Consider the following 144,179-nt stretch of genomic DNA (forward strand, 5'->3'; position numbering starts at 1 on the left):
CTGCAATGACAAACCAGCAACTCATGGGTCAGGTCCAGACCACTGACATATTACTTTTTGGCTCATGGAGTGCCTTTATTTTTTTTATTTGCTTTGTTTCTGTATTTTAATTTGGACTGGCTTTCAACATGATAAAATTGATTTCCAACATTTGTAAAAACCATGGTACAACTGGTCTGCAACAATACAAATCAGCCATTAAATCCCCAAACTCTTTCCCTCTCTTCAAAAATTAGAAAACCCGTCAACACTGGGCCCACATTGCTGTATCACCGCTCCCACTCTCCCCATGACGCCCACTGTTCACAGCCAGCTCCACATTTACCGTTGCCCATCTGGACCCATTAACCTTTGAGCAGGATTTATAAACCTCAGAACTACTGGCGTTTTGAGCCAGATAATTCTTTGTTGGAAACTGGGGGACTGCCAAGTGATTTTGGGATAATCAGTAGCATCCTTGACTTTTATTTCCTAGATGATAATAGCACACCCTCTGCTACCCAGTTGTGACAACCCAAAATGTCTCTAGCCCTTGCCAAACCATCCGGGGCGGGGGACAGGGGTGGAGGTGGGGGACCGGGAGAGGGAAGAAGGGTCAAAACAGCTCCTCTGTGAGAGCCGCTGCCTTAGGACCTGTGATCTAGATTGCTTCGCACCCGTAGAAAGTAAGGGCTCATCAGCAATGGTGAAGGTCACTTTGCACTGTCCCCTATGAACCATTCCTCCTATTTTGTGTGTGGACAAGGGATGTGGAGACCTGAGAGTGGAGAGGGGACAGCAGATGGGTTTTCATTCAGAATAGACAGCCCAGGAGCAATCAACAATTACTTGTTCTGGTCCCTTTCCTACCCATTGACTAAGATACTGACTGTGGGATTCTCTAAACAGCAGAGCCTCCATTTCTGTCACCAGGACGACCAGAAGGAATAAAGCCAGGAGTCAAAGTTACTGAAGGTGCAGAAAGCCCAGCCGTGCCAGGATTCACAGTATTCTTTCCTTTGTCCCAGCCTCTAACAGCATCACTGGAGGATGTGTTCTCCCTGGTCAGTAACTGCCAGTGGGAGGTAGGGAAGGAATTCCCAGAGAGGGAGCACACTGAGGTATTCCTTCTGGGCCGAGCGGAGCTTCTCCCTTTGTTTCTCCTTTGGAAAGCCGAAGCCAGCTGCTGTCAGGGCTGCCATTGCTCCCTTAGTGCCTCCATTGGCTTTCACCCGCAGGGTCAGCGCCTCTCCTGTATCTGTATGCGGTGATGCAAGATTTGCCTTTTTTCCTAGTGCTTGTTGGGGTTTCCCCTTCATGTATGTCCAAGGTGGGCCCTGTACTCTCTTCACTGGTCAGCATGGATCCGATGTTCTTTCAGGCCGAATTCCTTATCTTTAAATTCTTCTGACATTTTTCAAGTTTCTTACTGACTTTACCCTTTCCTATTTTTTCTAGATTGCAACAGATATTTTCTTATTTCTTAAATTCTTTAGTTATTTCAATGGAATATGGGACAAAAGGAGTTCAAAGGTGCAGGCTCAATTTGCCACTTGACACCAGGAGTCATTAGAATAAATCCCCTGGCTGGAATGGGGGACGGTGGGATGCCTTCTCTGAGGATTATAAAGCCGAAATGGATGAGTATCATTCTGCAAGGCTTTAAGTAAGCTCCTTTACGTTGCAAGAGGGATGATCCAAGGGCTACACACCACTCCAATGTCCAATATATAAGGTGGAGGGGCATGTCCAGATTTGGAAAGGATATACTGATGGTGAGCAATTATGTGGGAAGTAGTAGGTTTGCTAATTCCTCACTGGCAATCCTTTGCTTACATAAATATTTTTATTTAGGATAGCACTCATTTTAAAAGTTACTTTATTTGGTTAATATTTATTGAGTGTTTATGTTGCGCATAGCACTGGAGCTGAAGTACATCCACAAAAATACAATGTCCCCCCTCTTATGAATTTATACCTAGAAGGAAAAAGAAACACAGAGCAAATAGCATCATTTCACAGAGTGATGATGCTTATCATGAAAATAAAGAAAGGTAGGGGGTAGAGAAGTACAGAAACTGGGGATGGGGCTATTGAGATAAGTCGATTATGAGGTACTTCGAAGAGATGGCTTTGAGCAGAGGTCTGAATGATATAAAGTAGCAAGCCATTCCAAGTTCCCCAGAAAGCACATCCAAGAAGGAGCATGAAGCTTGGCTGGTCAGAGTAAAAATAGTGTGCAAGCAAGAGTGGGGTGAGAGAAGTCACACGGTCTTTGTAAATAAAGAAAGGAGTTTAGATTCTCTCCCCCCTCTCCCCCCGCAAATATGATAAGTAGCCATTAGAGGTTTTTAAGGAGAGAAGCCTCACTTCTGTTATTTTGAAGAGCTCTCCTTGGTGGCTGTGCTTAGTGGAAGCAGTGAGACCCGTTGGGAAACAACATCAGTATGCGTAAGCGAAAGGCAGTGGGGATATGCAGTGCATCGGGGCCCCAGAGACAAGTAGAAGTGAGTAGATTGGGGATGTTTTGGAATTAGATCCATGCCAGACTGTGGGAATTGCACGAGAGGAAAGAATCAAGGATGATTTCTTGGTTTTGGATTTCAGCAACTGGGTGGACAATAGGACTCTTCATTGAGATGCTGGTCAGGACAGGTTTAGGGGTTCATTTAAGGATGAGGAAATCAATAGTTCCGGAAGGTTGGGATTTCTGGTAATCAGTCATTTCCTATCTGACCACATTCAACAGTCAGGAAGGATGGGAGGATTAGTCCTGATGAAGGGGGAGGTGGGTAAACAGCCCTAATTATACCCTCCTCCTCCTGATTGATATTTCCCGGCTCTTCCTGATCAATGTGTGGTCAGACCACAAGGCCTTAAGGCTTGTTAGAAGTGCAGAACCAAGGATCTCAACACAGTCCTATTGATCAGAATCTGCATGTTAACAAGATATTCATGAGATTCCTATGCACATTCAGGTACAGCTGTTAGGAAAGGGTGACTGCATCTAATTGTGAGGACACCTCAGCAAATCCTAGCTGAGAGACATTCTTCAGAATAGCGTTGTCTGTAATCTTCAAAAAAGTCAAGGTCGTGAAGGTCTCAGGAGGACTGTGGAGCTGTTGGGTAAAGGAAAATAAAGAGAGGGGATAACTCAGTGCAACACGTGATGCTGAATTGGAGCGGGATTCGTTTGCTTTAAATGATATTCTTGGGACAGCTGGCTGAGCCTGATGGGGTCTCTGGATGAAGGGCACATGGGGGTTTCTTACTGTGAGATCACCTTTTTATATATGTTTGAAGGTTTTGCTCTCTATTTTTGTTTTGTAATTTTGACTGCTCCGGGCCCTTTGTATGCAATATTGACACAGATGTGACAGAGCTGAGAGAGGAGTTTCTGGAGGTCTTCAATCCAAGGGTGGTGCCCTACTTAAAATTTCAGCTGAAAAGACTTGAATAATCTTAGGTAATTTGTGAGTTTAGAGATCATGGGCTATCATGCCGTGAAAACTAAGGACAGATAAGTCTTAGAAAGGTCTCACTTCAATCCAAGGGTGGTGCCCTCTTTAAAATTCCAGCTAGTGGGTAACAAAGCCTTATCAGACGCACAAGTCGCTCTGAAGGCCTCTCTCACACTTTGTAGAAATGTATATCTTCTATTTGAAATTGCCAGGTGTTATAGCTTCAGAGCACAAAACAACTTTTACAACCATAAATGATGATGATTTGCTCCAAGGATTTGGAGAATCCGTGAGCAGTTTGGTCTTATCCTAATGTGGTTGAAGAATTCCCTCTCTGGAAAGACTTGAACATCCTAGGTAATTTGTGAGTTTAGAGATCATGGGCTATTATGACCTTAAAACCAAGGGCAGATAATTCTTAGAAAATATTAACAGAGTTGAATGCAATCTCAAGGTTAACTCACCATTCACCAGGCAGGTGCCTATAGTTGTTTGAAATTTAAGTTCATAAATCGGCATATCTGGGAGTGGGGTGGGGGGTGGGGGCAATGGCAAGATATGTACACATATAATACCTTAATTTAAAAAAAATTGAAAAAAAAAGAAATTTAAGTTCATAAATCAAAGATCAGGTTTCAAGAGATTGGATTTTACACAGTTGAGTAGTAAAAATGCTTCATAAATGCGTTCAGTTTTTCTCTCCATTGGAAAATATAATTTAGGTCTCCAAATGTGTGGATTGAATAATTAAATATTTCTCCATCAAAATCATGCATTTATTACTCCTAAGTTGGGACAAACACATTTTATAGGAAGTCATCAGCTCATTTTTTCCACATTGCTCTCTTATAGAGCATCTGATCTTGCTGTTCCATCATGACCTATTGGGATAAAAATGAATGATATATTCAGCCCACTGGATTTGCTTGTAAGCTGTGGGATTTCCTTCAGAGATATGAAACACTGCTGCTGCTTCCTTTTCCCTGCCAAGGCCCACATCTTGCTCTGTGAAGAGTCACAGTTTTTGAAATCTGTTGACAGCTTCACAGATAAGCAGTGAACTCAGCCTTAGGTCAAGGACTGGAAACTGTGGCTGTTGCCTGAATCATCTGATTAACTCAGAACCCACCTCTTCTTAGGGGGATGGAGCCCGGGGTGACACGGGGACTATTGTGTATTACCTTGTGGGGGACATGTAAGCCTTTGATTAGAGGAGCAGTTTCTTTTTTTATCTCCTTGTTACACGAGTCACTTTGGTTTCAAGTGTATATAAGCATTGGGTATCTACATAAAACATGGAAACTAACGGCCTTCCTACCACTCTCGAGCACTCACTCCTTTTCCATTCATATTTTCAGAGCTTAAATTTAGACCTAATTCAGAAAGTATTTCAGGAATTATCACAATGAAAATTATCATAATTATGATTCTTTAGTTCAGGCTCCTTTTCCCCTTTTAGGTAACAAGGGAAGTTTTTTTTGTTTGTTTTTGTTTTGTTTTGTTTTTAAGCATGCTTTCTTTTCATCAGTCACTTGCAATGTTTTTCACTTCCGATGTGACTTAGACATGGAGAATGTGTTAGAAATAATGTTGCATGACCTGTGTGGACCTGAAGAAAAGTAAACCCTAAGACTTCGGACAAAGAGGGGAGAAGCTATGAGGGACTGAAGCAGTGGCTGATGGGGCATATTTTTATCACTCCCTGGGCAGTCTCTGCCTATTGAAACAGACCCTTATATAGCTGACCCTTGAACAACACAGGGGTTAAGCAAACTGACCCCCATGCAGTTGAAAATTCACATAAAATCTTGACTTCCTCAAAACTTAACTACTAATAGCATACTTGACAGAGAGCCTTACGATAACATAGTAGTCAATTGATACATATTTTGCATTTTATATATTACATATTATGTTCTTACATAAAGTAAGCTAGAAAAAAAGACAATGTTTTAAGAAAATCATAAGGAAGAGAAAATATATTTACAATACCATACATATTTATTGAAAAATATCCATGTATAAGTGGACCCACACAATTCAAACCAGTGTTTCTCTAAGGACAACTGCATATTGAAAAATATTTGAAGTTTATTCACCCTCAATGTTTCTTAAATTGCTTACTTAATAAATTAGTAAAAAAAAACAAACAAGAAAACCCCCACTCTTTGACCTCATAGAGAACAGATGTTCTATGGAATTAAAAGCCTTATAAATAGTTTTTTTTTTAATTTAAAAAAATCTGTGGCTCTTTAATGATGGATTTTTATGACTGCTAATACTAATACATGGTATTTGCAGATTGAAATTCTTACACTAGAAGGTGGGTGACTCTCACACAGCCACACCCATGTACTACATTTGGATACTCTTGGATCTTAGCCCAAATATGAGTTGAAATGGGAATGAATGTTGAAAGGAACAAATAGGAGTAACCATTGTTAAAATGTAATGCCTCAATATATTAATGCAAAACTTTAAAATTTCAAACTTATCAAAAGGATAACATATATGAAACATAAATACACATCTGAGGACTATATACATATAATTTTATAACATCTTTTAGATATAAATAGCATAGTTAGATAAGCTTTCAGGATGTTTTGTTAGTTACTATCAAGCTGGGATGGTTCAGTGGATAAGAACATGTGGCATTAACACCATGTTTAAACTAGCCAAAATAAAATTAAACATTTAAAGAATTATATCAATAGCAACCTGCTCAACATCAGAAACAAACATTCTAAATCTCTGAAAAGCAAACATAAGTTAGGTTTAAGCAAAGTGAATTTACTAGAAGGTGAGTACAAAGCTCATTCTGAAATGCTGGACCACTCTTTGAAGTTTAGTTAAATTAACTGGCATTTAGTTTTTAATTTACTAGTAACTTTTCTTGCTCTGAGAAAGCACCAATTATGTGCAGCATTTCTGAAAATGAAAAGTCTCTGAATGCTCTGAACAAAAGTATTAAGGAAAGACGTCTCTGAATGTTTTTATGGGCACTGATTTTGAGGCTACGTCTTTTCTTGAGGTTTAAACTTTTCTTGTAGGAGTCAGCAACAGGCAGAAGAGGTGGGCTGGCTTTGTAGCCATTCTTACCTTTTTACCCTAAGAACATAACCTAACCTCCTCAGGAACTTGGAGCTTCACAGGGTGATCACAATCATTTTCCCATCCTTCTGAGTCCTCAGCTTCTGACAAAACTAGCTAATTTCTTAACTCTATCAATATGCAAATCATTCACCAGCTATGGAAACAAACCCATTATTATATTACACTAGAGGCCTGATGCACGAAATTCATGCAAGAGTAGGCCCTACTTCCCTCGGCTGCTGGCACCGGTTTCCCTCTGGCACCTGGGACCTGGGCTTCCCTCGCAGCCCTGGCTCCATCCGGAAGGTCATCTGGAAGGATGTCCAGTCTAATAATAAGCATTTTATGCTTTTATTGTTATAGATTGTTATATTAATGGTGGACATGTATCGGTAATGATATCTTTGTGGGCTTTAAGTACCACCTATAATGTCTTGCTAGTGATGTTTTAATAGTTTTGTTCTTAAACAGTCAGTGGGAATATGATCAAGTTTACCAAGCCCTTCATCTATACTTGCACTCACAGGTGAGTTCTGAAAATGGGATACCTCCATGCTGGGGAGAGAGGAGGAACACGTAAACGCCACTCACATCTGTGCAAGGGTAGTGGGGGGGAGGGAAAGAGTTCAGAAAAGAAATGAGACCTTAAAAGTTGCCTTATTCCTCCATCACCACAGAGGCTGTCACCTGTCTCTGAACACAGGAATACATGGTGCTTGGTCTTTCCTGTCTCACTCTTGGCTCAAGTCTATTTGTATCTTTAAATGTAGGAGTTAATTTTGCACTAATTACAATGCTTAGCATTGGTTAAAATAATAACCAAAAGCCAGAGGAGTTCCCATCATAATAAAAGTAATAAATCCTGTAAGAACAAAAAAAGTTGGCTAAATATTATGCAATTATAAATATTTAAATGTTGTTCATTGTTTACTAATTAAGACACCATACATGCTTTGCACGCATTTGAATAAGTTCAGAAATGCTGTGGCAATGAAAAATACCCATAGCTGAGCAGTTTGCTTCTTATTCACAAATAGTCTAGGCAACTCTTCAGGGCAGCTGGCCTCCACATGCTGGCCCAGCATCCTGGGGCCATGTGTCAACCTGTTCAAACAAAGCCAATAAACTGGTTAACATGCTTTCAAAAATATTTAAAATATTTATTTTTTATTGAATTTATTAGGGTGACATCCTATATAATAAAACCCTAATATGCAAATCGACCGAACAGCAGAACGACCGGTCTCTATGACGTGCACTGACCACCAGGGGGCAGACGCTCAATGCAGGAACTGCCCCCGTGGTGGTCAGTGTGTTCCCACAGGGGGGGCGCTGCACAGCCAGAAGCCGGGCTCACAGCTGGCGAGCGCAGTGGTGGTGGTGGGAGCCTCTCCCACTTCCGCAGCAGCGCTAAGGACATCCTCTGTGGGGTCCTGGACTACAAGAGGGCACAGGCTGGGCTGAGGGACATTGCCCCCTTCCCCCCCAGTGCACAAATGTCATGCACTGGGCCTCTAGTTGGTTAATAAAATCCATACAGTTTTCAAGTGTACAAATCTATAGCACATCATCTGCATACTGTATCATGCACTCATCACCCAAAGTCAAGTCTCATTCTACCACCATTTATCCCCCATTTACCCTTTTCTACCTGCCTCCACCCTTCTTTCCCTCTGGCAACCACCATACTATTATCTGTCTGTCTGCCTTTTTTTTCTTTCTTAATTCCTTCACTTTTTTTCACCCAGTTCTACAAACCTTCTCCCCTCTGACAGCTGTTAGTCTGTTCTCTGTATCTATGAGTCTGTTTCTATTTTATTTGTTAGTTTGTTTTCTTCATTAGATTCTATATGTAAGTGAAATCATATGCTACTTGTCTTTCTCTGACTAGCTGTTGCAAAAGGTAAGATTTCCTTCTTTTTGATGGCCAAGTAGTACTCCATTGTGTAAATGTACCAGAGTTTTTTTATCCACTCATCTACTGGTGGGCACTTGAACTGCTTCCAAATCTTGGCTATTGTAAATAACACTGCAATGAACATAGGGGTGCATTTATTCTTTTGAATTAGTGTTTTGAGTTTCTTTGTATAAATTCCCAGAAGTGGAATCACTGAGCAGTTCCATTTTTAATTTTTTGGGGAAACTCCATACTGTTGTCCACAGTGGCTGCACCAGTCTGCATTCCCACCAACAGTGCATGAGGGTTCCCTTTTCCCCACATCCTTGCCAAGACTTGCTTGTTGATTTATTGATGACAACCATTCTGACAGGCATGAGGTGATATCTCATTGTGGTTTTAATTTTCATCTCTCTGACATTGAGCATATTTTTATATGTCTATTGGTGATCTGTTTGTCCTCTTTGGAGAAGTGTCTATTCACGTCCTTTGCCCATTTTTAAATTGGATTGTTTGTGTCCTTGGTGTTGAGTTGTATAAATTATTTATAAATTTTGGAAATTAACCCCTTATCAGATGTATCATGGGTGAATATATTCTCCCATTCAGTGGGTTGTCTTTTCAATTTGTTGATGGTTTCCTTTCTTAAACTTTGGGTGGGAGAGGAGGTACTCTATTTAGAGATGGTCCCTCAATCCTTATATTTCAGGTTTATTCCCACTCAATACTTTTCAGAGTACCTCAGGCCTCCAGTAAATCAGTCACTCTCCTCTGTGTGCCTACTCAGGAACTTTCCTCCACTCTGATAAGGCTGTTACCATACTTTGTCCTTGCTAACTTCAAAGTTTCTGCTGCACCTTTATCTTGCTATTGTCCTTAAGCGTTAATGCCTTTCTAATTTTTTTAGGAAATGCATTAGAGGAGACCCACACACAGGGAAGGGATTTGAATGCTTAATACTAAAAAGATGACTATTACTTATCACATTTTACAGCTGGATAAATGCAAGGAAATGTGTTTTTATTGTGGTATCTTCACTCTGATCACATGTTCTTTTAAAACACCTCTCTCTTATTTTTATGACTATAAAAATAACTTGCTTATAATGTATATAAAATAGGTTGAGTAGTTTTAAGAAAAGCATATATTTTATACGAAGTGTGTGGGGATTTTTCTGTCCTTCACTCAATCTATGGCAGTAATGAGAATTGTAGCTAAAAATTCCACAGGACAAAAACCTACTTAGTGGTTATGGCACTAATGCATATTTAGGAGGCACTGTATGGTTATAGTACTCAGGATTTTCAGGTCATTTTGGAAGTAGAACATTTAAATAAATACTAGAAATATAATAAAAATTCATGTGGGCTTATACATTTTTACCATATTGATGATAACATAAATTAGATATTTCATGTAATTATAATGTAAGATTATTTCTTAAGGCAGCATTATTTCTTGAAAATATAGTTTTAAATAGTAATCATTTAGCATGGAATTCTTTGCTATCACTAAATCTTCATTTGCTAACTGTTATTTTTTCAAATTATCTTCATGTATCTGTATATATGATCAAATATATGACAACATCATTTTCCAAATTATACTTTAAAAAAGATATTGACTTTATATTGGTGTCATTATGGATCTCTTATCATGGAACATTAATAAAAGTATTTTAATTTGAACAAAAATATTTGGGGGAGGAATATTTGCCTGAAATTATATCAACCAATGTTAGTTTGAATGCTTGGAAAAAATGACCTGAAAATTGGTTAAAAAGCAAGCAAAGAAATTTACAAAAGAATTATTCCTCAGTTGTGTGATATAACAATTTGAAGTGTTTGCAGTTGAAATGTAACAAAAGTTGTGAATAAGAACACTGTTTTTTAGTAACATATTTTGGAAAAAATAAAGGAATCACCATATATTCATTTACATTTAAATGGTAGTCACAAATGACATTTTATTTTACAGCTCACTATAAAGCTAACATTGAGCAAGTATTTATGTAATGTATAAATATCAACATATTACTATACGTATGTTCACACAGTTATATGTGTTGCTGTGACTATGTTTATGCATATATATTTCATTGCATTCTTTTCTCTCTGCTTAGTTTTTAATATGGATTTATTTCTCCTTAATCAACCTGATAAATTGGTTAAACAATTTTATAATTGTAATTATGTCCATAATTATACTTATAGTAGTTTTGCTGTTACTTATAAAGGGGCCTAACACTACTCATAGACAGAATAATGGCTTACCCACTACTGTGACTTCTTTGAAAGTCAGGCTAGATAAAAGCTATATATAAAAATTACTCATGAAACCATTTGATTCTTTCCCATAGAATGTTCCTTTAACATAGAAAGAAAGAATTAGAATGAGTTACAATCATTTCTAGGCAGGGCCACAGTGTGTGTTTGTTTCACATTCTAGGAAACTGAGGCAAAATGAAGTTAGCAGGGGGTAGGTTAAGACCTCATCATAGAGTAGATGCCCTACGTATAATTATGTGAACAAGTCCACTTTGGGGCCTAGAATATGTCTGGATGTGTTACCCATTTAAAGCAATTTTCTAGTATAAATTAACTTAAGCCTATAGATTTCTTGAAGTAACATCTTTAAAAGTAGTTACTAAAACTAGCATGACCCGGAAGTCCAATCTTGTGACTGTTAGTCATGATGTGGGGTTTCTTCAAACGGGGGAGGGGTTGATTTTTATTTGTGATTAGACAGCCTTCATATGAACTGAAAATCATCTGAGGGTGGAGGCCAACCCGTGTATGACTACCTAACAAAGCCTTCTCTGCAATCCCAGGAGAAGGGTGAGTTAGGAACCTCTCATCTCATCACTTGTGGTTCAAGTAGGTAGATAAGATGGCAATTTTTAAGAATATTTTGAAGGATGAAAAGCAGTTAAGTCAATTGTCTTGCTTCTTATCCATAACCCCTCCTATAGGCATGCAGTGGATTAGTCCAAGCCTCCATCTGACTTAGGCTCTTCCAACCATCTATTGAAGTTATTGTCTTTTGATTTCTCCTCTCCCTTTTATTTGCCTTCAAGATTTACTGACTTTTAAAATATTCATTTATTCTTGTGTTAGAGGAGTTAGGGGATGCGGAGCTGAAACATGTGATCAATTTGCCATTTTTCACTAGAAACCTCCATGTACATTTATATGTTTACCCCAGCGCTATGTTTATTGGATGATAAACCTACTGACAGAAATTATGTCTATTTAATTTGTGCTACATCAACTCTAGGGACAAGAAGGCATTTATTTTGTATTATGTCACAAGATGCTGTCACCTGTTTCACTGGTTTTCCAGGGTCTTTTACTCTGCTCTGGTCTGTTACCTCTGTTCAGAGTGGCCTTCCTGAGTGACCAAGCATCCTTCCTCTCATGCTCTCCCTCCACCCTCGCCTCCTCAGCACCATTTCCAGAGGGAAGGAAGGGAAGGTCCGCACTCTGAGTAGCTGAGCAGCATCACTCTGCAACACTAGTGCCTCTGAGCCTCAGAACCCGAAAGACAGGACTTACAGGGCAAGTGACTGCTAGAGGGCTGTCCCTGCAAGAGTTGACCCTACCTGGCAGCTGACACACTTAAGTAGGGGAGGGTGACCAGGAGAGCCGGCCCTAAATGTGTTAGACTTTCTCACAGCAGGGACTTTTCCTAGCTAGCAGGGAGGCAGCACTGTATAGTGACCACCTTGAGCCCTGCCTTTGGGATCAGCAGACCTGAGTTCTACATTTAGGGACCTTCGTGATTCTGTTGGGACTTTCTCAACCTCAGTTTCTTCATTCTTAAAATGGGGACAATATAAATGATAGATGACTTGCCTATTTCAAAGCAATGTCGTGAAAGTCAAATGAGATGATCTATGGGCAAGAGCCTTATAAACTCTACTGCATTCAGGAAAAAATAGCCATTCAGATTCATGTGAGTGAACATACGCAATAGGTGAAGATTATCGTTGTATAGCACAGATAATTATTTTAAACTAGTGACCCAGTGCACGGATTTGTGCACATTGAAAGGAAATTAATTAGGAGGTGGCCAGGACTGGGTGAGACGGGTCAGACATGCCCTGGAGCCAACATCCAGTGGTCCCTCCGCGGCCAGCTGCCTCTGGGGTGGCGCCGTGGCTTGAAAGGCTTCTGTGGAGTGAGCGGGGCCCCTCTGGCAGGTGGGGTTCCTCGGCCTGGCCTGTGGGGATCAGGCTGAAACCAGCTCTCCCACATCCCCCGAGGGGTCCCAGAGTGTGAGAGGGCACTCAGCAAAGTTGCTGTCATACAGGGTGTGGAACGCAAACGCAAGTGTGCAGTAAACCAGATTCGGGGCCGACAGTGACCCAGCAACAACATAACCCATGGCTGAAGGTGGAAGTACATGTGGTCCCGCGAGGAATCGGGCTCCCTCCTCTCTGGTTTCAGGGTGTGTCACCTGAGAACTGCCGCTGCCAAGTCACTGCAGCTCAGCAGTTCCTGCATTGAGCATCTGCCCCCTTGTTGTCAGTGCGTGTCATAGCAACAGTTGGATGGAGGGAGGTACACTTAGCATATTAGCCTTTAATATACATATAGATTAATGTACTATGTACAGTGCAATAAATTCAAGCTTGTTATGTTTAGTCTTTTATCTCTTCCCAGGCCCTGGAACAAGTGTGGACACACACTTGTTATAGAGTTAGATATTATTCATGAGTGCAAAATAGATTTATCACAAATATAGATTCCCAGCATATATATTTTGAAAATCAACAGCCTGGCCCTAGCCTGTTTGGCTCAGTGGATAGAGCGTTGACCTGCGGAAAGAAGGGTCCCAGGTTCGATTCCGGTCAAGGGCATATACCTTGGTTGCGGGCACATCCCCAGTAGGGGGTGTGCAGGAGGCAGCTGATCGATGTTTCTCTTTCATCGATGTTTCTGGCTCTCTATTCCTCTCCCTTCCTCTCTGTAAAAAAATCAATAAAATATATTTAAAAAGAAAAAAGAAAATCAACAGCCTGAACCTCCTATACTTTCTCCTGGTAGAACAGGATAATTTATATGAATTGGACCTTACTTTGGGAGAATGAAGTAGATAAAGGCCACCAAAATAATAAACTTAACCAACACATGCATAGTATTTTCTGTGCCACGTACTGTTCTATGCACTCTACTGACCTGAACTCACAATCCTATGAAGGTTTTTTATTATGCCCATTTTCAAGATGGGACCATTGAGACACAGAAAGTAGAACTTCTTCCATATTTTCCTATAGAATAGACAAATTCTTTGGGGATCAATGCTCCTCTTCCTCACTACTTTGCTGTTGTCTGTTTGTGTTTCATTTTGATTTGGGGGTATTCCTTTATCCCCTCTCCCCCCACAGCACTTCCCCAGGAGACACTTCCTAGCTGATTCTCTAAGGCCCCCTGTCAGAGGTCAGGGCTGGGTCAAACAATTAAAATTTAAGCATCCATTTCCTTGTTGACCAACATGAGTGCAAGCAACAGGTCGGGACCTTTTAAAATTTTCTTCACAGAGGAAGAAACAGCTGCTATCTGATGTATATGACCTGGGATTCCCACCTTTACATTAGTCTGTAAACTAGGGATGTGAGTCTGTCTGAACCGTGAGCTCAAGAGAGCCAGCCAGGATCCCTATTGTGGGTGAATCCAAAGTGTCTAGGACAGGGTGTGCCACACAGTAGGTTCTTAGTACTAGTCTGTGTTCAGTGACTGTGAGTCCTCCTGATTCTGCTTGATCTCTGTTTACTAACCTACTGATCTCTGAAGTGACTAGGAGGCAAAGCTTAGCCTGTGCATACTGGTGAATGTATGCATAGCTACAGATCCACACTTAAAACACGAATTTCGAGCTGCCCTTCCATTTCCTGGGCCTTTCTCTGTTCTTCACTGGCAATTCCTCTCTCTCTATAGTTAATGAGACATTCCCCGGGAGAGAATGCAAGGCATTGGGAGCAGTTCTCACAGTGCCCTGGGCTCTCTCAAGAATATATGAATATATATATAATCAAAAGAAAACACGGGGAAATAAGGAATAAAAATGAGCTGCTGCTAGGGCTTGAAGCTCCACAAGGAGAATTTAACCAGGAGCCAAGCGCATTTGAGTCACAACCAAGATTGGCCCGAGGTGTGCTCTGCACATCCGCGTTAGGAGTGGGAGACACGCCTTCTTCTCACACAAACCTCCCAGATCCAGGCGGCTGTGCAGACCCAGGGGTGGTGCTCACGTCCTGCCACTCGCCGTCCAGACGGGCAGGGGCTGGGGACCGAGCCAGAGCCACAGGTTGGAAGGAGAAGGAGAAGGAGCTGTCTTCACGATGGTCGCCCTGTAGAGCAGATCCCGCGCCGCTGCTGGTGTGGAAGCCCAGGAGTCCCAGGGCTCCGGGAAGGGGAAGGAAGCCTCTGAAACCCGACACCAGCCCTTGCGCACGGGAAACTTCGCGAGCTGGTGAGTTGGGGAAGTCGGGCTGTTACTGCCGGAATGTGTTCCCACCCACTCAGGGTATTCTCAGCGCCTGGCCTTGGAGAAGGAAGTGAGACGTGGATGAGGAGCGATCCGCGGCCGGCCCGCCGAGAGGCGAGGGGAGCCTGGCTGTGCGTGAGCGCCTGAGATCCGCAGCGTCCGCAGAAACCCTAGCCGGAGCGGTGATGTGTGCGCGCGCGGGTGGCATCAGAAAACTAGCTGACTGTCTTTTTTTGGTATTTGCATTTCAAACAGCTGGTGAGGATAAAAAAAACTGGGCACTGCCGTGGCAATTTCCTTCCATTGGTATCTCAAACAACAACCAAGGATTAATAACGATGATGATCGTCATAAGAACGTGTTTAGAGTTTCATTTAAGGAGAAGTAATTTAGTGAGGCGAGCCAGGCAAGTGATCACACATTTCTTAGCCCTTCCTCAGGTGAAATAGAAGCAGAGAATTGAAAAGTAAATTCTGTCTTCCAATGTTTTGCTCAGTTGTGTTGTGTTTTTTTTTCCCCCCCAAAAAATTTCTGATCCAAGTGTTGCAGTAACTAGGGTGTGAGCAAATGTATTCGTTCAAGTGGTAACTATATTAGCTTTTAAGAGTTTCCCACCCAATATAACATAATCTGAAAACAGGTGAAATGTAAATAGCAAGGGAAGCTAGAGGCCTCCTTCCTAGGAAAAATGTATGCTTGGTTAAAGTCACACTCCTATAACAAGGTCTAAAATTAAGGGTAGAAGATTCCAGTTGTTTAAATGGTTAACGTAAGCCCAACTTAATAACATGTAGTTTCAGGATTATTAGCAACAAAATTATTATTTAACATAGTAATAGCTATGAATTTTCTCTTCAGTTCTGTTTAAGAGAAAATTTTGTGTTTTTTTAAATATTTAGTTACATTCATGCATATTCAGTATTATAAAAAGCATATACATATTATATACATGGTTTATAGTTCTACATTTTAAAAGTTAACAGAAAAGATAGACTTAGCATTATAGCCTCAGGTATTTAAGTTGATTGAATTTTCAAGTTACTATAAAGTTCAAATTGTAGTATGAAGTGAGAGCCATTCCCCCTAAATATATTGCATAGTTTCCTAACATAATCCTCTATCCAGATGGATCAGTCCTTCTTGAAGGGAAGAGGGGATTCTTACAGATGACCAAAAAAAAAAAAAAGTATTCTTGACAGTTTGATATTAATGAGGCTTTTCTGTTTAAGAACTGACTATGGCCTACTATGAAATGTTACCATCATTGATTTCAAAAGGAAAATAAAACATTGCATCTGAAACTGGATGGGCCTGTTCTCATAGTTGCCAACAAGGAATAAAGGAATCTGTCATATGTGAGCAAACCACTCTCTCATAGGTTGTTTCTGGGACAGGAATACTTGACTTGATAGGGAAGGTAACCCTAGGATAACTGATCATCTCAGCTCATTGGCACACCAGCTTTTACTAAAATTATCTGCTGGTGTCTGAATTGCTTTTCATGTACTGACCTACTCTTCTGGAAAAATGGATGTCATCCAGAGCCCCAGGTGGTTCAGAACAGAAATCTGCTCTTTTCCCACCCTCACTCGGAAATTTCGGGTTAGTTATTTTTTTGATTTTCAGATCAGTAGAGCATGAAATGTAGACCAATTATTTACATAAAACTCAGCTCATAGTTAATCCGGTTTCTTGAGTTGAATCATCAAGGCAGGTTAACCAATAGTTAAGCTCTTGAGCAAGTAATGTAATGTTGAGATGCAGGAAAACAATTATAGTAAAAGCAGACAGGGCAAACAAGTTGTTTTCCATGTCAAATATGTCCCTTCCTAAAGATGATGGCTAAAGGAGAATTATTTTTTGCTCATTGTGAGGTGTATATGGAGCTTGAGTTTATTATATGGTTGTAGGAAGTAGGACTATCACTAAGGGCAGTAAAACCCTATTGTAAACCTCATAAATGAAGTTGAGACTATTAGTTCCCCATAAATGGAGCTGAGAGTATTACTTACTTTGCTTTGTGCCTTTTGCAATCATTATTCATGTTCCCTAAATATTAACCTTTTCTCATAGGCCCTCCTTACATGAAGAAAACTTGTCTGGAGTGTTAATAATGAGAACAAAATTCTGTTTAACAAATAGCTTAAAGTATCTTCAATTAGACACCTAAGTTAATAAAGAAATGAGCAATTATGAAAGTTTCAATGCTATTAAAATATTTAAAGTATAATCATGAGAGTGACCTGGGATGGAAAGGGAGGCTTGGTGTGATTCAGTGGTCCAGGGAGAGCCTCAGGGGAGGCCATCATTTTATTTATTATATATTTTTAATCCTCACCCAAAAATATTTTTCCATTGATTTTTTTTTTTTTTTTTTTTTTTTTTGAGAGAGAGAGAATGGTAGGGAGGGAGAGGGAGAGAGAAAGGGAGACAGAGAAAGGGAAAGATTGGTTGCATCCCACATGCACCTCAACTGGGGTTGGGGATTGAACCTGAAACCCAGGTATGTGCCCTTGACTAGGAATCAAACCTGTGACACTTTGGTCCATGGCCCGATAATCTGAGCCACATGAAACAGGGCAAGGCCATCTTTTTAAAAGATCAGTATGGCCTCAGTGAAGAGAACATATTATACGGGGACCAGAGTAGACCAGTTAGGACAGTATTCCAGTAGACCAGAGATGACAGTGGGATAAAATAGGTGGAAACAGTGCTCCTAGAGGAAGTGGATAAATTCAGGAAGTATTTGAAGGCAGAGATAATAGGACTTGCTGACTAATTGGATAAAGAGTGGGAATGAAGGAAATGAGAAAACAAAATGATCACCCAGTTTTTTACTGGAGCTACCGGGTAAATGGTAAAGCCATTTCCTAAGATGGATAAAGTAAAACAATTCATTTCCAGACCTTTAATATTTTTAGGTATCCAAGTGGAAATGTCAAACGGGGCTTTTGGATATAACCACCTGGAGAACTTGGGAGAAGTCAAAGGCAAATAGAAAAGTTAAGAATCAAGTGCCCATGTAGGCTATTTCCAGCCATGATCTTGAGGACATCACCCAATTTGGAATCATTGGCAGCTTTCATAGAAGATGGAATTCTTAAAAAAAGGAGTTCAGATAAACTAACTTTTAAAAAATGTGGAATTAGCATTTCCCATTATCCCAAGAAAGATACCACTAGAGCAATTCATGATTATACATAGAGACTTTAATCAGATCCATTTTTCAAAATGGCTTGTAGAATGGATGAACCAAGGAAGACATAATTAGAAATACTTACAAAGGTGTTAAATGAGCTGTAAGTATAGTGTGAGGAAGAGTAAAACCCAGAGTGGACTGAAATTTGGAAAGAAAAAAAAAACAAACACGCTAAAGGACAGCCCAACATTCTCATAGTGTTGTTTAGAGCAAAGCAGTGAATAAGGAAGTTAATGGGTGTGAGAGAAAGTGTTATTACTCAGTGCCTATTGCTTTCTTCTTCTTTCTAATTAAAAGAAAGAGGTGTTCAAAAACAGGAAGGACAACACTAAAACAAAATTAAAATCAAAGAAATATGAGAAGTTATTGTGACTGCAAGCAACTTTTTCAAATGGAAAAGAATAATGGTAGGGGGAGGGGCAGTCAAGAGGACTTGTCTAAGGAAATAGTGTTTTCCTTTAGATATAAAGGCTATCTGGGTGTCAGTCTGGTGGACAGTTGAAAGAGAACAATTCAGACAGAGCAAAAGTATCTGCCAAGTTCCTGCCTTGGGAAAGAGCTTGATGCATTCAGTGAGCTGGCAGAAGAGTTCAGAGAGTCGAAAGTAGGCAGTAGAGAGAGGCACAAGGTGAGGCCAGAAAGACACTTGGGAAGTCATAAGTGTAGGTAGTTCTCCAAGACTTAGTTGTTCCTGGGATGGTTTGTATTGGGAAGTTGGACTAAACGACCTTCAAGCTCTCTTCCAAAACTGTGATTCTATAAATATAAGAACACAACTTGTTTGATGTTTGATATATATTCTAGATCACAAATTAAGAGAGAGTAGTGAAAGTGTAGTTAATAAAGTTGTAAAAAAATAACAGATCAAAGTAAATTAAGTTGTAGTTGCCATATAAACCAAATGTCTAATACCCAGAAATGCATAAAGAAACTTTTAGTAGGTAAAACAAAATCAAGGCTATCAAGCATCACCCACATAATTTTGGGAACAATTTCAGAGAAGGCTAATTAGATTTCATAAATTAGTAAGGTTTATATAAAAATATTAAGAAAATCATCACTAATAAAATACTGTTAGTGCTGAATAATATAGCTATCAATATGAAATTAGTCTCCAAAAGGTTTGATTTTCTTCTGTGTGAAAGAAAAATGTTGATTATTTTAATATCTCTATTGTCTAGCCTTAGACCTAGGTAACGTATACTTTTTGCTTAATGTTTTTAGTTCCTTTCTCATTTTTTCTTTGTATCTTTCCTCTCTTCTTGCAATTATTTACCTATCTACCCATTTAGATAGGTAGATAGATAGATATCCATAGATATTGATACATGCACATACCTACACACAGAGAGAACAAGGAGAGAAAGACAAGTGTGTGTGTGTGTGTGTGTGTGTGTGTGTGTGTGTGTGTGTGTATGTATATATATATATATATTCTATAAAAGGGGAAAATTCATTTTAAAAGGCTTAAAGAAAAAAGTACAATATTTTATTTTAATCTTTTTACTGTAGTATACAATTTTTTTTTTAATTATAGTGATCTTGGGATCAACCCAATATGTTTCTTGTGCTTCTCTCTTTAACTTGCTCAGAAAATTGAAATTGTGTACTAAATCTGACCTGAGGGATACACCAGAACAAAAATAATTAGAAAAGCAAAATTGCTTTGTATTCTGTTTGTTCAGTCTAACTTAGGCAAGGACCTCACAGCCTAAGTTTGTTAAAAAAAAATTACTCAGTTCTTGCGGTCTATTATTCAAAATATGCTCTTTTTGTAAAAAAAAAAATGTACTTTGGTTAATGTTCTTGGACATGTCAAAATATTTTAAATATAGAACAAAATTAGATTTTCAAAGAGGATAAGAAAAACTTGCATCTCTTAGTGCTTAAAAAAAAGGTGGAAAGCTTTTCCAAGATCAAGAGTGTAACCAAACACAGGTTCGGCTGCCTGCTTCAATGAAAGTCAAACTCTTGAGACAGGGGCTGGTGAGAAGGAAAGTGGTTTATTCAAGGGCCAGCCACCTGAGATGGGGGACTCTTGTCCCAAAGCTCACTTCTCCATCTCAGTATAGATTAAGGTTTTTATAAGAAGGAAGAAGGAAAACAGAACAAAGAGATCAAGGAGAGGGGGTTGAGAGTTCTCCATTAGGGTACTGTGTGCAAACCAGCACAGTCTATTCTGATAAAGACCTTGAAACTGGTCAAGCAATGGTCTGGTGTGCATCTTCCTGGTTTTCATATGAAGGTCAACAAATCTCCAAGAGCTGGAATGTCTGAAGGCTGGAGTCTGTAGTTTTTGAAGTTAATTCCTAGGATTTTTATACAAACATGCTGTTCATCTACAAGCTACATATTAGTCAGAATTGACATTACAGATAATAACCCATTATTCCCAGTCTCTGTTCCTGTCCTGTCCCAATCCAGTCTTTGACTTTAAATTTTTTAAGGTTGGCAATACCTGTTATCAAATGTTGCCTCTCAGGGTTTGGTAGTACAAGCTTCTACTAGAAACACTACAGAAAACAACACTGCAAAACGTATCTTAGAAAAGTTGCTTTAATAAAAATATTCTGGTATTTATAACTGAGGGTTAAGACATAAGGAAACAGGCATAAAAATAGAGCATAATATGAGGAAGGTCTATTCTTTAATCTTCAGCTGGAAACTGGTGCTAGTTGATAAAGACCGCATAGTAGTAATCAAGTGAACTGAGCAACCTGGGTTTTCTTTTCTCTCCAGACCTCACTAGACCATCATCAGGTGCTAGTTATTTTGAAATTGACCTATACAAATCTCCCTGGTTAGGTTTTAATTTTTCACTTACTTACTAGAAAAAAACACACCAAACAAGCCAAAGTAGAATGCATAACTCATTAGTACTGGTCCTGAGCCCCCTTAATGGAGGTGCACTCTGCCCACCCCAGGACTTTATATATTTGATGAGAATTCATTCTGTTTGAGATACAAAGAGTATCCCTGGTAAAGGTGAGGGCCTGATGAGGGTAAGGACCCTTGTCTGATTTTTTTTCCCCTCTAATGCCGAAGTTAACGTCAACCTGAGGGCTTGCCTCTGCAGGCGTGGAGAAAGCCTGGCGTGCACATGTTTTCAGTGCACGCTGCAAGGATGTCTATGAGTTCTATGTTGTGGTTTTCTCTGTAAAACAACAATAGGAAAATAACTATGTTGCTGTGAAGATGAATTTCCCTTGAATTATAGTGTTTTTCTTCCTGGTTCCCAACAGTTTTTCTAATCAAGCGTGGTTTTCATGGTTCTGACCTCCTACAGTGTTTCACTCTTTTAAACTATATTTGGGCTTTTACAGTAAACTTATGATAGGAATCAGAAACTAGATTTCTGTCCTTTAGTTTATGGAAGGTGTTGGGCTAAGATGATTTTAATGAGCCTTACAGTATGGTATAATGAGTCTAGAGTAGTAATGTTGATTCTTAAAATCAATGTAGTAAATATTCACACACCTACAGGGATAGGCACCAACTAATTCAAAAGAAAATAGGAATAATTCAAAATCATAAATGTTAACTATATTTTTAAAGAAAGATATACTGTTTGCATCATCATATTTTATAAACAGGAATAATATTTTCTACTTGTTTTATTTTTCAGGAACTATGTTTTCTAAAAGTGTGTAGAACTTGGAATAGGAGGGTTAAAGAAATAGCTTAAAACTGCTTTCTAATTTGTCTTTTCTACCATAAACATGTTATTGTGCATGGTCACTTGATCCAAAAGATAAAAATAAGTAATTCAAAAATTATTCAAATCCTTTGGAGAGCACAAATTCTACTTGGATAGCATAAACTTTAGAGAAAAATGTCAAGTTAGTTATGTTAAAGTTGACACTGTTATTTATCACAATAAAATATTTGCTCACCATGTTAAAACTGATAATAGCAATGTGGTCTCTGGTATAATTTTTATGTATCTTAATTTTTCATCAAAAACTTCTTTAAGTACCTTTAACATATCAGCATCATATTTGGTACTTTGGTTATAAAGATGAATAAGACCTAGTTCCTGTTCTTGAAGGGCTTAAAATCTGGTAAGGTAGAGAGAGATACATGAGCAGAAAATTTTTAGTGTAAACTGGTAAAATCAGTGATTTTAATGATGTATTGTGGTAATAAAGAGGAAGATAAATTTAAGGGGGTTACAACTGTAGAGAGATAGTTAAGAGTGGAAAATAAAAAAGGTCTGAAATTCGGTCAGTAATTATAAGGTTAGAGAAGAAAAGTCAGATTAGGGAAATTAATGAATGGTATTGATCAGATATTAGGAGAAAGGAAAAATGTTTATAAGGTCTCTTTTAAGGAGGCAATGGATGGATGAATAAAATCCTCAAACCTGAAATGAGGTATAAAAAAGGTGAAGCACATTGAGGGGGGAAGACATACAACATTTGGGGTCATTCAGTTGGATTTGTGTAAGAAAATGACTTCCAGAATCTACACCTCCTAAGGTTGATCAGGCTAGTGATAGTGGTTAGGGAATACTGCAATGCAGTAATAATCAAAATTCACAAGAACTAATTCCATCTCAGAGAGACCCTCGAAAGAGGGAGGAATAGAGCCATAAGATAGGACTCATAATTTTATTCCTTTTCTGTAAGCACTGACCTGCTTTGGCTAATAATGACATTTAATTTCTAGAAGGACTTAGGGGAAATGTAAGGTTATATCTAATTATTTACATTTATAATTATTATTGTTAAATTTAGAGGATATATTAAATATGTCTGTAGCTCTTAGTTTATGACTATGACACCATTTATCCCTTTTTGTGGGACAATCATTTTTAAGTCACATTTTTTTTCCCTGTAATTCTGTTTGCCCATATTCTCTCCCATCCACACTGTGAAACGCAAAAAGTCCTGTCTCAGCTAGGTATGTGTCTGTTACCAGAGAATGGAAAATCTAACAGATCCCTAATGTGATTGAATCTATTGATTTGGGCTCCTTAATAACTATCACCCAGTCCATATTGATTTAAGAACAAATAAACTCCCATTGTCTTCATTTTACTCAGGAGCTCTGCTCTAGCTCTGCTATAACTTAATTTATGACACGTTTCACCTCAGGATCTACTTACCAAAGCATAACAAAATATACCACAATGTTCTAAAAGAATTGAAGAACAACTCTTTTGTAATGACTATTTTTTTCTATTTCCTATAATACGTAAAATATTGTCAAATGATTGACTTGTAAGTTTTTGCCAAGAGACTAAGTTTAGGGAAGGTTATTCTCCCTCTCTTCTCTCCTCTTCCTACCCCATCACCATTCCCATGATAATACACATTGCAGTTCACTGTTTGCAATAATTTATTACATCGACAATCATTCATTATACAACCATCTACTGCCTCTCACGCTCCACTCCAAGTATTTCTGATTATTAAATAATCAATATGAACTTCCTGCATGCCACTTGTCCAATTGAAGGGTTCTCTCTGTTCCTTGTGGATTAATTCCAGGTGAGTAAAGCATTCTTTGTTATAGATGCATCATTTCAGACATCTAGTTCTAAACCAATGTGTTTTTCATAAAAGTTTCTTATAATAAGCCAATAGCCCAGTTATTTGTATTCTGATTATTATAGTTGGCGAAGCAAAATCCTTAAAAAATATTTGATGACTCATCTATGAGTTAGACACATAATCCAGGTCTAGAAATATCCCAGTCAGGATTTCTAATTGGAACCATGTTGACTTTAGTTCTTTTGTACTTTTCCCCCTCAAGCATTTTGTTACTTATGTTATTCACTAAGCTATTATCTAACTGATTTCCACCTCTGTAAAGTCATCAATATTTCATATTATATTGAAAAATAGCAGTTTTTTCTTGTTTGGGATTTGAGAAGAGGTAAGCGAATATTCTGAACACAAATCTCTCACTTTTCAGAGTATTTGGGTTTGTGTGCAAGTATAATAATAATACAAAGAAAAGGCACACATATTATCTCAGATTTAAAAAGTCCTCCTGTAACGTATGATGAGCATTTGAGGATCACTATGAAGTATGGTTGTTTGACATAGTTGTCAAGGGTGAAAACTGGCATTGCTAATGAGTTCTCAATTAAAGACTGACACAAGGGCCATCAGGTTCAGCTTTAAAATACTATCACCTAAAGAATGTATTCATTGCGTGCCCTAATTTTCAGCTGTAAGAAAAGAAAAGTTTGATAATTTTCCTTTTAATGGGACAAGTTTTACAAATTCTGCTTTTTCTTACAACTGCTTTCTGTTTGGTACATGTTTTACATATAACTTGTAAAGATTTCAGAACATTCAAGCAGTGTATATTCCAAGGTTTGAAAAAAGATGAAAATGAAAAAGAAACAAACATTTCTTCCATTCTAGCCATAATCTTTATGAGTTTAGTTTCTTTTTTTCATTTATTCCACAAGTATTTTTAATTATTTTTTATCACCATTTATACCATCTATGCTTTCTTCCACCTCCACCTGCCCACCCTGCAATCACCACACTGTTGTCAATGTCCATGAGTTTAATTTATTTTAACACAATTACCAAAATTGGCCCAAGGAACAATTGTAAGGCAAAATTGAACTACATGATCTGGGTAACAATGAAGTCTTCTCTAATCCACAGAGTTCTAAGGAAAAGTGTATATACAAGCAGAAGTAGAAGTTGCATTTACCTATTTGGGGCCTTCCTCCAGTATTATCTAGTACCCCCAGATACTAAGAACATATATCTAATCCAACACTAGTTACGACAAGTCTAAGGAGTAGACTAGATCTTAAATAATATCTTTTGTTTTTTAAGCAGAAAATATAACTTAATTTCCATTAGTGTAAAATTACCCTGTTTAATTGGACCTAAATTTAATTGATACTAGGATTAAAGAGGGGAGGGAATATTTCTATGATAGCCATTCCAGTGGTGAGTTTCCAGAACGAAATTTAAACCCAGCAATGGTGTCTACAAGTAAACATATATTATTCTTAAGATAGTTGCTTTTGTCATGAAGCTCTTTATTAAGGAAGAAACAAAAGATGCTTTTTGGTAAACTTTTTAGAGAAATGATATATCTTCAGCTTCTCCTATACAATTGGAAAATATGAAACTTTTTATAAGGCCAAACATTTCCTGGGATCTCTAAACTCCTGCCTGGGCAAATGATTTTATTACATGTCTATTTTATCAGGGATGTAAGATTGCCTCCTTGAGTCTTCTTTTTCTTTGACACTTATTGACAGTTGAACAAAGAACTTTCTTTTTAGTACAAGTCATGGATAAAATTAATTTCGCTCAGAACTGTATCTAAGAGCCCACTTTTCTCTTTTGATATTTTTCTACAGTGCATGGTACCAATTTGTTGCTCCCAAGATGGAAAATCAATGACTTGTTGACCAGTCTTTCTGATGAATCAATTTCTTCTAAAGTAGCTATCACTGAAAACAGCTAATGCCCAGTAGGCTTTTTGCTTTATAACATGTAGCAAAGATCCAAAGCATGCCTAATATAAGAAATTTCAGGATAGACCTCTAGAGGAACAATCTGGGGCAAAAAGAACTTTATTTGTTAAAGTTAATGTTGCCCAGTTGGATGGTGGGTCTATGGCCTGCAATTTCTGGAGCAGCCACCATTTAAAATCTTCCATGACCAGGGCACACTCTGCGTTAGATAAGGATTCAAATCCCTAGTTCTGAAAACATGGTCTCATTCCTTTGTAGAAAGGGTGACCTTTCTCTAGAGTCTCTGAAGGCCATCCTAAGAAAGGAAATTGGCCTCTCGCAGAGTTTGAGACTTACTCACCAATACTATTTGCAACACCTGCCTGTGTATCCTTGATAGTTTAAGTTTGCAGTTTCCAGTCTTGTGGGTGAACATTACAAGCATATGCAAATAGACTCCATTGATAAGCTGGCAGACGCCATGGTTAGTCCGCAGACTACAGTAATAATAAGAGATCAAATTGCCTGAACATTTTTCCATCAGCAATAGATATATGATATCAAAAGATCACTTGGTTATTTGTATCTTGGTAATTGTAGAGTCATTCTTAACACCATCACTGTCCTTTTGAGTTTTTACCTTTAGAAATAGACACCAGTATACTTCAGTCTGATTTCCAGCCTGCCAGCCTAAGAAAATCCAATTACTACATAGAATAAAATGGTTCCAAGTTAAGGATTTAGACAATTCACAGGAATCACAAAGAGGTAACAGTTTGACTTTCCTTAGAGACAAAAATCAAACCTTATTGATTATAGTGAGCCAAATGGAGTCCAGCATTCGCTGTTTAAGCATATTTAGATGTGTTGCCAAGTAACAAGGTAGGTCAGATGCCTAATGGCAGAAGGCTGCTATGTAAGATATAGTCCCAGAGTAATACTAAGTGGTTTATCATGGGGAAATTTAGTCCTGGTTTTCTATCTGTACTTGGCTTGTTTCCAAACAATACTTCATTTCAAGTCAGTGAAATTTAAAAAACTGACCTGGGAGTGGTTGACACACTTGCTTGTAAGAAGGGATCTGCAAGCAGTTTCTTGTTTATTCTACCGTAACTACTGAAATTTTTTGAAATATTTTTATGGGTTTTTCTTTGCAGAACTACTAGAATATTTAATAGAATGAACTGAAATCATTTCTAGTTTCTTTTCAAGGACCCAAGGTTTTTGAACTATTTTTCAAAAATAGATTTCTGTAAAGCTTTATGTGTGAAAGGAAATGTGTGTGTGTGTATATATATATTTTTTTTCAACTAATTTTTAAGACTAACACAGTTTATCAGAGCATTCTCAAATCCATCAAAGCTTAGGTGATAATATAAAGAAAGATAAAGAAAATAACCATTGGGAGCATATCAATAATATAAGTAAAATTACTTTTTTCCTGATGATCAAAGCAGAATTCAAAATACCGACGGCTATATCTTTTAAGAGAACCATTGCCATTAGGTCTTACCTGTCTTTACTTTTAAGGGCAAAATGCCTGTTTAAAAATATTCTTAGTTCAGCGGTCTGCTGCAACTAACCATTTTTTCCTTAGATTTTCTAGTTTCAGACAAAAATATTTGTTGTATCTTGAATTAATGTATTTGTATTACATTTGAATGAGCGGAGAAACTGTAAACCTCTATGAAGGTCAATGACTGACTGTCCTTCAGATTTACTTGTACCATTGTCACTGGGTATTGTGTCAGCAAGTAACATAACCAGACTGAAGTTTCTGGTAAAGATTGGGGTTCAGGAAGGCACTAAAATAAATGTATCAAGAAGATACTTCTGAATCTCTGTACAGAGAACTTGCACTTGAAGTGCTTTTAAAAATAGGTCAGGGATGTATTTGCACTTATCTCTTCTGTTTCCTCTCCTGATTCCCTGAGAACCAGAGGTGATGGTAAACATATTGAATAGCATCGTACCTACTGACCAATCAGGATATCAAGAACATTTAAGCCACACTGGATTGTACCTGCTGCATATCAGCTGGGCCAGGGCACCAATGTCAAACTATTATAAAATAAAGCAGAGCAAACTGGCTATTTTGGAAAGCAGACACATTTTAACCTTTACCTCAATCTATTTGAATATTACACTTTTAAATATCAGATAGTAACAGGAGGATTATTTCTATTCTTCTGAAATATAAACTGTGAATGATGAAGTCTTCTTTAAAATATTTCTTCAAATTTTATAAACTTTGGCCAAACTGGAGCTATACATTCCTCTTCCTTTTCAGATAACCAAGATTAAAATAATTTTTAAGACCATGAATATTAGAGCAGCCATCCCTCATATGCTGGAATCTCTATGCCAATCTTGCATCCAAATAGGTTTAGGACCAGAGTCCAAATGAAGGACAGGAAGTGTAAGTGCCACAGAACTAGAAGAGAAGTCATTTCATAACCCAGAGATGGCTTCAGCGAAGTGGGGAGGAGCATCATAGTAACTAGGGTGGAGTCTGAAATAACAAGGGTGTGACTTCAAGAACCAAGCCAAGTTCATGAATAACACACAGTGTACAATTATGATTTATCTATATATCAATATCCTCCACAGGAAATAACTTCATGGAAAAAGACATTGAATTAGCCATCAACCATAACAAATAGCCATGAGTGAAAATATCTACAGAACTCCATGGTGTTAATAATCCCCATGGTTCTCACAGAATAAGAGATCCAATAGGGTTAATTAGTGTTGGTGAGAAGCCAAGTACAGAAACCATACTGAATCTTCACTTTAGGAGCTAATTAATTTTAATTTAGAGCTACTTCTTATGTAGTTGATCCCCAGAGGACCTACTGTGTGCAATATCCTAATTGAATGGGCTAATTTGCTTTAATACTAGTGATGCAAAATTCACATGCATCTTTCCCAACCTGCTTTCTACCTTTTTTTGTGTGTGTGCCTATTGTGTGTCTTTGTGTTGGTTTTACTGTGAATATGATGGTGTGAGAGAGAGGGTAGTAGCTGTTCCAGGCTTACTATTGTTTTCTCATCATAAACAGTAGAAAGAGGAGTCTCCCCTCAGAATCTAATATTACAACTTTTACTAACAATTTGACCAAAATTAACTCATTACAGATTAGGCTGCTTTTCTGTCAGATGTGTTAGCGTGACAGTACTTGGTCATTATAGACTGATACATTTTTCTCAGTTTAGAGTAAGAATTGATTGGGGAAGAAAAAAAATGTCCCCCTGAATGACTCTAGTTAAGCATTAATGAATATAATAAAAGGGTTACTGTAATAGGAAGAAAGTAAAATTGTGAGATAGGTTAATGCCGTGTCCTTTTTAGGATCACCTGTGTCTCCTCTCCTTTCCCCAGAGCCCTGTGCCCCTTGTGGGCCTGCTGCCCTGGATCTGCTCCTCTCATCTTCATTCTAACCTTTCCACAGGTTATCCAAGTGAACCTGTCCCTGGTTCCGCTCCCTCACGGCCTCCTTTATTCTCAAGAATCTGAGATTCTAATTGTTGCTAATGCACTAACTGGCCCCAAAATAATGGTTTTACCTTTGGGAAACTGTACAATCAATCCTCATGATTTGCTGATTGCGTATCTGTGAATTCACCTCCTGGATAAAATTCATTTGTAACCCCAAAACCAATGCCCCTGATGCATTTGCAGTCATCCACAGACATGTTTGGAAGTGGGGAAACTCTTGAGTTTCCTGACATGCACATTCCCAGCTTAGATCAAACAAGTTGACACTCTACCTCCTTACTTCAGCTCTTATGGTAAACAAGTGTTCTTTTCCTCATTTAGTGCCACATTTCTTGCATTTTTGTGCTTTTATATGGAAGATTTTTGTCTGTTTAAAATGGCCCCAAGCATAGCACTGAAGTTCTGTGTATTGTTTTTAAGCACAGGAAAGCTGTGATGTGCCTATGGAGAAAATATATGTGTTCCATAAGCCTCATTCAGGTATGAGTTACAGGGCTGTTGGCCATGATCTCAAAGTTTATGAATCAGCAACATATATTAAATGTGTGTCTTCAAACAGAAACACATAAAACAAGGCTTGTATTGATCAGCTGGTGAAAATATTGTGGCCATAGGCTCACAGGAACTTCACTCTGCATTTCCATTGGGATCACAGTATTCCCTGATTCTATGTTTGCAGTGTCTTTATAAAACAAAACTACCATGAATCACTGTGTTTATTTCCTCTCATGAAAGGATTTTCAATAGTTTAGAGAAAAAAATGTAGTCAGGTAGCTAAAGGAAAAAATAAAACACAAGCAAACATGGAGTCATGGAGTCCAGAAATAGAAAAGGTCAAGTTTTTTAACCAGAGGACCTTTGATGCCTATTACATGTAAGCAAAACTCTGAATTCTGACCTTCCAGGTAGCCAAGGCTAAAACAAACCAACAACAAAAACACAAGGAATACAACTTTTCCTATCAGATTAAAGAAAGTATATCAATTTATTGGGAGATACTTTTTTTTGGTATCATTATATTCTAAGAGTAATGTTAGGGCACAAAACACATAATATATGTTTCCAATTGTAGTTTTATGAATGATGCAGAAGTGGAACTTGTATGATTGCCTGTATATTGTCAATACTAAAGTCCAAGGCGCTAATACGATCTCTATGTTGATTGATGAAGGATTTCTACAAGGATCTAAAGTCTGTGTGTTGCTGGGATGCTGACATAAAATGCAGTGTTATCACAGGTTAGGCTCACACTTACATTCTTAAAGAGCTTCAGATGAAATTATTGTCATGGTGAAATTACCGGGTCCTCTGGTAAATTGAAGCGGGGAGATACGTTTGATCAGGCTGCTGTTTTGGTGCCTCTAAAATCCTGTAGACAGAGAGGTCTGTACTTATCTATGAATTTCACAGTCACCAAGGGGCAGCCCAGGAGAATGAGGAAGGCTGGAGGAACACTGACTACTCGACTTAATTAAATCGACCTGGAAGTGCCCCCTCCAATCATTCACTCCTTTAAATATCCATGCTCATTTTTATTTATTGATCCATTCTCCCACTGGTGCTAAGAATTTTCTGATAAGATGTGGAGGAAGGTACAAAGAATAGGCTCAAATAGTGAAATTTTAAGGAAAACCAAAAATATTCAGTGAAAGCTTATAAACTCCTCGAAACCTTCCCACATATATTTTATGGATTGATTGTTGATGCCCAAATTCTTGAGCTTAATTTGTCCTGATTTTTTATTAATTTGATTATTAGCCTAACTCTTGTCAGAATTTATAAAAATCGTTGTTTGTGGCTGTTTTGTAAATCTACATTATCAGCAATTTTTTAAAACTATGTTTTTATTGATTTTTAGAGAGAGAGGAAGGGAGAGGGGTAGATATAGAAACATCAATGAGAGAAAAGCATCATCCATCAGCTGCCTCCTGCACACCTCCTATTGGGGATCAAGCCTGCAACCTGGGCATATGACCTGACCAGGAATCATACTGGTGACTTCTTGGTTCATGGGTCCACACTCAACCACTGAACCACACCAGCCGGGCTATCAGCAATTTTTGTACAGATATTTTTATATTGAGTCTTGGGCCTTCATATTGCTAAAATATTAAATGGGGAAAATTTATGGAACTTATTCATAAATAAATATACATGTATTTCCACAGACTCTAGATAAGGAGACATTGAAGTAAGAACAGGCTGGTGACATATGGGGGCCGGGAGCGGGGGAAGGGAGTGAGGTCTTGAGAAAACCGAGAGAAAAAATTTTTAACCATTATAGTTTATAAAGGATATAAACAATTCAATTTCTGTAATTTTAAAATTAGGAAGAGAAAACAAAAAACTTGATTCAGTTAGATATAACAAATACAATTAAATGGAGATGCAATTTAATTTATTGGAAGTAATATAAGTTTTATGCAGATTACTGGCAGTACCTTATGAGGATGTAATACAATCGGGAAAATATCTATCAAATCGAATATATACAAAAATATAAACCATACATTTTATGGTATGGTTTGGGGTGATAAGCAGTAGGGAAGTGGAGGGAGGTAAAATTAACATAAAATCCTCAATTACCCATAGCTTTTGAGACATATCCTTGATGGTGTAGATAAAGCATTTCATGCATATTCTTTAATTTTGTTCTTTCAAAGAAAATGCTCCTTTTTATAAGAGATAAAGAAGAAAATAAACAGAATATTCAGACGACAGCACAAAGAAAGATGGCGCTACAGACAAAAGGAGCCATAGTGTGGCCGACAGCGTCTCTGGGGCACCGTTTTCAATGACTCCTGAGTTTATTTTTTAAAAGTATGAATTTGGAATAGTAGTTACTCAGAGGAGTTGATGTACGATGGGAGAAAGCACAAATACGAACAAGGCAGCTCTAACCACAGCATGCCCTCCTCTAGTTGGCCTGGGGCTGGAGAGGAAGGTACCCGCCTTTCCACCTCTCCGATCCAGACTTGACAGCGGCCCTGATACCTGCTGACAGAGACCTTGATACCTGTTCAGGGGGGCAGAGCTCTCTTCTCAATAGGATGAGAGCTTTTGGTCCACTGTTTTTTAAATTATTTACTTTAAAGGTTGTTGAAGTATTAGCTTTCAATTGTCATGTCCAATAGAGAATCCCCTTACCCCTGCCCCTGACCCCCTGCCATATGAAGAAGGAAGGCCACTGGGAATATATACTAGTAGAATGTGCAAGCCAAAATAGGTTTTGGAGAAATCTTTTCAAAACCATTCACAATAGAAAACGAAACAGCCCTCTAACATAGTCCTATCTCTGGTAAGCTATGAAAATAGGACTGGTTTGATAAGTTCAGTGACATTCTGCTTCTCCCTGACAAATATTTACTCATACTTTTAAATTAAGAAAGTAACTAAATGCAGACTCAAGCTAGAAACTTAACTACTTAAATCCTTTGTAATTTAGCAGACTCCTCTTCACACATAGACCATCACACATGTATTGTACGAAGACCCTCAACTCCAAAGGGCCATTAGCAGATTCCTAGATTATGTCATTTTGTACACCATCCAGAAACAACTGAATTAGAGATCAGTCATATTACAAAATATCTTCCCTTCTATAAAGGAATTTAATAGTTTATTTAAAAAGAAGACTCCCAATTTATTCTAAATGTGTTTACACTTGTAGAAGTGGCATTTATGAACTGACCTGGAACAGAAGCACTGCATAAAGTGAAGTATGTCTCTATATTTACTTAAAAACCAAGAAAGTACTTAACGAGTGTGCCATGTTTCATTGCTTGCTGACTGGTGCTAGTGTAGAAAAGTGCTTATTCACTGCTCTCTCTTGTTGCATTGACTTCCATGCCCCAAACCAAATTTCCTGACATTAGGAATGCATATTCTGAAAGACAGTATGGTGGTGTCTTGTGTTTAAAAGCAACAGGCTGTGGATTCTGGCAGATCTGGATTCAAACCCTGAGCCTGCCAATCATTAGCTGTGTGGCCCTGGGCAAGTTAACTAACCTTTCTGTGTATCAGTCTTTCCATTTGCAAAATCCCCAAATATTTTTGTGAGAATTAAATTAATTAATGTATGTAAAGTGCTTAGCACAGTGATTACAGTGATTTCAACCTTTTTCATCTCATGGCACACATAAACTAATTACTAAAATTCAACGGCACACCAAAAAAGTATGTATTTTGCTGATCTGACTAAGAAATAGGTATATGTTTGATCCATTCACAGCAGACAGCTATAGTTGGGTTGGCTGTTGTCATTTTTTATTTGACAATCTAAGGGAAAAGAGGTCAGTGCCCCTGACTAAATAGTCAGGTATTGCAGGTTTTAAAAATTCTTGCAGCACACCAGTTGAAAATTGCTGGCTCAACATAATAGCAACACAACAGGAGGTTGCTAAAATTACTAGTAATTCCAGTGATAGTCTAGCAACTCAACAAATGGTTAATATCTACTTACATCTAACTACACTGAAAAATCAGAGTATACTAGAATCAAGTATTTGGGCAAATTCCTATCAGCTTCGTTTTCTAAGTGTACCATATGTATCTGCTTTGTCTCCCTATAGTGATTCTTAACTCCTATTAGAAATTATTTATTTTTAAATTTTATAATTATATTTGTTCTAAAAATAAGTACTACATTCTGTGTTTCAAAATTCAAAAGGCGCAAAAGTATACAGTGAGAAGTAGCCTTCCTTTGCTTGCCTCCCATCTAGCTCCCCTCCCCAGAAGCAAATTTTCCAAATCTATTTTATACCTAGATAAATACACAATTAGATACACTTATTATCCTTTCTCTCCTTTTTTAAATTTTTTTTGCATAAAAGTTAGGATACTATTTAGGGTTTTCAAATGAAATACTTGACATCCAGCTAAATGCACAATATTTGGGTCTTATACGAAAAAATTTAATTGGTGTTGTATCTGAAATTCAAATTTAACTGAGTGTCCTGAATATTATTTGCTAACTCTGGCATCTCTAAATTACTACCCTACTGTTTGGCATCTTATTTGTCTGCTTGTGTGTGTGTGTTTTCATATTAGAATCATCTGGTATGGTTTTAAAACTCCTCTCCCCAAGCCACACACTCCAGACCAATTTTATCAGAACGTCTAGGAATTGTACTTGGACAGCAATATTTTCCCCCCAGTGATTTTCTTTCAGTGATTTAATAGAGGAACAATTTACACACTAAAAAACACACCCATTTTAAGTGTATAGTCCCATGCCCATTGACAAATGCGTACACCTGTTTTTACTTAACAATATATTTTGGCAATCACTCAAAATTGTTTCTTAAAGTATAAACCCTTTAGAGCAAGTATTATATTCTATGCTACTTTTCTTCATAAGAACTTGAGCACTTTATAAGTGTTTCCGATAAATACAGGTTGACTAGGAACAGAGTTGTTTATTGCAGTCATTATTAAGTGGTTTTTAAAATTGATTTAAGAGAGAGAGAGAAATAGCAATTTGTTGTTCCACTTATTTATGCATTCATTGGTTGATTTTCTTATGTGCCCTGACTGGATCAAACCTACAACCTTGGAATATTGGCCAACACTCTAATCAACTGAACTTCCTGGCCAGGGTTTTATTATTTAGGTAACGCACACATTGAGAAATGTTATTAATGAGTGTTTGCAGTTGCAATACTAATTAAAAATAAATTACAGGATTGCAAAGAAGTTGTTGCCAACAGATCCATCTCCACGTGTGCAGTATCTTCAAGTTGGCTGAGTGGTAAGCCAGGTTTTTTACGTTTACTGTGTGACCCCATTATTTACACAAGAGGGACCTGGGACTGAGGTTGAATAAAATTTTCAGGCCATGTAGCTAGTAAGTAGAGGAGCTGGGATTCGAACCATGTCTGACTCCAAATCTTGCTAGGGTCCCATCCTAATCTGGCCTAATTTTGAGATTCCCGATCTTTCTCAGCAAGATTCCAAAACTCCTATATTCAATTTGGAAAAAGATTTAGAATAGCTGGTTTTGTTTCTCAGTGTATGACTTCTTCAGCCAAAATGCCTTCAAGAGAGAACCAGCAAAAGAAACCAAACAGGTAAAATTCCTTTGGGCTCAAGTTTCTTTCATCTCTGTAAAGCCCTTACAAGATAGTTCTGGATTTTGTGTTTGTTCACCTGTCTTGGATTACCTGAGCATGAGGGCTTATGAAAAAAACTGAACGAACAGAATTACGAGTTGTGATTCAGGAGAGCAAGCAGTGTCTTTTGCTAATGAACCTTATCTTTTTGCTCAGATCATGTGTATCTCTCATACCTGTCTTGATGTGTGACTAAATGAAGGAACTGAATTAGAACAGTAGGGGTGCATATCTTATTTCTGCACATGCCAAATATTGTCTTTCTCTTCCTTTATGGATGTGTTTTACGAAATGCATAATATAGAGACAGACCACAAAACCATTCCAGTTTCTGCAGCAGAGAACACAATGTGAGTATCTGTTTCAAGGTCATTTCCTGATATTGATATCTTCCAGTAAATTTGAGGCAGATTCAGAGTAGAAACTGAATTCAATTCATGGCTTAGCTTCTTTCCTCTGTCTCCATTTACAAGACTTAGGAAATTTCTTGCATATAGTTGATTTTCAGTAAATGTTTGTTGAACTGTCTTGACATTCTCTCTTAAAAGTGAGGATATACCACCTGGTTGGTGTTGCTCAGTGGTTGAGTATTGACCTATGAACCAGGAGGTCATGGTTAGATTCCTGGTCAGGGAAAGTGCCCAGGTTTCAAGCTTGATCCCCAGTCGGGGGGCATGCAGGAGGCAGCCAATCCATGATCCTCTCTAATCATTGATGTTTCTATTTCTCTCTTCCTCCCTCTCTCTTCCTCTCTGAAATCAGTAAACATATTTAAAAAAATTAAAATAAATGAAAGTGAGAATATAGTATATTCTGGATAATTTGGCAAAGTGAGCATATCACTAACATTTAGCAAAAAGTTGATGAGAAAGAACTCTCTAAGGTCCTATGAGTTTCAGAGAGAGCTTCATGCTTGGCAGTCCATGGCAAGTGTGGACTCAAAAAAAAAAAAAAAAGACATCCAGCAAATCGTAATTTGAGTGATTCCAGTAGTTTGGAATTGGGTTTTGGCTCAGAATTCAAAGGAAAATGCTGTGATAGCAGCAAAGAAACTATAAGTGTAGTTTTCTCTAAAGACTCTGAAAAAAGAAAAAAAAGGGAAATTAGATCAACTTCTTAATGTTTCATTAATTCTCTTTGGTTTTCTTTTTGTGTGTGTTTTTTAAATATATTTTATTGATTTTTTTACAGAGAGGAAGAGCTAGGGATAGAGAGTTAGAAACATCGATCAGCTGCCTCCTGCACACCCCCTACTGGGGATGTGCCCACAACCAAGGTACATACTCTTGACCAGAATCGAACCTGGGACCCTTCAGTCCCCAGGCGGATGCTGTATCCACTGAGCAACCCGGTTAGGGCAATTCTCTTTGTGCTTTTATTTAATTCTGTGAATTGGTCTGAAGTGTCTTGATTCTGTCTTTTTCTGAAGTATCACAGTCACACCTGGTAGGCCATTTGGTGGGTTCTCTTCATGTCTCTTCCTGTTAGCACACCTTATCTTGGTTGAAGGACTAGCCTTTATGGTATATGCTCAGAATGGTACATAGCTCTTGTCAGGAGTTTATAAAATTCCCCTTTATCCAGCCCAGGCCTTTTATTAGCTCACTTCTAATGTTTTCACTCATTTCATCCTATTTGTTCAGACCACTTTCATTTGAATTTTTTAGTAGCTTTTTGCTTGTGACTTTTTTTATACTTAGAATCCAGTAATACAAATATGTCTTTGTAAGTTCTAGCTGAACAATTTGGTATTTCTCCTTACTTCTCCCCATTTTATTGCATCTTGTTTCAACACATCTTTAGACTTTGTGTAGTAGCAAACATGCAGATTATTATATATTCAATTAAATGCCACTGGTAAAGGTCAGAGTGGTTTTCCCAAGTTAATTATTTACAACTAGTGGCCCAGTGCGTAAAATTTGTGCACAGGGCGGCGGGGGGGGGGAGGTCCCTCAGCCCAGCCAGCACCCTCTCCAATCGGGGACCCCTTGGGGGATTTCCAACTGCCAGTTTAGGCCCGATCCCACAATGGTTGGACATCCCTCTCACAATCTGGGACCGCTGGCTCCTAACTGCTCACCTGCCTGCCTGCCTGATCACCCCTAACTGCCTCTGCCTGCTTGCCTGATTGCCCCTAACCTCTCTGCCTGCCTGCCTGATTGCCCCCAACTGTCCTCCCCTGCTGGCCTGATCTCGCCCCCAACTGCCTCTGCATGCCTGATCACCCCTAACTTCCCTCCCTTGCCAGTCTGATCTCACCACGGCAACCCAGCACTGACTTCCAGTCGGTCGAGCCTTCGGTTGTTTTGGATGTTACGGACCCTGGGTTTTTATATATTAGGATAGCTTTTAGAATCTGAAGCTTGACCAATGTGAGCTGAGACCAATCACAATATGGATATTTAGATTGTGTTATGAAGTGTTTAAGGCCAGCTAGGAACAAAATTTCCAGGGAGGGGTAATAGGGTTTGACATTGGATACCCCCGCCACTTTTTTCAGTGTCCCTCCACCTGCCCATTGACCTTATTCTACTAGGTTTCCTCTCTATTTTCCCATTAAGGAATTTCATTAATACAAATATGCCTTGTTCTAATCTTTGCTTCTTTTTCATAATCCATTTAACAAAATATGTTGTGTCTTTTTTAATCAGGTACTTTACTAATGAAAACTTGCCTTTAAAGACATAGGTTTAGGTAACTGTAGGAGGTAATGAGTTTGATGAGTTAACCCAATCAACCCTAATGAGTGAGCTAGTTAATATATTATCTTCTTGGTAATTTCTTGCCTTAATATAGTTAAAGTTACTTCTTTTCACTAGACCCATAAGGAGTCTATGGCATGAGGCTCCCATAAGGACTTCAATCATCATGGCTGAGCAGATGCTGGGATCTAAGAAAGTCTTTATGTACACCTCAAGAAACTGTCTACAGAGGCCACTTTTAGAGAACAATTATGGGGGGTGTGGGGAAATATAGGGAAAAAAACAAGAGGTTTTTTTTCTATAATTTTGTCTTTGTATCACATAGGGGAAGATCAATCATAACTTTATTTTAAAGTATGTGGGGTTTGAAAAATAAAGCAGGTAAATTATAAATTTTTCTAATCCTCCAAAAGTTCTCTCTAATATAGGTTCTGAGTATTCAACTTCACTGAAATTTGTCCACAGGAAGATTTGCCTGCAGAGTCTCCTATCTTATAGAGCAATTAATTAATTATCCTCTGTCCAGGGAACAAGTCCAAAGTGAAAACAGGGGCTCAGAAGCAAACGTCATCCTTTCGTTTACAGAGAATATAAATGTTATTAGCATCCTATGGTGATGATGCTTTCTGGAATTTTCCTGAAACAGTCACCATTTTTTATACATTTAAAAACATGAACCAGGGAACTTATATGCATATATGCATGATCCATAGACACAGACAATAGAGTGGTGAAGGCCTGGGAGAGGCAGGTATGGGCTGAAAGGGGTCAATGGGAAAAACAACAAACAAAGGGGCCATCTGCAATACTTTCAGCAATAAAGATACATTTTAAAAAGGAAACAAAATAATGTGTTGCCGCATTAGGAGCCTTGCATATGGGATCATAGAAATGAGGGTTTTAGCCAATGAGTCTCTTGCATGAGATTCTGTGATATTGCACGTTATAATGAACAAGAAGAAACAGCACTTTGTAAGGCAGAAGAAGGACTTTGGGTGTTATTTTCAGTTTGATGGGATGCCATTGCAAAGTACTAGGCAGAACAGTGATGTGGTCTAATTTACAGTTTTACAAGAGAACTGCTTGTTAAGTGGTGAATGGATGGGGGAAAGGCAGAACTGGAGGCGTGAAGACAAGTTAGGAGGCTCTTATGAATTGCAGTGACCAGACAGTTTGTTCAAATTAGAACCCTTCTGAGAGTGGAAGGGGATGCTATTTACAGAACAGGAGGCGAAAACTGGGCATGTGGTCAGCATACCAGGGCATGCGGTTGCTTTAGCTATTGCGGTTGTTGTTGGGGTAGTGGGACCTTTTATGCCATTTTATTTAATCCCACAATAAGCTCTATAGGCCCAGAGCATAGTACATGGTGATAAATGTTCATTGGGTGAGTGAGTAAATGAGTGAATCTGGGGAGATTAGTATCTTTGCTTTCTAAATGGCTATAAGTAGAATATGAAGTCTAATTTTGATTATATATTCCATACTCTTTCTCTAATTTCTTACCAATATCCCTTTATATTTGCTTCTCAATGTTTCTAACGTGTCTCACATGTATTTCCATGTTCTTTTTTCATTTCCTCCTCTCTCCTGGGTTTAGTGTTTTACATATAGAGGTTCTGTAAATGTGTTTGTTGTATTAGTTTTTATCAAAAGCAGAAATCTTAGAGGTCATTGACAGTGTAGAGTCCCCAGGCAACTTTTTGATCTTCCCTTTGAAGCACACTGTGCCACATTTAATGCACAACTTCATAAGGCCTCCACCTGGGCAGTCTGTCAGGGTCCATTTAACAACACTGATGGTGCCCTAATGTACCACTCACTTCTTATACAAAGAACTTCCTTCTCTGTCTTCTCCTGCCCATCCAGGAAATTAGTACCACCTTACTCCCAGGTAAAGGGAGCTAGGCATTATTTCTGTAGTATGCCACCCCCTCTTTATAATTAGAGTAGTTTTTTGGGTTTTTTTTTTTTTAGAAGTTAGATGCTTTTAAAATATTGTTTTAAATTAATTTCAGAGAGAGGAAGTGAGAAGGAAAGATAGAAACATCACTGATGAGAGAGAATCATTGGTCATCTGCATCCTGCATGCACCCTACTGGGGATCTAGCCTGAAGCTTGGGCATGTGCCCTGATTAGGAATCAAACCATGACCTGCTAGTTCATGGGCCGATGCTCAACCACTGAGCAACACCGGCCGGGCTGGGGTAGCTTTTGCTCGTTGGAAAACTTGCACCAAATTCTCAATAAAAAAGGTAATCTCACTTTCCTACTTTGAATTATGGGCATAGAAAAATTCAAGTGTATATATTTACAAAGTTTGTATTGCAAATTGTATCTATGTCTGGCTTACTCCATAAACATTCAAGCAGACTTATTTTCTGGTAAGATCAGGTAAAATAAAAGACTGACTTTAGGGAGTGGGTGCACAGTCCACGCCCTAAAGACCTTTCCATGCTTGATGTACCTGTATGCATGTGTGCATGGTATGTGCGTGTGTACATACATGCCTGTGTGTTCATTATGACCTTGCCGATCCTTTGCAATCAATACCTGATGTAACCCAGTCAATGCTGTTATGCTGGAGAAAAAAAATGTTCCAGCTTGCCTTCTCATTCCTAAGATTTTATTTTACTTATGTGTATTGCATAAGAAAATGTAAACCTACTCACCATGACAGATAGTATATCATTTGCTGACATTTGTAAAAATAATTCGATTATTCAACAAGGACACCTTACCTGTAGTTGAATTTATAAGACTAGTTTCTGGCCCTAGCTGGTTTGGCTCAGCAGATAGAGCGTCGGCCTGCAGACTGAAGGGTCCTGGGTTCGATTCCAGTCAAGGGCACATGCCCGGGGTTGTGAGCTCGATCCCTAGTGGGGGGCGTACAGGAGGCAGCCGATCAATGATTCTCTCTCATCATTGATGTTTCTATCTCTCTCTCCCTCTCCCTTCCTCTCTGAAACCAATAAAAAAAATAAGACTAGTTTCTGTTTTAGATCCTGGAGAAAGTCAGCTCTTCTAGAAGTTGGGAGAGTTTCAGGTATATAATATGATAGCCCCACCCTCTGCTTAATTGGGGGAAATAAAATGGACTTAATATTAGCCTGTGTTAGTCATTGTATAAATATGAACTAGAAGACCAGCTACCGATATTATCAGAGAAGGGCAGAGCCAACTTTATTCTCAAACATAAACTCCCCAATAGTCAATGGAATATTTACCTTAATGTATTTAACAGAAATATATAGACACAACGAATGTGAAACGTCTTTCTTTATTTGTGTAACTAGAACTTATACTCCTGAAATTTAATATACAAGCATTTAGCTTTCATAATTTTGCCTCTCACTGTACCTACCAAACTGGGCTCAGATTTCAGCAGGAAAGCTTTTAGTTTAGCCAGAAGGAACTGCACCCTTGCAGTTAAGCTCACTGGAACCTTAGGAAACAAGACAGTGAGAGAAATATAGGTGGATTTTTCTGTTTAAAAGTTGATGACAGTGATATAGGAAGGGCGTTCTTTGATGTTGGAGAAATAGATTGATTCCCAAGAATGTCTTGAGGACATAGACCTTAATAAATTGGGAAGTGCCAGATAAGCAAATGTATTTTTTTTTTGTGACAGATACTTTATTGTTATTCTTTCCCCTCTAAGATGTTAACATTTACTCTCAGTATTTTGACTTAATGTAGTAAATGATGATATCTGTCCTTTTGTTCAAAAATACCAGAAAGTAATATGTAGATCTTTAATGGGAAATGTAATGTTTTTCCTCGGGCAGGAATGGACTTCAGGGTGGCGAACTTGCAGAGATGAGATACAATGTTAGCCAATCCGAGTTCTTCCAGCAACTCAGTGTAGAGTGACTCTGGAAAGTACAGGCAAAGCTAATTTCATAAGAACTGACTCATACCAAGTCTTAGCTTATGAAAACTCCAACTCTTGGCATTTATTTCTTTGCTGAAATCATGATTCTTTTCTCAGTGAGCACAGTCTCTGTGGGTTGGAGCAGTCAATAGAGTATGTTTCCAACAAAAGTCCCTTTCTCGGTGTTGTGCAAGTCTGAGTAGCAACCTTATTTAAGCATAATTTCAGTCAACTATGCACCCTTTTGAGTATTGCATGGCTTTTCTCAGCCCAGAATTGTGATTAACCTGAAAATGTGTGCAAGTTCTAAAGTTACAGAACACTGGAGAGCCACAGTGCCCTGCCAGGATTCTCTTCATGATCAGACCTTAGCAGGCTCCACGCCAGGCCCTGGGAAGCTGCCTGCTGCTTCGTCTGATTAGACGTTAAAATGTACCAAACAGCAGGGAAAGGTGGGCATACTGTAAATGTCTTTGTGCTAATGATGACTTTTCTTTTCTCACCAGAACAGCTGGGGGTGAAAGTTGTCAAAGACAAAATTATAAATGTTTTATATTGGAAAATGCCAGGTGAGTTTAAGACATGGTCAACTTATTAGGTTACTGCCAGGAAGTAAACAATAGACTCATTAAAGCTGTAATTAGTCATTGTTGACATATTTTCGTTTTTATCAGGGCTCCAGGAGGGATAAAAGTGAAATAATCTAGTGCTTTGTTAAGTAGAGGTAAAACCAGCTTTTTAAAACTCAGCCATGCCTTTTCCTTGGGATTTCTCTACCACCATTTTTTTTTTTTCTGAGGACTTTGTTGACTTCATCTTAGGCTATAACGTAATTTGTTAATTGATTAATTATTTTGTGGTTTTGTTACATTGTATCATTAGTCAAAATGTTTTCGTTCTTTATGGTTCCTTATTTCTTGGCAAGTCAAGAGTGGAGGGGGAATTCATGGCGATGGAATACATTGAGCCAGAGGTTTTACATACAACTACAGATAAAGACCATAAGAATCAAGAGTTAAGTAATTTGCCCATGGCCACATGTTGGGCAAATGGCTAAAAGTAACTCAGGGCAATGGAGTCCAATAGCTACCTTTTACCATTACACCACTGTCAACCCTTGATCCTGCAGATCCAACCTCAGCAGCCAAGCCCCCAGAATGTGTCCTGTGCTTCTAAGCCAAGTTTCCTATAGCCATTGACACTGAGTACACATTCTGCCTGCAGGACCAGTGAGTGCTCTGCTCATCCCAATCCCTCTTTTCTTCTTTCCCTATCAAGTTCCAGCTCTCATCTCACCTCCTCCATGAAGCCTTTCTAATTACTCTGCTCCCACTTGCTCATCCTTTATGAGTTTTTCCTTTTCCTCTAAACACCTTTTAGACTTAAAACCCTAGATTTTCTGGTGTAGACCTCATTTTAAGTAACTGGTCAGATAAAGGGATTTAATGTTTGTTTGTTTTCTCTTCCACATAAGAATTAAGAACCATGTGTAATAGTCTTCCTTATTTTCCATTCAGCCTCATATCGTACATATTGCAGAAATAAAATTCCAGTTTAGAAATCTCTATTAACATAAGCATCTACATCACGTAAAGATCCCCTGTGAGACAAATAAGCACTTCCTTTGGACTGACTCCATTCTTTGTAGATATGATCTCTCTTTGCCAACATTTGCTAAGCTTCTTGTTAAATATCAGCCAAAACAATGACCAGCCAACATTCTTTTTTTTTTAAAAGAGTTCTTGGATTTCTTATCTTCCTTATTCTTGGAGTTACCTCATGTTTAAGTGAGAAAATTATAATAACATGGCACATCTTATTTTCATAGATATGTGCCTATGAACCTATCGATGCTATCTGACTTGGCTTCCTTATATCTCTGAGAGGCAGACTTCTGGGCACATTTTGGATTAGTATGTCTTTTCTCAGATAATGAAGCGAAGCAAAGCAGTACAAGTTGTCATGACTTCCTCAAAGCAGCAGCCAGCTGGAACATAAGCCAGTTTGCAAGATGATTAGACCAACGTCTGAAAACTTAGCAAAGTGTCTTTTAAATGAGCATCTCTTTAAGTTGAAACCTTATCTGTTTTTCTACATGGGAGACCTTGGTTAAGAGTAGATGTGTCTGTTTATACATATACATTTAATGTCCTTGGGCATGTCACATAACTCAACGGAAAAAAGAGATGGGTTGACTGAAAAGGAACTGTCCTGTGACTTGTGCTGGTTGGCCCATTGAAGCAGGTGACTAGGGTCAAAAAGGACCCATCTTCCCAACGCGCTACTGTCTGAGGAGACGATATGCCTTCATGAATGTGGTACACTCTTCACTTCAATTAGCCAGAGTACAAATTAGGAATCATTCATTGGCAGTGAGGAGTCTCTGGGGTAAGAGGAGGGGCCATGGTTTCTCAAACTTAGTTGTGTATTGGAATCATCTGGAGAGCATCAGAAGGTACTAATGCTTTTGTATCACCACTAGAATTCAGATCTACTTGGTTTGGGGTGTGGCCTGGGCATCAGGGAGTTTTTATTTAATTTTTATTGAATTTATTGGGGTGACGTTGGTTAAGAAAATTACATAGGTTTCAGGTATACAATTCTGTAATACATCATCTGTATATCATATTGTGTGTTTACCACCCCAAGTCAAGTCTTCTTCCAATCAACGTTTATCCTCCTTATACCCACTTCTACTATACCCTGTTCTATACCCCACTTTCCCTTTGGTAATCATCATACTGTCGTCTGTGTCTGTAAGTTTTGTTTTTGTTTTGGCTTAATCTCTTCACCTTTTTCACCCAGCCCCCCAAATTCCTCCCTTCTGACAGCTGACCATCTGTTCTCTCTATCTACAAGTCTGCTTCTATCTTGTTTGTTTATTTATTTTGTTCATTAGATTCCACATGTAAGTGAAATGATATGGTATTCGTCTTTCTCTTACTGACTTATTTCACTTAGCATAAAAAGCCTCCAAGTTTGAGAACCACAGAGTTGGAAACCCCTTTTCTGTTTTTCCTGATTGATCTCAAGGAGACATTGGCCTCTCTGTAGAGACTTCCTAATCTGCTTTATGACATCACAAGCTTTTCCAGCCTTGAAGATATATAATTTGTATCAAAGATTCTTTTAATATAAGGCTTTGCAGAATTTTAAGTATTTTGTATTTCTTTCTCTTGCTCCCTAGCTGGAGTTTTGGCTAAAAGACCTAGGAGAGCATTAAAGAAAAGTATGACTCCCTTATGAAAAGTAAGTCATGCAGCCCCCTTATAAAGACAAGCAGAAAAGCTTTCCAGGTCAAATACTAAATCTTTCAGAACATTCTTGAAGCTTAATTTATTTAATTCGAACATTCATTCAACATCTTCTGTGCATGTATTTAGAGTGAGTACAATACCATCTTGGGAACTACTAATTGTCAGGGAAACAAAATTTAGGATATGTGAGGGAACAAAAGTTACATGTAGCTGGAAAAGCATAGTAAGTGCATTGTAATAATGGGTTTCAGCAGAAGAAGGACCATGAGCTAGCTATGTGCCAAGCTTTGCTGATGGCAGTCAGCAAAAAGAAATTGCTCTAAACCATAACAGTATCAAGTCAGATAAACTAACTCCAGTGGGTTTTCTACACTAGAATGAGTTGAGTTGCTGGAGGGGGTTACACAGCTCAACCTTCTGGAGGACCTGCTAGAGGTGAAGAATGATGATGGAGAATGTAATTGGCAAAGCTGGGTGCTCTTCTGTTGTAATTTAGCAGGATATTTAAACTCCAAGTTCCAGGACATAGAGAGTCTGTAGGCTATTCTGGAGAGGCTCTGGAATTTGTATTTGTAAATCCCCACCGGGGATATTGATGACCAGCCAGGGTTGGGTCCCACGGGATAACATACCGTCAAGTTTCATTCCAGTGGTATTTCACAGGGTCCTGGTAACTGGTCTGCCCTGCTGTTTCTCAGTGAGTTTCAATTACTCAGTCCTCATTGTGAGCACATTTGCTCAGCACATGGACTCTCAGGACCCTGTTAAATGATAAATATTTTTACAATAATAAATTATTTTATTTAATTAGGTCATAGACTATATTGATTTCAGGAGGGTATTATTGTTTGAATACACAGGGCACCATTAGTAAGTGGCTTCATTATAAACAAGTATGAATTAACATCTAGCTAAGACAAATCAATTATTTTAAAAATAAAATAGAGTATTCTTACACTGTTGAGCTTTAAAAATAATAGCTTTACTGAGGTTTAATTCACATACCATAAAATCCACCCTTTCCAAGTATATAACTCAGTGGTTTTTAGTATATTTGCAAAAATATGCCAACATTACTATCTGAAGCCAGAACATTTTCATCATCCTTAAAAACAAAACAAACAAACAAACAAAAAAACTCTCCTCATACCCATGAACAGTCACTCCCATTGCTCCTCTCCACATTCCCGACAAATACTACTTTGCATTCTGTCTCTATGAGTTTGCCTATTCTGGATATTTCATATAAATAGAATTATAAAATACACAACCTGTTGCTTCTGGCTTCTTTCACTGAAGCATAATGTTTCCAAAGTTCATTCATGTTGTAACATATATCTGTACAGCATTCTCTTTTTATGGCTGGGCAATATGCTAATGTATGGCTATACTATATTTCATCTCTTTATCCACTGGTAAACATTTGGGTTATTTCCACTTGGGGGCTATTATGAGTATTTGTGTACAAGTTTTTGCATGGACATAGGTTTTCATTTCTTTTGGAAATAAGCCAAGGAGTGGAATTGCTGGGTCTAAGGGTCACTCTATGTTTAATTTTTTGAGAGAGTGCCAAACTGTTTTCAGAAATGGCTGTACCATTTTACATTTTCATCAGTAACATAGGAGAGTTCCATTTCTACACATCTTTCCCAGCACTAGCTTTGTTCATATTTTTATTATAGCCATCCCAGTGGGTGTGAAGTGGTATTTCATTACAGCTTTGATTGGTACTGTTCTAATGACTAATGCTGTCTTAAAATCTTTTCACATGCTTATTGAAAAACTGTATATCATCTTTGGAGAAATAGATTTAAATCTTTTGTCCACTTACTAGTTTGGTTATTTATCTTCTTATTTTTGAGTTGTAAAAATTCTTATGTAATCTGGATTCAAGTTCCCTATATGATTCACAAATAGTTCTGGGGGTATATTTTCACTTGTTTGATATGTCTTTTTAAGCACAGCGAGTTTTTCATTGTGCTGAAATGTATTTCTATGCTTTTTTCTTTTGTCACCGGGTTGTTGGGTATTATGTTTAAGAAACCATTGCACAATCTAAGGTTATGAATATTTACTATTTTTTTCTAAGAGTTTCATCGTTTTAGCTCTTACACTTAGGTCTATAATCCATTTTTCATTAGTTTTTATATTTGTAGTAAGACAGCAGTCTAAATTCATTCTTCTGAATGTGGCTATCCATTTGCCTCAGAAGCATTTCTTGAAGATTATTCTTACCCATTGAATTGTCTTGCTGCTCTGGTCATAATTGACCATCAGAGTAAGAATTTATTTCTAGACTCTCAATTTTATTCCATTGATCTATTTGGGTGTCATTAGTCTGTGCCACATTGTATTGATTGCTGTATCTGTGATAAGTTTTAAAGTTGGAAAGTAGAAGTCCTCAAACTTTGTTCTTCTTCAGGCAAGATTATTTCGGTTTTTCTGTGTCCCTTGCATTTACATATGAACTTTAGCAACAGCTTATAATTTCTGGCCAACGACAGCTAGATTTTGATAATGGGTTAAACCTATTTGTTGCTGGGTTGTTTTAAAGATTAAACATGTTAGTCCTTAGTACTTAGTGCTTAGAACAGTAACTGATATATAATAAAGCAATATAACTATTCTTAGCTATCATTCTGTTATTATTTGAGTTGTCTCAAATATCCCTTTCTAATAATTTGATGTTTTGTTACTTTTAAGTGCATTTGTTTTGTGTGTGGCAGTTTCCCCTTGATAGTCACAGATATTTTTCTTTGGTAAAACTTATTATACTTATATGAAAATTCTGTTAATTGGTACATTCTATTGCCCGAGTGTAATTCTTACCTCTCTGAAGAAGCAACCATAAAATCCTCTGTTGTAATAGTGTAGAAAAGCATCTATGAAGTTTCTAATTACTATTTCTAAATGTCACGAAGTTTTTAAATTAAGAGTGCCATGTAAAGACATTCTTATTCCAACCACAGAAAAATTATTCCCCCGTTGGCTTAATACACTATAAGTTGGGATAGAATCCAACTCCCCCCTTCAAATCATTGTTGTGAGCTGAAGACTGGTGTGTCTTTCAACATTTAAAGTGAAAGTTCTTTGATGCACTTGCTCATTGGTTACAGGGATGTGTCAGCACCCACAGGGCTTCTTTTGGAGATTTTGGAGGCATATGCCAACATCTTGCCTTACAGTTGAGAAAGTTAATGTTAATTGCTCAAAACCATTTTGCAGTGGGTGTAGAAATACTGCAATGGAACATAAAACAAACCCTTCAGTCTGAAGCCAAAAGCTAAAGGTCAGTTCATTTGAAGACCCTCGTAGCTAGATATCAGGATAGCTAAGCAATCCTCAATGTGGTTATTGTGTGGCTCTTTCAAAACTGGGATTTATGAGTTAAATTAAGCTATACAGGAGGTCTGCTAGGAAATAGGTTTCCTTTCCATGCTCTATCTTAGCTATACCATGTCTATTACTTAATTTCATAGATATCAAACAATAAAGGCATATGCCTGAAGTGGGATTCTCAACTTTCTAGCATTTGATATTAATAAAGGTTCTAATATTAAAAAAGAACAAAACAAAACAACAACACAGAATCACTATAAATGATATAGAAAATGAGCTGTAAGGGGTAGGCAAAAGTAGGTTTACAGTTATATGTAAACCACAGAGTTTATTCTTGTATTATTTATAAATTATTATATCATTTTCTATACGAACAAATCTAAACCTACTTTTGCCAACACTTGTATTAATCAGACAGAATTTTATGCAATTGTGGAAGCTGGCTTGGCAGTCTATGTAAGCCTGGTGCTTTTCTGTTCCGTGTTGTACCTGAAGTCAGCAGAACCAGGGTCAGGAAAGAAAGATGGATATGAAACGGGGGAGCGCAAGGAACCCACAAGGTCAATCTGAGATCCAGGAGGATGCCTGGAACTTGCCTGGGTCTCTCACTACCTCTGGCCTCGGTGGTGCAAATGACCATCGAAGGGACTGTGTCTTCACCATGGAGCTGCACACACACCCAGCCTAGGATTCAGAGAAGCTAAACAGGTCTTTTGGGAGCTGTAGAAACGAAACATCTATTTTTTTCCCCTGTGCCAACAAGGTGAACTGACAGATCAGTGATAACGTATGCGAGCTCCAAGACCTGTGCTCACAGCATGACCCTGGACATACATTGGGTTTCTCTGAATCTGAAACAACTACTTTATTTTGTTTCTACCAACCATTTACTCATCTGAAGCCAAAAGCCTGCATTGCTTTGACTAACCCAGAGATGTAGGGCATATCTGCTAACATGTTTTTAAGCATACATCAGTGAGGTGTTTGCTTTCTCTACAGGGGTATAAGTGAGCTTCAAGGGATAATGCTAGGCCATTGCTCTCCTGTTCTTTTCAGCAAGATTCTATTTAGAAAACCTGTCGATATTGTGCTACAACTGAGCACAAAATAGTTTTGTGCCTGGCTGGCTCCTGCTGAGTTGTAATGACCCAATAGCAGGAAGACACATGAATGGATCAATGTTCATAAACAGAATAATTTAAAAGTTTTTTCAATTCTGGTAAAAATATCTTAGATCAGGGAGCAGCCCTATCCTGACCCTAATTACAAAGATTGTTGGCAAGCTGCAGGGATCTCAGTAAGGGTACTCCTTGAGCAAATTTGGGTTATAGCAATGCCAAGTTCAGAATTCCAAGGCCTACTAGAACTTGACTCCACAGCACTATGTCCCTTGTGGGTATATAGAAACTGGAGTCAAAGTGGAGAAAAACTTATGAGGGGTAGAAGACATTTCAATGGGGAAAAAAAAAAGAAAATAGTATTATTGAACTATGGGCCACAATATGAAAATTAAAATAAACTCTTGAGGTAATAAGACTGGTCCTTTCATTGGCTTTTTAAAACCTTCTACAAATAAGTACAAATACATAGAATGGGACACATCAAGTGGAAAAAATAAGTATCAAAACAGAGGGAATGTAAAATTTTATATAAAAGTAGATTGTACAACTTCATAATTCATAACATTTGAATTTATAGATGAAATGATTAATGTTCTACAAAATTACAAGTTTGCAAAATTGATTCTAGTGAAGACAGGATTAAATGGATCAATTATGCCCTAACTGGTTTGGCTCAGTGGATAGAGCGTCAGCCTGCGGACTCAAGGGTCACAGGTTAGATTCTGGTCAAGGGCATGTACCTTGGTTGTAGGCACATCCCCAGTAGGGGGTGTGCAGGAGGCAGCTGATTGATGTTTCTCTCTCATCAATGTTTCTGACTCTCTCTCCCTCTCCCTTCCTCTCTGAAAAAAAATCAATAAAATATATTTTAAAAAATGGACCAATTACCAAAGAAAAAATAGAGGTGTAATTAAAAAAACACCCCATATAAAAATAACCAGGACATAGAAATTCTTTCCAACACTTAAAGATATGTAAAATTAATAGTACTTACACTACTACAGAGCATGGAAAAAGAAAACAAACTTTCATATTCTTCTAATGAAGTGAAAATAATATAAAGCTTAAAAACAAAGATCATTTCAACAAGATAAATCTTATTAAACTGATAAAAATTAAATAAAACACAATAAACAAAACCCAGCCAAAACCAGTTTGGCTCAGTGGATAGAGCGTCGGTCTGTGGACTGAAAGGTCCCAGGTTCAATTCCGGTCAAGGGCATGTACATTGGTTGCGGGCACATCCCCGGTAGGGGGTGCGCAGGAGGCAGCTGGTCGGTGTTTCTCTCTCATCAATGTTTCTAGCTCTCTATCCCTCTTCCTTCCTCCCTGTAAAAAATCAATAATATATATATATTTTTAAAAATAAACAAAACCCAGGAGCACATTAAAAGATAATATACCATGAACAAGTGAAATTTACTTTATACATGTGAAGATGTCACTATATAAGGAAATCCATTAATAAAATCAAGCTAAGGAGAGAAATCAGAAGATCATATCAATAGAAGAAGAAAGGGTAATTGACAAATTCAATTGCCCTCATGTTAAAGGCCGCCAGCATCTTGCTTAGTGGGAAAACGCTGGAGAATTTACAACTAAAACCAGGAACAAGGATGCACATTATTTTATATGAATGAATTCCTCTATAACCTGAGGTGGGAAAACCTTCCTAACTGTGACTCAGAATTTGATTTCTCCTCCCCCAAACTACATCAACTTAATGTCCTTCATAAATACCATGAGCTTAGTAAAGAGGCGAATGAGAAAATGTATTTGCAAACTCATATCACAAAGTTTTAATATTTCTATCTGTTCAGTATCAATATATAATTTCTGACCTATCAAATACCCCAAAAGCCTAAAATTTGATCACCTTCGCTATGGGAAGGCACAATATCCATAGAGCTAAGTTGAATAATTTTTAGAGATATGTACTGAATTATTTATGAAAAAAAAATGTTCTGGTGCCTGGACTGCTTCAAAATAATATGGTATAGGGAGAATTTTGGGTACATGAAACAAGATTGGCCATTTATTAGTAATTTAGAAGCTGGGTGAGCAGTATATGGGGGCACACTACTATTCCCTCAAGTTTTGTATATTTTTGGAACTTCTTGCAATAAAATGTAAAGGAAAAAAAGAAAGAATGTTCATATAGTTTCAAAAGATACCACAAAATTAAGCCAAAGGAAAAACTGTTACTTTTGGAAAAAAATTTTTTTGAGAAATAAATGTATTTATTGGTTTAGAAGTGAGTTTTGTATGTGAAAATCATATATCAATGGAGATAAATCTATTTAAAACTGAATTATGTTAGAACTTTACCCTTTATTTCCAGGGTAAGCTTATATCAATAAATTATTGGTTTATCTCTATTTTTTTAGATCCCTTGGTCACAGAATGAAACAAAAAGGACACTTTTATTTTTTAAAATTCATTTGATTGCTTCAGTACACACATTGACCATTGTCAACTTAAGTCAAAGTTGTTTGATTAACTTAATGTTGACTTGTCTTTGCAATTTGGTTTGAATCTTCCATATAGGCTCAGATCCATTAATCTTAAATAACCTTTAAGAAGAATCAAAATAAAAATTATCTTCAATAAACCTTCCTAATAGAACAAGATGCTATAGAATACACTAAAAATTTATTTTTAGAAAATGTACCCCCTTCCCTCTAGAAAATGCCTTTTGTTCTACTGAGGCGCAGCCTACAGGTCCCTAGAACTTCAGCCATCCATAATTTAGCTCCAACCTCCAGGACATGGTGTGGTTTTGGGAAGTAGTATTTGAAGGTCAGTATAGGAGAAGTACCCTCAGGCTATCATTCAGACAATTGAAGTGTTTGCTATGAAAACCCCAGACATCAAAATGCACCTACTGGAGCCCAACACAAACCATCCTACCTAATAAAAGGGAAGTATGCAAATAACCATCACTCAGCTATGCCCACGATTGGGCCGGTGGGAGGCTGGGGGCGGGACTTGGTGTGGCTGATTGGGTTGGCTGGAGGAGCGGGGGGCAGGGACTCGTAAGAGGGATAGAGAGCTAGAAACATTGATGAGAGAGAAACACTGACCAGCTGCCTTGCAGGAGGACCCATGGGGCTGGCAGAGAAACACCGACCATTTTCTTGCAGGAGGACCCATGGGGCTGGCAGAAGGCACAGGTGGCGGAACTCAGGTGGCCGATTGCGTGGCTGCCTGCACCAGTTTTCCACCAGCACCAGTTTTCCTCTGGCCACCCCCCGATCAGAGCGCTGGCGGGAGGTGTTCTGATCGGCGGGTGGCCAGAGGAAAACTGGTGCTGGAGGAACTCGGGGTGGCTGATCGCGCTGGCAGGAGGCACTCCGATTGGCGAGTAGCCAGAGGAAAACTGGTGCCGGCAGCCAGGTGAAGGAAGGTCTATTGCACGAAACTTCGTGCAACGGGCTTCTAGTTCAAAGATAAATGAGGACCTATTAAACTTCTATTTTATGCTTGTCAGATTTATTTTACTGAAACCATCTAAACTGAATACAAAATAATATTACTGATATTTTGTTTTTCTATTATTTTAAGCTTTCCAATGTGTCTTAAGAATGTTAAGCTGATGTTTATTAATTTAATAAGTTCAAGTCACAAGGTCATAGCTTGCCATGGTGTTCTTCAGATTGTTACTTGGAGAACTAGCAAAGAGCATCAGTTTGCATGTATAAGTTGGTCTGGATAGCGGTCATCCGTACATATCGGTAGCATTTGTTAAGCTTCCCACTAGAGAAAGCAGAGTGTATCCTCAGAACCATGCCAAATAAGAGGTGCCTGTGAGTGTGTGTTAGATGGGCGAATGGATGCTTTCATGGAGGAGCCCAGTTCTCAGAGGAGTGACCTATTCAACTGACAACTTTATAAACTCTGCCAGCACAAATCTCACTTTCATAAAGTATGGTCCCTCTATATTTCATTTCCCCCAGGTTATTTGGAAGGGATCCTCTAAAGATATAAATATTACATGTCAGAAGTGTGTTTTTTTTATACTTGTGTGCAATTTATAATTGAAAAGTGAGCTTGGGAAGCCAGATCTGGAAAGTACCAAGTAACCATTTAATCTAAATATTCACTTCACAGATGAGTCCTGAACTTGGAGTGACACAGCACTTCTTATCTCTGAGATTAATTGATTAATCATGACATTTGCACAGCTCTGGGAGGCTTAAATATATTTGTACACTCAATACACAGGTATTAAGCTTCTACCATACACCAGTCGTTGTTCTTGTCTTTGTGGAACCAGCAGTGGACAGAGGATATTCCTGAACTAATGGAATTTATATTGAACAAGAATGAAGCATAGCAGGGAAAAGAAAAGGAGAGAAACTATGAGCAACCTCTAGATATTCTAACAATGAAAATCATGTTCCTATGAATGCCCAGAGAAGATTTTCTTCCCACTTATGAAAATGTTTCTAGTTTCTACCTATCTAACCCACTTTTCACTTCAAATTCTAGTGACCAGTAGCTTTGGATTTCCTTCTATGGGAAACTGTCACCCTACAAGTCACATGATTTATCCATAAAGTGAAGGCTAGCCCACATGATTACTTAGATTTCCTTCTGTCTTTGTGAATCTTTATTAAACAGAGCCTCCTGGGTGTTTTGGATATTTTCCCTCCTCTGCCAGCCCTACACCTTTCCATGAAGGGTTCTAAGGATGACACTTCAGTTTCTATATCTAAAGGACCTCCTGGCTTGTGTGGTATAGCTTGTGACACAGTGATAATGGTGGAGAGTCAGACACACTTCCTGAAACACAGCCGTCTTCTGGCTTTTTCCTCCCTTGTGGATCATAGAACCAAGAACTGGACAAGACCATCAGTCATTGGACAGGAATAAACAACGCTGCTAAACTTGTCAGCTTTCTGATCCCTCCCAGATCATTTTTTTTAGCCCAGTTCTTAGAAGAGGAAACCTTGCCAAGGTTTTTATTTTTCTTTGTGGTGTTGTACGTACTGTGCAAAGGATAGAATATCGAGATCATATGATTTTAGGACTCAGAAAACCACATGGTAATAAAAGAGGAACCAAACTAAATATAAAAGAATTATGCATAGTTAGATATTGGTATATGTAGAGATATAAAATGAGAAGTAAAATTTGTTTTTTGAGAGAAGCTTAGAGGCGAATTATCTCATGCCCAGCTTAATATGTCAGTTTCTTTAAGTAGTCTGTTGGAGACACTAAATATAGGTTTTCCACAGTGCCAAGTTTTGCATTCATTTCAGGTGGAGAATTTGTGGCAAGGGTTGTGCCCACAACCCTTTACTTATAGAAAAGAGCTAGTGTGGGCCACAGTGGAATTGATCCCTGTGAGCCAGGGTTATTCACTCTGGATTAAAGCCTAGCTGGGAGGCAACCCCAGCATTGCCCAGGCAGGTCTATGTATGAACAACAGAGAACAGATTGACTCAGATCAGGAATACACATAGTTGGCAAATAATGATAGTTTCATTCTACACGTGGGAGGTAATCATCCTGCAATGGACCTGTATCTCCTCCTCTTGTACTAAATCCCTCCCTACGCTATAAGGTTCTCTTCCTCTACAAAAGGTTCTCAGACCACTGAAGACCATGAGGACTAATGTTTTGTTAGAACTAAAAGCACAGCAACTATTTGACTCGTTTATCACTTAATCATGTCCTGTCTTGTAAAGTTATGTTGCATTGTCTTGCATCCTTATTTAAGTTTTAAGTGTATGCATGCCTTGTCAGGAACTAGATTTTGAATTACATTTTTTGAATTTTCATCTTTGAACCTGATACTGTATACTGAAGATATTTAACTAGATTTGCTCAAGACTTAGCCTTCCCTGACACTGTCACAAAAATATTGCAAAAAAACACAGTTAACTTTAAACTAAGTTTTAAAGTATGCTGATATGTCTTCTTGGTTGCATTGTTTTCACTTTCCAGGGAGCCACAGTACCCTCCAACTTGAGCTTGTATTTAGGCAGCCAAGTGGCTTCAATTTCTTCCCCAGATTATCAATGTGTGTGTCCAAGAAAAAAAAAAAATAGGCTCTGGTCACTTATTTTTAGTTTGAATAAATGTTAATCTCTTTATTTTCCCATGAGAATTTTAGCAGTTTCATCCAATTCTTCTAGTGAAATGACAGACTTAGAAAGAGCTGTACATGAACAAGTTGAGTAGTGGTTGAGATAGACCTGAAATGAGGAGAAATCATGAGACTTTAGCAGCAATCTTCTCTGGCAACTCATTTTGCTCAAAGACTAGAAGCATCAACATCTTCAACTACAAAGTCCTGGTAAGAGATTTAGAATCACCCAAACTCAGAGCTAGTTGCTGTCAAGTAGTCAACCAGTGCAGGCATTTTCTGAGAAGAATTCCATGTCAATAGTTGAGATATCTGTTTCCTCTTATTAAGAAAGGGTGGTGGTTGATGGCCTCTCCTCCTGAGCAATGGTTATACTTGGTATAGATATTAAAAAAGAAAAAGTAAACATTCATGGTCAGTAACCACCCTGAGAGTCTTAACTCAGTGAAGAAAGCATATAATTGGGAAGAAAAGCTTTAGTGCAAAATTATGCATTGGCAGCTCTTTTTAAAAAATATATATATTATATTTTCATTGATTTTTTACAGAGAGGAAGGGAGAGGGATAGAGAGTTAGAAACAGCGATGAGAGAGAAACATCAATCAGCTGTCTCCTGCACACTCCCCACTGGGTATATGCCTACAACCAGGGTACATGCCCTTGACTGGAATCGAACCCGGGACCCCTGAGTCCGCAGGCCCAACGCTCTAGTGATCAGGGCAATTGTCAGCTCTTGAAGCACCTGTCCTCAGGAACCATTTGTTAAGTAAAAAATCATAAACCCATAAGAAATTGAGTTGGATTTAGCAAGAGTATGGTCCAAATTTTAGAAAATTCTAATGTAAACAACACGCAAATCTTCCAAATGCTGTTATGGTACTGATTCGCTAAGTCCCTAATTATCATCTTTATTTATCCCAAGACATAAAATCTTTTAGTTTTGACCACTAACTAAAGGGACAATGTAAAAAAAAAATATTGTTTTATTTAAATTGGTGAACATGTGTATCATTTTCTCATGTAGAAATTTTTAGAATCATCTAACAATTTTAGGTATATCCATCGAATAACCTGTTATTGAAATTAAAATTTTAATCACTTCAGAACTCCTGAAGAATACAATGCTTTCTGGATCTATAGAGGTGGGGAGAGCATTCCTTCTCACAGAGTGAGGAAAGAAACCTTCCCATCCCAATGAAATCTTTATAGGCCTTTCTCTATACAAGGATATGACAAAACGATGTCTATAACCCACCAATCATTTTGCCAAGCTCATGATTGGAAACTTCACCAAGTATTCAGTAGGTGGTGGTGTCCTTCACATGTGTGTGGAGGTAGTCTTGATGTTACCAGTGTGGGTGCACTTGGCATTGGCCCTGGGCTCATCTTCACTCATAATCACTGTAACAACAGAAAAAATGAGGCAGAAGTTAGGGCACTGGAAGAAATGGCAACTGACATTGTTCCTTCAGTCAGGAGACATATTAAATATTAGCAGAATTACCACAATTATGCCTCTTACTATCTCTTCCCTTTTTTTTAATGCCCGGAAAACATCTAGCAGACTTGCCAAATATAACAGATTTACCATTGGAGAACAGAGTCTTTAGTATTCCAAAACAGAAGATTTTTAAACATTGCTTTTAAAATGACTTCAAATTAGTGTTTTTAAAGCTTGTCATACCAGTTGTTAAAATTTTAAAATTAAAAAGGAATATTTTGTTCGCACATGATAGAAAGCTCCTTCTGTATGATTAGATGCAAAATAGCCCTCTAGGCTTTTCTCTCCCACTACCCAAATATAATGTCAGTCTCTCTCTGGCATACCTGCATCATCCTGGGTGGGCTTTTCTGTTCCCTTTGTAACTCTCTCCTCTTCCCGGCACCATATGCCTGACCCCAAAGGGCTTTAAAACAAAAAGTGATGACTCTTTAGTTCTACTATTGCTGTGGCAATGTCTATTATAGATATCATGTAGCTTTTGTCCATATTAACTGACCTGATGTAAAAAGATTTGTACTGACTAGAATAATAGATGTGCCCTGAAGCTGCTCAGAACCAGTTAATTGAGAATGTGGCAGAATGAAGGCATTCAAAATTTTAAACTTTGAAACCTAACAAAATATTATTCCTCTTCCACACAGGCCCAGCAAGACCATCACTATGACCGATGGGGACTATGATTATCTGATCAAACTCCTGGCCCTTGGAGATTCGGGGGTGGGGAAGACGACATTTCTTTATCGATACACAGACAATAAATTCAATCCCAAGTTCATCACAACAGTAGGAATAGACTTTCGGGAAAAACGTGTGGTGAGTTCTTTTCCATACTGTTAAACTTATTGCTAATCCTCCCAGATGAGATAAGAATTAAGAAGCTATGTTTATTGCATGTGAGACATTTGTCTTTTATCACATGCAATTTATGACCTGTCACTTTAGTTTATATTACTTTTTTACTTTCTCCACTATAAATAACATTTTGCACAGAAAGACGTTGAGTGACACTATCGCTTATCTCCAAAAGTATACAGAGCAACTAAAATAAATAATGTATGAATTTATATGGTGTGTTTTCCACAAATTCTTAAGGACTCTTTCAAAACTTGAATTATTCAGGATAGGAAAACATTAACTCTTAGTCTGAGTTAAGTTCCTCAAAAAGAACAAGTGTTCATTTTTCTACTCTTAAAGACGTCAAAAGAGTGATTGGCAAATAGCTGGAACGTGAGTTTTGTAAGTTCTTGCTGCATTTTTATTTATGTGTAGACTCAGCCATCAATCACTAGCTGATTATGAACAGAATGTGAGACCAATCCATGCTATTTTCCGAGATAAGGGAGTTTAAGTGAGAATTGCCACCACTTCCTTCTCCTGTGCTAGACGCTAATGACAGGAATAAAGATATTGTGACATGTGAGACGTGTAGCATAGGCACATAAGCCTTGCCAGATTTACTGCCACCCAAGGTATTCTCGATTGCCAAGATGGCTGCAGCTCCCAGTTGATGTCACAGATCTATTCCTTCCTCAATAATTGAGGGGAAAAAAACAACACACCAAAAACCCCACACAAAGGAAATGATGGTTGAGGAGGTAAATCATGATTTCTTATACTGTCCTGTACCTTATCTGAAAGTCCATACACTGAGTGTAGTCAGCAAATTTGCTTCCAACCCCTACAGGGTTTTCCTGTGCCTTCTCCCCTCCTGAGTGCCCCCACTGAGCTAGGTATATGCCCTTGTAGTTTTCCCTTTGAAACATTCCACTAAGCCGTACTTAAGGGAGCTGATGAAATATTAAAATTGTTATGCTTTGCTTAATAAGAATTCAAAAGACCATAATTTAAAGAATTTAAAAATAGCCTTGGAAGAAATGGCTAATAAAGGAAGAGTTAAAATATCCTGTGTGAACTTATTGAGAAATTCTGAGCAAATGCCATGGCTAAGTCATTCTGAAAGTCCAATGCACAGTAAAAGATATTCAGGTATTTGTAAATCATTTTACTGTTTTAAGAATGCCTTCACATTTGGTATTTCATTTAAATTTGCAGTGACTGTAAAGTAGGGAGAGATTATGGGTCTCAATTTTCAGGTAAGAAAATAAGACTCAGAGAGGTTAAATGAAGAGTTGATTTTTGAACCTAGAACTTGGGTCCTAAATCTACTGCTTGCTGCCTCCATGAGGAAATGACAGAAGGTGTCTAATTTAAGTTTGCAGTATGCCTAAATTGTGTTGAAAATCATACTTGTACTTGACATTTACAAGTGAGAGTACATGTGATACTTCTGGAAAAAAAAAACAGAGCAAATATTTATCCTGCACTATGAACTTTGATTATAGTAATTGAGGAAAAAAAAAAACATGTTGAGTGAACCCAGAGAATTTGAATGTTGACAAAATCCAAAGCAGTATAAACTGATGAAAATCATATCTTTCAGGTTTATAATACACAAGGGCCAAATGGATCATCAGGGAAAGCATTTAAGGTGCACCTTCAGCTTTGGGACACTGCAGGACAAGAGCGGTAACAGTAAATTACTTTGTTTCTAGCTACAAATAGTGCAGAAGAACTGATTTTATTTCTTATTTATTTATTTTTTAAGTTATAATTTACTTGTCAATATTATCTTGTATTGGTTTCAGTTATATAGGAAAAAAAACTTAACCACATTATATGCAGCTATTCCCCTAGTTTAAAAATAGGCATTTGTATTGAGAAATAAAAAGAAATTGTCTATAGTTAATTAACCATAACCAGCATTGTGAGTTTGGTTCAGATTTCAAAAATCTCTATGAAGTTTCTTATTGTATGTTGTCATTGTACTTCATAATAGGGAAAAACATTTTCTCCAGAATTTAATTGAATTAAGGGGGGACATTTACACTGTTGTAAGGGCTACTCCAAGAGGGACATGAAGGAAAGGGTGTTTAGAGCTTTCTCATCTCTTTCCATTCTCTGCAGAGCCTCTCTGATCTGTGCCATCCGACTAGCTTTATTCTCTAAGACCCTGCCAGGCGTCCTCAAACTACGGCCCGCGGGCCACATGCGGGTATTTTTGCCGTTTTGTTTTTTTACTTCAAAATAAGATATGTGCAGTGTGCATAGGAATTTGTTCATAGTTTTTTTTAAACTATAGTCCGGCCCTCCAACGGTCTGAGGGACAGTGAACTGGCCCCCCGTTTAAAAAGTTTGAGGACCCCTGCCTTGGTCACAGGATTGCCCTCCAGCCAGATTGCCTTTCCACCTTCCCTGATCCTCTCCTTTCACCAGGTCCCCGCTCATGTCCACCTCCCCTGGGGCCTTTCTGAACCCCCAGCTGAAAGCAGCTGCCTCTTCCTTTTAGATTCCTGCAGCACCTACTCTACCATCCCTTAAGTTAATTATTTACTTCCTGATGAAGCCAATCTTTTTATTTTTATTTTTTATTTTTGGTCTCTATTTGCTGTTCTTTGATTCACTTGTAGCCTTGTCACCCAAACAGAATTGTCAGATTTATAAGGGCAGAGACTATGCTTGGTTGTTCAGTGTCATCTCTGGTACAATGTCCAAGATAAGAGCTACTCAGTAGATAAGAGTATTGCTTGCTTATTTGATGGCAGTATATTTCTTTGAGTTACAAGATTTCAAAGGTGCTGAAGACCCCAAGCTCGTGAAGCTCTTCAATATTAGAGTAAATAAAAATTGGCAATAGATTGTCAGGATAAGCTATTTAGAAGGCACATACCTCCACATTCGGCATCGCGTTTCTTAGACTGTTTATGCTTGTAAACACTGCAGTGTTTGAAATGCGTCCAAATGTTCTCGCCTTCAGTGAGTGTAAACGCCAGGAGAGGTGCTGGGCCCTCTCAGTTAGCTTTTTTGACTGTGAATTCCATTCACACACATCCTTCAACACTGCTGGTGCTGCTGGAGTCATTCCTCACAAGACTCTCTGTTCATATGTCAGTTTGGTTGTCACAAAGATGTATGTTTTGTAGACCAATTTGATTCCTATTTGAAGAAGTAATATAGAAAATGTGGTTCCCATATGTCTTCACACATGATTTGTCAGCCTAGCATGATGGCAGGCTTCTCTCATCTATCCCTTTAAGACAGCTGCTCCATGAGGGAAATGGGGAAGACTGGGGACAGTCTTGGTAACAATGGGGTTATTTATCCCTTGGGAATTTTGCATTCTGTAAATATAAGGTGTAGCTAAGCAACAAGATAAAAAGGCCTCACACCTCAACCCTGTTCCAGGACACCTGGCAGCATAACCCATATAAAATAATGGTTATTGATAAAAGTGATATTATGGGAAGGAGGAAAAAAATAATACCCCTTATGTAAGCCCAAAGAATACAGGGCACAGCCTTCATTCCCAGTGAGGGAGAACCAATGATAATGTGACCCTGGCTTCTGTGTGTTTTTTTAATGGGTTCCTAGCTTTTTCCACCCTGCAGACAGAATGAAGTTGGTGGGTAAAGCAGAAAATCAATTACCTTCCCTCTGGAATAAGTCCTGGAAAAAATGGAGGATAACAAGCGTACTGGGGGAAAAATGGTCCAGGGAATAAGCCTTGTCCAGACTAAGAATATCCTATCCACATTGCTATGGATGCAAAAGTATTTGCCCCAATAAAATCCATACAATAATCATGTTTTTAAGTGACTTTGTCATGTGAACAGTGAGAGGGGAATAAGGCAGTGTCTTATCCTCAAATAAAACACACACACACACACACACAAACACACACACACACACTCATGGAGAGAAAAGAGAGCAGGCTGTTATGGTTGAGTTAACCACACTATTGTGGTTGAGTAGCAGACAATTTTATGAGTACAGCCAGTTCCCAAAGAGAGGGGTCCATTCAATAAAAGTACTATAATCTCTGTGAGCTTCCAGTGACTAGTAGAAACAAAGCTACAAGAAAAAATTGCATACAATTTTTGGTATTTCATAATCATCATGATTATGTCTTACCAAAAATATCCTAATTTGGAAATTAATAGTTGTTGAAATATCTCTTCTCCATGCTTCAATATTAAAAGTCTTGTTCTTTATTGAAGTCATTTAAATATTTACTAATTTTATATTTTGCTAGTCTCTTGATTCCCCCCCTCCCTTAATTTGACATACATTTAATGAGTAAACACTGTGTTCAGGGCCATGAGACATAATGCACAGCAAGTTCGAAACACAGCTCCTTTGCTCATGGAGCTTACCGTCTAGGGTAGAATTTGAACAAATAACAAACTATTGTAATATAGCCTAAGGGCAGTGATAGGACACAAAGGGTGGTCGGCAGGTGTACCAGAAGGAGCCCATAATCCTGATTTGGTTGTTGAGAAGACTGCTTGGGGAGGTGATATTTTCTCTGATATCTATATTTATATCTACATCTACATCTCTATCTATATACTCATACACAATGTATGAGTGAGTCTTTTTCAGGCTAAAGGGGAAGGAGATGAAGGAAGCATTAAGGAGAGGTTACCCACAGAAAGAACAGCGTGTGTGAAAGTCCGGGGGAGAGAGTGAACTTTCTTAGAACTAAAAGAAGATCAGCATGCCTGTGGGTAGTCCAGAGATGAATCTGGCTAGTGAGCCTTGCCAGCTTATTAAACAGTTCAGTCATTATCTTAAAAGTAATGCATCATCATGAATGTGTTTTTATCAGATGATTATATAATCAGAGGACAAAACCAGGGAAGAGACAGGTCCCCCCCCCAAAAAAAACTGGAGACAGGAAGTCTATTGAGAAGGCTGTTGAAGTTATCCAGGTGAAAGATTATGGGTTCAAAATTAGAATAGTGGCAAGGTGGATGGACATAAAGATGAAGGACAGGAGCTTTTTGTTGATTGAGTACAGGAGGTGAAGGGGAAAGAGGGTATAGCAACCAGAAGGATGGTGAAACCAAGAAGGAAATCAGGAAGAAAGGGCAGTTTGGTCTTAGACAAGGGAAGTTGGAGGTATGCTAGGTTCCTCTAAGTGGAAATATCCAGCGAGTAATTGGCCATACAGTATGAAGGCAGGCAAACTCTAGTTCTATAAATTTGGGGTTCAACACATTGGTGATAATTGAGCCAGGAGGTGGATGAGATAACCCAGTGAATGTGTGTAGAGTAAGACAAGGTCAAGAATAGAACCTTGAGGAAACCAAAGAATCTACAAGTAAGCTAAAATAGGGGACCAGAATTGAGGACATTTCGGATAGGACGTGATATTCTTCTTAATTTCAGTTATGTGCCTTTCTAAAAATGTATTGCCAAATGCATCTCTGTGTCAGCCTTTGCTGGTTCATATATGTGGTCTCTGGTTTCACCTATTCCCAACATTAAAGTGGGCTTCAGCACATGGTCCACTTCACTGAGGAGGTTGTGGTACAGGGGGTCAGAGCAGAGGAGAGACAGTCTTTACACTGCCCAGGACAGAGTGTATTCTTCGAAATCCTCCAATAGAGACGAGTGCTCCCTTTTCTCCCTAACAACTGAGTCTGGCCTTCCCTTGGTTCTCATAATCATCTTCCTCATCCTCCGTTCTTCACTGTCTTCCCTCTTCCTCATGAGACATAGATGCCACTCTTGAACTCCAAAGAGTGCTCACAAAAGACTTTTCTCACCAACGTTGCTTTTCCCTACAGAAGAACTCTGGATCCAGATGCGAACAAGCTGTGGTTTTCTACATGTAATCATAAGCACTCATTTTCAAGCCAAAGTTTCTGGGCACAGGCAAGAATGACTGAAAAGTATAAGTTAAAGGCCCAATATTCTAAAGTGTTCTCAGTTTTATTTGTGGATCACAGGAGGCCCATGAGCCAACGAGTCCAAGGGGCTGTGTAAGCATGTGTGTGATTAAATGTTACAAAATTCCTTGTGCGTGAGTGCTATGGAACATAAAGCCAGGATGTGGTCTTAAAAAGAACCTACCAGCAGACACCCTTCTCTGCCCCTTCAGCAGTCTTTCAGGGTCTTCTCCCATTCCGTAGGATAACCCATAAGGGATGCCTTAGGGATTTCATATTTGAGAGGGAAACAGTGTTGTTTGTATTGTCACCACTATATGTACGTGGACTAACTTTCAGAACTACCCACTGTGCTTTCTCGGCAGATTCCGGAGCCTCACGACCGCATTTTTCAGAGATGCCATGGGTTTCTTATTAATGTTTGACCTCACCAGTCAACAGAGCTTCTTAAATGTCAGAAACTGGATGAGTAAGTGGGACCACGTAACCTGTGTGGGTCACTTTGGGGCCCAAGAGCTCTATTTGCTTGTTTGCCTCACAAGATGAAAGAATAACCTTGGGAAGTCATGAGTTTAGTGTTTCCGGTGTCACCTTCAAAGTGGGGCCTTAATGTGCATCCCCCAAGATGGCCTGGAGTTGTATTTTACTTTGACACTCTTAGAGGAAGCCAGTGTGGCTTCAGATCCATCATATTTAAGGTCTTCATTTTTGCAATTGTAAGGCCATTCATTCTACTTGTCCAGCCATTTAAAGGACTTCCTAGAATAAAGGTGGGGAGCATCCAGCCCACGGGCCAGGCCGTAAAAGGCCCTCAAAATCATTTGGTCTGGGCCTGCCATGGCATTAGGGGTGAGTTAATGAAATGTTTGAACAAATATAGCAGGCTAATTTTAAAGTTGATAATTTTGTATGGCCCATGAATGATGTGATAAATACCCAAATGGCCCTCGACAGAAAAAAGATTCCCTGTCTTAGAAATATGCGAGCTTCCACATCTGTTACATCTAACCTAGAAAGGACATAGAGAAAAACAGCTGTTTTTCCTGAGAGGGTACACTGGCACCTAAAATGTCTTCCCGCGCACTTGGGTTAAGTAATGGGTTAATTAACCACAGGGTGGTCAGGAGAGAAGCTGCTGTAGAGGACCAGCCACGTGAAGATGAGGGATCATGTGCCAGTCAAGCAGCTCATGTTGAAATTGTACTTTTCTTTTCATCAAAAAAATAGTCGATATGAGGAAGCCTCGTATAGAAAAACTACACAATTTTGATATACTATGAAGTTAAAAGTCACCTAATCAGTCATTAAAGCCAGATTAATATATGTCAGCACAGAAGAATAGTATACTATTTTTATTTTTACTTGATGTGGCACTAAAGATAATATTTTATTTGCTATAGCTAATATATATGTCATTATTATATATTATTTGTAATGAATAATGTATATAACTGCTTTAAATGTGAGTTCAATAACAGTTGTTACCTTGGGGAAAAATATTGCTTCTCGAAATGAGTAATTATCCTAAGATCTGTCTCTATTTCCTTTTATTGTTATACTAGAGAGCCTGGTGCATGAATTTGTGCACGAGTAGGGTCCCTCTTCCTGGCCTGTGGGATCGCCGAAACCAGCTTGAAATAGGATTTCCTTATTCAAACTTTGGTGTTATTAGATTCTAAGGAGATAAGATTATTCAACACATACTTTCAGAGAATGATTTCTTCATTCTTTATCAAGGTAGATGAGCCTCTTCCTTGTTTTAAATTTTTTTCAGAAGGATACTATTGGGATTTAAGATAATTCATTGCTATGTTTAAAAAACTTTCATTTCTAACACCCAAATAGTCAATGTTATAGGCTAAGCCTTTGTCTTTTTCCTTGGCAAAATTGCATGCAGCAGGCCTTGTGATAACATTAGAGTAATCCCTCTAACCTCCAAACCATAGGTTGACACATTTCTCATCATTTCCTTTCTTCTCTCTCCCTTCCCCCCCCCCTCTCATTTCCTGGAAAAACAAAGACAAAAACCAAGTTTCCTATCTTAAAATTGCTTTTACATGACTTTGTGGAGGTTCAAAAATGTTCCACTCCCTTAGATCATCACCTAAGCTCTTAAAGGAAAGAACAAACTTGTGTACTTTAAAATCATGTTCTGTTTTCTCCACTTACGTTTGAGGAACAAGTGGTCTGAAACAATATGTCCCTCTTGGAGGGCACTTCCTCAGATGGAGAAGAGCACTGATAGGTGTTCATACAGGTGCTTCATGTAAATTATGATTGATCTTCACCACATGCAGCTTGTGAGGCAGTGTGTCCATTTTACTTGGCTAATAGAATATAAAAAGCTGGAGATAAACAATTAGATTAGGAATCTCATATGAGCAGTCATTTGACATTGCTTGTTTGTAACTAGCTTGCTGGTTCCATCTGCTTTCTTTCTAAGGCCAACTGCAAGCAAATGCTTATTGTGAAAATCCAGATATAGTATTAATTGGCAACAAGGCAGACTTACCAGACCAAAGGGAAGTCAATGAACGGCAAGCCCGGGACCTGGCTGACAAATACAGGTAAGTCAGTCACCTGGCAATGTCATCCCGCCTTGCACACTGCTGCTAAGTAATGGGGCAGGGACACAAGGTTGATACTAGGAATTACAAAGATCTTCCAGAGGAATGCATGTGACATTTTAAAGCAATTACTCATTAATAATAGCAACTAACATTTACTGAATACTTATCAGGTACTAGCAACTGTTCCTAGATTTTAATTTCTTTAACCCCTCATGACCATATGTAGAAGGCCTAGAGTTATCCCGTTATATATATGAAAATTAGGCATAGAGAGATTAATAACCGAGGGGAGGCCAAGCCCCTAGCTGGTAAGCAGCAGAGCTGAGTTGAACCCAGGCAGTCTGAGATCAGAACTCACGTTCTTCAACACGATCCTCTACGAGTGCCTCTCGATTGATAGCTGCAAACCTCTAAAGGTGATACCTGATGTGGATATAAAATTGCAGCCTTTATTCTCAATGAACTTAAAGGCAAATGAAAAATTTTAAAGCACCCCATGCAGTTATAAATTGACTTCCCAAATCAGACTTTGCCATTATTTTTTTAATTTAAAGCAGTTTCATCACACCTGCCATTCTTTTTGGATTGTCCTTGAGAACATTAAAATGGTACATGTATTCTTGAAACTTTTGATTCCGAGTAAGTGTAGACTGAAGTCACATGAATATCCTACTCAGTGGCAGTTTAATTTCTAAATCAGATTTCTAGATAATTGATTAGAAGGGAAGTAACATTGATCACTAGTTTACCATGTTTTACCCTCTTAAACTTTAAAAAATAGTTACAGTGCCTTGACTTCAAGTTCCTGAGTACCCCCTGTATCCGCTTTCTTGCCCATAGTACTGGTTATATTCACACTAATGAGCAGCTCACCAGTTGATACTCACTGAGTAAGAACAGGGATGCTTTCCAACTCAGCCAGCAAAACCCTGAATATTGTGCAATCTCTGTCAGCCATATTTTCATATGTGTGACTCATTTGTACATCTTGTTGCCTCGTTTCTGATTTCTTCCTCTCGAAAATATTTCTCATCTCTTCCATGCTAGCATACCATATTTTGAAACAAGTGCGGCAACTGGCCAAGATGTGGAGAAAGCTGTGGAAACTCTTCTGGACTTAATAATGAAGCGAATGGAACAGTGTGTAGAGAAGACACAAGTCCCCGACTCTGTCAATGGTGGAAACTCTGGGAAGCTCGATGGGGAGAAACCAGCAGAGAAGAAATGCACCTGCTAGACCTCACACAGGAACTCATCATCCAGATCCCGCCCAAATATTACTTCCCCAAACAGCGACTGACCACACAATTGTTGGGTAGACCATGCATAACGGCACATCTTTCTTTTTCTTCCAGAAAATGTATTTTAAGAAACCAGAATAGTCAGCAGTATTCAAAAGAATCGACCAGTTGTTTCTGAGGCCCCTTCAAACGAGATCAAAGATTTCTAATGTGATCTCACCATCATGGACGCCCCGTTTGTTGTTGTTTTTTTTTTATATTTTGTTTTGTTTTTAATAAAGAAGACAAATGTGTAGGGGAGTACACAAGATGAAATAACAGGGAGTTGTAAATGAGAACAAAAATTACCCTGTCACAGTGGAGGAAGAAATAGGCTACCAAAGGGAGAACATAGAAAGTTGATTTTTTTTTTAAAAGAGTGGGTTTACTTCACATGTAGAATCTGATTATTACTTTTGGGTTTGCATTAGGGAAACATAGTTAAAAATGGATACACAATAAAGAATTCTAAATGGATCATTAACAATGACATTATTCTGTACACCCAATACGCTGTATTAGAATGACTTAATTAGTGGTGAGGTTATGAGAGGATGAATGTCAGACTTCTGCTAAAATGTAGGAGAGTGTGTAATATGCCATTTTTATATTACTAATAAATGGCAGATAGACAAGAACAAGATTGTGAATGACAATGTACAAGAGAAATGCCCTGGGAGAAAAATGAAAGGATGGAAACATGGCATTTGGACAAATGAAATTAAATGTATCTGTTACAGATGTCTGGAAGAGTCACTTAGCCAACTTTCACTCAAGCCAATGAGAAGTTGACATTATCAGCTGGGATTAAGAGATTATCCAGAGGTTTCCATTTCAAACAAAATTTTAGAAATAGGTTCAGTATTCGGCTTCACATTTCATTTTTTTTTTAAGCAAATGGTGATAAATAGTTGCAAGCACAAATTAAAGATTGCTGCTTATTAAAAAAAACAAAACACCTCTTTTTAAAAATGCAGTCAACAAAAACCATTTCACCTTAATTTCTTTTAGATAAATATGCTGGTGATGTGAAACAGAAAGTGACTATTAAATTGTGGGCTTCTTTTCAATTTACAAAATCCCAGAAACTCTAAATCGAATTTTCTTTTCTCTAACCCATACTCTGGCTTTGAATCAATTGTAAAAATACAGGTGTGTCACTTTGTAGACCAACAACTTCAGAATAATCATGGATCCATGTTATGGTCACTCTGAATTTTCATGTCATTAATCACATAAGAATTGGTGATAACTCATGCCATGTTATAATGTATTTAGCACTTGTTTTTATTTTGCCTAAGGCAAAATGCCTATAGTTAACCTTTATTTGGGGATTGGGAATGGAACTATCATATCTCACCAAAAATTGGTTAATCACTTTTTTCCCCCACAATAAGCTGCCTTTTCTTTCTAAAGATGATCTCCAAAGTATTTTTCATTGGCCTATTCTTATCATTATTTTTATCATTATCAATTCCTATTAAACCATTATTTAACTATTTCAGTGAATTTTTATCAATAACAAAGGCATTACACTCTAAGTTTTCTTTTTTTACTTTCTTCAGAATGGTTCCTCTTACTATAAAATTTTGCCAATGAAACTTCATTTTCCCAACTCGGTGCATACTTATTTTGTTAAGTTACAGACACTGGAAACCCTAAACCCAGCTCCCCCCACCCCTTAACCTCTGCCTACCAACATCTATCTGGTATCAAATCCGTTTCAGGAACTCAGATCTGAGGGAATGTCTACTTACAGTGTTCTTAGTGCGGACTAGACCCAGAGAGGTGGCGTGGATCAAAGCAATCGGGAAACGTGGATGGGCTAGCGCCTGGTGGAGTTCGCGGTGTTTACTGCCCAGTTCCTCTGACTTCCGCAGCACAAAGCCAGTGTCTGAGACAGAGCGTGCTTGGGTACTCCCTCCAATGGTGTTTTTCTCCGTGATGCTCTTTGAGACCTCAGTACCTGTGCCCTGAGGATAGGAAGCTATTGGCTAACATGAAAGATGCTTCTTTTGGAAGAAAGTGAGCAGAAACAATGTAGCTATTGTTTTAGCAAAAACGTGGTGAACTTGCGAGGTCATTATGTCAATGTCTTATTTGGATCCAAATTGTGATATCCCCTGCATTTCCATAATAGGGAGTGTTGAGCCTTTATGAAAATCCTGAAGGTATTCTATTTTGGATATGTCTTTTTGTTTCTTTTGATTTTCCAGTTACATGATTGACTTACTTATGCCAAGTTTCTGTCGTTGTCAGTTATTTAACAAGCATTTATTCAGGGTCTATTTTAAGATTGTCATTTGATAGTTGCAGCGTGAAGCAGAGGGTGATGATGCCCATAATTATAGAACTACGCCTGTAAAAATAACAATTATTGGGTAATAATCTCAAGTACGACAAAACTTAAGACAAGAAAATTACTTTGTAGTGGTATTCTGCTTATAAAAACTTGACCTAAGAAATATTTTCTCTGTCAGGTTTGACCCCAAATTCTATGTCAACATCAATAGAAATTCCTTCTCTTATTATTTCCCAGTTAATTAGTCTGTATTATTTATTTTACAACCTCAAATTGATTGGGGGCCCTGAAGTATATAGGCCACTTTAAAGGATTGCATAGCCCTTTTAACCCACAACAATATATATGTTTAGCCAAAATGAGCCCTGTAACTAATTATCTCCCAAATGCTCTAGTAAAAGCCAAATTGTATCTTGAAAAAAATCTTTAAAGTGCACATGAAATTCCTTTCTGGCATAGAAACCACTTCTGGAGTGTTTGCTCTGTTTTAGTGTTTACATTGCTCTAACACAGTGCCTCGGATACTTCTGTGACCACATTTGTCTCCAACCTATAGCTCACTTCCTACAATGTCATGATAGGAAGGGCTCACAGAATCATTCACACAGCTTAAGGTCTTTGATGTCTTTGGCAAAGGGTTCAAGGACGTCATCGGGATCAGAGACCATTACCACTGTGTCCTGGTCTCCTAGCTCACTTCTCACGGAGTGAGCATTACCTGAGACTCTTAACTAAATAGGTACAAGGTTACCTTTCTGTGTAAAAAGAGAAAACTCTTTAGAAAAATGTATCAAAAATAGTTGAGAGAATGTTTGTCTTCATATGACCAGAGTGGCAGGTCAGGAATCGGCAGAGAAAATATTAAGTGCTGGGAGTTGAGCTTGCAGGTCTCTACAGAAGCGTTTTAAAATTCTTTCCAAGTCACACTCTAGCCAGTTTGCTACCATTTCCTTAGTATCAGCCATCACACTGCACACAATTCAAAGCCAGCATTTTCTAAAGTAAACCTTTTACCTGTTGTTTTTAACCAGGTGGGTCATTCTTTGCATCAGGGGGTGTCTTTCTTATGCTTCTAGTGTCAGTTACCCTCTGCCAATCAGGTTGGATGAACTGGGCAAGAGTTTTAATCAGCCCTTGTAAGAGACAGAAGCTTGACTCTAGAGAAGGACATGACTATATTAAAAAGTAATAATAGCCAAATATTTTTAAACTGTAAATTGAGTCAACGAATTTGATGAAACATATATTTTCACCAATAGAGTGAGCACAGCAGATAGAGAAATACGTAAATATGTGTGATAGAAAGAGTGTACAACTAGGTACAGTGTGTAACCTGGAGACTTGTGTCTATGAAACAAGAGTGTTTACTGCCCATATCTCTGTTCACCTGAATAAAAAGCGGGGGCGGGGTGGGGGGAGGCACGTATGCTTTCCTCATTGTGTATCTATCACACTCACCCATGTGAGGGAAAATCCTCATCCATAAAGAATTTTGGAGTTTAAAACTCAAACTTTAAAGAAATAATATTAAACTTTCTGTTTCCTAAAATACTGAATAACTCTTTAAAAGGAGGTTCTGAGAGCTGATGTTAACCAAAGTGAATTTAAAAGTTTACTTTTGTCCTCTACTACCGAGCATTAAAGCATTAAGAGACGTCTAGAATGTTTAAGTAGTTTAGGGAAAGCTTTATCATTTTTTAAGGATTCCAAGATGCTGTCTATTTTTGAAAAAGTTGTCTAAAAGTTCACCAAAAGCTATGTTTTTTTTCTTGATTTTGTGAGCAAGATGATATAAATGCATTTCTGGGGAGAGTGCTGAGCTCTTACCAGGGACAGTAGATATAGAATATTATCTGAGATGAGTGTTGTCTCAATGCCTTATAAATCCATTAAAATACTTGTCTCACAAAGTAGAACTGATAAAAATTATTGCTAGATATATAGGGAATGTTATAAACTTATTTTCTTAGAACGCTTGGGTGGAGACCCACCCATGATGACATTGTTGAACGAGCACTATAGAGAGAGAGAAGAGTTACTAGTAAAAGTTGTCTAAGTAGAGCCCTTAGATCTGGCAGAACATGGAGAAGTTCATATTTAAAAGGCTGATTTTTAGGTAGGAAAAAAAGAGTAACAGAAAGAGTTTTTGTAAGTAGATACGTGGGAAATATTTATTCATCTAACAAGTAGAGGAGTCTATCCTTAGCACTAAGCTAATAAAAATATTTAAGCTAAAAAATATTTCATTATTAGCCTTAAACTTTTGGAAACTTAGGAACATTTTATTTATCTGAGCCTCATAAACCAGAGTAGCATCACATATATGATAATAGGAAATCTCCCCCCACCTATGGTGGTGGGGGGGGAGGGGCAGAGGGAGATTTCCTATCGTCATATATAGAGAGGAGAGAAAACAGTGACAAACTAGTGGGATTCTTTTAAAGGGTGTCATCTTTTAAAGAAAAAAAAAAAATACAAACGAATCATCTTTGGATTGAGTCATTTAAATGTTTTCAGGTTCTTTTCTTTCCCACGGATCGTGGAAGTCATGACTAATATCCCTCAGCTGACTTAGTCTTTGAGGATCTTTAGGAAATTGTGTAGGAGCTGGTATATCTGTCCTTAACCTAATGGGTCTCTTACTTAACCAGTGGCTGTTGTCTTTATATCTGTTGGCACATCAAAATAGTGTCCCTAGGATGTGGAGTAACATATGCTTATCCTTAATCTTTTATTCTCCAGGTGATTTTTTTTTTTTCAAATGCTCATGGAGAGGAAGCCTTGTCCAGAAAGAACAAGTTGGGGACACATGTATGTCATTAAGTATCTTAGTGGTTTCTCCTCACGTGGGACTTATAAACCCTGAGTGTCTCGCAGGGTTCATTTCAGGCTCAATGGTGAACATATATAAGAAGTTGATTTGTAAGATTCATTCCATTTCATAAACAGACTCTATTATCACAAACTAAGAACTAATAAAAATCATAATCTAAAACCGGAGACACAACTAATTTTAGTAGATATACTAGAGGCCCGGTGCATGAAAATTCGTGCACTTGGGAGGTCCCTCAGCCTGGCCTGCGCCCTCTTGCGGGCCTAAGCTGTCAGTCGGACATCCTTAGTGCTGCCACAGAAGCTGGAGAGGCTCCTGCCACCGCTGCTGTGCTCATAGCTGTCAGCCTGGCTTCTGGCTGAGTGGAGTTCCCCCTGTGGGAGAGCACTGACCACCAGGGGGCAGCTCCGGCATTGAATGTCTGCCCCCTGGTGGTCAGTGCGCATGATAGTGACCAGTTGTTCTACCGTTAGGGTCAATTTGCAGATTACCCTTTTATTATATAGGATTGGAAATTACCAATAAGTAGTCAACTTGAGGTCATTGTATTTGATTGAAAATGTTTAATATCTCAAGTTACTGAAAAAAAAAAAAGAATTCTATTTCATTTTGTATGTTACTTGCATTTCTTTACAGAGTCCAATTATATTCCAGATAGTATATTACAACTTAGTCAACAACCTCTTGTACAAATAGGGCTTTTGTTTCCATAGCCTTGTGAAAGGTACTGACTCTCTCTGAAATTATTTAAGAAAAGTAAGTTTCCCTGCTTAATGTGTCAAAAGTAGACAATGTTCTGACATAACACTGATGTGCTTCATGTATCCCAATGGTCTACCGTTAAGTGATATCGTCCTCATTTTTAGGCTAAGCACGTTTGGTTGTTTTTCTGTCATCTACATACATCTCTGTTTTGACTAGTGCTATGAATGTAACTTAAAACTTTAAGTATAGAGTTTTTCTTCTGTATGCTCCTGAGTAGACTGTGGTGCCTGACAGACCCCATTAGGTCATTATTTTGTTGTACCAAAGTTCTAGTGACTTCAGAAATCATTGCATCCAATGATTTTGTGGTGTCTGGGCTTGAATACTATGGCTGAGAACTGTATTCAGTGATTATTACTGCACACTTTCCAAATAAAAATGAATTTTTATCAATTATTTTGTGTAGTTAAAGCAGCCTTTTTTCTATGCTGAAGGTCACCATGCCATGGGTCGGGGAACATTAAATGGGTATTAACATGAAACTTGCATCACATTAAATGGTATCCACCTGAAAATAATACAATGTTATGTCAATTACACGTTCATTAAAAAGGAAAAGTATCCATTAGGATGCAGTCAGTGATTTTATCTATCTCTCTAAACTTTCTCATTTATTATTTATTTAAAGACTGGGTTTTGCAAGGGAAATCTATACTAATAAAAGAGTAATATGCTAATTAGACTGGGAGACCTTCCAGAGACATTCCGGACGTCCTTCCGGACAAAGCTGGGGGCTTGGCTGGCTGGCAAACCGCCCCCAAATGGCCCTCAACCCCTCACCCAGGCCAGCCATGCCCCCCAGCGGGGACTCTCACCCTGATGGGGGCGTGGCCAGCCTGAAAATGGCCCTCAGCCCTCACCCAGGCTGGCCACACCCCACAGCGGGGACCCCCACCCAATGGGGGCATGGCCAGCCTGAAAACCGCCCCAGCCCCTTACCCAGGCCAGCCCCACTCCCAAGAGGACCCCCACCCTAATCCGGGACCCCCTTCAGGGCAGACCAGCTGGCCCCCACCTGTGCACCAGGCCTCTATCTATATTAATATCTATACTAATAAAAGGGTAATATGCTAATTAGACCAGGAGACCTTCTGGACATCCTTCCAGACAAAGCCATGGTGGCGGGGCCAAGGCAGAGGCGGTTAGGGGCGATCAGGTCAGGAGGGGAGGGCACTTGGGGGTGATCAGGCCGGCAGTGCAGGGGCAGTTGGGGGCGATCAGGATGGCAGGGGGGCAGTTGGGGGCGAGAAGGCCAGCAGGGGGGGCAGTTGGGGGCGAGAAGGCCAGCAGGTAGAGAGTGGTTAGGGGCCAGCGGTCCAGGATTGTGAGATGGATGTCCCTGTGGGATCAGGCCTAAACTGGCAGTCGGACATCCCCTGAGGGGTCCCAGATTGGAGAGGGTGCAGGCCGGGCTGAGGGACACCCCTCCCCCACCGTGCACGAATTTCATGCACTGGGCCACTAGTTTTCTAATAACTTTAAATGATGCATTTATAAAATTAGCACTTACCATGTTGAAGTACCCTATAGTACACAACACTTCCATAAGTTATAACCTACTTCTTCCCCATAACAGAATGCTAAGGCAGGCAGTGATGTCTCCTTAGTCACAGAGTGGTGAAAGGACCATTGTTCAAGAAAAATTCTAGACCACAACCATGCATTTTCCTTAAATGTTCATTTACAAAGGCTGCCCCAAGTTTGCAACCGGGCATGTGCCCTGACTCGAACCTTGACCTCCTGGTTCATAGGTCGACACTCAACCACTGAGCCATAAGCTGGGCTGTTTGCTTATTTTTTAAAGTGTCATTAGAGGCCCAGTGCATGAAATTCATGCACGGGAGGGGGGGTGTCCCTCAGCCCAGCCTGCACCCCCTCTCCAATCTGGGACCCCTCGAGGGATGTCTGACTGCCCAACTAAAACTGGCATCCCTCTCACAATCCAGGATTGCTGGCTCCCAACTGCTTGCCTGCCTGCCTTCCTGATTGCCCCTAACTGCTTCTGCCTGCCAGACTGATCACCCCCTAACCACTCCCCTGTCAGCCTGATTGATGTCTAACTGCTCCCTGCCAGCCTGTTTGACCCTAACTGCCCTCCCCTGCAGGTCTGGTCACCCCTAACTGCCCTCCCCTGCAGGTCTGGTCACCCCTAACTGCCCTTCCCTGCCAGCCTGGTCACCCATAACTGCCCTCTCCTGCAGGCTTGGTCCCCCCCCAACTGCTCTCCACTGCAGGCCTGGGTCCCCCCCAACTGCCCTTCCCTGCATGCCTGGTCACCCCCAACTTCCCTCCTCTGCCAGGCTGATCCCCCCCAACTGCCCTCCCCTGTTGGCCATCTTGTGATGGCCATCTTGTGTCCACATGGGGGCAGGATTTTTGACCATATGGGGGCAGCCATCTTGTGTGTTGGAGTGATGGTCAATCTGCATATTACTCTTTTATTAGATAGGATAGAGGCCTGTTGCACGGGTGGGGGCCGGCTGGTTTGCCCTGAAGGATGTCCCAGATCAGGTTGGGGGTTCGCTTGGGGAGTGGGGTGGCCTGGGTGAGGGGCCTGTGGTGGTTTGCAGGCCGGCCACACCCCCCGGTGACCCAAGCAGAGGCCCTGGTATCTGGAATTTATTTATCTTCTACAATTGAAACTTTGTAGCCTGGAGTGGAGCCAAGCCTTCTGCTTGCTCCGTGGCAGCAGCCATTTCTGTTGGGGTGTATGTATCTTCTATAATTGAAACTTTGTAGCCTTAAGCAGAGGCCTGGGCAGGCCAGGGTGTGTGGAAAGCTTGGCTTCCTCCATCGCTGGGGGGCAACCCTAGCCTTCTGCTCTTTCCAGCTCCATGGCTGCCGCCATTTCTGTCCTATCATTGAAACTTTGTAGCCTTAAGCAGAGGCCTGGGCCGGCCGGGGTGTGTGGAAAGCTTGGCTTCCTCCATCGCTGGGGGGCAACCCTAGCCTTCTGCTCTTTCCAGCTCCATGGCTGCCGCCATTTCTGTCCTATCATTGAAACTTTGTAGCCTTAAGCGGAGGCCTAGGTTGGCAAGGGCAGGTAGAAAGCTTGGCTTCCTCCATTGCCTGGGAAACCCATGCCTCCTTCCTGCTCTCTGTAGCTGTAGCCATCTTGGTTATTTGCATATCCTGATTGGCTGGTGGGCGTGGCTGGTGGGCGTGGCTTATGGGTGTAGTGGAGTGATGGTTAATTTGCATATTACTCTTTTATTAGATAGGATAGTTTGCTAAATACTTAAGAAGGAATCCTTTTTGTTGGTGTTGTTAATCCTCATTCAAGGACATTTTTTTCCCCCAATTGATTTTTTAGAGAGAGTGGAAGGGAGGGAAGGATGGAGAGAGAAGGGGGGGAGAGAAACATCCATGTGAGAGAGACACATTGATTGGTTGCCTTCCGCACATGCCAGGCATTGCGCCCCCAACTGGCAGGAGAATCATACCTGCAACCCAGTTATGTGCCCTGCCTGGGAATCCAACAGGCAACTTTTTGGTGCACAGGACAATGTTCAACCAACTGAGCCACTCTTATGGGGAAGGATATATTATTTTAAAATTGTTTACATCCTGACTGGGATGCTAAGTGGTTAGAGCATTGGATGGAGCACCAAAGGGTTGTGGGTTCAATCCCAGTCAAGGGCGCACACCTGGGCTACAGGTTTGATCTCCTGCCCAGAGCAGATTTATGTGTCTCTCTCTCTCTCTCTCTCTCTCTCTCTCTCTCTCTCTCTCTCTCTCCCTCTTCCTCTCCCTCTCCCTTCTCTCCCTCTCTCTCCTTCCTTTCTTCCTTCCCTTCCACTCTCTAAAAATCAATAGAAAAATATCCTCAGGTGAGGATTAACAACAACAACAAAACTGTTTAGAAAGTATTATGATAATTCACTGTTCTCCATACCACAGCATTTTTTATTCTAATCTGGATTGCTGCTTGTGGAGAAAGAAGAGCTGTAATAAGATTGTGAGCATTGCTGTTCTGTTTAGAAACTCATTTAGGTGACTGGCATTATGGATTAGGAAGCCAACACACGAATGATCATTTGACTAAGGCTATCTTACAGGTACTAGAAACATTTTGTGGTAGTCATCAGATTTGTGAAATGACCATAGCTTTAGAACATTTTCATAGGTCTCTGAGAGAAAGACTCATCTTTACCAAAAGGTTTGTTTGTTTGTTTTTTGTTTGTTTGTTTGTTTTTAAAAAAAAAGCACCGAAACCGGTTTGGCTCAGTGGATAGAGCGTCGGTCTGTGGACTGAAGGGTCCCAGGTTCGATTCCGGTCAGGGGCATGTACCTTGGTTGCGGGCACATCCCCTGGTAGGGGGTGTGCAGGAGGCAGCTGGTCGATGTTTTCTCTCTCATCGATGTTTCTGGCTCTCTGTCCCTCTCCCTTCCTCTCTATAAAAAATCAATAAAATATATTTAAAAAAAAAAAAGCAGCAAGGTTAACAACAGAAGACTTCAATCTGTCTGATTAATTCCCCAGAGAAAATTTACATCATGAGCTCATTCACACTTATGAAAAAGTGAAACAGAGACTTGAGTCCTGCTAGTTAATATATTGGATTATGAACACACAGCACCTTGCTCCCAAATACTAAGAGCAGTTCCTGTCAGTCCTGGAGGGTCAGTCAAAACAAGACTATTCAGTGCCCTGGATAAAAGCACACCAAGGAGGGGATTGAGGTATGAATTCTTAAAAGCCATTAGGTTACCACGGCTCAGAATTCAAAGAACTGGAGGAAAAACTTAATAATCAAATAAAAGGAATGATTTATAAAAAGGAAATATGAAAGAATATGCTGCATGGAAAATGCTTTAGGCAATTTTGGGACTTATTACCTGCCAGTCCAGCTTAAGTCTTGACTATTCCCGCCAGCCCATCCTGCAAAGTATGTGCACCTGTGCTGGCTCCTGTCTGGGCCACTCCCACCAAATACCAGCTCCTTCGGCCACTTCCCTATCTTTCTTCTCATCTTTGCCTAAATGTTCTCGTTAAAGAGAGAGTTCTTCTCCTTCTTCCTCTTCTTCTTCTCTTCTTCTTCTTCTTCCTCTTCCTCCTCCTCCTCCTCCTCCTCCCCTTCCTCCTCCTCCTGCTCCTCCTCCTCCTCCTCCTCCTCCTCCTCCTCCTCCTCCTCCTCCTCCTCCCCTTCCTCCTCCTCCTCCTGCTCCTCCTCCTCCTCTTCTTCTCCTTCTTCTTCCTCTTCTTCTTCTTCTTCTTCTTCTTCTTCTTCTTCTTCTTCTTCTTCTTCTTCTTCTTCTTCTTCTGCACCAGAATGATGTTTTGTAACTTTAAAAATTCTTTTTTTAAACTTTTATTATTTTATTTTTAATTACAGTTTACTTTCATTATTATTCTGTATTGGTTTCAGCTGTGTAGCATAGTGAGCGAGTTCTTATTTAAGATGACTATCCTCCTTAAATGACCAATCTACAGTTACCATAGTTTCAACGATCACCTGATTAAAATTGCAATCACAACCTTTCACCCCTGGTAACTCCAGACCCCTGAGTCGTCGTCTTCTTCTTCTTCTTCTTCTTCAGTCAGTGGGCACCTCTAACTTTATTATTTCCATGAAGATGGAGATTTTTTCCCCCTTTTCTTTAGTCTTGGCCACATGCACCTCCTTCCCCTCTTCTCACTGCTGTAGCCCTGACATCTAGAACAGTGCCTAGCCAATAGGGGGCATTCAATAAATATTTGTTGCAAAACAATGAATGAATCCTGTTTGAAAAATTGATCAAGTGAACTTTAGACTAATAGTGCTAACTTAAAATATTTACTATTTTATTAAAGTAAATTTTCAAATATTTAAATGATATAATTTATGGATTTTTGTGAAGATACATGCTCATGAAAGGCTCACCATATCAACACATTGAAAATTACTAAACCATCCTTGGGTACCCAGGATAAATTGCATTTTTCCATATTTCTAAAAACATTTTTTAAAAAATATATTTTTATTGATTTCAGAGAGGCAGGGAGAGGAGATAGAAACATCAATGAGAGAGAATCATTGATCGGCTGCCTCCTGCACGCCCCCTAATGGGGATCGAGCGCACAACCGGGGCATGTACCCTTGACGGAATCAAACCTGGGACCTTCAGAGCAGGCCGACGCTCTATCCATTGAGCCAAACCACATAGGACACATATTTCTAATACAGTTTTAAACACATAAATACTTACTTAATAACAAAGCAATTAAATATAATTTAAATTTTTATTGCATCCTTAAATCAAGAAATAAGAGGTGGATGGAAGAGAAATATAATGATTATTATATTAGTGAGGGGAGTTTCAATTATTGGGGAATTGGGTACCTTTATTGATATTGGTAAGGATGCTATAATAATTTGCTGGTCAAAGGAGAGTTAAGGATTTTCAAAGTGAAGAAATATGAAAGAATTTTAAAAGTATGTTTGTGTTAATTTCATAATGCTACTACTTTTTCAAATGTATAATAAATCATAATAGATTCCTTTTGGCATTGATTTGGATCCAGGGGAAATTAGCAGAAAATTCAGGGAGCTATCTGCATATTGTATTTTTTTATTGACAAAAACAATCAGTTTTTATTATTAATTATATAACAATTTGTTCATTTATTTATGTATAATAATTTTAATGTTAAAAGAAAAAATTCACAAACTATAACGTAAATGTCCTTATTTTAAGACATTATAAGCAATTATTCAAAACATATACTATATCAATGGTTTAAATATTTCTTAATGATAAATTGTAATACTATATGTAATCAAAGTGAAATTAAATTTGCCTGGCTAGCATGGCTAGTGATTGAGCATTAACATATGAACCAGGAGGTCATGCTTTGATTCCCATTCTAGACACATGCCCAGGTTTCAGGCTCGATCCCCAGTGTGGGGCATGTGGGAGGCAACAGATCAATGATTCTCTCTCATCATTGATGTTTCTATCTCCTTCTCCCTTTCTCTCTGAAATCAATAAAAGTATATTTTTTTTTAAATGAAACTAAATTTCTTTTCATTTCCCACATTCTTGTATTCACTTCAAGGCCTACCTCAGATCTTCTTATCCAATATATTAATTAGTATAATTATAAGTGCAATTATTTAGACTTCAACTGAACTAGTGTTTGTTTTTGTGTCTTTCCTGTGTGGCACTACTTTTTAAACTAATAAACTTTTCCACTGTTATCATTTGTTTTGTGACTCAGAAATGTTTATTTAAAAAACGTTTCAAATGATAAAACGCTGAAATAATAAAGAGATAGGAAATAATCCATTTATGACAAATAAATGGTGCTGCTGATGCTACTAAAAAGACACTTTTGTGTTTGAAGAGATCAGATCTTTTCAGGCTTCTGAACCTGCTTATTCTTATACTCAGGAGATCGCAAGATCATTCATTCCAAAGTGAGCCCTCCAGACCTCATGAGCAGGTCCTATCAGTATTATGTCCAACTGTACTTCCCTGTTAAAAAATGAGTGTAGTTAAACCACAATAAAATCCAACAGTATTCTTCCATTTTCTTTTTTAGAAGACATTGTTCTAACCGATACCACCCAGGCTGTTAGCTCAGTTTGATGGGTTTATTCACAAACCTCATATTTATTACAATCCAGCATGATGACTGATGGGTAAGAGGAACCTACACGGTCTCTGAGTGAAGTCTCCTACTGCACAGTTATGTAACATTTCAAGGGTGACAGTACTTTGATGGATTTATAAATACATCACTTTGCCTCATTTGTTCAGACCTTTAAATATTTCATAGATGACAGTGATAATTTCACATTCCACATGGAAAGGCTTTGAGCGTATTTCCTGAGAAAATGGTTTGAGTTACATACTAGAGAGGATGATCAAAAGACTTAAAGTAGTTCACCCTTTAGGGCGACTAAGATCTTCCATTATTCCTTTAGTCGAAGAGCATTCTGCTTTCCTGGCTGTCAGTATGTCCGCATTTCTACATGTTAGAATTTGGTTTTACTCAGAACGATCACAAGCTCACCTGTAATGAATGCATGTACCAACATTTAAGCACACTTTCACAAGAGCACTAGACATACAATTCTAATTCGTGAATTCAGATTCTTCTTGGCTGCAGACTGCAGCCACTGTTCCTTCGAACTCATAATACAGGCATTTTTATGGAGGTCTGAGCCAACAGCACTGTGTTCCAGTCCTTACTTGCCCCCAATATTTTACTTAGAAAATATAATAAATATTGAAAAGGAAATTAGCCAGGAAGGCCGTCACAAAGTGCATTCCTTTGTACTTAGGTGTGTGTTTTTTTCATCAACCAATTTTCAATCCCAGCTGAAAAACCCTGGTTTCCTAAGGTGTGGTGAGTAGCCATGTTTCTCAATTTGGGAGGGGTGTGTGTGTGCTGGAGAATTAGCTGAAAAGAATCTTCCCTTGCCCATAACTCAGTTGAGAATAACTGTACCACTAACAATGTTCAAAAAATGAACTTATATCATCTACATGAATAAAAGAGAAATATGCAAATTGACCATCACTTTGCGACACACCAGCCAATCAGGAGTGAGTATGCAAATAAACTGACAAAGATGGTGGCAGCCCCGCCCCCAGCCACTCCAGGCCTCTGGGCAGCATGCATGCAGGTGTGGAGTGGCCGGGCAGAGAGGGATACCTGCTATGAGGGGAAGGGTGGGGGGTGGTGGGAGCTACAGGAGCGGTGCTCCAGCCGGAGCGAAGATGGAAAGCAGTGGCCAGAGCCAAGGCCTGGGTCCCAGGTGCCTGAGGAAAACCGGTGCTGGCAGCCAGGGGAAGGAAGGCCTATTGCATGAATCTTCGTGCAATGGGCCTCTAGTAGTAAGATATATTTTATTATCCAAAAGTCAACTTTAAAATACAACATTTATTCATACACATATACACACTTTCTTCTACTTACATAAATAAAAACCACTATCAAAGGTTCAAGTTGACAACCTTAAACCTTTCTCTTCAGTAAAAAATCTGCAAGAAAAGATAGGTTTTCAAAAACTTGTAAGCAGAATTTATCTTCCATCATGGGAAACTCCTGGTTTCTTCACCCACTAAATAAGTTTTGAAGTAAAGAGTTCTTTCCCTCGAATATATGTTTGTTTGATTTTCTGGAATGTCATCTTGCTGCAAAGCTATTGATGTATAATGGATTCCATTAAATACTGGCATTGGGCCATTTTAACATGCAAGTTTAGATTCTGTTTCAAAGACTAAGTAAGACCCACGGAATGATCGTTCTCATTTAGATCTTCAGCCAGCCAGCTCATTTCCGTAGCCTAACCAACATCAAGTAGGGGGTAGAGGCTTCAGTCTTCAAGTCACTATAGAAAAGACAACACAGTCATCAAGATCAAGCACATTAACCTGCAAGGATATAATTGCTGTACCACCGCCATTACCATCTCCACTGTCCTATACCACCGCATCACAGCTAATTGCTTTAATCTAAGAGATGGCGGTTAATTGATGGACTTTTTAAAATATATTTTATTGATTTTTTACAGAGAGGAAGAGAGAGGGATAGAGAGTTAGAAACATCGATGAGAGAGAAACATCGATCAGCTGCCTCTTGCACACCTCCTACTGGGGATGTGCCCGCAACCAAGGTACATGCCCTTGACCGGAATCGAACCTGGGACCCTTGAGTCCGCAGGCCGACGCTCTATCCACTGAGCCAAACCGGTTTTGGCTAATTGATGGATTTTAATTCCCCATGAGACACAGGAGATTCATGTTGTGGAAGCATTAAACGTACGTAAATTCACATAGTTGTACTAGAACAAAAGTGAGGAAGCATGGGGGTGAGGAGTCGGGAAAGTTAGAGCCTGTGTCTGCCACTCCACGCAGTGAAGACACTCACCAGAGTGACTTGGAGATGGGAAACCCATCAATGCTCCCTCAGGATGTTTTAATTCTGTGCGTTTCTCAAAGCCTGACCTTCTCTCCTCTTTCTCTCTCCCTCTCTCTCTCTCTCTCTCTCTCTCTCTCTCCCCCTCTCTCTCTCTGTGCGTGTGTGCATGCGTGTGTGCGTGTGTGTGTGTGTGTGCATGTTTTGTTTTCGTTGTCACTGTCTAATGACCCCTAATCTCCACATCTACTGGTGTTCAACCCAAGAAACATCTATATGTTCTAATGCTCAAGGGAAAAGCAAAACAAAGCAAAACAAAACACAAACTTGTTTTGGGGTACTTACTGAGAGGTGGCATGGAAATGTATTTTATGGGTGATTTAAGATATTTGCCTAGATTAATTTTTAAATGTACCTTTTTTTGAGTTAAGGGCTACTTTTATGCTCCACTCTCCCTAGAGTAAGCCCACTGTGTGTTGGTGAATCCAGACTTACCAAACCATACTACTGCTCACATTCTCAAAGGAACCAATTAACCACATTTATTTTGCAAACATGAGACCTACCATTGAGATAGGGTATGTGGTGAAATGACTGTAACGGATAAGGGCTACAAGGACTATCACAGCGATAGTAAGACTAACCCCCAATGAATGTATGGCTGAGAACCCACAGAAAACCAGCTCTATCCAATGTGGAGACTAATTTCACTTTGCAGTAATCCCTAGCTTTGTTATACGCTCATTGTAACATATTAGCATTCTAAATCATACACCTGGCTGCCATGATTGGAAACAGAAAGCCAATATAAGAACACAATATGCCCCATGGGGATCTTCCAAGAAGTCTCCATCCTGAATGTTTCTTTCCCTTATTGAATCTTCTATCCTCAGATTAAATGATCCTCAATAAAGGAAGTAAATCCCACTAGGGCAGGGCTACTCTGCCTATAAAGTAGCCTTCTCGTTCACTGCTTCACTACGAAACTTTCACCTTGAACTATATTCTGGCTCAAATTTGAATTTGTTCCTACATGAAGCCAGGAGCTCACAGTGGGCCCCAGACCCTCGGGTCCCTGGACCCCTGGAATGCCTGCATTGCCATTATATCATTCACACTGTAATTGCTATCAAAAATCATAAAACAAAGGGCATATTCAGTCCAGTTTCCCTATTTCAATTAGGAACTAGTCCCATGTGCCCTTTCCCAAGTCATAGGAAGAAAATAAATCTTTAAAACTAAAAGGCCTTTCACTCTAAATTAACCGCAGCTGCTGTAGGATCGCCCGAAGAAGCCATTGTCTCCAACACATCCCCTCTGTTCCTGCAGCTTTCCCCACTGGGATCTCGGCACTCATTACTACAGTGGTTACCGTAAGGAGACAACCAGTTCCTGGCTGGCTCCATTCCTTCCAGGGTCCAAACAGTGGATGTTGGCCACAATGCCTCACCACCTCAAGGGGAATGGTATCTGGTGTGGATGGAAAGGGGCCACATACTAAACCTGACAAGCTCAGGGGAGACCTATACGGCAGGCCTTGCAAACTCAGAGACCTAAAGTAGCCACATAGGGTTGTCTGAAATGAAAACTTACTAACTAAAAGCAAGTCAGGGTGGTTAGTCATGTCTTAGGCCAGTATCTTCCTTGACAAAGGTCAGTCTTTACCTTAACTGGGTCTGTCTATTGTCCTTTTGCAGCTACAATAACAACCCCTTGGAATGTCAGAGTAATCCCCTTTTTCCAGACCCCTCAGGGCACAGTCTCCCAGCAGAGTGAGAGACCATGTAGCCCCTCATTGGTATCTTGTTCTCCCACATACCAGCTGTATGTGCTCTAAATGTTAATTAACTATCCTGTACCCACCAATGTAAAAAGATTTGTCTTTCTGTTTTATTCTTTATCTAATCTCTGAGATTTCCTTGCTTTGCTTTCTCCCACCTCCCTAATCTACCACCAATGGATAACATGTAAACCCCCCCCCCCCTGCATAAATCTCCACCTTTGACTCTAATGTATAAAATAAGCTGCAAAACTGCCATTCTCCAGAGCATTTGCCCAATCTGTTGAGATTTTGCTTCCTGGCAATTGTCGTCAGTTTGGCGCAAATAAAGTCATAAAAATTCTCTACAGGTTCAGAGGCTTCTTATGTAGATGACACTGTTGATGGAGCAAAAATTTGACCATCCTCTCCTCCCTCGTAAAGTCACAAGTCACGTTTTGCCTTTCTATTCCAAACTCTTCCCCCTCCCTGCTCTGAAGTGACCTTAATAAAACCTCGGTATAATGGACTAATTCAAGTGAGGGGATGTCTGTTAAAGCAGAAAGTCCCTTATAAAACAAAGTAGGTTTTCCAAATGTGTATGTTAAAAATTTAACAAATTATTTAGTTTACCTGTTTTTACTTACGGAGACCTGCTTGTGTAATTAAAATTTAGTATGTATGAAAGGTTTAATTTCACAGAAAAGTTTTCTACAGGTATTACTATACTTTTAAATTTACACTGAATAGGTCTAGTAAATGCATGCATTCATCAGTCACCACGAGTAAACAAATGCACACGGCTGGGCGTGGCTTAGCCCACGGTGGGAACATAGGCCAGCAGGAATTAAAACTGCTGCAGGACATCTCCAGATAACAGAACCAATTACCACACAGGTGATGCGGTGTGATCAAGTGCTAATCATTCCCTGAACATTGTTTATGAGCAGTGAGTCTAGGATTTAAACATGTAGACTACAGTTTTGGTATATAGTATTGATCTACGTTTGTGAAATTACTAGTGTTTTTTCCAACATATGGCCTATTCACTAAAATTTGTTAATAACAGTGAATTAATGATAAAAAATAACCTATTAATTATGGCAAATCTTGGTTAAAAGCATTTTTAAATTATCAGGGTGTTAATTTTCACTTATGACATATGGACTGGAAATTTTGTCTGTTAAATCCGAAGTTCATTAAATCGAGGTCCACAAAATCGAGGATTTGCTGTACTCTCACTGCTTCTGAAGTGTGGGCATTTCACTGCCTCCTTTACTACTGCCAGGGCTACTTTCATTTCTTGATTAGAAGTTGCAGGGCTAGTGGCCAAAAGTTAAGAACGGAGCATCTGGGGGCCCAATGGTTTTAGAAGACTGGCTCATATTGGTTTCCTCTCTAGGCTGTAATTACATATATGATTAGCCAAGTGAAGCACTTGTTTCAGGGACTAAGACAGAGATGCTAAGGCCTGAACTCCTAGCCTGATGCTAATCACAGCGGGATTCTCCAGCTCAGGCATGCACCAAGAGTTTCAGAAAATGGGCTTCTGCCCCTGAGGGGCTAGACTGGGAAATTCAAAAGCTGCTAGAACAGGAAGGTTTTAACCACTTTTTAAATTATTCATGTAATTACAGACTGTTTTCTTTTAAGTGAATATTTCATAGAGTATTATAAAAATGAGATTTGAGACCAGAAGTCTTTTTTTGTTTTGTTTTGTTTTACATCTTGTACTTTGGATTCGGTCAACACTAGAAAGTGACTTTGATGGTTTCAACTATCATTTCTATTGATTTACTGGGTCATTATCGTTACTTAATTGGGTCATTATTAGGTGGTTATTGAAGACCCTTGTCGTTAGCAATGCAAGCAGTAAAGTGAAATACAAGGAACTAGTCTTACCCTCTTGACATTTATAGCCTATTTTGATTTGAGGTATAGACATGGACATTTAAATAAATATAAGCAATTCATGCTTAAAATACTCATCAATAGCACAGAACATGTGAGCAGTAGAAGAACAAGGACAAGAGAGGAGCCTATCTAGTTTGTTTGCAGGAAGTATTGAAGCCTAGATTGGGCTTGTTTTATAGCAAAGAAGAGATAAGAGCTATCTAAGTGAATTAATTCATTTATTCAGTAAGCATTCGTATGGCTCTAAGAAGTCAGTGGTGAACAAGATTAACACAGTTCCTAGTCTTGAAGAACTGAGAAACAGACAGTAAACAATGACATAAGTATTAATACATTGGGATCTCTCTCCAGTGGGATAAATGTCAACATACATGAATGTTCAACAGAGGTTGTGAAGGCAGGTGGGGGTAGAAGAAGAGGGACTTTACCTTGTAGTGACGGCCTTAGATACCATTGTCCTAGGAGTTTCAGACCAAAGTGCCACCTTGGTTTTTAGTTCTTTATTCTAAAGTTGAAAAAAAAATGGTTCAGAAATCACATAGCTAGCACATTAATCATGCTCCTGATCAACGCTACATCACTCCTTGTCGTTCCTGTCAGAACACAGAAGGTAACCAGTTGAAAGTCACTAATATCTCTGAAATTACACACTCACTAGCTGGGTGACCTCATTCAGTTACTTAACCTCTCTGTGCCTAATTTCTTCATCTGTATAATAGATATAATCATAGTCTGTTCTTCAGAGGTTCTAAAATGAGATAAAAATATGTATAAAGAACTCAGCTTAGTGCCAGGCACTGATTTTTAAGACTTAAAGGCAGTTGGTTTTTAACTGCACTGAGTAATTGCCCATCGATGGTATGTTTGCATGATTTTTTGCATGATATTTGCTTATCCATATTTACTACTTTATATAGAATGAATTAATACGTTAGCTGTGTAAAAATAACGTAAGAAAAATATTTTATCAAGTACTATTTGCCAAAAGGCCACCACGTTAGAAAAGCAGTGAGGAGATGCCTTTAAAGACATTTCTTAGCAGGCAGAGGCTGTAATGTGAAATGGATCATATAACCTGAGGCCCTCCGAGGTACCATGGTCAGCCCTCATGGGGCACTTGAGTGAACACTAGTTTTGAGCCAATTATTCCACAATCACCGCGCTTGCAGCTATGGAGAGCTGTGAGCATTGTCTTGATCAATGGACAGTCCCATATGACCTAAAGCAGGTGAGAACCTAAGCAAAGCCTGAGGCTTGAAGGGTTCACCCTGCAGAATGAGGAGAACAGTGGTCCTCTGGGAAGGTAGAAATGGTTACAAAATTCAAGATGTAAAAATCTGGACAACCTCTTTCTGTTATGAGTTTTTTCTTCTGTTGGGAAAGCAGAAGGAACACGGTGGTGGGGGGAATGGTGAGGTGGAAGGAATGGTGACTTGGAAGGAACAGTAAGGGGGTGGAATGGCGAGGTGAGAGGAATGGTGAGGTGGGAGGAATGGTGAGGTGGGAGGAATGGTGAGGTGAGAGGAATGGTGAGGTGGGAGGAATGGTGAGGTGGGAGGAATGGTGAGGTGGGAGGAATGGTGAGGTGGGAGGAATGGTGAGGTGGGAGGAATGGTGAGGTGGGAGGAATGGTGAGGTGGGAGGAATGGTGAGGTGAGAGGAATGGTGAGGTGGGAGGAATGGTGAGGTGGGCGGAATGGTGTGGCGGCATGCTGGGAGTGTGACCATGTAGCTCTGGTCTGCCCTGGGGAGGAGCAAAGCTCCAAAAGATGAGCAGGTTTGCAAGGAAGTCAGAGCCTCTGCGTATTCACAGAACAGGACAATACGGAAGCGGACAGCAAGCAGGACCCAGGGCTGAAGGAGCCAAGGTGGCCAGGTCTGGGAAGTCAGTGACTAGCCATCTGACAAAGACAGAACGGGTGACCCTGAGCAGGCAGTTGAGCTGAGGCAGCTGTGGGGGCTTCATATACCCCAACCTCAGTGGGGGCTTCCCTAGTTCAAAGGGAATAGTGGGCAGATAGAAAAACATCTCAGTAAATGATCACGTCTTACGCTGAGTTTTAAAACTCTGAAAAATAAGAAAATCATAAGAGCCTCTTGAAGTGAGTGAGCCCTGAGGCAAGGCTTGGAAGCCACGTGGATATGGACAAAGGAAGAAGGGAGAGGACACCTCAGGGTGTGAAATAGGTAAAGGCTGGAGACAGCAAACAGCCATCTGACTGAGCTGGCCTTGACCGAGCTTCCAATGCCAGTCCATATCAGCTGTCTCCACAAGACAGCACGTGTTCTGGAAGATTTGCATGGACTTTAAACAATTACTTATTAACATGTAATGTTAATAATTTAATAATATCAACTGTTTAATACTGATACTTTAGTAATGATTAAGAGCACCTCTCCCCAGAGCTATAATTTCTTATGCACAGGAGATGCACATAAACACACATTCACAAAAAGACACGCATAGATCACCACAGATATGCACATATACTCACACATGAACACCCAGACACAGTCACACACAACTACACACATACATCCACACACAAGACATTCATACACAGGCTCACAGAAACACTGAACACACACACACACACACACACACACACATACACACACACACAGTCACATTCACACTGAAAAATACAACAGATTCCTCCTTACCTGGGCTTCAAGTACATTAACTTTGTCTTTCAAATTTTCAATTCTTTTATCCTGTTCTTTTAAATTGATTTTTAAGCCTTCCATCTAAGAATTAGGAAACACAATTGAAAAGCCTTGTCAGACAACAGGGAATAGTTACGTAAGTCAGAAATTGTGCAGGTTTCTGTGGTCAAATGATGTACATCCAAGACAAAAATGAAATCCCAAAGCATCAGGAGACTCAGTAGGCCAAGGAGAATAGCTGAACAAATTGGCTCCTGGGGATGCGAGCTCACAGACGGTGCTGTTAAACATTTCACTCTTTGGGAAAGCTGTTTAAACCAAATTCAGCAGGAGTGTGTCTGTGGAAAGCAGCATTGGCCATCCTGGTGTCTCAGCCACATAATGTTTTCAGACTGCAGATGCAGAGGCCAATGGACAAGCTGCCGGGCCACTGCCTGGCGTGGGGCAGCAACCTGAGGCAGAGATCTGGTCAACCAGCAGCATGATGAGGGGAGCCTGCTTTGCTTCCAGAAGAAAAGCATCAGGCCAGTGGCAGCGTGGGGCTGGGAGGTGGACGAAGTTCAGAAGGGTGCAGGAAGAGCAACACATGATTCTAAGGCCAACCCTGCCACTGCCAGCTCCGTCATTCAACTGCTGTGGGCCTCAGGTTTCCCATCTGTAAAATGAGACCGTGGGATGCCCCTAAGCCCTTTCTGGCTCCAAAGTGCCGACAGTCAATTCTCTTGGTGAGGTTCTAACCGCGTAAGCACAAACGTTACATTCATGTCAGGAAGGTGTTTGAGGTGTTTAGAAAAACTCCTTTTGGAAACAAATCTTAGTACAAAAAAATGAATGAAGACACCCCTTTTCTAACACTCCTCCTAAGTAAATTTACATGAAACTGACCAATTATTTCTTCCTCGAGAAAAGGCTGAGCCTCCAAATATACACAATCTTCTAAAGAACACTGTACATTACCTGGCTCAGGACACTTAAAAAGTCACTGAAACATCTAAAATAACAATTACCAACTGGTGTGCCAAAAAATTTTTAAACATGCAATAGCTGACTCTTTAGTCAGAGGCACTGACCTCTTTTCCCTTAGATTGTCAAATGAAAAGTGACAACAGCCAACACAACAAGAGCCGTTCGGGTGTGAATGAATCAAAATTATTTTTTTTGTCAGATCAGCAAAAAAATATTTTGGTGTGCCGCGGGATTTTAGTAATTAGTTTATGTGTGCTATGAGATGAAAAAGGTTGAAAATCGCTGATCTAAAGAGCAGTTAAACACAATTTCCTCGATATCTTAGTTGAGAACATTCCAGGTGTTGGCGTACAGAAAAAAAAAGCGGGGGGGGGGGGCATTGAAAACAGAGCCGTGTTGTTCGGGAATAAAAAGCAGCCGTCCATGGGGAGAAGAATCTGGCTGCCTGTGAAGCCCAGGCAAGCCGCTCCTATGGGGTCTTCTCGCTGTAAACATACCATCTCCCCAGAAACGTCTGGATTAACCTGACCTCCTGGATGACTCTGCGCAGGCTCTGGTGTTGGGAGTGGATCACGAACTGCAGGTGAGAGATCTGCTCCTGGAGAAGGGAAATCTCCTTCTGAAGACCCTGGACACTGGAGAGGCAAAGGGAGAGAGAGAGTAAAAGATTCACGAATGCATCATACAGCCGTTGTTTTTTGTTTGTTTGTTTTTTGTTTTGTTTTTTTTTTTTTTTACAGCTGTGCTGATAGGTTCTCCTCACATGCTACCTGCTACCTACGGGGCATTATGTGAGTCAGATGCCCAGGCCCCTTCACACAAGACACACTGAAGATAAACAGCCATAAGGCAGCCTCTGGTTAGCTCAGATAGGAACTTCAATAAGAGTATAAATTCGTGTCGAACGCTCCTTTCTGGCCCACCAGCAGGTAGCTGAGCCGAGTTGTAGTGACCCATGTGCAGCATCTGCCTATCGCATCTGTCTTGCCTATGAGCACCCACAGACCTAGCACCCATCAGAATGCGCAGAGAATTCGAGGGGGGTAAGAGTTAAGAACATGGGGCCAGGAATGGAGACGTTATATACATACCAGAAACCAATTTCCAATGACACAGTTAGTATACCTTATAGATTGTGTGTTTGTCTATTTATTATTTTGGCTTCCTACTTTGGGTAATTCTGCTACCTGTAAGTAGCTCAAGGGGGAGAAAAAAAAGGAGGAAATTAAATTCCAGCTAATATTTTGAGTCTACATCAACCATCGTGAAAAAAAGATGGTTGAAGTTTGAATTTAGATTACTCATAGTTTCCTAAAGCCCTATTTAGGTAACTGGAATTGATTATATAGTTATAATCAATTGCTAATGTTATCTGAGTTATGAGACAACAGCATTTTGGCAAGACCCACCCAACCTGGGAGCCTCGTGAGTTTGAAGTCACACACCTTTCTAAGCCTCAGTATAATAGACATAATAATTCCTACCTCTTCTACTTTACAAGACTGTACTGTAGACTTAAAGGGATAAAGTGAATGTACTTTTGGAAAATGAGCTCTTTACAAAGTAATATATGAATATAATTTTCACTTATTAAGGTTTTACGATTATTGGCCAACATCCAATGCAATTGCAATTCTGATTTCCATTGCCTATTCAAATATTACAAAGGTCATGGAAATTCATGCCACTCTACAGAACATGTTCTCATTAGAAAAAAAGTCTCTGTTTTGTGTCACAGCATGTACTAAAAATTGCTTCTCAAACTGCATGTGCATTGGAGGATCTTGTTAAATCATCAGGGATCTTATGCACATTCTGCCCAATTCAGGAAGCAGTATTAGGCCAGTCAGTCTCTTTCCTCTGGAATGGAGAGGAAAATGCAAAGAATATAAACCAGCTGGTGAAAATGGTGGGAAAAGTTAATGAACTGTACAGGAAGAACAAAGGAAGAGTGAAACTGCTCACACGCAGGACGGAATGGGAGCAACAAAATAATCTGGTTTCTAAAAGCCACGTCAGGTGCCCAGGGTGGCCTGCTGTCTTCCCGGAGACGCCTGCTCTCGAGGGCCGCAGCTCTCCAATCTTAACCCAACAGAGATCACCTTTATTTGTGGGAGCTTAACCAAGTCCCTACTGCTTTAACCCAAGAGTCTGATTCATGCTGATTTCATTTTCTTGCCTCTTAGCAAAGTGAATACCTCTACACCCAGCTCAGAAAAAGCAATAAATGAATATTTGTGATACTTACAAATCTATGAAAATTGCATAAGCCAGGGTGTTCAAACATCTTTCTATAAACACAAAACATCCATTTCCCTCAAGATATTTCTAAAACCTCTTTAAGATTTTTTTGAGAATTCTTTATAACCACTGCTCATATAGAATAGAACTGAAAAAAAAATAGGTCAATTTCGTTTTTTCAAATGGTTACATTTTTTTTTTTTTTTGGCTCAAAGACTGACAAAAAAAACTATTATCAATAAAAAAATCATTTCTAAAAGAAAATCCAGACTGTCTGGACTCTTAATGGAACTAAGGAGTTGTTCACATTATTTTTTGTCACTTCCTACAAAGTTGGGGAACACCACAAACCTACCTTACAATTCCACTGCGGCTGGACAATTTAATGTCTGCTACTGCAGAGACCCATCAACAAAAAGTCAGAAGCACAGAAGGAATGAAGACCTCCACAGCATCCCCTTTATCACCAAGGGTAACTGGGGAGGGGAAGGGCTCCCTCAGTCTTCAGAAGGATTAACCTACCCACAGTTTCCCTGGAGCCCAGCGAGCAGGGAAGGGCAGGCACACAGCGGCTAATGCCAGGAATTCTCTCCTCTCCTGCACTTACAGGTCTCCCGTTTCCTTAGGGGGCGGTTGCCTTCTGTCCACTGGCCAGGGGACCAGTGGAGAGAAAAGGTTCCAGGAACTGCTATTACTTAGGAGGTGGATTCGCAAACCTTTTAGCATGTGTAGTGTTGGATTTGAGTTGCAGCAGTTTGTTTTCCAAAGACAGTTTTCTTTCCAGCAGTGTTCTTTTCTCCTAGGAGAAAATAAGATACAATATTTGCTTATTTCTCTCTCTCTCTCTCTCTCTCTCTCTCTCTCTCTCTCTCTCTCTCTCTCACCAACATGTGTACATGGGGTAAGACATAATTGCAAACTGTTCACAAAAGATGCTTCTTGCAATAACAGGAATACCTCTTGAGCTAAAGAGGTCATTTTATGGAGCAGTGACAGCCCGCCCCAGTGGAGCCTGGCCAGGCATTCTCTGTGTAGCTTTCGCGTAGTTTTCAAAGTCCGGTTGTCTGCCCCGGCTGTGTTCACTGTCCTCGCCTGCCCGCAGCACTCTCCCCGCAACCCAGCGCACTGCCCACACAGCCTGCCCAGTGACCCCTCTCCTGCCTCTCCATCCCACTCCTGCAAGCCCCTGCTCATCTCTCCCACGGCTCTCCCACCGCAGGTGCTTCTCCATTAGACTGAGGTCGGTACCCAAGGACACTATTGTGCTTAACTTGACACCTACCTGCTCATAGGGCATCTGTCAGGAAGTAGGAAAGCAGTAAATGCATTTTCAGGGAAGGACCAAGGTCACAAATGATAAAGTCACTTCCTAATTAGGATGTACCAGTAAGCGAAATGACAGGGAGCAAGAATAAGCCTTAATGTCATTAGTAAGCCAAGCTCTTTCCATCTGAAAGGAAAATAGGTCCATGAAAAACCAAGCTGGGGTGATTGTGTTCTTTTTTATATTTATTTCACACAATGCTGTTTACATTTACTCCTGCGACAGTATCTGTGTGGGTGAAACAAGGCAGGCTGTACAGCAAACACAGCGTTGGAGCGGCTCTGGACCTCCATTGACCTGGTTTTGAAATTTTATGGCTGCATAATTCTTGCCAAAGCTTTCATCTTTCTGGGCCTTATTGCTGTTAATAAAATCAACCAAAACTTGGAAATCAAAGTAATGTACAGCATGTGGTTTTAATGTCATATTGGGTCACTTTAATAACCCGACCCAAGGATTATTTCATTCTCTTGGAGAATTTCCCTGTGTTTGATTTTTATTATTTATTATTACAGCCCTGACTCTGAAGTTGAATGTTAATTTATAGATTCATGTCTGTTGGAAAGGATAATCCCAAAGGTTATGTATTAATTGCCTTAAAGAATATTAACTGGCTAAATATCTAACCTAGTAATCCTATTCTATATGCCTTTTTTCAAAATGCCTATAAATAGCCAGTTTCTCTAAATATTTTATTTAAACCAGTTTTACTGGTCCCTCATTAATGAATGATTTGAATAAAACATCTGACATGTATTCATTCTATATTTGTATAAGTCATGTTTTTTGACTCTGAACATCTCTAAAATGGGAATAATACTCCTATATTGAAAGTTGGAGTGATTGAAGATAATATATGTGAAAGGCCTACGGGCTTCTCTGGGACGTATTAGGACCTCAATGTATAATAATTTAAAGGTGCCAAACACTTCATATTTTATGTGCTGTTATTTTTTAAATTTATACTTTTTCAAATTTTTTTCCTTAGCATTCCTGTGACATAGAAATTGTTCCAATGTAGCACTAGTTGTGTTCAAGTTATCTCTGAGGGATCACAGATATGCCTTGTAAGCTTATTACAATACTCGGATCATCAAAGAAACATATTACTGATACTATGCTTTGAATTTGTGGGGAGGAAAATGGTGTTTAATGAACATTCTTCTTAATGGACTTACTCCATTATCTTTATAACCAAGGTGCAAGCAGACCAGACAATTGGACATGTCAATGTTCTGCCTTAAGGAGGGGTCTTAATGCTTCCTTTTTGACAACACAGAAAATCACACTATCCCAGCCAGAGCTTCTCAGGGATAGTGCCTTCTAGAATGGAAAGGAGTTCGCAGCGCCACCCAGTGGGCAATCCTCTCTTCCCAAATCACCCCTATTCATCATAATGGAGCAGACACTAATTTAAATCATGGCCAGATGTTAACATCTAAATGACCAAGATTGTCATTTTTATCCAGCATCGGAGAAGACGGAGAGATAAGAGACATAATGGAGAGGATTGTAAACTGGTAACTGGACGACCATGGAATAGTTCCTGCTTGCATTGTCCTCATTTATAAAATGATGAGGAGGAACTAGATGGTCTCAAAAGCACCTTTGAACTCTCAAATTCTAATAGAGCTAAATCAATGACACTAGAAAACAAATATGGTGCAACAGAATTGCACTGCTTGCAAAAGGAACATATGCTGTATTATAAGGCTCTAACTGGACGTTTTTGCTGGCTTATCACTGTGTGTATGGAATTCGTTCTCATTGCATCCCTGATTAAAGTGGGACAGATGGTGAGGGTTGTAAGTAATGTGTTCATTACCAGACCTCATACCACTAATGGCTATTTACTGGTGAGTAGAAAATGACTCCTTCTCCGGGGGCACCCCCTACCAGGGTGGTATTTATCAACCTTTGTTGTGGATGTTCATTTTTCAATTTTCATTTCCTTGTTGGACTCACCTTTTTCCTATTATACAAAAGTCTCTGTACCTCCTTCCCTTCTTCTGATACACACTCTGCACCCGAGAAACCCTTCATTACAGCCTGTATTCTCAGTATCTCCTTAAACCAGGATGCTTTGCCCAACTTTGCTTCTTAAAGTTTTATTTCTTTGCATGTTTGCTTTACAAATATAAAGTATCTTTAAACTAAATGTCTTTTAAAAACCCACAGAAAAACTCCATTGCCCTTCTATTCCATCCTCACCTACCCCGCATCCCAGACATTCGAATGGATCCACTCTAAGAAATCATTGAACTAGTATTCCGGAAGTTACTGCAAGGCCTTGCTGAGCCATGGGCATCTTGTCCACTCACTCTGTCCCAGAACTCCTAGAGACAGTCCACCATGATGGGTCAATATCAAGACAAATGCTCATCACTTCTGAGACATCTCACCCCTTACTGGGGTATATCCCCTATCTTCAGTAGGGGTGCCAGCATCCCTAAGGAGCCCTAAGAGAATGGATGAAGGGAGATCTGGAAAGTTCCTTGAGTCCCACACAACCCAGATATACTACATTGTACTCTCCATAAACAGACTGTATCTGGTTCATTCATAAATAGATACCTAGCCTCTAGCTCAGGCTAGTACATGGTAGGTGCTCAAATATTTGTGGAATTAAGTCGCATGAATATATTCCAGAATTCTGACATGAACCTATATCGAGTACAGATTTCTAGGAAATGAAAAGTATATTCCACGGTTCTTTTGTTCACTTTCAGGGACTGACAGTTGACCCCTAACCCTCACCCAAAACTGCTGGGTTTGAGGTGAGTGCAAGTCTAAATTTAAATGTCAAACTAGTTAATCAAGTTGTTTGGTTAAACAACCCTATTTGCATTCCAGAATTGTCTTTCTTTCCTAATGGCAAGCATTCTTTGTGCTATCTTAGTTTGTTAAATTATTTATTACATGATAAATATCCTAATACTACAAATAGTCATTCAAATATTATAACTTGTCCAAAACATCATAATGATGGACTGTCACACAGGACAAACCAGTTGCTTAAGGACATTGTGGCCCAGTGACTTTGGCTCAAGTGCAACACTCAGTGATCCACTGCACAACATAGATGTAGCTGTGTATTATTATTATTTGATTCAGTTCTGTTTAGGCTTATTTAGTTTTTGTGATTTCCTCATAGGACTTTCATTAAGATGACAAATTTGGCCAAATGCACAGTGTTATCAATTAAATTCTTGGGACATATTTAAAAATTAATCAAAGTCCTTTTGCCAAGAAACGTGAATAATGAAACGGATGCTTTTGAAGTGACATTTCTAAAATGGGATCAACTGAGGGAAACTCATTAAATAAAAGAAGGCTGGAAAGAACATAGGTAAATCAGGGAATCTATACTAATAAAAGGGTAATATGCAAATTGGTCAGGACGCCCTCACAGTAACGACCAAACAGCAGGCTGCATGGGGCGACCAGGCCGGCAGGGGGATTAGTGAGGGACGACCAAATGACTGAACAGCAGGCTGTGTGGGGCTACCAGGACAGCAGGGGGGTTAGTGACGGATGACCAAACAACTGAACAGCAGGCTGTGTGGGATGACCAGGCTGGCCCGGGGGGGGGGGGGGCGGGTGGGCAGTGAGGGGCAACCAAACAACCAAACAGCAGGCTGCGTGGGGTGACCAGGCCAACGGGGGGGGCAGTTGGTGGCAACCAGGCTGGCAGGGGGAGTTGTGAGGGGTGACCAGGCAAGCAGGGGGGCCAGTTGGGGGCAACCAAGCCAGCAAGGGGGGAAGTTGGGGGCAACCAGGCTGGCAGGGGGAGCTGTGAGGGGCAACCAGACTGGCAGGGGTGGCCAGTTGGGGGTGACCAGGCCAGCAAGGGGGGCAGTGAGGGGCAACCAGGCCAGCAGAGGGGGGCAGTGAGGGGCGACCAGGCCAGTGGGGGGAAGTTGGGGGGTGACCAGGCATGTGGGGGGTAGTTGGGGGTGACCAGACCAGCAGGGGGGCAGTTGGGGGCAACCAGGCCGGTGGGAGGTGGGGGGGCATTTAGGGGTGATCAGGCCAGCAGGCAGAGGCAGTTAGGGGTGATCAGGCAGGCAGGCAGGTGAGCAGTTAGGAGCCAGCAGTCCCAGATTGTGAGAGGATGTCCAACTGCCAGTTTAGGCCAGATCCCTGGATAGGGCCTAAACCGGCAGTTGGACATCCCCTGAGGGGTCCCGGATTGGAGATGGTGCAGGCTGGGCTGAGGGCACCCCCCTCCAATACACGAATTTCATGCACCAGGCCTCTAGTTAAAATAATAAAAATATAAAATGTATTAGAAAGTATTTACTAGAAGTAAAGCCTATATTCTTATCTACCCCCAAGGCAGTTTTAGAGATGCCAATTTTCTATTAGTTTGTTTTGCTATTAAAAAATGAATATATATTGGTTTGTCTGAATTCTAAATTTTAAGACATGGATAATTAAAATTATATGCTCACTTTTTGTATATATTTGGAGTGACAGCTACTTAAAGGAACACTGCATGAAACTTTTAATAATTTTTTCTTCTGCTATTACTTTCTCTACATTCTTTTTTGAAAGTTCTAATTTGTATAGAATGTCTTTTCTTAATGTGAACTCTATCTGTTCCACTACAGCCACAGGTGTTACAAACCTACAGTGGATGTGGGTGGCCAAAAATAGGCACCTGGTTGACTATAATACATAAAAATGCTAGGATTACAGGGATCCATCCACTATATTATTACTATCCTATCTAATAAAAGGGTAATATGCAAATTGACCATACCTCCACTACACCCATAAGCCACACCCACCAGCCAATCAGGAGCGAGTAAGCAAATTAACCCAACCAAGATGGCTGTGGCCACAGAGTGAGCAGGAGGCTTGGGTTTTCCCGGCGATGGAGGAAGCCAAGTCCCTGGCCTGCCCTGGCCTCTGCTGAAGGCTACAAAGTTTCAATTATAGAAGATAAATAAATTCCAGATACCAGGGCCTCCGCTTGAGTCACCAGGAGGCGTGGCCGGCCTGCAAACCACCACAGGCCCCTCGCCCAGGCCATCCCATGCCCCAAGGGAACCCCCACCCTGATCCAGAACACCCTTCAGGGCAAACCAGCTGGCCCCCACCCATGCACCAGACCTCTATCCTATCTAATAAAAGAGAAATATGCAAATTGACCATCACTCCAACACACAAGATGGCTGCCCCCATGTGGTCAAAGATGGCTTCCCCCATGTGGACACAAGATGGCCGCCACAAGATGGCCATCAGGGGAGGGCAGTTGTGAGCAATCAGGCCATCAGGGGAGGGCAGTTGGGAGGGACCAGGCCTGCAAGGGAGGGCAGTTGGGGACGATCAAGCCTGCAGGGAAGGGCAGTTAGGGGTGACCAGGTCGGCAGAGGAGGGAAGTAGGGGGTGACCGGGCCTGCAGGGGAGGGCAGTTAGGGGCAATCAGGCTGGCAGAGGAGCAGTTAGGCATTAATCAGGCTGGCAGGGAAGTGGTTAGGGAGTGATCAGGCTGGCAGACAGAAGCAATTAGGGGCAATCAGGAAGGCAGGCAGGTGAGCAGTTGGGAGCCAGCAGTCCTGGATTGTGAGAGGGATGTCCGACTGCCCTTTTAGGCTTGATCCTACCAGGATCGGGCCTAAACGGGCAGTCGGACATCCCTCGAGGGGTCCCAGATTGGAGAGGGTGCAAGCTGGGCTGAGGGACAGCCCCCCCAGTGCACGAATTTCATGCACCGGGCCTCTAGTTAATAGATAAACTTGGTGATCTTCTCCATTGTTTCCATTCAGTGTCTCACCTGGTTCCCCTGTCTAAGTTTTACATTTACTGGAAGGAGAAAGTGACAGAGTGATGACATCAATATTTGTAGAGAAGTCAATCCTGCACAAATAGATCATATTAAATGTGTAAGGACAGAAACTAGCATCACTGAATACTTCCTAAAGTCTTAGGAGTTGAAAAGAGTACTGCTACTTAATGTTATCTTGTTCATTTTGGTGATATTTTTTTAATTGCAGGAAGAAATCCCTTTAATTCTCTAGCCCTTTACCTTTTCCATTCTCTGTACGAGGCTCTCCAATGCTGTAATTTGATTATGCTTTTCTTCAAGTTTATCAGCAACTTGATTCAGATGTTCAACCTGTTGTTTCAATTCCTGTTCTTTTTCAAGTTTGTTAACCTTTGGTCAGAAAGACAGTTGTCAGTTTATTAATTTATTAAACCTATACAGCAAATCCTCGATTTTGCAGACCTCAATTTAACAGACTTCGGGTTTAATGGACAAAATTTCTGGTTCATATGTCATATATGAAAATTAACACCCTGTTAATTTTAAAATGCTTTTAACCTATATTTGGTTATAATTAAATTAACAGGTAATTTTTTTGTTATTAAGTCACTATTGTTTTTAACAAGCTTTAACAAATAGCCCTCACTGTTTTGGCTCAGTGGATAGAGCATCGGCCTGCAGACTGAAAGGTCCCAGGTTTGATTTTGGTCAAGGGCACATGCCTGGGTTGCGGGCTCAATCCCCAGTGGGGGGCATGCAGGAGGCAGCAGATCAATGATTCTCTGTCATCATTGATGTTTCTAACTCTCTCTCCCTCTCCCTTCCTCTCTGAAATAAATAAGAAAAATTAAAAAAAATAAGCCAGATGTTGGAAAAAATACTGTAGTAATTTCACCGACATAAATATTACATATCTACAACTATAGTCTACATATTTAAATCCAAGAGTCACCATGTGTAAACAATGTTCAGGGAATGATTATCACGTGATCACACCACGTCATGTGAGGTAATTAGTTCTGTTGTCATGCAGTGTGACTTTCTGCAGCAGTTGTAACTCATGCTGGCCAAAGTTCCCAGTGCACTAAGCCACGCCCAGCTGTGTGCATTTGCTTACTCATGGTGACTGATGAATGCACACATTTACTAGATCTATTCAGTATAAATTTAAAATTACTGTAATACATATAGGAAACTTTTCATACATACTTCATTTTAATTACACAAATGTGTCTACATAAGTAAAAATAGGTAACGTAATTTGTCAAATTTTTAACATACGCATTGGAAAAACCTACTTTCCTATATAATGGACTTCAGCTTTAACTGACGACTCCTTGCCCGAATTAGTCCATTATATCAAGGTTTTACTGTACAAATATTATCTTCTATAATTTTCTGAGTAACCCAAAAAATAATAATAACAAATTGCACTTGCTTAGAATTCTTTTTTTAATTCAGTGTTTCCTTCTAAATAAACTTGATGGGCTACAACACCAAATCAATGAAGAATTAATCCTACCTAATAATAGACAAATATGCAAATTGACCGCACCTTCGCTACGCCCAAGCCATGCCCACCAGCCAGCCATGCCCACCAACCGATCAGGACGAGTATGCAAATTACCCCAACCAAGATGGCGGCTAATTTGCATATCAAGACAGCGTAGAAAGCAAGCCGGGGGGAGGAGAAGGGAGGAGCAGAAGTGGGGCCAGGGGAGAAGGAAGGAGAGCAGGTGGGCTGGCGGAGAAGGCGGGGTGGGGGAGAAGGGATGAGCGCAGGCGGGGCTGGGGGAGAAAGGAGAAAAGCAGGTGGGCTGGCGAAGAAGGCGGGGCGGGGTAGAGTGAAGCAGGAAACCCTATTGCAGGATTTTTCCTGCAACAGGAATGCTAGTAATATATAAATATCCCTAGAATGTTTACCTTTGTTACCATAAAGTGTACTACTTGAACTGGTATGAGAAAGAGAGACACAAATTTAAGAAAAACAAAATTTTTTACCTTTTCTCAACAAAACATATCTAGAACAAAAATGAAATTTTATATGTTTAAGAAAAATAATGTTTTATTTTAAGACAAAAGTGTCATAAAAGCAGAATAATTCTCTCCACTGTGTCCAGGCGGGTAGCAGCTGTGCTAAAGACCAGTGGAGAGCAGTCCACCTGGCCACCCCTGGACCACAGGTGGGCGCGTTTCAGCTGACTTCTGACATGCACACTCACAGCTGCGTGTGTAGTTAACAGATTTGAGAGTGTGCAGTTTTAAAAAAGTGTCTGGCTTCCCTTGACAATACCAGGCAGGCATTGCTGCCAGGCCACTCCAGGCTGGGGCTGAACCCCTTGGCCGGGACATGTGCACTCCAGGCCCACAGGCTCACCCCTCACAGAGCGCTGGGGTCCACACAGCCTGTCCTGTCACTCAGGCTCTTATCTGCACCCTGCACCTCCACAGGCTGAAGCATGAAAGCCTGTCACCTAGGAGAGAATTTCCTACTGTGTCCCCACCATGATTTCCTAGGGCCGGTGCTGGCAGGGATCCAGGCATGAACGAGCTTTCACACACACACACACACACACACACACACACACACACGTGCATGAGCACTATTATTTTTCTTTTCCAGCTCTAGAATACATTCTTCAGATAAACTTTCATTGGCCCTACAATATATACTTCAGATTTAAAAAAAAACACACAAAAAATGTGTGTCTACTATATATATATATATATATATATATATATATACACACACACACACACACACACACACACACACACACACACATATATACATATTTAGGTTTTAATATTCTTAATTTTTATCTATTAAAATAAGAAATATATAATTGTTATATATCTTAAAATATATATGTACACATACACACATGCTTGTTGTTTGCTCAACCTGAGAAATGTATTCTAGGATCAAAGCCATTTTGAAACCATTTCACTAGCCCAATTCTTTCGTTTTAGACACAAGGAGGTCCAAGTCCAGCAAGGTGGAAGGACTCAACCTCAGCGAGCTAGTCAAAGGCAGAACCAGAGGAGAAGTCACTGGCCAGGGTCACCTGGGACAGCTCTGATTTCTAGGCAGGGAGGCACGGCCCACCTGCCACCTGTGCTCTGCAGGGCCCTGGGCAAGGGTGCTAACACAGTAGCTTGGCAATATCCAGGAGCCTGCAAAGCAGGGGTGGCAGGGGTAGGGGGGTGGAGGGGGAGGGGCTGGTCACAGAGCACTTCCTGCCCTTCCCATTGCTTGCTTCACATTTAACTCTTCAGAAAGGGGGACCAGAACGACTGGGGGAGATTTAACCAATAGGCAAGTACCTGGAGGAAGTGTGTACTGTCCTCATGCTGCTTTCTAACTTCTTCAGACTGTGTTTGGTAGATTTCAAATAATCTCTGGGCCACATTTCTCAGAGCCGCTGCGCCTGCTTCCCTGGAGGCTTCCAACTAGGAAAAGAAAAGAAAAAAGGTCACTGTGCAGGTTTTGACATTTACAGTGAAAAGGTTCTAAGGCAGAATGGTTTGACGGGCAATTAAAAACACAGAGGCGGTAAAACACAGAGGCGGTAATTGTCTGGTTTGCACCCCCATTGTCAATGGACAGGAGAAAAGACACTTAATTTGTAAAAGGAAAATGTAAAATGAGAAACCCTATTTAGTGGGGCTATCATGCAGGCCGACTGGCCCTGGGCAGGCCAAACCAGAGTTCCACAAACATCAGTGCCCTGCGTGTGCAGACTGTACCCTTCAGACTTCCACAGTGCCCATCAGCTTATGCATGTATTTGCAAGCATTTTATCTTCCATGTTCACAGCAGCACTAAAAGATGCATTGTCCTGAAATAACAGTGATTGAAATAGACAAGATTGGAGTATTAAGGCAGTAAAGCTAAAGTGTAATGAATCTTTCAAGAATTTAACCTATGGAAATAATCAAGGATGACTATAAAGATTTACCTACCAAGATAGTCATTGCAGGACTATATATCCTACCTAATAATAGACAAATATGCAAATTGACCGCACCTTCACTACGCCCAAGCCACGCCCACCAGCCAAGCCACGCCCACCAGCCAATCAGGACGGGTATGCAAATTACCCCAACAAAGATGGCAGCTAATTTGCATATCAAGACAGCGTAGAAAGAAGCCAAGAGCTGCAGAAGGGAGCAAAGCTGTGGAGAAGCAAGCAAGCGGGTGGGGGGGGAGAGGGAAGGGAGGAGCGGAGGCAGGGGGGGGAGAAGAGAGGAGCGGAGGCGGGGGGGGGAAAGGGAGGAGCGGAGGCGGGGCCGGGGGAGAAGGGAAAAGCAGGCGGGCTGGCAGAGAAGGCGGGGCGGGGGAGAAGGGAAAAGCAGGCGGGCTGGCGGAGAAGGCGGGGCAGGGGACAAGGGAGGAGAGCAGGCAGGACGGGGTAGAGTGCAGCAGGAAACCCTATTGCAGGATTTTTCCTGCAACGGGAACGTAGTCTTTCTACGCTGTCTTGATATATATATATATATATATGTATAATATACCATGATTTATTAAACATGTGAATACTTTTAAAAAATTTATTGCATTAAGAACACTTCACACAAGACCGACCCCCCTTAACACATTTTCAAGTGTCCAGCAGTATTAACTAGAGGTACCATGTCATATAGCAGATCTCTAGAAATTCTTCATCTTGCACAACTGAGACTTCATAATCGTTGAGCCTTTGTGAGATCTTTTTAATAATAAAAGTAGGCTCCCAAATAAAATAGTGAGTTTTAATTTATGAAAAATCAAACACTTCTCTACCAATGTGAGCCTAGGTGTGGATCTACGGCTGTGTGTGCAGGTCTGCTTTCACGGATCCATGAATCTATCCTATTGGCTCAAAGCCTCAAAATACCCTAGAGAGTTCTCCTTGTGGGCATACCTTGATTTTCAATACTTCATTCTCTTTGTTCATTTTTAAGAGCTGTAAATCTTTGCCTTTCATCCTTTCCATGAGCAGATCCAGACTGCAGCTCGAGGGGTGCATTTCCGAGTCAGAGCCATTCTGAATGTTTCGACAGCACTGCAATGAGCAAACGTGATAATCACAGACCCGACCTTTCATTTCCTCTATGAGCTTCAAGAACAACAAGGATCACTCCCTATTACGTATATCAGGGGAGATTCAGGTCGGCACAAATAAACCTTCTGAGTCTCAAAGACCAGTAGAGATTTCTAGATGAAGCAGCTAGCCTCCGTTATTTGCTTAAATTTGAATAGATTCTTATATTTAAAAGAGGTGGAGTACATGTTTTCTGTCTTTTATAGTCCCCACAGTTTTAAATATACCATTAAGTCCTTTTCAGGAAATATAATATCTACAAGGCCAGTTTTTTAAAAAAATTGAAGTTACAGACAAATGCAGTTTGGTTACTTACATTGCATTACAAACTAATACAATCAAACCTAATAGTTACAATATATAATATTATATACTAGTAGATCCTATAATTATGACAACTTTTATCCATTCAGCATCTATTATGTGTCAGATAATCTTTTAGCTGTTTTATACACACTCCTTTGTCTGAATACTCAGAACACTAGAAGGCATTATGTCCATTATACAGATGAAGACTAGAGAGTTTAATAAGCCCAAGGTTATATCCAAAATAACCACTCAGACCAGGATTAGAATCCCAGCTTGCTTAACAACAAAGCCTGTATCCTCTTTAGTACGATAGATGGACTACATAAATAATTGATTCTGTCATGGTTTTGTTTTTCGTACTTCAGACCCTCACGCATATTCTCACTCTCCATATATAGAGTAGGCATTGTTTGCTTTTTTAATTTATTAAAGAATAATTGACGGGAAAACTCTTGTAGAAGGTAGATTACTGTCCATGGTAGTTAACCACAAAGATCATAGACCAGTGCCTCTCAAACTTTAACGTGCATATGGGTCACTTGGTAATAGATCTGGTTAACATGCAGATTCTGATTCTGGGATTCAGGACGTCCTGGGTAGAGCTCTAGATGCCACACTTCTAACAAGCTCCCTGCTGCTGCAGCTGCTGCTGGGAATGTAGACCGCACTTTGAGAGGAGCATTTTAGAGTGAAATGCTTGGCCTCTTTGACTCCATCTTATTGAAGTCCGCTTCGTTCCCTCATGGCCTTCAGGTTAATAGCATCTTCAGATCGACATGCTAATCATTACAAGAATTCTGCTTGTAGCCTGAGTTTTTAAAAAAAGATCCCTGACTAGAAGGGGCCTCTCCCAAGGAGGTAAGGGAAGTATATACAAAAATGATTATTTCTCAAAGATTTGCAGGAACCTTGTGACCTGAATCACATCAACTAGAGTGAACAGACTAAGAACAAAGAAGTTTCACAATCTTTCTTGGACCCCTACTGGTGCCCAGATGTCTGTGGTCATCAATCACCTCTTGCCACTCCAATTCCCCCTTCTCTTGACATAAAAGAAGCCTGAACTCTGTACACTTTGAAGATGGACTTGAGGTATCATTACGTTTTCTATCTTCTCAGTTGGTATCTTCTTGGTCAGTAAACTTCTTACTTTGAGCTCTGATGTTTTGAGTTTTGGCATTCCAAAGCATTGGGCATACAAACTTTAGTTCTGTAACAGCAGAGCCCTGGATCATTACAGTTAAATCTCTTCTGTGACATTACCCAGATGCCAAAGGGAGGGGGCTGATATTTTGATGCTTCATTTGTCTGCTAACCTGTGGTTTGAGATGGCTGAGCAGAGACACTGGCAACACAATTCATCTCCATTTGTAAGAAACTACTTCTATTAAGGTCCTCAAAACATCCCCAATGTCATAGCCAATGGTCAGTGTTCAGTCCTCAATTTACTTGGCCCATGGACACCATTTGACACAGTAGTCCAACTCCTCTTTCTGAGACCCTTTTTCTTCTATTCAGTGACTCCATTTTCTCTTGTTTTTCCTCCTAATCCACTAGTCTCTTTTCTCAGTCTCCTGTGATGATTCTTCCTCTCTTTCCTAAGATCTAACATTGAAAATCTCAGGACTTAGAGCTTAGATTTTTCTCTCATTTCTATCCACACTCACATGCTTGGTGATCTCCTCCACTTTCAGGAGTTTAAGCATCATCCTTACTCCCTCAAATCTCTACCCTATAGCCTGGACCTTCTATCCCAGACCTCTACCCTCCACTCCAGAATAAGATATCCAGCCTACCCACTAGAAACCTTCACTAGGAGGTAATAGGCAACTCAACAGAACCAAAACTGAATTTTTTATCATTCCCATCATTCATAAACATTAACTTTTTTTTTTTCAGTTTCAGAACACTTAGTTTAAGAAAATAATTGAAGCTAGTTGTGTTAGTTTGGGGGGCTGAGGATGATACAGGAGACTATGTTCATGCATCATACCCTATCTTTGGTGTTCTCCATGACCAGATAACATAGTGGATGACATTGACGCTGACGACATGCACTTGGCTCAGATGACATTTAACTTGGAATAATCCAGACAAGGCTAAGGGCAGATTGCTCAACCTTAAGAATATAAGGCTGATCACAGGGGAGGGGAGTCTTTTAAAGTTATCAGTTGTCTGGTCACTCAGCCTAATGGCTTCAACTGCATGGCCATTGTTGAGGGCCAGGTAAACCTAAAAGCTTGTGCCTCTGTCTGGCATTGGGAAATGTTGCCGCCATGTGTCCTGGCTGGGCTGACATCTTCCCATATACTGTAGATAAGTAAGCCCAGTTTAAAATATTCAGGTAAGGCCTGGTCATTCCAATCTGATCCTAATGCTTTCTGTGGTTAAATATTTCATGCATATGTCCATTAACATCTTTAGATGGTGATAAAATATTTAACATTCATCATTCAAAGCATCAAAGAATAATTTCTATTTGGCTTTATGCTTATTTACCGAAGAAATAAAGGTAGTGCATTTTGATAAATTCATTACCTTTGCATCTAGTTTGTGCTTTGTATCGCTATGTCCAGTTTCATCTTTAAACATTTGATTACGGATTTTTTCCAGAGTAGCTCGAATCTAGGAGATAAAAATTTTTTTTTCTTTTAAAGGCATTTAATGTCCAATACTTTTTTTTCTCTATACCAGCAGCAGTGTACCTGATTTATCTAGACAGTAATACATATATACTGATGTCAGATTTAAATAACTACCATCAATCTAACTTGCATTAAGGCTAATATTGTTTAGATTGCAGAAAATGAAGCACTTGATCCTTATAATTCTCAATCAAATCTAAAATACAATCTGAATGAATACTATACGACAAAATAATTACTATTTAGTAATTAGTATTTAATTCTATTTAGCTCTGCTTTTCTATATAGTAATTTAGTACTAATTTACTATTAAGTAATTAGTGTAAAACAATTACTATTTAGTAATCACTACAAAATAATGACTATTTAGTAATTACTATAAAATAATTACTACCTAGTAATTACTAGAGAATAATTGCTATTTAGTAATTACTAGAGAATAATTACTAAATGGAGATGATACAAATCTATGCATGAAATATAAGCTCCGTGGCCTGGTGACCTATGGAATTGCAAGACACTCAGAGATGAATTAATAGATCTGAATGTTACAAACTCTCTATGTCCACATTTTTCCATCTGTTCTAAGAAACAGTTCCTACGAATGTAAGTTTTGTTACCCATTATCATTGGATTCTTACAAGAGTTCACAATTTTCATGAAGGAACATGCCAACATGTAGTCATTGGCAGATAGCAAACCTGAGCTGTGAGAAGGAACAAGGTAAGGAAGACAGGAAGTCAGCAGAAAATGTAAACATCTCCTAGGGAATGTGGTACCAACACTCCTGAAACAACTGAAAAGAAATGTACCAGTAGGAACTGCAGTGGTGAATACTGTGGGACAAATTAAGTGCTGATAGGTCTTCCGAACCCCCCTGGCTCATTCTTCTATTTTACTCCAAGTGTGAAGACAGAGGGCTCATAGCCTCAAGAGGATACTAACCAGGTGTTCAAACTCCAGTTATCAAGATTGTTCTTTGCCAAACTAGGTTTGCTCTTCCTCACCCATTCTCAGGAAGGAGAAACAAAGCCCACTAATCTGTATTACTTCATTGTAAAAAATCATATCATGCTAACATGATGTCTGGTACCCACATACCATTTTCACATATTCGGTTTCTTCAATAATGTGAGCTGACGTGGACTCATATGAGGCAGGATTGTCTTCTATCTTACCCCTTGAGGGAACCTCTGTGGTCACTGTTACTGTTGTCATGGTGAATTCTGGCTTTAGAAACACATAAATCAGTTAGACTAACTCATTTGATGATATCATTATATGGTGTGTAAACTGTGCTGTCACTATAATTAAATACTGTATAGTAGAAAATATTATAACTTACTGATATGTATATATACCCATAAATCCAGGAATTTATTTAAAATTAAAATAACACTAGCTGAAACCATCCTTGATTAGAAACTTAAAGATTATCTGAGAAGGAAATATGTAACATTTTTTTTAATCCACATCATATTAGACTGTAGATACTGTGGCCTCTTCATCTTTATATTCTAGCACATTGTAAGTGCTTAATAAATTGTTGTGGAAATAAAATAATCCTATCTAATAAAGAGGGAATATGCTAATTGACCCTCACACCATTGCAAAGATGGTGGCACCCACAGCCAATAAGGAGGGAATATGTTAATTGACTGCCACACCCTCAAAGATGGTGGTGCCCACAGCCACAAGATGGCGGTGCCCAGTCCCCTCAGTCCCGCTGGCATGCCTGCCTCTGGAGTCTCCCAGTCTCTTCAGCCCCCCAGCCACCCAGGGCTGGCCCGAGGCACAGGCAAGCCTTGGATCACGGCTGCCCAGTCACCTAGGGCCAGCCCAAGACGCAAGCAAGCCTCAGATGGTGGCTGCCCAGCTGCCCAGGGCCACCTGAGGCTCAGGTAACCAGGGCTGGCTGAGGCTTGCACTGCCGGCAGTGGCAGCAGCAGAGGTGTGATGAGGGTGTCACCTTTCCCTGATCACTGGGTTGCCTCCTGCCCCTGAGGGCTCCCGAACTGTGAGAGGGGGCAGGCTGGGCTGAGGGATCCCCCTTCAGTGCATGAATTTTCATGCATTGGGCCTCTAGTATAATTATAATATATTTTATATATGTGGCAAATGTAGGTTTGTAGTTGTGAATATGCAAAACAGACATTTTGTCCTCTAGATGTGGTACAATCACAAGTAGAAAGCATCACCTATGAAATATGATTTTTTAAAAGTGAGCCTGAATCTAATCAAGCTTCTATATCTAATAGCAATAAATATCTGAACAAGGGGAAAGTGCTTAATGCAGTGGTTCTCAATGTGGTGCACACACACCCACAGGGGGCAATTTAATTTTTAAGGAGGGAAATTCAAGAATGAGTTATTTTCAGTGAATGTTTTACATTTCTTATGGTTCTAGGGGCACCATATACAGTATATCTATATATATAAAACCCTAATATGCAAATAGACTGAATGGTAGAACAACCGAACAACCAGTCACTATGGCGTGTGCTGACCATCAGGGGGTGCGCGTGAAACATAGTGGGCATTGGCAGCAGGCGGCAGAATGCAGAACATGCCAGGTATCAGCTGGAGTAGGTGAGCAGGGGCGCCAGACCAAGGCGGGACGTCGGTTGCTGTCATTGGGGGGGCGAACCTCTGGTGGTTACTGAAAATTCTTTGCTCCTGTGTGCCAAGGTCCCACTGGGTACTTGCACCTGCTGCTGGTGCTGGCCCTGCTCACACCTGCTGCTGGCACCCAGCACCAGCAGTGATCGCTCAACGCCATCAGCAAGTGAGAGTGGTGGCTGCTGGCCCCCACTGCCCCTCAAGGCTTCTCCACCTCCCCCTGCTCCTGAGGGGTGATCAGGGTTGGCAGCCACCTCTCACACTCACTGCTGGCACCAGCCCTGCTAGCACCCACTGCTGGCGCCAGCCCCAATCGCTCTGCGTGGTCAGTGAGTGCGAGCAGGTCTGGCGCTGTCAGTGCATGGGAGTGGTGGTGGCAGGCGCAGGGCTGTGGGCAGACAGGGGATGGGGGAAGGGTGAGGGCCTCAATGGGAGGGGCCAGGCAGGGGCTCGGAGGATGGGCTGAGACCCACTCCTGTGCCCACCACAGCCTCGCAGCCCACAATTCCTTTCAAGGTTCATGAATTCATGCACTGGGCCCCTAGTAAATATATATTTTGACATATTTATGCATTTCAGTTCTCTATTATGTTTTGAAATTTTATTTGCTATTTTTTCATATCACTTCATATTATTATTATTATTATTAACAATTTCTTAGTGATTTCTTCCTCAGTACCCATTACCAAGTTAATGGTCATTTAGGCTTCCTCCACATTAATAGGAGTCCACTTTTTGAATAGTAAGAATTATATGTCACAGGGGGCAGGCATCAGGATTTTAGAGATGCTTAGGTGGGACATGGCCAAAAAAAAGGTTGGGAACCACTGGCTTAATGACTCTACAAGGGTAAAGGTTGCAATCAGCCAAATCCAGATTATGTGAAATATTACTGGACAAACTAGTTCCTACCACAGATAAATTATATAAAGAAAGATGAGGCAAAGAAAAATTGCTATAAATTAAGAATCTTAAGAGACATATGACCAAATGTAATATATGAATAGTCTTTGTCTCCTGATTCAAATAATCCAGCTATATAAAGACATTTTTGAGGCAATTGGGAAAATTGTAACACTGACTGGATAATAGATGATGTTAAAGACTCACTGTAGTTTTGCTAGGTGTGATAATGAATTTATGACATTCTTTAACTAAAAATCTTGCCCAGCTGGTGTGGTTCAACAGTTGAGCGTTGACCTATGAACCAGGAGGTCACAGTTCGATTCCTGGTTGGTCCACATTACGGTGTTGCAGGCTTGATCCCAAAGAGGGGGCATGCAGGAAGCAGTCCATCAATGATTTTCTCTCCTCATTGATGTTTCTATCTCTCTTTCCCTCTCCCTTCCTCTCTGAAATCAATAATATATTTTTTAATCTTATCTGTTAGTCATACATTCTGAAGTATTTGCAGTGAATAATATATTTGGAATTGCTTTGAAATATTCTAATACAGAGGAAAAAGTGGGGTGGGCAAAGATGAAAGAAGTTTGGGCAAAATGCAAGGTATTGTCAAAGCTGGGCAGATGGGGTTCATTATACTCCTCTACCTACTTTGTGTCTGTGGGAAATTTTCATAATAAACCATAACGAACTAAAAAATACAATAAAAAGTCCTGTGAGATAGGATTATTAATCTCATTTTCCCGATAAGGAAGCCAAGACTCTCACAGGTTATGTTAACTTACCTGAGATCACAGTAAAACTAACAGATCGGAAACTCAAACTTCTGTCTTCCAAACACCAAGTTCAAGGGTGTTTCCATCACATTAAGGCTGGCTTCCCTAGTGAGAAAAAAACAACAAACACAATTATTTAAAGTTTAGCAATAGCCTATGCAGTTAACACAGAAAGAATTTTTATATTTACTAGCATCAGTTTACAGCTGGATAGCTTTGGGGGATAATGCAGAGTTTTGCATTTATCCTTTAATCTTCGATGAAATTGACGGAGTATGCCAAGAATTTTCCATTTTATTCTAAATCTTCTCAGACAGCCACGCTGACTTCTATTTGTTTAGACTGCAGTTGACTTGGCAGCTGCAGCTCTGCAGTTACAGAATTTGAGTGGAAGTACTTCTGTTACTGGGTCCTCTTAAGTCTCTTCTGGGATTAAGTTCCCAGTTCAAAACAACATCAAAATGCTCAGAATACAAAATAAGCTCACAGAATATAAACAGACTCATCCATACAGAGAACAGACTGACAGCTGTTAGAGGGGCGTGGCTTGGGGGCTGGGTGGAAAAAAGGGAAGGGACTAAACAAAACAAAGAAAAACAAATAAAAAAGCTCATGAACAACAGTGTGGTGATTACCACAGGGAATGGGGGTGTGGGGAGGTAGGAGAGGATAAAGGGGGCATAAATGGTGACAGAAGGAGACATTGACTTTGACAACACAATATACAGGTGATGTATTATAGAACGGTGCATCTGCAACCTATATAATTTTATTAACCAATAAATTCAATAAAAATTAAAGAGAAAGAAAAAAAAAATGTGTTTGGAAACCGGAGGTGGAGTGGGCAGGCCAGAGTGGTGGTCAGCAAACCAGGCCCATGAGCCCAAGCTGACTTCCTGTCTTTCTGGACAGTCTATGGACTAAGAATGGTTCTCAAATTTCAACCATTAAAAAAAAAACAACCAAAAGAATAACATTTCATGGCACATGAGAATTATATGAAGTTCCAATTTAGTGTCCTTAAATAAAGCTTTATTGTAACCAGAGCCATTCATTTACGTAGTGTCTATGCTGCTTTAGCACTACACACAGCAGAGTTGAGTAGCTGTGACAGAGAAAATATGTGACAAGCAATGTTTAATCTGCTCCTATACGGAAAAATCCTAGGTTAGGATGTGGCAAGGAGTGGGAGCAAAACCAGTGGGAAAACAGAGGCAAGCAAAACATCGATTTGGTCTGAGTTGCTTTTGGTTCTCCAGTTCATTGCCCCTGGATCTATAGTCCCATTTGATGGATTTACCTTCTTGTTTTCTTTTTACCATGTTATGCATTAGGTACATTAACAAATGACAGGAGGTGTTTCATCATAGGAAGTAATCACTCTTAAGAATGGATCTCACTGATTTCTCTCAGTCTTTCATAATTTGAAAACCACGATGGGCCTCATGTTTTATATCCAAAATATATTTTCTTTTGTGTCATTTATTCTTAATAGCAAGGTATGCAAGCTCCTTAATCACTGTTATTTCCACTCACTGTTGGGCCATCTTCAACAAGTGCCATGAAATCCTAGGCTCAATTTACATATCTGTAAAATAGGGGTGGAAACGCCTCGAATTGTAAAAACAAAGTTTTTTTTAAAAATCCCTGTTTGTAGAAGGCAGTCAATGGAGAGTAACTGCTAATATTGCTGCTCCTATTATTTTATATTATTGATGACCACAGAAGATAAGCAGCTGGTTGCAAGGTTTATACCCAACTCTATTCATATAAAATCAAATTCCTTTTCTCTGTTTGGTTCAGAAAACTTTTTCAACCACAGTCCTTGATTTGTATAAAGAAACCCAAGGGGAACTTAAGCTCACAAAGTCCAAATTGCCATATGGCATTAGCTTCCTGGGGAAAATCCATCTTAGCATTTTATTTCTGCCAGAAGTAGATTAGGCAGATAAAAATTTCAACATAAAACACAATCAGTTAATTAAAGTGAGAAACGAATTTTATTTGTTTTCTGCTAGAGTGGATTGAAGACAGCTTACAAGTGGCATCCCTCCAAGAGGTGTTATTTCCTAGATCAAAGCGGTGCAGAAAGGACTCTCAGGGGACGGGGAGGTGCTGAGCAGGCCGGGCTTTGGCTTCTCATTTGAACCAAAGAAGCGCTGCTTTGTTCAGTCTCACACTGATTTTTTCCGTGAGACTTCGGTGAAGAAAGAGCTTTCTACAAAGAAAAGTTTTGGAGCTCGACTATCTAGCTTCATGGCCTGACCCTGCCACTCAGCAGAGGTGTGACCTTGAGCAAGTTCCTTAACCTCTCTATGCCTCTGTTTCCTTGTTAGTAACATTCAGATAATATTAATAACATGAATAATTAATAATACAAATAAACTGTATGGAATTGTTTGAGTTAACATTTTTCAAGCACTTATAACAGTGCCTAGCACATAATAAATGATTCATACATGTTTGTCAAATGAGTAAATAAAATATGAAACCACCAGTGGTAGAGAAGAACCAGGTACTATTTTAAACAGTCTGCAGATTGAGCTGGGCTATAAGAGAAACTCTGTTTGGGGGAATCTAAAGACCAGCAAACCCATTGTATTGGTTCTTTCTTGAGAAAGCATCAATAATCCATCAATATCCCAACTGATTATGCTAACATCTAATGAATAGTTTACAAGTTACAAAGCAATTCATACACATTATTATGAATTGTGATAAAGCAACACATCACTTTATAGAATAATGTGACTAAACCTAATTCTCTGTTTAATTACAGAAGAATGTCTTACCCATTATACAATCAACACATGTAAGGCAGTGTTATGGGTTGAACTATGTCCCCTTTCCCATTTACATGTTGAAGTCCCAGCCCTCAGTACCTCAGGATGTAACCTTATTTGAAAATAGGGTCACTGTGGATGTAGTTGGTTAAGATGAACTCATACTTGGGTAGGGTGGATCCCTAATCCCATATGACTGGTGTGTTCATAAAAAGGGGAAGAATGAACATGGACTTGCACTTTGCGGAGAAGTGGAAGGCAGCAATCAAGGTGGTGCTTCTACAAGCCAAAGAGCACTCCAAGCTGCCAGAGAACCACCAGGAGCTGGAACGCGAGAAGCACAGAACAGATTCTCCCTCAAAGCTCTTGGAAGGAACCCATCCCACCAACAGGGCCTGGGACCTCCAGCCTCCAGAACTGTGAGACAGAAATGACTATGTTTAAGCCCCCGTTTGTGGCTTTATCATAGCAGCCTTAGGACACTAACACAGACACTGTTTATATTCTAGAGATTCTAACAAAGGTGTTTCTTTCCTCCACTTAGCCCTTAATCCAGTCATTCATATATTAAGTGTTTATTAAATACAGCTGTGATAAGAGCTGTGGCCAGCTGTGATAAGAGGTGAGCCAGAGATTCTGAAAGTACAAAACAGTAGTATGGAGAGAAAATAATGGGAGGTGATAACAAATGTCATGAAGAAAAGCAGAGCAGGGGAACAGAATAAAAGGAGGCGCGGGGTGGGAAGGGAAGGCATTTAAGCAAAAGTCTTGGATAAAAGAGGTGAAGCCCTGTGGCCATCAGGGAGAAGAGGACTGCAGGTTGTGGGGGGAGGAGCAAGAACAGAGGCTGGAGTTTGCTCAGTGTTCTAAGAACAAGGAACACAGTGTAGCCTACCATGTTTTCTTTTTTCTTTTTAATGTAGCAGGGATTTTTTTAATAGCCTGAAATTTAAGACTTCCAATGTGCATAAGGAGCTGTCACCACAGCCACTTAAAACAGGTCTCCTCCTGGCTGGTAAGGCTTCCTCAGGGTTCAAGGAAAAGCAGGGTAGAACAAAGTCAAGGCAAGTGCAGCTAACTCCAGGTCAGGCAAGAGAAGGGGCCATAAAGTCCAGGTGACTAAGTGGTCTTCTCAACTCATTTCCATGATTGATGACTGAAAAGCTCCATGGTGGATGGTTGGCATGTTTGGGTTGTTCAATACTTGACCCTCCTTCCCAGATATACGGAATCAGCATCTGTACAGTCTTTGCAGGAAAAGGTGTCATACCTGTTCTTCCTCCCTCCCTGGGGCTGGAGCACAGGTACAACACCTAGACCCAGCCCATGGAGGACTGTCACCTGGAAATGCTAGTAAGGGATTGGCCATCAGGCATGTGGAAGCTGGAGTCAATGAAAACCCCATTCTTATTCTGGGAAGGGAAGGAGGCTGGCACAGGGTGGTGCTTTGTGCCCAGGCAGGAAGGCCAGTGGAAGTATCTAGTGACCAGTGGCAATGCCAGAAGGACTTTATCCTGCTCTTGCTAAAGTCTGATCGTTGCAAGTTTTCCCATCAGTTCTGGATGCTATTCCACATCCTTCCAGTAAATTCCATTTCTGCTTAAGTTAGCCAGAGTCAATTACTTAGGTTTGCAACCAAGAGCCCTGGTTGGTTTGGACACAGTTTCTGAGTTTTCAGTTTCTCAGTTCTGAGCTAACAATATTAACTATTGTTTCCTCATTCTTGATCACTATTATATAGAGCTTAGATATTAGAAACTGAAAGAGTAATACCATACAAGTGCTATAAGCATAATTAGGTTATATGAGGGGGGTGGGGGGTAAGCTCACATATCTCCAAACTCCTGAAGAGACAATCTCCTGAGTATTAAAGAGCATACCTGTTCTGCATCCACATTCCACAGCACAATGGTGACATCAAGTGTCAGCTAGCTAAATCTCAGGTGACTGTGCAATTTACCTGGAAAGTGATGCACAGTATATCAAAAGACATGCATGTTAACACTAAGCCGAAGTAATAAGTTTTCAAGTAATAATGTAAGTTTTTTAAAGTACAACTGATTGTATTCACTTGCAAATGCTACTCATTTGTACATACACATATATTTATATCATAGCCAGTGCTATACAAAGCTCCTACATATAAAACAGAAGCAAGTTAGTTTGTGGGGGGAAGGATTGAAATGTTGGTACAAACACAATCTACAAATATAGATTCTTGACAAAGTACTGTGTCATTTACCAAGAAATCATTTTCCATATGCTCTCAAAATTAATCATTACAATACACTATCTATAGTTATTATCCATATATCTCTACCTCTATCCCTGTATATGTATGTATAATGCAACCAAGTCACAGACAAATGATTTAAGTTTTCCAAGGTCATAAATTGGCCTCATTACCTGAACCCAGATAGATTGATCACCAATCCAGGTTTCTTTGTAATGAAATGATCTATCTATTTAGAATTTTGGAAAACAGCTGAAGATTTCACCCAGTGCCCATATGGCAACTAAACTGCAAAGAGGGGCAGGGGAAATCACATGATCCCTTCCCATTTGGAGAGGTGGGGAGCAGGGCCCAGGGTCTATTGCATGCCCATCACATGAAGGCTAGGGTATACTCCCTTTAATAATCCTCACAAACACCCTGAGAGGTTGGTGTTACTAGTTCCATTTCACAGATGAGGAAATGAGGCTCAACACAACCAAGTGAAGACTGATACTTCATAATGGTCATGGATCACAACCTATGAGTCCGCTGGTCCTTTCCAGCTTACCACTTTGCCTCCTGTTGAATTCTGAATGGATTTCTAGGCCCAGTTTCTTGAGCCCAAGCTAGTTTAGCAATCAGAGTTTTCCAAAGCAAGTCACTGAGTAATAGTCAAGTACCTCCTGATGTGAGCTCCTAGGTATGTCCTTCAGGAACCTGAGCAGACAGTGCTGTCCCCATAGATTTACCCCCCAAACAGAAGGAGTATGGATTCATGGTTTAAAAACAGGGGCTTTGGACGAGGTGCTGCCCACAAGACTTTGTTCTCCTTCCACACTAGCTGGGTGGCCTTGGGAACCCTTTTAAACCCCTTAGGCCTCAACTGAAAATGTCAGATGACAATGCCGACTTCCCCTTGGAGTTACATGAGGATTAAATGAGCTAACACATAAAAAGTGCTCACTGGAGTATCTGACCCATAATACGCAGTTAAGGAATACTAAATACTTAAATTCACGGCTTATTGTGGACATAGGTTAAAAGGACATCACTTGACAGTGTCAAGGACACACTCAGTTGACCCCACTCAATCGCTCTCCCATCAGCCAATTATTCCTCCTGCTTTGAGCTTTTCCATTAACAATCATTTCAAAAGCCACTTATGATTTGTCACTGAAAAAAAAAAATACAAAAAGAAACAGATGTCATTGCCATATATCTCAATCATTTGTACCATTTACAAGGAAAGTGTCCTTTTGGAAAATTTCTTTTGTGGCTTTATAAAATACTTTGAGTAGAAAACTCAGGAATATATAAAATAGTGATAACTTTCTAAACTCATCCTGGAATATTTTAGCTTCAGTGTAATTTACTTAGTTTTAAAAATTACCCAGTGAGGGGGGAAAACAGACAATACCAAGCGTGGGTGAGGACATGGAGCTGGAACTCCTGTCTGTTGCTGGTGGGAATGAAAAATGTGCTGCCACATTGGACAACACTGGGTAGCTTTCTATGAAGTTAAGCACACACTGTACAACCCAGCAATCCCATTCCTAGGTATTTACCAAGTGAAATGAAAGTTTATGTCCCATAAAACACAATGTTTATGATTGCCAAACACTAGAAAAAAATTGAATATTCATCAACAGGTGAATCCCACTCATCAATATAAAAGAATAAACTACTGTTATGGCCAACAATATGGATGAATCTCAAATGCATTATGCTGACTAAAGATGGCCAAATCCAAAAGGATACATATCCTTTAGTTCCATTTATATAACATTCTAGAAAATTCTTTGGAGACAGCAAACAGATCAGTGGTTACCTGGGGACAGAAGTGAGAGAGAAGCTGGCTACAAAGGAGAGGGGGAGAGGCAGGAAGGTGGGTGATATAACTGTTCTATGTCCTCGTGGTGATGGTGGTTCAATGACTGGAACCATTTGTTTGGGCGGGGGAGAGGCAGGAAGGTGGGTGATATAACTGTTCTATGTCCTCGTGGTGATGGTGGTTCAATGACTGGAACCATTTGTCAAAACCTACAGAACTCTACATTAAAAAAGGGTGAATGTATATACTTTTGTTTTAAAAAATAATAATCCAATAGTACCCTAAAAAAGCAAAATACAATTCAGATTTCAGAATCCAAGAATTTCACTGACTTTATCAGAACTAACTGGAAGCCACAATTAGCTTGATTTTCTTTTCTCCATTCAAATTATTGACCCCAAAAAAAGTAAATATAGAAAAAAAAAAACACACAAAAAAAAAACCAGCAGTGGAATCAGGATCGTTAAAAAGCAGGTAACAGGGCTGCTCATAGTAGAATTATTGCTGCTATAAGAATAGTCAGTAAAACCTGGCATTCAATATGGTGATAGAAACAAGGGAAATCTAAACATCTTAAGAAAGTCAATTATAATTTTTATTTACTAAAGTGGAAAAGTAGGAGGAAATATAGAAAAACTATGTAAGAATATTTGAAACAAGATTTAAATCTAATTCATGAAACTAGAACTCCGTGTCTTATCTATCCATCACTTTTCTAATCATTTTCTAGATGCACAGCATGTTATCATTCTTCGAAGTTGCCCATTTGTATGTAGGCTATCCGGCCAATGGCTACAGAGTCTGCTCAGATTGGCCACTGCCTGAAGCAGCAGGGACCCTGTGCTTGGCAGGCTCTACCCACCCTATAGCTCTAGGAAGATGTCAGACTGATCTGAGGGCAGCATCCCACCAAAATCCAGGCGGTAACAGAAAAAGTACAAGGGTGAGAAGTAGCTTCTGTTTTGGTAAAACCAAGTTCCTTATACTGGATCATGTCAACAAATTTTATGATGAGTGAGCTCATCAAAATAATGAGAAGATGCTTACAGCTCTATGCTGATGGAACCTTCCTCCAGAGAAGCGTGCCCATGCCAATTTCAAAGTCTAGAAAGTATAAATACACAGGGGTCTCCACCCAGCTTCCCTTTTGTATGACACAAAATCAAAACAATGCCACTTTGTGTGTAAAATTAAAGAGAGGTTTCTGGCTTGTGTGGACACCAAAGAAAGGATGTCACTACTATCACTACTTGCCCGCAGTAGAAGTGCAGAAAATGTAACTAAGACCTTGTCTATACAAAAAGAAATAGACAGCCAGTTTGAAAGGGTATTGCCATGGACTAGAACAAAGAATATCCTTACATGATATTATTCTACACTGTCATTAAAATTTTTCCCAGATTTGGATCACCCCCATTACTTATAATAGTTCCTCACGCCCGTGGGGGTGGGGGGGGGAATCATCTGTTTGGTGCTTGGAGACAAACGTAACACAACTCTAGATATTTTAGAATTACAACACCATATTATACAATTACCCCAAACAAACTTACAAACTAATTCTTTGAATGTCTGGCAGCAATTTAAAAAGGACATGAAAGGGTTTAATCCCTTCCACTGTGTAGAGGGCCCCCTGGGAAGGCACCTGAGCATTCTAAATTGGCCCCTCTTGCCCTTTTGCCAAGAGGGACCCGCTTCTCACAATCCAATTGTCCACAGCTGTTGCCTGAGCTTCTGTTCATGCCAAGGTTGAAACCTCGTGATGGCTGGTACCATGAATCTGTCTCTCGCCCAGTGGGGTGAGCTGGGCCTCCTTGGAGAAGAAACCTGGGTTCCACAAGATATGTGATCAGTGCTGGGACCCTGCCAGCAGGTGAGGGGATCCCAAGGCAGGTGCTGGGCGTGGAGACCATGGGGGCATAGGCGACCAAGGAGACAGAACTAAACCTCACATCACCCTGCTTGGCCCCGGAGGATGGCTGGTTAGCCAGAGACGAGTAAGATTCCTCAGGGAAGGAACAACCTAAGACAGGCACAGTCGCATAGGGGCCATCAGGAGAGAACTTGGGGGTCAACAGAGGTGGGGCACAGACCTTCACCCCTGCCAAGTTTGCAGGGGCCTGAACCCTCATCCCTGCTGAAGGAGATCTCCTGCCCCCATGGCTGCTCAGCTTCACATGCCCAGCTCCAATCGGGACCCAGGTAACAGAGACTTGGCCGACAACAGATGCCCTCTCACTGCAACAAGACTTGATGGAGATGTCTTGCACCCATGATCCGGGGAACTGGGGTCTATGATATCTAAATCCAGCCTAGCACCAGGAATGCTCAGGGCCTACTCAAGAAGGCAAATAATCCTCTCCACTTATATTTACAGGGTAAAACAAGATGGTTGTTAGAGTATTAAATTTGACAGTAAAATAGTAGTCAAGTTTTCAGACTAATTTAAATTGGCCAATCAAAATAAGCAAATACTCTAGAAAAATCAATTGTACTGGACAAAAAAGCTGTTACTAAGTGTTAACTAAAATTTTTATTGATAGCTCATCTCCTGTTAAAATTGTGTAACATATAATGAACCTAAAGCAGCCACATTTTAGTGCAAAAAAGTAAAATTTAAAAGCTATCAAGATTACAGCATAAAAATTCCAAAAGCCTCCCAATATTTAAACCAAAAAAGGGGGGATAGTAGAAGAATATCATGTAAGGAAAAATATCCTGCAAATAAATTACATCTAGAAAATTTTTACTCTAGAAAATTAACTTTCATTTGTAATGCTAACAGCAAGTCACACAGGTAAAACATACATGGTGTCAAAACAAGCCAAAGGAAAATTGTTTGGGCAAAAAAATGAAAAAGGATCGCAAGTCAAATTTATAGAAAATATTCCTTTATTAACTTTTGGTCGAGAATATGTTTGTTTATTTTCAGAAAACAACTCCAAGACATGTGGATTCCTGCAACAGAGAGGAACTGACAGGAGTGCTCCAGCCATGAAGTCAGAAGAGAAACAGTCCAGAGATGGAAGACGCTGACAATGCCTTGCCATACTAGCAGTCAGCAGCTGTGCGTCACTGCAGATTGCCCAGGACCAAACCAGAGAGGGTCGGACCTGCATTACCACCATTTGCCCACCATCCAGAACTGAAATATCATTGCTGTTATGAACACTTAAACAACTGTTGGACATAGAAACTGGGACTCAAAAGAACTGTTGGCCCAGAAAGAAACTCACTACAGACTGATTCATTTGCATCTCAGCATAACTATTATTGCTTGTCTCATTTTCGGTTCCTATAAGTGTATTCCTAGTATCACATGAGCTCACTCATCTAGGGGAAAAGATGAACAACATAGACTGAAGAACAAGAACAGCATTGATCAGACTGTCAGACCTCAGAGGGAAGGTAGGGGAGGGGAGGGACAAGGGAGATAGATCAACCAAAGGACTTGTGTGCTTGCATATGAGCCTAACCAGTGATCACGGACAACAGGGGGAGGGGGGCATGCGTGTGGGGGGGTTTGGGAAGGGAACGGGGGGAGGGGGTTGATGACAAATATGTGATACCTTAATCAATAAAGTAATTTAAAAAAATAAAAAAAAAAAAAAGTCAAAACATAAAAAAAAAAAAGTCTATGAAAGTGAAAAGGATGAAGACAGATTCCTGCGATTGGTATGTGACTCTTAGGAGACATTTGAAATGAAATTGGCAGTGTATGGCTACAAAAATGCATCTGTCCTGGAAATGTTTAAACCCTGACCAAGTTTAAAAAAAAAAAAAAGATGTTACCAACAGAGACTGATAAATTCATCTACACACAGATCATCAAAAGAGTAGTGTTCCCACCCAGGAGTTTCAGCAAGTTGTTTTGATATTTCAAACCGAAAAACTGAGCTCCAAGGAAGCACAGTCAGCTTTGGAAAACTGTAGTATTTAACCTAGAGTCTCTTGTTTGCAAATTTTAGAAGTTTAAAGATAGAATCCTTTGCATTCTAAGTTGTCAATACAGTAGATCTTCAAGTTATGTTAGTGAATTCTCCCCCACACCCCAAATAGGAACTTGCAATTTCAGCTATACCACACATTCAAAGACATATGCATTGTCTTCTCTTTAGTGTCACAGATTCTGCCAACTCTTTATAGAAGGGTTTCTCCTCAACTACTTAAATTGCCTTAAGAAGATCTGTAAGCATAAGCTGTCAAGTGTAACCTCCTAAAATGAACTTGCCACTCAGTAGTTGGCACAGAGCAGGGTGAATGGGGTGTATGAGAAAACAGCTGTGATTGACTGCTGTTCAAGGTTCCCGATTGCTAAAAGGGGTATCCCAAGGTCAATGCCTATGCAGTGTTAGGAGGTTCTTATTTGCTCTGTTCTATAGGAAACACACAGAAAAACAACACCACCTCATAGGAACCTGGGTCATTTACAGTTTCTGTCTAGCTCCCCCCCCCAAAAAAAAAAAAAAAAAACAGAAAAAAAATGAGTGGCATTTCTTCTGTTTTGGATTTTCTCTGATCTACTAGAAAGAGCTCAAACGAGTGCCTGATTTTGTAAATAAAAGAACAGGTATATCAGTTTCATTCTTCAGCACAGTCATAGAAACAACAGAATAATAAAACTAAAAGTTTATAAATCTAGATACTCTCCCTCCTAATTATTGGCTAAAGGGTATGGATGATTCATGCTTTATGTTAAGTTACCACTGAAATGTGTTACCAAGAAGCACTCATATTTTGAAGAGTAATTCAGTTGTTACTGTTAGGTCTAAGGATCATCAACATTTCCTTATTCTAAATGCATACATTTGGGATGAAATGTAGCAAAGGAGATGTATCTTCTTTACAAATATTAATGTCAAGAGTTAAACATCTTCCAAGCCCAACCGAAATGACTGAATGGCCCTAACTGGAGCGGTTCGGTTGGTTGAGTGTTATTGATTCCTGGTCAGGGCACAAGCTCAGGTTGTGGTTCAGTCCCTGATCAGGGTGGTGTATAGGAGGAAACTGATGTTTTTCTTTCTCACATCAATATTTCTCTCTCTCTCTGTCTCTCTCTTTCTCTCTCAAAAAATCAATAGAAACATTTTAAAAAGGACTGAATGACTGAGGCTTCTTTCTATCAGCATGAGGTTTACTATTCACAATTTTCATGGGACTATCACAGAAAGATCACAGTTATGTCACATTCTGGAAAGATCGGCAATCCATACCAGGAATATATTTTTCATAAATATAAGTAAGAGGTTGGCTCCCATCAGTTATTTTCAAATTATGCTACCAAGAAAGCTTAGACCAACATGTCTGTCTTACCACCTAAATGTAATTGCAGAAATGAGTCACAACCATACAGCAGAATGAATATAAGCAATAAAAACAAGCCAACCACTGAAACATTCTACGACCTGAATGAACCTCAAAAACATTATTTTAGGTGGAAAAGCCAGATGCTGATGACCAAATAGTGTATGATTCCATTTGTATAAAGTGTACAGAAAAGTCAAATGTAAAGAGACTTTACATTTTAGTGGCTGCTGGGGCTGAGGGTCAGTGAGGCAGACAGCCATGTGGGGTCATTTTTAGATAATAAAAATGTTCTAAAGCCGGATTGTGGTGATGGTTGTACAATTTTGTACATTTACTAAAAATCATTGAATTATACACTTGAATATATTTTTCAGTATATAAATTATACCTCTAATAAAGCTGTTTTTTAAAAAGAGCAGAAAAAAGAGGGGAGGCAAGAATGGCTTGAATAAAGTTACTCTTTACCTCTGGGAGGAAATATAATTACTGTCATAATATACAGGAAAATATAATTTGATGCATAGAATTTTCTCAATTTGAAGTTTTTCATTCATTTTTTTCCTCCTAACTTATTGACATCAAGTACTAAAAGTTTAGTTTTTTATTAAATTTATATAAAATTGATATTTAGCTATTTTAGGCTTAATATCTCAATATTTCATAATATTTGTTAGACAGCTCCACAGAATGTTAGACCTCCAGGACGATGGGCAGGTACAAAAACTCTGTGGGGCAGAAAGGTCAGGAATGTCTAGCTAGAGGCAAAACTGGGAAAACAAGAACCTTGCCCCCACGGTAACCTATCCTCTCTGTAGCATCACTGGTCATGTGACCTTTTCTTCTGTAATGATAACATCTAGGCCCCAGCTGTATTTCCGCTCCAGGTCCAGAAAATCAGCAAAACCAAACAAGTGGCACTGTGGCTACCTCAGGACCAGCTACATTGACTAATGTCCTCCCCACCTACGCCTCACCCCCTCACCTTCCCCACCCTCCATTCCCCCCACTCCATCCTGGCACCGATCCATCAGTAGAGACCAGGATCCTAGAAGAGCACACCTGGAATGCTGATGAATATTCTATTAAGACCCTCCCTGAGACCTCCCCTAAGATTTCCACCTGCAAAGCAAAGGACCCCGTGCGCGTTCTTCCTCCAAGGAGCACACCCTTGCCATTCCCCCACTGGCACGTATCCTACAACCTCTAAGGGAGCCCATGAGACTTGCAACTGGGGGAACAATGGGCAGCTCATCCTGGACTTACCCCTGAACTGTCTCCAAGCCCCCTTTTCTCTGACTTCCCAGTGAGCCAGAGCAGCCCAGCCTACACTCTCCTGTTGCCTTGTCTATGCCCTTCCTTGTTTCACTGTCCCAAGTGTATTTTGGCTGCCATCACTGACCCAATGTCGGTGCTGGGCAGCCCTTCCCTTTGGATATCCCATCCCCCATTCCCTTTCCCTAAATAAATTCAATTTTCTTTAATCACCATCTGAGATGGCTCTTTAGCCTGCCTGCATGCACCATCCACCATGTTCACCTTTCAATATTAAACCCAGAGTACCTGACTCCTAAGTTCTTCCCCAATCTAAGCAAAAGAGAAAACCACTTTTCCCCCCTTCTTATTGCTTGTCACTGATTGCCTGTGCACCTCTTTCCTCTGCGGCTGCCCAACTCCTGAATCAGCCAACACCAGAGGTTTTGGAGGCCTGAACAGGCACACTGGTCTCCAGGTGCTCAACGACTACCTGCGGACAAGAGCCAGATCCATCGAGGGCTCTGTGCCATCACAAGCAGACGTGGCAGTATTTGAAGCAGTCCCCAGCCTACCACCTGCCGATATGTATCATCCCCCACGTTGGTATAATCACATCAAGTCCTTCACTCCTGTCTGCCCGAAGTGAAGACAGCTTTGGACGAGTATGGCCCTGCTGATGTGGAAGACACCACAGGGAGTGGAGTTACAGATACTAAAGGTGATGATGACATTGATCTCTTTGGCTCTGAGGAGGAGGAGGAAAGTGAAGAAGGGAAGAGGCTAAGGGAAGAACACCTTGGGCAGCATGAGTCAAAGAAAGCCAAAAAACCTGCACTTGTGGCCAAGTCTTCTGTCTTATTGGACATGAAACCGGGGGATGATGAGATGGAAATGGCAAAATTAGAGGAGCATGTCAGGAGCATTCAAGCAGATGGCTTGGTCTGAGGCTCTTCTACACTAGTTCCACGGGGTGTGGGATTTCAAAAACTTCAAATAATAGTGTGTGATGGAAGACGATAAAGTTGGGAATAGACATGCTGGAGGAGTGGATCACTGCTTTTGAGGACTATCTAAATCATTCTGGATCATTGCCCTTAAATAAAAGCTTGAAATATAAAAGAAGAAAGAAAACCACTGACCCGAATAATACACAAGTTCCTTTACAAATTATTTAAATCAGTGTAAGACACTATGTGGTTTGAAACGAAGCTGGTTTAAATCATAGTCAAAAGTGATGATCATTGATGTGGTTCCTAATCTATGGTCTCGGTGGCCTGGAGGATTCCAATGTTGTGTCAATTCCACAAGGACAGGAATATGCATTATTTACACAGGGCTGGGTCCTCCTGAGTCTCCAACACAGAACACGGTGCCCTACAGGAGGGGCACTCAATAAATATTGGTTCAATGGATGCATTAATAAGCCGGAAACCCAGACACACCAAGTATTTTCTAAAACTGAATGGAAACACATACAGGCTCTTGTTTTCCAACCGCAGGTAAATTTTCATGCTTGTAAAATGTAAGTTCACTTAAACGTGTAATTAAATTGATAGTAACCTTTTGCCATCATGAACTTTTTTCAATGAATACATGGTCATGTGATTTTCATGTAAATATCTCAGTTCAAAAGATTTGAAACAACTACTTCTAAAGACTTTTAAATTCCGTCCGAAATCTACAATTTTATTTTTTTTCCTTTTCTGTCCTTATCCCAGACAAATAAACACACAGTTCACTTTTCAGTTTTAGCCAAATCTAGCTTACTTTTCATCTTTGGCCGGAACTTGGATTAAGCCCACTCGATGTCCAGCACATTGTAACCCATAACATGCTTGTATTGATTCATGGACCATCAAGGCGAATAAATAATACAACTGAAATAGTGACTGTTTATCTCAAAAGCCTCTTTGTAGTTAGAACAGGTTGAAGTCATTTAGCAAATCACAAAGATGGGCTCCTTCTTAGGAAGTTTGCCTGGGTCCCAGGAAGTGTAAACTGTTTTCATTCTTTCTGTAAATCCAGGGGCCCCAGGGAGGGCATTCCCTGCCCAGGCAAGCATTCCTCTGTGTCAGCGACCTTCACTGTCCAGGAGTGTAAGGGCCGGGGGAGGGGGCGGCCCAGCAACAGGAAACAACAGCACCAATTGTGTCTGTCCGGGTACCTGAGACTCCAGCTCAGATCAAATTTCTGGAAAACCAGACTTCTGCAGAGCTGAATATTTAATAGCGTTGGGTAAAATCAAAAGGACAGACTATCTTTTCCCCCCTCTTGCAAATGCAGAATACAGTAATTCCCCTCTGCATTTCTCTGCGTCACCTAGTCTATATATAGCAAGAAATAAAGGAGGTTTGGATTCCTCAAATAAAACAATATAGTGTAATGGTGAACTGGCAGTTTCAGCTATATCCGGGGCTAATTGCTTCTTCCAATCTATATAGTATATTTACAGGCAAATATACTCCATATGGGCAAAAGTGGGTTAATAGTTGTTCCTATGGAAAAAGACATGCAGGTTATGACAATAGTTTTATTTACTCAAAAGAATGTCACGATGGCACAGTAGATCTACTTTTGCCCACCCCTGTGTGTGTGTGTGTTGTTGTTTTTTTTTGTGTGTGTGTGTGTGTGTGTGTGTGAGTGAGAGAGAGAGAGAGAGTTTGTGTGTGTATTTTTCTCTTTTCATTACGAAGAGGGTTGAAAACCACAGCCATATATCATCATCTCATCTAAAAACCAGCCTTGCTCGGTCCTGTACTAGCCTTTCTGGAAGGGAACACTGCGCCTTTGCACAACTGCAGGACTGTGGAACTTCCAGCTCTACCATCCCACCACAGCACACCTGCAGCTACAGAGTCCAGCAGGAATGAATGAAGGGCAAGACAACCACCTTCATTCATTCGTTTGTCTGGGCTCTTAATTGCGGGCGCAGTGACCCGCCAGAGCCCCGACCTGGGGATTCACAGGTGACAGCAAGTTTTCCAGAGGGCTTTCTCCCTGTCCCTGACAACAGAAACCGCGGGGTCCTCTGGCAACCGAAATAATCTGGTGTTCACCGGGCTAAGGAGGACTTACCTTGGCTCAGGGGAGGGGGAGGGGAGCTTGGGGGATAGGAGGTCTGGGGAAGCTCCTTTCTCTTCTCGGATGAGCAGACACTTCTGACCTAGGGAATCAGGGCACAGAAGACCGCTTTACCTGGAGGTGTATTCTTCTCACAAGGGCCCCTTAACAGGGACATGACCCTGGTTAACTGAGCTGCGCTGGTGGAACCGGCTTCAAGGGCACCTGGATGCCCGCCCGCCTGGGGGTGACCTGGCGCGCGCTGGGGGCCGCAGATCGCCTACCTTGGAGGGCGCTGAGGGCGCGCGGGGTTCGGAGCCGCTCCTCCCCTGGGATCTCCCGCTGGGTGGCCTTGGGGGGGCCTCGGGAGCTCCCGAGGGACAGATCAGCTCCGCCCGGAAGGGCGCGCTCGGGGCAAAGTCCGGCGTCCGGGTGGCTCCAGGGAGGAGCCTGGGCTCCCGCCGCGCCCAGCGCCCAGAAGCACACTCCCTGCTCCACGCACCCCGGGGCGCACTGCCTGCACCCCAGCGCTCCCGAACACCGCACACCTCTCAGGAGAGATATAAGGGGGATAGTTTATAAAGAAGGTTCTGTTTGCACTCTAAGTTCATAAACTTTTGTTTTTGTTGTTGATAATTAAACTTTTTATTTTGGAGTAATTCTAGATTCACTTAAAAGTTGCAGAGACAGCACAGAGTGCCCTAAACCCCTCAGCCAGTGTCCCCTAATGTTCATGTCTGTCATTACCTGGAGGCTTTGTCAAAACTAAGAAATCAGCATTGTCCATACAAGTAACTAAAGTTGACTTAATTCTCATTTCACTAGCTTCCCCTAACATCTTTCTGTGGATCCCCGCCCCCCTCCCCGGGATACCACACTGCATTTAATGTCATGTCTCCTAATCTCCTCTAGTCTGTGACAGTTTCTTAGCCTCTCTTGTTTCTGTTCGTTTGTTGGTCTTTGACAGTTTTGAAGAATTCTGCTAAGCTATTCTGCTAAGCTATTTCTGTTTGATTTTGTCTGGTGTTTGCCTCCTGACTAGACCATGGTGATGAATCTGGTGAAGGAAGACCACGGAGGTAAAGTGCCTTTCTCACCATAGCATCTGTGAGGGCACAAGATAACAATACGACCCAGTACTGGGAATGGCAACTTAGTGCCTGCCAGGTTTTTCCAAGGCAGTGACTCTTTTTCTCTGTCATACTCTCTTCTTTGGATGAAGGTCACTAAATCCAGCCCACATCCAAGAGAGGAGGTTGGGGGGTCGGGGGGAGAGAGAGGGGTGAATAAAACTCCACCTGCTGGATGGGTGGGGGTATCTACACATATTACCTGCAATTACTCTACAAGGAAGATTTGTTCCTTCTCTCCCACTTACTCATCTATTCAACCATTTACTTGTGCCAGTATGGACTCAAGTATATCTATACTTTGAGCTGTAATTGATACTACATTATTTATTTTGTTGCTCAAATTGTCCTAGCTTTGACCATTGGGAACTCTTTTGGGTTGGTTCCTGAGTTCCTTTGAAAGTGCATAAAGTATTCTGCCGAGACCGGTTTGGCTCAGTGGATAGAGCGTCGGCCTGCAGACTCAAGGGTCCCGGGTTCGATTCCGGTCAAGGGCATGTACCTTGGTTGCGGGCACATCCCCAGTGGGGGGTGTGCAGGAGGCAGCTGATCGATGTTTCTCTCTCATCGATGTTTCTAGCTCTCTATCCCTCTCTCTTCCTCTCTGTAAAAAATCAATAAAATATATTTAAAAAAAAGAAAGTGCATAAAGTATTGGGTCTGGGGGGGGGGGGTTAATTAACTAGTTATTTGATGCACCCATCTCACATTGGACAGAGTTGGAAAACTGCAGCCCGCCTCCCCCAGTATCTGAGGGCTTTTCAGAATCTTATTGGGAGTCCTCTGATTACTGAGTCCCAACCCAGTAAGAGGAAAAGAAATGGTGTGTGTGTGTGTGTGTGTGTGTGTGTGTGTGTGTGTGTGATGAGCTTGAGGATTGGGCCCCAATTGGAGAGGTGAAAATTGATGTTTCTTAGGTAAGTTTTGGTTAAGTTACCCTTGTGGTTCTATTAAATAGATAAATGCATGTTTATAGACAAACCTGTTCCAAACTTAGCCATGGATGTTTATAACAACTTTAAACATTGGAGAAATCCAGCGGCTGAGGATCCTTTGTTACGTTGCTTTGGTTTGCTCATGTTTGCATTTGCAAGTTGGTCCCATAAACACCACATTTCCTCCTCTGAGCTGGGATCTGGCTCAGTCCTGCTTTCTGAGATCCTGTCATCCCTCTTCCTGGGCTTAACACTTCATGGAGAGGGATATGTACCCCTACAGTCCAGGTAAACACAGGATAGATGGCCCAGTACCACAGAGCTAAGCGATTTTCTATATTTCAAGTATTTTTTGAGAAAGTTGCTAAAAGTAATAATAGTTAAGAGAAAAAATTTGTATGTAAGCCCCAGAGGAAATTGACAAGCTTAGAGGGGAGGGTGAGATTTACGGGCACTTTTCTGGGGGAGATGGAGAACTTGACCTGAAAGCATAATTTGAATCGGTATGAAGTACTGTTTCATAGTTCTGCAAATGTACTACTACTTAGGTGACTTTAGTAAATCTTGTATGGAGGGAAGCTGGGAACCTCTCAGGATTAACAAGAATGTGGAGTTATTAGCAGCCTACATTGTAGGTAAAGAAACTCTGGTTGTTGTTATGAGTTCATCAGTAGAACACTTAGCAAATATTTATGAACAATATATGAGTGTCTACTTGTGTATACAAGTCTGTCTGAACAGGTGCACCTTTTGTAAAGCTCCTTTCACATAATAGATACAGAAACCATGACATAACCAAGGGTAATATTCAAAATACGTGCCTACTGGTTTGAGCAGTGGCACCAACCGATCAGAAAAGCTGCCTACCATAACCATCTGGTAGACTAGTAGATGAACCAACCTAAACCAGCTGGAGGCCACACAGTTTGGTATATTCCTTTGGATTTGATGTGTTCTGATTTTTATAACCCTTCTTTCTGCTATAAGCTTCACCCCCTCTGACTTAGCAGTAGCTAGAATAATAATATCACTTCCCTCTGTGTTGTGATCCCTTCCCCCTCATGAAAGAGGCATAGACAAGAGTGGAGGAAGGTATGGGAGTTGTGATGCCTATTCTAAATACTTCATCCAGGTATTTCTATGTTTGGAGGAGGGATGTGAAGCCAGAGCAAGGCCGTGGGAAGGTCATGTTAGACAAAGTTTTTGGTTATTGGTAGAGCCTAAATGTGGAGATGGGTTGTCTTAGTTTCCTTTTGTTCCTATTCTCTTCCTTTATCCTTGTTCTATCTGCAGTTGGAAAGGATAATGTCAATATACTCCAGCAGCTCATTTTGTTCTGTTCTTTTTTGTTTTCCTTCTGCGGGAATAGGGGAAAACCTAATATATTCCCAAACCAAACAAGCAGAACTTTCTTTAATTATCTGTTTCTTGAACCTGTTCACAGCATTACAGTTCCAACCCTTACTTTATGGATTAATAAAAGAAAGAGAAAGATTTAGAGGAAAATGCAGCATTTCATTTCAAACTTTTATGACTAAAATACCTATTAAATATCCAATAGAGAGATTTAACATTGAGGTAGTTTTATATGGGAGTCTGGAGTTCAATACTGGGTATAATTGTATAAAAATAAATATGTCAATTATTAAAGGCATTGGAAAATTATAGAACTGGATGAAATAACTAAGGGGATGAGTATGAAGATAAAATACTGGGATGACTAAAAGAGAAGGAGGATGTAGAAGAGATTAAGAAAAAAAAAAACACCTAATGAATTGGGAGAAAAACTGGATATATGTAGCTTTGAAGTCTCAGATATTTTTGTAAATTTCATAATGCCATAAAGATAGGATTCGATCAGAAGCCTATTTAACTAATTAATATGACTCAGATGGAACCATTTAAAACTTACATATGTATGTTTTCATGATAATGAATGGTGAAATAATGATTACAAATCAAAAAGGAAGATATTTAGGACAGTTCGAACAGTTCGAATCTGTTTAAAATCTGTAAAGAAATCAATTAGCATCTTGTTTCTGAAAACAGAGAGTGGCCAAAGTCACAGCTTATCTTTACTGGCAAAGGAAAGTCCCCTTTGTGTGCACTTGACCTGTGTGTGTGGTATCAAGTGGTCACAGACACCTGGGGAGTCACATTTCAGCTGCTTCAGTAACAAAGTAGTCATGGGGCCTCAGGAGTCCACAGCTGACCCTGAAATTCTCCCTCTGGTACCTCAGCTCCTCCTGTCCCACATCACTGGTTCTCCCTGGACTTTGGGTTCACCGACACCCTCACACATGAGCACTAAGGGGTTACTGCTCCCCTCTCTATGGCCCTAAAGAGATTCTTTAAGGAGTGAAATTTACTTTAAAAGTTGGCTTAGCCGAAACCGGTTTGGCTCAGTGGATAGTGTCGGCCTGCGGACTCAAGGGTCCCGGGTTCGATTCCGTTCAGGGGCATGTACCTTGGTTGCGGGCACGTCCCCAGTGGGGGGTGTGCAGGAGGCAGCTGATCGATGTTTCTCTCTCATCGATGTTTCTGACTCTCTATCCCTTTCTCTTCCTCTCTGTAAAAAATCAATAAAATATATTAAAAAATAAAAAAATAAAAGTTGGCTTAACCAAGTAATTACTAAATCACCTTAGAATTGTTCTGCAAGCTACAGGAAAGTACATCTCTCACAGATGTTATAGGTGCAACAGGAAGATCAGTTAGTCCTGCACCAGTTTCCTAACCATTGCTTCTCACAGTCCTCCCTGGGCCTCTCAGGGCACAGTCCTTTCCTTTCTGCTCTCTCCGCTGTGCCCCTCTAGGGCCCCTGGAGCCGTGCTCTAGCTCCTGGTTTAGCAGAGGAAAAGAAGAAGGTGCTCCTGAGTCCTCCTGGGCTTCTGGGCTTACAGTAAGTTCTTGTCCTCTACAGGACATTCCTAGAGCACCTCTTCTCACAAGGCCACCTCCCACTCTGTCCCCTCTCTCTCTGTGTCTCTGTGCTGCCCAGCTGGCCAAAGCCACATTCATCACTGTCTTCCTCAGGGAAGCGAGCATCTTCATTTGTCCCCCTGAGCTCAGACTTTAGATGGTCCTAGTGATGCCTTGTGGCTCAGTCTTCATCTTGAGCTTCTTGGCAGGTATCATGTCTCTTTCCCAGGAGGAGGGAGATCCCAGCCCTTCCAGTTTTCAAACTCTGGACTTTCTTCAGGCCTTCCCAGAAAATTACCTTGCAGGCTGCAGAAACTCTCCCATTCATGGTTTATTTTCAGAATAGAGAACTCTGCTAAGTCGTATGCCAAAGGAAGAAACTCTTTTCTGAGGAGCCCCAAAGACTCACTCCAATATTTAAGGAAATAATTCTCTAGGCATTGACAATGGCAAAATGATTTAAATGTCCATTGAGCACAACATTGAGATAATTCCTACCAAAACCCAGGGGTGGGGGTAGATGTTCCCACAGTTTCTACATACATCTTTGCCTTTAACAGTGTAGTGTAACATCCTGACAAGTACAATAATAGAAATATGCTTTTGAAACCTAAGCAAGAATAAAAGAATATACTTATTTACACTTCACAGTCTTCCAAAAATAGCTTCAGGTAGAGTGTCATAAATATTCCCAATTACCTTAATAGTTGGAAGAAGATAACATTTATTAAGAACTGTGAATTTAAAGTGAGCTAAATACCTGAGTGAAATTAACCCCAAGAACGGGATCCAAGTATTCCAATATTGATTTTCACTGCAAAGAAATACTGTTCTTTGCCTTACAAAATTAATTAAGCTCTGTGTTAATTAATCAGTACGCCTCTATAATGAGAGGCTGCCAATCACCCTGTCAGATTGTTTACAGTTGAAATTGTAGCCGAAAATTCATCTGGTTGATGATCTAGGTTAAATTTAACCCAAGTCTCAGGACCTCAAACCTAATTCCAGACCACAACAGTGATCCTAGCTTTAGAAAGCCCTAGATGCCATTAAAGCAACCAAGGTCCAGATCTCACACGTCTCCCAGCTGAAATTTATCTGAACCTTCCTAGGCTGTGAACATAGGACTGATACACAGAAAATCAGTGCATATTGTTTTTCTGCCTCATAAAGCAATGTGATTGATAAATAATTTATTTTTGACTTTTAACTGTAGAATTACTAAACTCTTTGGCATCTTTACAACTAAAAGAGTGTCAAATCTGGGATAAATATGCCACTGATATGTGAAAAAAATATATAAACGATGGTTTCAAGTACAGTACCCTGTTTATTTTTTACTCAGGAACTTAAGACTTTCGGCCAATTACCTTTCAGTGATTTTTCTTCTCCTTTGCTTGTGTTACTTATATGGATCTCCTTTCCTTGAAAATTGAAGCTATAGGATTGAAGCTATCTTAGAGAAGTGTTATCTCTTTGGCACTTATGATTTTAAAACTAGGGGAAACAAAGCCTCAATAGGGCTTCTTGGACTGAGACTTTGATTACCAGGTGTACCAGTTAATAATGCGGATTTTTTTCAATAGATGGAGTTACACGTATGTTGATATATGTGCAATTTGATATGTATGCTATTTTGTTGTATTGACAACAAGCTTCAAAACTTCATATGTCAAATTTTCTGAAGGTGTTAACATCATAGATATTTTTACGTTTAAAAATATCGAATTTCATGCCAAAAAAGAGCATTTGTGGGAAGTTTTAATTCATTACTTTATTTTGAAGAAAAGTGCTGCTGAAAGTTATCTTATACTTTGGGAAGCTTATGGTGAACATGCTCCATCTCAAGGTACTTGTGAATGCTGGTTTAAATGCTTTAAAAGTGATGATTTCGATGTGAAAGACAAAGAACGTCTAGGTCAACTGAAAAAGTTTGAAGACCAACAATTACAAGGATGAAGAGGCGTATCAAACTCAAAAACAACTTGCAAAAAGATTAAACGTTGCTCAGCAAACAATTTCCAATCGTTTACAAGCAATGGGAAAGATTTTAAAGGAAGGAAAATGGGTGCCACATCAACTGAACGAAAGACAAATGGAAAATTGAAAAGTCATCAATAAAACGTTGCTTCAACGGCACAAAGAAAGTCTTTTTTTGCATCCAATTGTGACTGGCGATGAAAAGTGGATTTATTTTGAGACTCCCAAATGCACAAAATCATGGGTTGATCCAGGTCAACCATCAACATGGACTGCAAGGCCAAATCGCTTCGGAAAGAAGACAATGCTCTGCGTTTGGTGGGATCAGGAAGGTGTGGTGTATTATGAGCTTCTAAAACCAGGTGAAAGTGTTAATACTGATTGCTACCGACAACAAATAATCAATTTGAACCACGCTTTGATCATGAAATGACCAGAATGGACCAGAAGACATGGCAAAGTAATTTTGCTTCATGATGATGCACCATCACACACTTCAAAACCAGTTAAAGACACGTTAAAAGATCTTGCATGGGAAGTATTAACCCACCCGCACTTTCTGAGCAGCACTTCAAAACGTACCAAGAGGTGGAAAATTGGGTCTCTGAATGGTCTGCCTCAAAACAAGAAAAGTTCTATTGGGATGGTATCCACAAATTACCTGAAAGATGGGGGAAATGTGTAGCTAGCGATGGACATTACTTTGAATAAAGCACTTTTGATGTTTCTCTTGCAATTATTGTGTTTTCTTTGATTACAAAATCTGCATTTTTAACTGGTTAGAACGTTCAATCCCCATTATTAACCAATATCTGCATTATTAACCAGTATACCTAGTAAGCCTCCTGTGTGATGGGAAAACCTGTTCAAAGCAAGGACTCAATAGACTCACACAATATTTCAGTCTTTCACATTACACTGGATGGGCAACAAGGTCTCTTTAAGCCTGGTTCATTATTGTTGGCATTAAGATTTTCACTCATGTGGTTTTTCCCCTTGAGTAAGGGAACAGGAATGAGAAGGTGAAGGTTAGGGCTAGGAATTTGAGAAAAATAAAAATCACAGGGCACAACTAGTCTGGGAACTAGCCCAAGCTTGTGGTCAGAGAAGAGTGAGGTGTCCGGATCAGGGCCAAGTTCAGGGTCAGGCAATAGTTTCAAGCAGCACCTTTCAATAAAGCAGCCACTAGCTACACATAGCTACTGAGTACTTAGAATGTGGCTAATCTGAACTGAGATGTGATGTAAGCATAAAATAAACACCTGATTTCAAAGACCTGCTATGAAAAAAAGAATGTAAATAACCTCATGGATAATTGTAATGGTCACATATTAAAACAATGAGATTTTCAATATATTGTGTTAAAATATATTGCTAACATCAATTCACCTGTTTATTTACATATGTATACTAATAAAAGGGTAATATGCTAATTAGACTGGGTTGACTGACCATCTTCCGGACATCTGACTTCCTTCTAGACAAAGCCATGTGGTGGGGGCCGAGGCAGAGGCAGTTAGGGGCAATCAGGCCAGCAGGGGAGAGCAGTTAGAGGCAAGAACAGGCTGGCAGGTGGTTAGGGGCGATCAGGCCGGCAGGGGAGAGCCATTGGGGGTGACCAGGCCAGCAGGGAAGGGCAGTTGGGGGTGACCAGGCTAGCAGGGGAGGGAAGTTGGGGGCAAAATGGCCTGTAGGGGAGGGCAGTTTGGGGCGAACTGACCTGCAGGGGAGGGCAGTTGGGGGCAACCAGGCCTGCAAGGGGAGGGCCGTTGGGGGTGACCAGGCCAGCAGGGGAGGGCTGTTGGGGGTGGCCAGGCCTGCAAGGGGAGAGCAGTTGGGGGCTACCAGGCCAGCAGGGGAGGGCCATTGGGGGAAGCCAGGCCTGCAAGGGGAGGGCCATTGGGGGTGACCAGGCCAGCAGGGGAGGGTTGTTGGGGGTGACCAAGCTGGAGGGGAGGGCTGTTGGGGGCAAAATGGCCTATAGGGGAGGGCAGTTTGGGGTGAACTGACCTGCAGGGGAGGGCAGTTGGGGGCAACCAGGCCTGCAAGGGGAGGGCAGTTGGGGTCATTAGGCAGGCAGGCAGGTGAATGGTTAGGAGCCAGTGGTCCTGGATTGCAAGAGGGATGTCTGACTGTTGGTTTAGGCTCGATCCCATAGCTGGACATCCCCAAGGGGTCCTGGATTGGAGAGGGTGCAGGCCAGGCTGAGGGACACTGCCCCATGCATGAATTTCATGCACCAGGCCTCTAGTTTTAATATAACATCTAAAACTGAAAAAACATTTGTGGCTCACACTGTGTTTCTATGGGACAGCTCTGGTTTAGAGTCATATTCTTAGAGATAAGCCAAGCTTTGGACTGCCCCTGGAGGGAGCAGTACACTTGAAGCTCATGATGTCCAATGAGGAACTTATTTCTTACGAAGGTACTTGACCCTATCATGATCCTCATCTGCATTATAAGGTTTTTCATGTTCACTACTGCTGATGAAGATAGCCACGGTATCCATTCAGACAGATCTAATGCTACACCAATGGTTCTCAAAAGTGGTTCCCTGATCAACACGTTCACCCTGAAAACTTGTCAGGAATCCAGATTCTTATGCTTCATCCCAGCTCCACTGACCCGGACACTCTGAGGATGGGGGCCTAGGATTCCGTGTTGATAAGTGATTCTGCTGCACAGTGATATTTGAAAACTTACTGTCCCATATAATCATGAGAGTAGGGCAGCCAGATAAAATCTAGGATACTCAGTTAAATTAGCATTTTAGGTCAACAGCAAAGAAATGTAAATATGTCCCATGCAGTATTTGAGATATACTAAAAAGTTCTTTACTGTTGAACTTGTAATTGAACTGTGTGCTCTGTATTTTTATTTGCTAAATCTTCCAATTCTACTGTAGCACAGTGGGTCTCAACCCAGACTATAAGTAATGTAATTCATCTGTGTGGTACCCAGGCATTGGGATATTTTTTTATGTCCCAAAGATAATTCTAATGTGCAGCTGCTTTTCAAACTTCAATATGCTTTCAAATCACCTGGAGGTGGTCTTCGTAGAGTGCAGATTGTGTTTAAGTATTTTGGGGGCAGAGTCTGAGAGTTGGCATTCTTAACAAACTCCCAAGTGATGTTACTGCCTTCAGTCTGGGGACCCTGTTTTGAGGAGCAAAGCATAGAGATTGTAGAGTCGACTGCTCTAATATCCGGTAAAATGCTGCATGGGAGACTACCTAGAGAACAACAACAAGGCAGGAAAGAATATGACGCAAACCATTAATACCACGAAAGAGGCTCAGAGTACTGCGAGGGTTTCAAAAAAGAGGGAGAAACCCCATCTGGTACAGGAGGAAAGGTTCATTTTTAAAAAATGTTGTAACACATTAAAAATACGATGGTGATATTTTACAAGAGATGGAAACTGGCTACGCAGGTGCTGTCATAACAAATAAATGAAAACACGTGGCCTTGACTTCGTGACCAGACAGCAGGCAGAGGCTAGAGGAGCAGCAAGGAAACATGGGGGAGTCTGGAAGAGCAGTGAGGACTCTGCTGTAGAAGCTGGAAGGGCTGACCCAGACCCACGTTTTGTGGCAGTGAAGCAGGTGGGCAAACTGGTGGCTGGAAGATAAAAACTGTATCTCATGAGCATGTAGCTCTGATGAGGGAGATGGGAACAATTTCTGTCTTAGTTGTCTCTTGCTATGTGACATCCTACCCTAACATGCAGTAGCTTAAAATAATCACTTGTCATTTCTTGCGGTCTGATCCTATGGTGTGCTCATGAGGCGTCAGCTGCAGGCTTACTGGGGGCTGGGACAGCTGGGCCTCTCTCTTGGTGGTTATGCTCTTTCAGCCTCAAATAGGCTAGACCGGATCTCATCACATGGTGGCAGCAACGTTCTAAGAGGGGAAGCTCCAATGCACAAGTGCTTTTCAATCCTCTGCTTCTGTCGCATCTACTAATGTCCCCTTGGCCAAAGCAAGTCACAAGGCCCAGCCCAGAGTCAATGCAGGAGGGACTCCACAAAGGCGTGGATACCAGGAGGCATGATTCACTGTCAGCCTTTACCATAATGATTTACCCCTGATGGTAACTGATTTACTGGAGAGCAGATACATGTAGATAAATAGTAGAAAATAAAACTTGAGAAGTGGATTGCTATTGTATTTTTAGAGGCCTGAATTCCATTGTGAGGAATGTGCACTTGATTTTCCAGATCATAGGGAATCATTGAATGTTAGGATAGAAAAGCCCCAGTATGGAAGCTGGAGGGTTAGTAAGTGCTCTCAGGTAGTAGACAACAGAAACTGTGCACCTAACAGAATTCATTGGATTAGTTCATTGGAAAGAGGTCACAGAATCAAAGGAAAAGCTGAACAGCCAGCTCTCAGAAGAAGAGAAGTCAGATAGTTCTATTAGATTAGGGATCAAGGAGCAGGACCTAGAGGGAGTCTTTCCAAGTCACCGATGCTGGAGTGAGTCAACTCCAACCTTTTGCTTCTTTTCACTTAGATTCAAATTTCCAAGAGAGAGAATCGGACATGTGTCAATTGCTCATCATTTGGTCCATAGGAAGAGCATTTTGGTCAACAGTCCCACCAAGAAGGCATGCAAGGAATCCTCTAAGATAGGTAGAAGACTGGAAAGTCACCACAGCTCTGAAACTCAATACCAACTCCAAACCACACATCAAGTAGCTCAGAGAAAGCCAACTCCAGCCCTACTTCTTGCTCTTTAGGGTCTTCTTATTACTCTGACCACATTCAATACTATATTCCACCTTCCTGTCCTCCAATCCTATTTCCCTTTATGGTTTTTCACTTTAAATATTCATTCTTCACATAATGGCACAGGTCTCCTGGATTCCCCTTTACCACAATTTGAATTTTTCTACTCACTCCTCTGATTTGGTTACATGGTTCATTCAACTTCGCTCTGGAGCCCCTCCATGCATCCCCCTCCTCATGCTTCCTTCTCCCCATGCTCCTCTCCCTTGCTCACCCTCCTTTGTCAAACCTACTCCTGCCAGACCCCACAGATCTTCCAGGTAGGACTTGGGCAACCTGAACCAAACTCTACTTTAGGAAGATTAATCTGCCATCAATGTATAGGCAGACAGGAGGCAGTGGGATAGCTGGGAGGCTTCTGCAAAATGCAAGGGCCTGAACTAGGAATGGAAAGGAAATGAATGACAGGTAAGAGCAGGCCACTGGTTCTGGTTGATGGGGGAACTGTATGAGATTGCTGAAGTTCTTTTTTTTTTTTTAAAATATTTTTATTGATTTTAGAGAGGAAAGGAGAGGAAGAGAGAGAATCATTGATTGGCTGCCTCTTGCACCCCCACACTGGGGATGGAGCCTGCAACTCAGGTATATGCCCAGACCATGGCATATACCTGGAATGAAATCATGACTTCCTGGTTCATAGGTCGAGGCTCAACCACTGAGCCATGCTGGCTGGGCAGATTGCTGAAGTCTTGAGTCAAGGGGTTAAGGAGTAAGAAGGGTAAAGAAATGGAAGTAGGGGATGTTTGACTACTCTTTAAAGAATCTTTTAGTGAAAATTTGTAGTGTAATCCAAAAAGTTGGTTAAAATGGTGGAATCATAAAAAATGGTATGCAAATACTTTATCTGACTTTAACTTAAAACATAAGTGTACATTTATTCATCAGTTTATTGAGGCAGGGCCCAAGTCTTTGAGTAAGTGGCTGACTTCCAATGGATCATCTTGGGGCATCTTGATTCTAAATAAACATGCTCACAGAGGCATGGCCTAAAGTGTCCAAATTTAGTTCTTTTAGTGAGAGCAAGAACTTACACTTATGAAACAATCCAAGTGTAGGTCCTTTCTATGTGTTTCCTGTTTGTACTAATTAATTCATTGGCTTATCTACACCTATTTTGAGAGAAAAAGTATTTTAGCAACTCACCTTTGAGTCTTTTCAAAGCATTCAACGTATTTTTCATAAAAACAACTATTCATTTTTGTACTACATCAGTGTGTATATTTAAATAAATTACAAAACTAAAATGTTGCATAGAGCTGACATAAACAGATTTGGAAAAATAATGCAATTGATACTTAAGAAGCATACAGCTCACTCGTGTGAGCAGAAGTGTCTGGGCTTTCTAGAGAACTACTTCACCTGCTGCCAGCACCCAGAGTGGAGAGTATTACTCATAGACTGGGCCAATGGAGTCTGCACCAGAGGTTCAATTCAGTGACTCAGCAGTGAGGTGGGGTTCAGATAAAGAGTTCCTTTTATAGATTGTGTGCTACATGAAGGATAGCAGGGTACCAACAAGTTGGTAGTGCGACATGTTTGCTGATGATCTGAAAGATCATTAATTAGTTATATTAAACAACATGGGTTTGTTTTTGTTTCTTTGTTCTATATGTACAAGTCATTGATTTAGTAGACTTAAATTTCAGTGTGTGCTCTGGGTAAACTTTCTTCTTGTATTTCAAAATTTCCACCAGCCTGCTTTCCCATAATTACTACATGTATCATAATTGTTTACTTATTGTCTGTTTCCCTATTAGAATATATGAGCAATGGTGAAGGTGGAGATTATTTCTGTTTGAATCAACAATGAATTCCTAAGTCCTGTGTCACCAAGTCAATAAATATTTGTTTAATGAACAATGATATACTTTGTCCTTGCTAAGGCTATGCTATGCTCCCAGCTCTCAGCAACTATACTTTAAATAGTTTTAGACAACCCATGGATTGACTGTATTCTTTGCAAAACAAACAGATAAAAACCTACTCTATAACATTTGCAAATATTTACACACTACCACAGAGTAACTTTCAATATAATGGAAGTCTTTTGCTGGATGACCCTTCCTCAATAATGTGAATTGTAATCAGTATACCTCCTTTTCCAACATGGACCCCAGCATCATCACTAACAACAACAAAAATGATTTGAAAGCTTGCTTTAAAATATGAGTTTGAGAATGCTAATTTTATAATAGGCCCGAGGTTAATTTCCAGGCAATATTTGGATTATTATTGACTTTCAATTAAAAATTAAAGATTAAAGATTCGGACTATATTATTTTATTCTAGGCAGTGAGATTTCAGAAGCAAGGCCCATACTTGTTCTGGAACTTCATTCATTAATATCAATTTGTCCCTCATCCATTTAATGCTTTATAGTAAATGTAAGTAAGTAGTCAAATATATTAGGGAAGTCTCCATAATGTACTCAAATATATATTAAATAAAGTAACATAAGATTTTATCATATAACTACTTCCAAAACAGTCTCCCTAAAATGGTCTTATTATATAATTGTGTTTCACACATTAACCTAAACCCCTTCAGGATGGAGATCTTTAATGGTAATTCGCATCACCAGGAATGTTTTCTCCCTTGTTCAGAAACGTGTTTTTGTTCATGCCTCACTCTCTCATTGATAGCTGCTTCCCAGATTCATCAACTTATTTTTCAGTCATTTTTATGCCTCCTCAAATAAATATACTACCAATCAGTAGCAAAAGCAAAGAAAATAGAAGTTCATTTTAGAGAGATTACTGATATTTGTAAAAAAATTCCACACTTTTTTGGTCACATAATTAATGTGCTATTTCTGACTTTTTGTCTTTATCAATTCTTCAATCTAAGAATATGAAATCCATGAAAAGAAAAAACTTCTCTATCAGTTGTCTCCCTAAGTTGTTAATATTATGGCAAATGAACAGAGTGCAAACAATGGAATTTTTGAATAATGTAGATGAACATTCCTTAAATTCTTCTTCCTTTGTCAGGCAACCAAGTTAAACCTGAACATTTAAAAATCAAATACATAAGAGCCTTTGATTAGTAAATGTAGAGTGGAATACTTAACTTGTTGCTCTCATGATATAGGATAAATGATTCAAACATGTGAATAAAAAATGTTATTTTTTAAACAAGAAGCCACTAATTGGAGCTATTCCTATTCAAATAATGACAATAGCCAGTCCATTTTTGTTTGTGATAAAATTCTTAATTATCAGAGAAGGCATATGTGGTCTCTCAGGGTTCTTGTTACAAACTTAGGCAGTGGGGACAGTAAATATGACAACATGTTGCCACCTAGTGGTCATTTTGCAAAATTTCTAGACATTCTGTTTCCTGATGCAGTATCCTGTGCCCCTAGAATCAGAAAATGTAGGGCTTGGGAGGATCTTGGACACCATCCATACAGCTCTCCTGTTTCACACAATCAGCTTAGGCTCTAGACTCAAATTTGAGTTGTAAAAATCAAGGATCAAAGTCAGGAGATAGAAATGCCTAAAATTTAGTGAGCACCTACTTTGTGTCAAGCTTTATCTGGATTATCTTCTATAATCCTCAGGGCAACCCTATTACTAATATAACTCCCCCTTTTCCA

The 144,179-nt window shown here is 40.1% G+C and overlaps 2 protein-coding genes and 1 pseudogene across 3 annotated transcripts; 2 read left to right on the top strand and 1 right to left on the bottom strand.

The window, feature by feature from the left end:
- The first annotated feature begins 14,648 nt into the window (after positions 1 to 14,648).
- Positions 14,649 to 73,936, top strand: RAB27B (RAB27B, member RAS oncogene family). 2 transcript variants are annotated; one of them, XM_028157729.2, is made up of 7 exons: positions 14,649 to 14,907; positions 34,741 to 34,807; positions 57,701 to 57,872; positions 59,500 to 59,585; positions 64,156 to 64,259; positions 66,234 to 66,357; positions 67,408 to 73,936. In XM_028157729.2, the coding sequence occupies exons 3-7, from the start codon at positions 57,720 to 57,722 to the stop codon at positions 67,595 to 67,597; spliced, it is 657 nt and encodes a 218-aa protein (XP_028013530.1). In that variant the 5' UTR covers positions 14,649 to 14,907; positions 34,741 to 34,807; positions 57,701 to 57,719; the 3' UTR covers positions 67,598 to 73,936. The 2 variants fall into 2 exon arrangements, with proteins under 2 accessions (XP_028013530.1, XP_008147849.1); XM_008149627.3 differs by lacking the exon at positions 34,741 to 34,807.
- Positions 73,937 to 82,553: 8,617 nt separating this feature from the next.
- CCDC68 (coiled-coil domain containing 68) lies at positions 82,554 to 109,293 on the bottom strand. The gene is made up of 10 exons (XM_008149626.3): positions 109,177 to 109,293; positions 107,969 to 108,055; positions 104,942 to 105,082; positions 103,362 to 103,487; positions 100,296 to 100,424; positions 93,654 to 93,736; positions 91,226 to 91,331; positions 89,728 to 89,811; positions 87,492 to 87,568; positions 82,554 to 82,863 (listed from the first exon to the last, which is right to left on the bottom strand). Exons 1-10 carry the CDS (start codon positions 109,291 to 109,293, stop codon positions 82,806 to 82,808), a joined length of 1,008 nt encoding a protein of 335 aa, XP_008147848.2. The 3' UTR covers positions 82,554 to 82,805.
- Positions 109,294 to 115,384: 6,091 nt separating this feature from the next.
- Positions 115,385 to 126,938, top strand: LOC103293397 (elongation factor 1-beta-like; annotated as a pseudogene).
- Positions 126,939 to 144,179: the final 17,241 nt, after the last annotated feature.

Source organism: Eptesicus fuscus, chromosome 12 (genome assembly GCF_027574615.1).
Source record: "Eptesicus fuscus isolate TK198812 chromosome 12, DD_ASM_mEF_20220401, whole genome shotgun sequence".
Taxonomy (NCBI): Eukaryota; Metazoa; Chordata; class Mammalia; order Chiroptera; family Vespertilionidae; genus Eptesicus; species Eptesicus fuscus.

What these genes read in the sequence shown, in the direction of transcription:
- RAB27B (XM_028157729.2), top strand. Translation starts at nt 57,720, where the DNA reads ATGACCGATGGGGACTATGATTATCTGATCAAACTCCTGGCCCTTGGA. An exon ending in ACTTTCGGGAAAAACGTGTG is followed by an intron (nt 57,873 to 59,499) that starts GTGAGTTCTTTT and finishes CATATCTTTCAG; the next exon opens with GTTTATAATACACAAGGGCC. An exon ending in AAATGTCAGAAACTGGATGA is followed by an intron (nt 64,260 to 66,233) that starts GTAAGTGGGACC and finishes TTTCTTTCTAAG; the next exon opens with GCCAACTGCAAGCAAATGCT.
- CCDC68 (XM_008149626.3), bottom strand. Translation starts at nt 109,293, where the DNA reads ATGACAACAGTAACAGTGACCACAGAGGTTCCCTCAAGGGGTAAGATA. An exon ending in AGCACAAACTAGATGCAAAG is followed by an intron (nt 105,083 to 107,968) that starts GTAATGAATTTA and finishes TGCTCATTGCAG; the next exon opens with TGCTGTCGAAACATTCAGAA. An exon ending in TCGTACAGAGAATGGAAAAG is followed by an intron (nt 93,737 to 100,295) that starts GTAAAGGGCTAG and finishes ATTTTCTCCTAG; the next exon opens with GAGAAAAGAACACTGCTGGA.